Source organism: Accipiter gentilis, chromosome 14, assembly GCF_929443795.1.
Source record: "Accipiter gentilis chromosome 14, bAccGen1.1, whole genome shotgun sequence".
NCBI lineage: Eukaryota > Metazoa > Chordata > Aves > Accipitriformes > Accipitridae > Astur > Astur gentilis.
The window spans coordinates 32,428,548-32,555,848 of NC_064893.1; the positions used below are offsets into that span (position 1 = coordinate 32,428,548).

At 47.8% G+C, this 127,301-nt stretch overlaps 5 protein-coding genes and 1 long non-coding RNA gene across 14 annotated transcripts; 3 read left to right on the forward strand and 3 right to left on the reverse strand.

The window, feature by feature from the left end:
• Positions 1-18,559: 18,559 nt before the first annotated feature.
• Positions 18,560-74,583, forward strand: ZBTB46 (zinc finger and BTB domain containing 46). 5 transcript variants are annotated; one of them, XM_049817134.1, is made up of 11 exons: positions 18,560-18,645; positions 19,257-19,437; positions 26,006-26,133; positions 27,942-28,081; positions 35,818-36,787; positions 54,386-54,667; positions 60,459-60,631; positions 61,827-61,878; positions 61,974-62,285; positions 68,677-68,852; positions 74,162-74,583. In XM_049817134.1, the coding sequence occupies exons 4-11, from the start codon at positions 28,028-28,030 to the stop codon at positions 74,546-74,548; spliced, it is 2,406 nt and encodes an 801-aa protein (XP_049673091.1). In that variant the 5' UTR covers positions 18,560-18,645; positions 19,257-19,437; positions 26,006-26,133; positions 27,942-28,027; the 3' UTR covers positions 74,549-74,583. The 5 variants fall into 5 exon arrangements, with proteins under 5 accessions (XP_049673091.1, XP_049673093.1, XP_049673090.1 ...); XM_049817133.1 differs by lacking the exon at positions 18,560-18,645 and adding an exon at positions 18,952-19,091; XM_049817136.1 differs by lacking the exon at positions 19,257-19,437.
• A 4-nt stretch (positions 74,584-74,587) lies between these two features.
• LOC126045724 (uncharacterized) lies at positions 74,588-79,443 on the forward strand. The gene is made up of 2 exons (XR_007508130.1): positions 74,588-75,352; positions 78,132-79,443. It is a non-coding gene; the product is annotated as an uncharacterized LOC126045724 (long non-coding RNA).
• Positions 79,444-81,151: 1,708 nt separating this feature from the next.
• On the reverse strand, positions 81,152-86,669 carry SLC2A4RG (SLC2A4 regulator). The gene is made up of 8 exons (XM_049817139.1): positions 86,527-86,669; positions 84,359-84,540; positions 83,212-83,321; positions 82,879-83,123; positions 82,123-82,223; positions 81,739-82,003; positions 81,515-81,594; positions 81,152-81,422 (listed from the first exon to the last, which is right to left on the reverse strand). Exons 1-8 carry the CDS (start codon positions 86,632-86,634, stop codon positions 81,311-81,313), a joined length of 1,203 nt encoding a protein of 400 aa, XP_049673096.1. The 5' UTR covers positions 86,635-86,669; the 3' UTR covers positions 81,152-81,310.
• A 5,879-nt stretch (positions 86,670-92,548) lies between these two features.
• Positions 92,549-102,657, reverse strand: LIME1 (Lck interacting transmembrane adaptor 1). 4 transcript variants are annotated; one of them, XM_049817141.1, is made up of 7 exons: positions 100,099-100,501; positions 97,721-97,973; positions 95,474-95,626; positions 94,866-94,917; positions 94,678-94,765; positions 94,050-94,477; positions 92,549-93,680 (listed from the first exon to the last, which is right to left on the reverse strand). In XM_049817141.1, the coding sequence occupies exons 3-7, from the start codon at positions 95,587-95,589 to the stop codon at positions 93,276-93,278; spliced, it is 1,089 nt and encodes a 362-aa protein (XP_049673098.1). In that variant the 5' UTR covers positions 95,590-95,626; positions 97,721-97,973; positions 100,099-100,501; the 3' UTR covers positions 92,549-93,275. The 4 variants fall into 4 exon arrangements, with proteins under 4 accessions (XP_049673098.1, XP_049673099.1, XP_049673097.1 ...); XM_049817142.1 differs by lacking the exons at positions 97,721-97,973; positions 100,099-100,501 and adding an exon at positions 102,586-102,657; XM_049817140.1 differs by lacking the exon at positions 97,721-97,973.
• Positions 100,562-108,569, reverse strand: ZGPAT (zinc finger CCCH-type and G-patch domain containing). The gene is made up of 6 exons (XM_049817138.1): positions 107,512-108,569; positions 106,610-106,743; positions 105,672-105,830; positions 104,489-104,620; positions 103,258-103,675; positions 100,562-102,797 (listed from the first exon to the last, which is right to left on the reverse strand). Exons 1-6 carry the CDS (start codon positions 108,153-108,155, stop codon positions 102,659-102,661), a joined length of 1,626 nt encoding a protein of 541 aa, XP_049673095.1. The 5' UTR covers positions 108,156-108,569; the 3' UTR covers positions 100,562-102,658.
• A 218-nt stretch (positions 108,570-108,787) lies between these two features.
• On the forward strand, positions 108,788-121,586 carry ARFRP1 (ADP ribosylation factor related protein 1). 2 transcript variants are annotated; one of them, XM_049817161.1, is made up of 8 exons: positions 108,788-108,866; positions 110,347-110,446; positions 110,837-110,924; positions 111,405-111,487; positions 111,964-112,045; positions 112,538-112,608; positions 119,028-119,128; positions 120,682-121,586. In XM_049817161.1, the coding sequence occupies exons 2-8, from the start codon at positions 110,354-110,356 to the stop codon at positions 120,767-120,769; spliced, it is 606 nt and encodes a 201-aa protein (XP_049673118.1). In that variant the 5' UTR covers positions 108,788-108,866; positions 110,347-110,353; the 3' UTR covers positions 120,770-121,586. The 2 variants fall into 2 exon arrangements, with proteins under 2 accessions (XP_049673118.1, XP_049673117.1); XM_049817160.1 differs by having other exon boundaries at positions 108,796-108,932.
• Positions 121,587-127,301: the final 5,715 nt, after the last annotated feature.

The following is a 127,301-nucleotide window of genomic DNA, read 5'->3' on the forward strand; positions in this document are numbered from 1 at the left end:
GGCAGCCCCCCGGCCAGCAGCCGCATAGGGCTTCGACCCCATAGCATCTGCCCGTGGGACTGGGGGGACACTGGTGGGGCATATCCCCCTTCCTCCCAGCACAGAGAACCGATGGGCGGCCTTCCCACCGGCTACCCCGGCTGCACCACGCCGCTCATCCCCACAACGTAGGAAAATGGCATCAAAACTGGCTGGTAGCCCCTGGGCTGTGAACGTGGAGCTCAGGTTTTCCCAGAAAGCTCCGGCACAGGCTGAGCTCCGGGTGCCAGCGGTGATGGCCACGCCATGGTGTGCGCTGAGCCAAAGCCACCGGCACTGGTGGGGAGGTGGCCACGGGAATCACCGCCACATTGGGGACCGGAGGCAAAGGTGGTCTCGGTGACGAGGGGCGAGGACCAAAAGCCGCTGGCGATCGCCGTGTCCCTGGCACAGCCAGCCCTGGGAGGGGGAACGGGAGCTGGATTTGACATTTTCACCTCCACCTCCTGTTTTCTGCTCTCCTCCCACCCGGTGCTTGGAAACAGCTCCTCTTTCTCTCCCTGCTTTTCTTCCCGCGTTTCCGCTGGTCGTGGGCTTTGCACAACGTCTCCCGGTGGGAGAAGGAGAGCGGGGACCTCCTCCCGCTCAGACGGGAGGGCTGGGGGGTGTGGGGGCAGGCGGAGGTCCTGCAGGCGAAAAGATTTGAGCAGGAGCCTTGCAAAGAATAAATCCTCAGCTCCTGGAGTCATGGGAAAGTGCGATTCACCCGGCTCTCGTTGCTACAGCCATGGGGACGGCTGGCAGGGGACGGTGGCATCCCAGTCTCCAGTGGGAACAGCCACCCTCGGGGACCGGCAAGGTGGGGGGGAGCCTTTCCGTGCCCCCCCCCCCCCCCAACCAGTTATCATCGGCTCCATCCGCTCCCCAGCCCCCCTCTGCCCCTGCCGGGCATTAGCCAGCTGATCCCGCTCGCAGCCTCCCTAAGGCACTTACAGGGGTTAAAAACAGCAACTGTCCCAGCCCTGACCCCAGGGGACCCTCTGACGTCCCCAGCTCCCTCGGGGTGCTGGCGCTGCCCTGGTGCAGGGTGGGCACCCTGGCCACCCCCCTGCATGGGTGTCATCGTCCCCCACCACCCCATTCCAGGAGGGTCATGGGTGTTATCTCCTGGGCACCCCATCCCCTCCCAGCTGGGGCAGTGGGGGCAGATGTGGGGTGACCCCCCCTCCCCATTGCCTCCTCCCTGCCTGCCTGCGGGGTGGGTGGGGGGGTGATGGGTGACGCTAATAAAGGGTGCTGGGCTGGGGGACCATGGCGGGGGCTACTGTCTGCTGCAAAGGGCCGTGGCGGAGGGCAAGGTGGTCCCCCAGCACCCAGCTGGTGCCCCCGCTCCCAGCGCCCTCCTCTCTGCCTTCCCCCAAATCCTGCCCGAAGGCAGGGAGATGAAAGCGGGGCTCACGCTGCCCTGCCTGCCCTGCCTGTCCTGCCTGCCCACATCCTTCCCCACACATTCCTCTCCCTCCTTCATCTCTCCGGGGGTGCCCGTCCGCACTCAGCACCGCAGCAGCCTAGGCTGGAGGAGACCTTGGCGTTTTCCCCTCTGTTAAAAATAGCATGAGATTTATTTTCTGGCAGCATGGAAAGCCCCCGGGGCGGACGAGAGGAAGCAGCCGGGCTCGGGCAGGCCGGGGCGGTGGGGGGAGAGCGCAAAGGGCAGGAAATAACCCCCGGCAGCAGCGGCCCTGGCGAGGGGAAAATGCTCAGATGCAAACACTGTGCGGTTAATGTGGAAACTCCCAGGGCAGCAGCGACAGCCGGCCCTGCGCATCCTGCTCTCCGGCCAAGCCGCCTCCTCCGGCTCCCCGTGGCAGGGCTCCGGCCCCCCCAGATCCTCCCCCCCCCCCCCCCCAGCACCCCGACCCCTCCGCACAAGCACCTGGGTTTGCCCTGACCCCAGTCCCACGGCCCCACACCCTCGCTGGGACCCGTACCCCCCTTCTTTGTTGCACAGCGGGGAGGTGGGATGCTGCGGGAGACCCCGGGATGCTGGGGATGAAGGACCCCGCCTGAGAGAGTATTTCGCATCCCGCCACCCCCTGCCCCATCTCCCTTGGGGCCAGCCCAAATTGCTTCTTGAGTGCTGGGCAGTTGGGTTTGGTCCCTGTCCCCCCACCATGTCCGAGCGGGGCCATTCCTGGAGCGGAGCTGGCAGCTGCCTGCACATAAACCACCGGGAGCTCTGGGGCTTCTTCCTGGCATTTCACTCCTGGGGGGCTCACCCACGGGCTCCCACCCACCCGCCGAGGATGCTCGCGATGCTTCTGCCTGCACCCACCTCCTGCTGTCCCCTTGCCTAAAGCAGGGAGGGGGGGATTGGGGCTGATCCCGCTCCTGGCCGGCATTTCCCACGCTGCCGGGCAGAGCATCCTGCCCTTTCCCTGCCCACACACCCACCCCCCGTGGGAGCACAAGACCCGGTTCCCCCTAATCCCTCCTCCCTCGGGATGCTTTCTCCGTGCCGCTGCCCCCCACGACCTCCCACTGCTTCCCGGGAGCCGATTCCTATTTCCTGGGGACATTTGAGTTCTTTTCCCCCTTCCCCAGCCAATTCGTTATCAGCCTCACTATTATTTCCTCCCTGTCCACCCACCTGCTTATTTTAGCTGCTTCTTCCTTCCTCTCAGCTGCTTTCGGAGCAGAGGCCGGCCCCGCTCCCCCACCAGCAGCCCCCACCTCGGCCACGCCAGCCCCCTGCCCACCCGCATCCCGCCCGGCCCCTCCATCCCCAGCATCCCCTCGACATCCCGGACCGTGGCCAGGCGAGCGATGCCGGGTGCCGGGGCTGCCGGGTACGGGCAGCCGTGGGGTGCCAGCAGCGCTGCCTGCGGGCACGGTTCCCTGCCTGCCCGCCGGCCGGGCGCGGAGGCTCTATTTAAGGCCGGATCCTGCCGTTGCTCGTTGGCTAATTGAAGCCTGTGGCTGCCCTTTCAGGCTCCTTGGCTCGCTGGCCGGTCCTTCTCCTCCCTGCCTGCGCTGCTCGCTTGGGTTGTTTGGCCTCTGCCTGAACCCTGCCTGCAGGCTCCGGCTGCCTGCGCCCCTGCCTGCGTTGACTTCTGGAGCGCTCCACCGTGCAAACCGGTTTGCAACGAAGCATCTTCCATCGGGGAAAAAAATGATGGGTCACATCCCCCTGCCCTGCCAGCACCCTGCCTGCATCCCCACACCCTGCCCGCATCCCCACACCCTGCCCGCATCCCCGCATCCTGCCCGCATCCCTGCATCCATCCCAGCGTCCCTGGAGAAGACACGGAGGGCTTCTCCCTCGGCCGACCTTCAAGATTTAAATCACATTTTCGATGCGAGGTTGTGATGCTCCATCACAGGAGGCTTTGAGGAGAGGGTTGGCAGAAGCCGTCAGCCAGCGCTGACCCTGCCAGGGTCCCACCTGCCCCCCCCAGGATCCCCCAGCCCCCTTCCCCCATCTCCCCCCACCCCGGGCTGAGCTCCCAGCAGCCGCCGTCCCCATTCCCAGCACGTTTCGGAGCGCGGGGGCCGCTGGGGAGGGCTCCCAGCGTGGCGCTGCCAGCAGAGCGGGGAGATGTCGGCAGCTCGTTATTTATTTAAAGCTCCATCATTGCGGGGAGCGCCTGTCCTGCAGGGAGGGATCCGGCTGCCGGGGAGAACCGCCAGCTGCCCCTGCGGGGGCTTTTCTCCCCCAACCCGGGGCTGGGCGATGCCCCCCTACCCGGGGGGAGGATGCAGCCCCCTTTGCGGCCACTTGTCCCCTTGCCCGGCACCGGTCATCGAGCGGGATGGGGGACACAGGCTTCCTGACACCCCTGCTGTCACCCTGACCCAGCGAGCAAGGTTTGGCCTCGCCATCGCCGTGGCTCGGTTCCTCGGTGGTGACAGGGACGTGTGGCTCGGGCGCCGTTTCCAAGGTAACCCTGGATGAGCGCGGCCTCCGCATCCCTCCGTGCCCCCGCATCCTTCCGTGCCCCCGCATCCCTCCGTGCCCCCGCACGCCGAGGAGCTTCCCCGGGGTCTCGCTGCTGCACGGGCTTGGTGGGAGCAGCGACGGCTCGAGCCGGGGACTGGGATGGGGATGGGGACAGGGAAGGTCCTGACCGCAGGGAGGAGGGATGGGGAAGCGGAGAGGTGATGGACATCCCTCCCTTCCCCGTTCCCAGCACAGCCGTCCCCTGGGCACGGGTGTTTTCGACCCATCCCAAAGACGGGAGCTCAGGGACCTCGGGGATCAGGTCAGGGTGTTCCTGTCCTCCATCCCAGGGAGAAAACCAGAAATAGGAGCTGTGGTTCCCCACCCAACCGTGGGCACGAGGCCAGGGCCACGGGTAGGAGCGCACCCCGAGTCCCGAGGGGACACCCTGGCTGAAGTCCATCCCTCAGCCATCCCTTGTCCGGGTGGGATGCGCCGAGGGGGCAGTGCTGGGGGTGCCAGGGGTCCCGGGGGGGGGGTCCCACCTTGGGGAGATGGGGGACGGGGCAGGAGACCCATGGGTGCCACCCACGCAGCAGCTCTGGGACATGCTGTGGAGGGGACCTGGCCGAGCCATGAGCCTGCCCGGGCTACCCAACACCTCAGAAATAGCAGGTTGTAATAAATACCCAGGGGGTCACCCTGGCGCCTTGCCCCCCTCCCACGCCACGCTCCGTGCCGGGTACAGCAATGCAGCGCGGATGGAGCGCTGCAGCCCTCCGCTCACCTCCACGCCTTCCCCCTGTCTGCTCGCAGCCCCCTGCCCACCCCATCCCTGCCAGCGCTGTCAATCCAGGTTGAACATCCCCAATTTTCCATTCGCTCTGGCTTGGGTTAAACAAATCTTGCAGGGTGGGCAGCCGGGGCTGGAACAGACCAGGATGCTCCAGCCAGGATGGCACGGAGGGGCTCGGCAGGGGTGCGATGCTCCCAAAGGGAAGCGGAGCCGCGGAGGAGATGATGCCGGACTCTTCTCTGCTGCACTGGGAGACCCAGGGGGGCCCGGGAGCCCGGCTCCCCGACCCTGGCCCACTGGCTGCCGCAAGGAGGGGAAGCGGCTCTGCTGCCAGGATGCTGCCAGCCCGCCCTGGGCACCGTTTCCATCGCAGCCCTCCCTTCTCCATCTGCTCTCGCCGACTCCTCGGGGCCCTCCTGCACGCGGGGCCACCGACAGCAGCTATTTCTTATTACAATATGTTCCGGTCCATTGCCCCCAAGATCTGCATCCTTGGGACCTGTGTGACTAGGAATTTGATTCCTCCCCATTAATGAGTTTATGCCAGTAAAGGGCTTTGAAGATGTAAAGCTCCGTATAGGAGCTGAGCATCATTTTTGTTATTGATTTGACTGCCCAGCCCCTGAGACGCTGCCGAGGACACGTACCTCCAGGTACAGCCTCTCGAGTCCTTGGGGAGGCAGCAGGGAAGGATGTAATCCTGGCTTGGAGCAGAGAAGGAGAAATCCCTTCTGTGTAGACACACAGCTCCGCAACCCTTCCAAGAGCAAATCCCCCGCATGCAGCTTGTAGGATGGCAAACCTCTCCTTGTGATGAAGAAGCTGTTATATGGCAAAACCCCACATCAGGGGCCTGGGGAAGTGATCTGAGTCCTGCCCAGCTACTAACAAACAGAAATGTCGTCGCTGAAAATAACGAATGGCTAATTACACCATCCACCATGAAGTGAAGATGCGAGTAAATTGCTCCAGGTTTATTGTACTTGGCAAATTCCCCCTTTCAGTAAATAATTTCCATAATCTAACAGGGCTCCTTTTATTAATTGAATTAATTTATTCTTAGCCTTTTTTTAAGACTTCAGATGCTTCTTTTCCTTAGGAAAGGGTAAACAGCCTCGTGCCGCGTACCGCACGCTGGGCATCCGTAGGAGGTGATGCCAAATGGGGATATTCCACCTGCGTGACGAAACCGAGATGGAGTTGGACCCGAAGGGAGCGGGGGGGAGCGAGGCTGCGGAGGGACGAGGTGGAAACATCGCCTGTCCCCAGCCGGTGCCGAGCTCTGCCCTGGTCATCCCACCCTGCCTGAACCGGCGGATGCAGGGCCGGAGAACATAAACGCTCTGTCGTGCGGTTCACCCCTCTCCCTGCCAGGGACTGAGACCTTTCTGGCCCCCACAGCCCTTTATTTTACAGGACACTTCGCTGATCGTTTTTCAAGGAAATTCGGCACCAGCAAAGTGAGGGGATTGATGGGACCGGAGACAAAACCTCCATGTGTCCCCGGGGCAAGCAGAGCCGCAGGCAGCAGTGGTGCCTGGCCCTGGATGTGCCACACTGGGGAGATTTTTGGGGATGGAGGCGGCCTGGAGGGGACGGAGAGGGGCTGCGGCAGGGCTTCGGCACCCTCATCCTACCGTGGGCACAGGGCTGCAGGAAGGGATCTTCAGGGAGGTGGCAGAGCCAAGGTCACATCCACGTGTCTCCTGGGCGGGATGGGATGCCGAGGGGCTCTGCCCATCCCGGAGCACCGTGCACACAGCGGGATGAGCCCAGGTGCGGATCCGGGCTGTGGGAAAGCACGGGGCAGAGCAGACCCTGCCGGCGCCTGGGATCCCAAAGCGGTCCGACGGCATCCCACCACCCTGCCACAGCCTCAGCCGCCCCAGCAAGCCGAGCTCTGGGGGTCCTGGCACTGCACAGGACCCGGAGCCGTGAAGGACCCGGGGCGGCCGAGGTCGGGGTCAGGGTGGGGCTGTGAATTTGGAAGCGGCCCCTCCGCCGGGAGCCGCAGGAAGGGCGGCCGGAGCCTTTTGTTGGCCTCGGCCGGCGGCAGCCGCGTGAAGGTCCTTGACAGGCTCCGCAGGGCTCCGTCCCCACTCACCCTCCCTGGGGACCGGCCGAGCTGGGAGCTGCCCTTGTTTCGCAGCAAGCGAACATCAGGCGAGTCTGCAGCCTCTCCCGGCTGCTGGTCCCCCACCGGAGCGGGACGGCGGTGTGGGACCCCCCGCCTGCACCCACCATCGCTGCCCCGGGCTGATGAACCCAGGGAGGACAGAGCCTGGAGCCGCTGAGATGCTCCACGGACGCCCTGGGCTTCAGGAGCCTCAGGGAGGATTTCCTGTGCTGGCAAATGGCACCGCTGCCCCTTGGCCCGGACTGCTCCCGGCCATGGGATTTTTGGGAAACGCCTCCCCGGTTCTCTGCTCCGTGGTCATTTCCCGTGGTGGGAGCTGCTGCGGGTGCGGGTCTCATGCCTCCCTCCCAGCACATGGCTGGGGAAACGCTGTGCCAGGAGAAATCACTGGGAACCGCGAAGCCGAAGGCTGCGGGAGAATCAACCCCGGCTAATTATCGGCGAGGGAAGGAAGTGGGGAGGGAGATGCTGTGCCGGGGCCGGAGGGTGGGGAAAGGAGGAACCGTGCTGCTCCCAGCTCTGCCACTGACTCATCGGCAGCCCTGGGAAAGCCACCTTGCTCCGTAATTACCGAACGCAGACATCGATAACGCGCTTTCAGCAATCACACGGATTGCCCGGAGCGATCGCCGCGCTTGTGCCGAACCTCAGATCTCTCCCGGTTAAATCCGGGACGGCGTGGGAGCAGGGAGGTGCTGCACGCCCCTCCTCGCCTGCCCAAAAAGCATCATGTGTTTTATACCATTTTCTCCCTTACTGATGTTCTTGGGCGGAGGAAACGAGGCGGCTGCCTAAGGGCAGCCAGGGCCTCCCCAGCCCCTGATAACGGCAACCATCCAGCCCGGCCGTATCCTGACCTGAGCGGCGCCGATGCAAGTCTAATGCATTTCCACTGGGCTCCGTGGCTTTACTCTGCAAACTTCCCTAGTGGGTCTGAGATCAGGAGGAGACCGGCGGAGGCAGGGGGTCAGGATGAGACCCCCAGCCGCAGGCAGGGTGCTGAGCTGCCTGCAGCGGGGCTCTGCGCGGAGCCGGGGTGCGAGCGGGGAGGGGATGGGTGCCACTCGGCTGCCGCTTCCTCTCCGGTTACCCCTGCCCGATCCTGCGGCACAGCACCGGCGCAGCCCACCTTTGCGCTGAAAGCACCCAAAAGTGCTGCCCGGTGAAGCACCCCTCCTGCCGCCCCATTCTTGGGATGCAAACCCGCAATTCCTTGGGATAAATCAGGGGAGCACGCTTGGATTTCCCCCGGCAGGATGCGACCCTCGGCTCAGCATCTCTCCCCTCTGGGTACCACCGTGGGGATGCTTTGGTGGCCCCGGGGCTGCTGAGCGGGACCGGCGGAGATACCGTCGCGGCGGTGAGCGTGGTGAGGCCATGCCTGTAATCTGGCATCAGGAAATGGCTAAAAAATGCAAGTTAAAAAAAATAATAAAGAAAGAAACCAAGCACAGCTCCACTTTTGGTTCCTGTTTTGGGGTCTCCAGCCTCACTGCCAGCCAGTGCCCCAGGGGTTTGGTTTGGTGCGAGAGGCAAATGTCACCTCGGTGCCGGGGTCACGGCTCCTGGTGTGTGCCGTTCTGGGAAAGGGGGAGCGGGGGGTGTCCACTCGGTGTTCGGGGGATTTTTGGTGGAGTTCCCGTGGGTCCTTTCTCACGGGTCACTCCTGCCGCGGGCAGAGCCGGCAGCTGCAGGCGGCGGAGGGAGGCTGCCGGTGGCAGGAGCACCGGTGCTCGTGAGAAGTGCTTGGACGCATCAAGGCCACGTTTTGGGGGTGGCGGGGAGGGAGTCCGGCCGGCCCGCGTGGGACGAGCATCCTCCTGGGCGTGCGGGGCGGAGGGACCGGGCACTGACCCATTTATCAAGGTCACGGCTGTGGGCAGCACAAAGCAGAGGCGATGTGACTATTTCGGTGAGCTGAGGGAACTTCACTGGCCTGATTCCCATAAATAAAACATGCAGGGAACAGCCCCTGCTCTGTCCTATTAATTCTGGACCCCAGGGGCCCGGCTCTGTGTGCATTCAGCAGCTCGGCATCGCCTGCTCCGCTCCCCTCTCTGGAGCCTGGCTGGGCTCAGAAAGGTTCGAAAGCCCCCGGTTTCCACAAAATCCAGAATGCGAGTGCTTTGAGGGCACCGTATGGAAAATTCATTTGTTTTCTGAGACACAGAGGCAGCCGGGAAGGATGCTGGCGTGCGGGTGGGGTTGGGGAGCAGAGGACGGCCCCGGCTCGCTGCAGCCCCCAGCCCAGCTCCCTGGTTTTAAGGAGCCGGAGCTGTTCCCACCCGCTGCCCTTCCCCGTCTCCCGGTGAGCCGGGTGCCGGTGCCCCCCCAGCACCCCTCTGCCCTCCGGCGCTCCAGGAGCAGATGAGCTCACAGCGGCTGGTTCCTCCAGCCCCTTACCGAAGGCATTAGCAGAACAAGGGAGTTTAATTATCTGGGTTTTCTCCTAGGAGGACATGAACCTGTCTCTCAGCTGAATTTATCAATCGCTGCAAGATTTTATCTCTTGTTTTCAATTTGCTTGTGATGGTGTTTTCTGCACCGGGGGCATCGTGTCAGCAGCTCCCTCCTTGCGCAGTACGGACACAGTAAATGATCTGGCGCTTCCCTCCGCGGCATCGGGTCCTGGGCGCTTCCTCCAACACCCACACCGCAGCATCCCCCTCCCCTCCCGAATAATGCGAATAAATGGATTCGCATTTATTAATGACCGTGGCAATGCCCACCCGGCGCGGCGGAGCGAAAGCTGGAGAGCTGCCAGCGCCGGGAGCACATCTCACCCCGGGGCTCTGCGAGTATCCATGGCCCCACCAGTCATACCCAGAGACGAAGGGCCCCCATTTTCAAGTGACTCAGACTCACCCTTCCTTCCTCAGGAAAACCTGTGATCAGATAAAGCCATCAAACTATCTGGTAAGAATAAACAAGCTCGCATCTGCACGGATGCAGGCTATACCCCTTCTAACCCCTCGCAGAAAGAGGAGGCAACGTGTCGGCTGCCTTAACCCTGTCCTTAGGAGAGACACCTCCAGCCCCAGGCAGAGAAGCAGGGTTTGCTCGCGTGCGTGCAAGGCTGGGAGCAGCTCTCCTGATGTAACTGTCCTTGCTGGAGGTTGGGAGGCTGAAATCCAAGCCGGCACCGGCACCGGCACAGCATCCCTCCATCCTCCCTTGTCCCACTGAGCTGTATCTGCGCTGCACCAGCAATAAATGCGCAGAGAAAGCAAAGGTGCCCATGAGGGTGAGCAGAGGAGGAGCAGAGGGGGCTGCACGGGTGGGGGAGGAAGAGAGAGGGAGGGAAATGTTTAAAAAAAGCCGCAACTGCCGCCAGATGGGCAGCTGCCCCCGCGAAGGTGACGTGCTGGCAGGCGGAGGGGCTGGCAAGGAAAAGAGCAAAGGAAGGTGTGAAGATTTCCCTGCAGATTAAACCAAAACCACACGGCGTCTGCTGCTCACTAACCCAAGCCCGGGCAGGGAAAAACAGAGCGGGGTTTGGGGTTTACTTGCACCCCCTCCGAGGGTCCCGGTCCGGCAGCGGCAGGACCTCCCCAGTTCCCCGCAGGTCTCAGCCCTGCCCGTGCCCATGGGATGCCCGGGGGGGGGGGGGGGGTTGGGGACAGGGTGTTCCCAACCTACCTGGGAGGTTGGCGTGACCCCACAGGGGCCGGGAGCTCACGTCTGCCAGGGCAGCTCCGCTCCCTGCACCCCAAAAAACCCTCGGAGGCTGGGGATGAAGGAACACGGTGCAAGGCGGCGGCTGCAGGCACTGGGGGAGGTTATGCCGGCAGCTCCGGGAAAAGCAAGGATGGAGCGGGATCTGACCGAGGGGTGCTGAGGGCAGGCGCTACGGCGCTGCTTGAACCGGTGCCGGCTCCAGCAATCGAGGGCAGGAGTTGAAGCTCAGGGTTGGTGTGGCAATGCAGGGAGCAGGTAATGCGTTACAGGGGACAAACTCCCGGAGGAGTAGTAAAAGCGAGTGGGTTGAGTTTAGGAAAGAGCTGAGAAGAGAACACGGACATTTTTGGAGGGGTTTGGAACGACTAAATCCAGGGGGAAAGAAAATGTTTCTGCTTCTGCTTGGGAGCATCCCCAAACCTGGGTGCAGGTGCCGGTGCTGCTGACACAGCTCCTGCCAGGACGGGCTTCAGGGCTCATCCAGACAGTGACTATTTTCCCATCCAATGGTTGAAATGGGGTCAGACGCGATGGCCGGGCGAGAGGCCTCCTGCATGGGGCTGAGCACACGCGAGGGACGAAGGCAGGCGGAGGGGAGGCTGGATTCATCACTGCTGGCATCCTGGTAACAGAGTCAGGCTCTGCGGGACACAGAGCCCGTCTTCCCCCGGACCCCCCCCATCCCTCCGGACCCGATATCCTCCTGGCCACGGCCCCGGGGCGATGCTGGGCTCTGCCCTGCCTGCTCAGAGAAGAGGAAACATCTTCCCCAGGGCGGCTGGCTGCAGGAAGGATTTTCCACCGCCCGTTTGCCGTGTGCTGCCGGAGCCAGCCCGGCCCCTGCTCAGGTGCTGGATCTCCCTGGCTGTAATTTCATCCCTGGGTTCCCATAACCACTCTGGCCGGGCGACACGAGGGAAGTGACCGGGGCGCAGGTCCGAGCCCTGGCCCGGAGCTGCATCCGCCTGACGTTTCCATCCCAGCCATATCTGGCTGCTCCCCCCCACCCCCCCGCCCTGTGACTCCCCATTTTCCTCCTCTCCCCTTCTTTCCCCACCCTGCAGCCCTTCCTGCGGCAGGGCGAGGGCTGGGGGCTGCAGGGTGCCCGGCGGGACCCCTCCCTGCCGACCCCGGCTCTGCCCAGATAGGAAATCCTGCGGGAACCCAAGGGCTGGGAACCGCGGCCGAGCTCTGCCTGGGGTCGGGCTGCACCGGGATTTTGGCTACAGGTCACGTCAGCCAGCCAGGCTGCTCCGGGCAGAGGAGAAAAGTTGGAGTGAGCAGAGAGAAGCCCAGGAGGAGAGAGCGGAGACCACTGTGAAATGCCCACGGTGGACACCCATCACCTATACATGTGCCGTTTACGCCAAGAAGAGGTTTTTGGGACTTAAATGAGCCACTTTCCCGTTGGGAAGGGTGGGAGGAGAGGGCAGCCGTGGGCGTTGCAGCAGGAGGATGCTGCCCACCGCGATGCACGGCCACCGGCGTGACCCCGACAGCTCGCAGGTCGGTAGGAACCGGGCGTCACCAGCGCTGCTGCCCACGGAACGGCTTAGTGGTGCTAAACGCCGTTAACTGCCTTCCAGTAGCTTCTAATAGAAACTAATTTATTGACAGCCTCATCGCTCCTCACGACGAGCAATTTAATATAAATTCAAATATCGTGCAAGATGCTTATTTACTTAAGAGCGATTTGTGAATGTTTCGCCGGGGTCCTCCTAATTTTCTTTGTTATTAATTTAGAATGGGAAGCAATTGCAGAGATCTGCCGCTACCCCCACTGCAGCTCAGCTCCAGGCGCTGCCCCGCGTGCGACTCCAAAATTTGGGGTGTTTGAGCAAATCCGGGACATTGGAGGTAAAACCAAAAGGAAGCATCGGAGCGGGAGCAAAACACAGGCGAGCTCTCCATCCCTCCCGAGCCGAGGGGGACGGGAACAGAGGTGGGATTAATTCACCCAGAAAGAAAGGGCCAGACTGTGCCCGCTGGAGTGTCAGCCCGAGCTCCGCATAAATGAGAGCAAAACTTGACTTACCGTATTTAACCTAGCTAAGCCTCGAATGTGGCCTCAATCGTTAGACAACTACCAATTGCCTGACTAAACCCCAAACCACACTTCCCAGACTTCAGGAGTTATATATATTTTCACTGTTGCTTCTGCCTTTTTCAAGCGTAGCTCCATTGCACGCGCTATTTATACAGATTGCATGAAACAAAGGACTTGCGTGCAGCCCTGCAATTTCTTTGGGTTCTGAAGAAAACAAAACCTTTGCAAACAGAGGGATTTATTTCAGCTAAATCTCTCTTAAATGCTGAGTAGTTTGAGGTGCCGTAGCAAAAAGGCTTGAGCTTAACTGAGAGCTAAATCAGACTTTGAAGGACCAGCACTGTGGGAATGTCTCTATTTGTGTCTTACTGAAAAGAAAAATGGGTTTGCCTGTTTCTGAAGGGGCTGGTGTGAGCCCTGGGTAATGGCCAGGAAAGGTTGCAGGCATGAAGGACGGTGATACTGGAGGAGGAAGGATCAAAATTTACTCTAAACATGCCAACGTTGTGCTGTTGGTCTCGGGAGAAAGCACGGCCCAGGCACTGGCTCTTCCCAGAGGCGAACATCAGCCAAGAGCTGCAAAAGGAGAAGATCTGGTTGAAGAGTACCACCCGAAACGCAGACCGTTGGTGAGCTGCTCCGGATCCATACCTGGGAAAGGAGGAAACCTGCTAAAGGGATGACGTACCAGAGCGCTGCGATGTAAAATACACCAGAAAGCAACCCCAAGAAGAGCCCAAGCTCACAAGAAGGAAACAGAGATCCTTTATTGCAGGAGGAGGGCGATGTCGGCGTAGCACAGTGATCTGCCTGAGCTTGGACCAGCACCAAAGTGACCAGCGGCTTCTGGGTGGGAATGGAAGGTGCCCCAGGTGGGCTCCGGGCTGCCGGCGGGGTCTGCAGAACCAGAGTTTGGCTGCTGCTGGGCCACCCCAGGGAAGAGAGCAGGCAAGAGATGAGACGGAGCCGGGGCAGCAAGCCGGGGACAGTGGGGACGGAGCAGCTAGGAGAAGGTTTGGGGACAGAGCTTGCTGCTGTCCCCCCTACACACGCTCCGTCACCCCCCTGTGCCACGGCCCCGGCACCTTTCATCCTCACCGTCATCTACAGCCTTGGGTGAACCTAAACGAACACCCCGGAGCTGAACTCAGCCAGGCCATGAGGAGTTGGGAGTGGGGACCAAATTTGGCAGCCTGGATGCTTCTCCACTTGAGAGGCTTTGAAAGGGAATGTATTTTTGGAGCACGAAAGATCAACTGTTTCTGACTCCGGCCAATCCCTTTCAAGAGCAGCACCAAAGGAGGTCAGTGGGATGCGGCTGGTCAAATATTTTGTACATGAACATCATCTCTCACCCCCTCAAGTATTTACAGACCTGAGAGCATTTCCTGCTGTTCCCCCCCGTTGAATATTTGGTGTCTCTGCTTTCTCTAGCAGGACGGTGCAGTGCATCTTGGTTCGTGGTGAAGATGTGAAGGACCACCCCAGGGCCACCCTTCAGTACAGAAAATAAAACCTAAAGCAGCGCAGAGTGTTTAGTCACACAAATGGCAATGGATTTACCCGGCAAGCAGTGAAACAGCAGTGCACGATAATGAGAAAATATATGCGGGGGTGGTGGTGGTGGGGAGATGGGGTGGAAAGAGGGAGTTTTATTCTCCAGGGTTTTTTTGTAATCTTCATTCACCATATTTAGTAGGCTTGTGACTTGCCCTTGCTAGCTCATGGAGAATTCCCCCAAGTGTTTACTCCCACAACCTAGCAAATGCCTCAATACACATCATGGAAAAAATACAATCGACATCTTCACTCCCACTAGAGAAGGAATTCTAACTTGCCCGGCACAGACCGGGAGTATGTGCCTGTGAGAGAGACAAACACTGCTTCATTAGCTCGCTTCAGATGTGGTTTACTCCTCAAATGACCTGGTCAGGGCTGCACACCACCTCCCTCCCTTCCTTCACCTAAAGAACTGCCTGACCTTTGATCGGAGCAATAGGGACAGGAATGTGGGTCCTTTAACCCTTTCCTCTGATGCCAGCGAGCTGCTCTCCATGTGGTTGACAAAGTTGATGGTCCCAGGATTTTCAGGGATCCAGAGCTGCCGTCGGGGGTAGGAGCAGAGCCCTGCGAAATGGCTTTCTTCCTGCTGTAGTTAGGGAAGAACAGGCTTTGGTGACGGAGATCCATGCCTACCATGTACAGAATGTGGACACAAAATGGGGATCAAGGCAAGCAGAACTTACAGATCAGAAACCACTCAGGATTTTTTTTGTACCTCTATTTCAGAGCACAAAACTTTTGTAGGGGGAAAAAACCTGAGTAATTAGGCCATTTGGGTTTTCTCAACGTCCTTCCAAATTGACCACATCACAAGGACACAAAAGAAACCATTTTAATTTATCAAATGTGAAATCTCCTCCAACTGCGATGAATATAAGGTAGAGCAGAGCTGGAGAGAGGAGCCGCAATGAGAGTGCTTCAGCATTACTGATGATTTTGCAAATGGGACACGGTACGAATGCAGCAACCCAGGCAGCTTTCCTCTCTCCCTCTTCCCCGGTCCGGTCCCACCTTACCCCAGCACAAGGGACAGCAGGAGGATGGTGCAGGCGAGGGCTGGCTTATTAGCACCCATAAGGTCTCCCGAGATTGTCTAGTGAGCGATCGCAGAGGTGCAGGGACGCCGAGCAGGCGGCAGAATTCAACGACACGCGCACAAGTCCACGTGCGCTGAATTTGCGCAGCCGGCGACGGCGATTAGACAACCAAGCGCTGGCACGTGGCTTCAGCTCGGCTGTGCCGCTGGCTGGGGGTACATTCGCGCACTCTTCATAAAGAAAGCAAAGGGAACGTGTCGGAGCGATTCCAAGCACTCTTGTGCTACAGGAATATGACTTTTACCTGTTTTCCCAGTGGCTAAAAACTATCAGTGGTGCGACTAAAGTCCTCACCTCTGGCGGTCTCTGCCTTGATGAAATCTGCGATACGGTGGCACGCAAAGGACGTCGACTCGGGCTGGAAACACACGGTCTTTAATCCCCGATATTTCTCCAAAGAGGTGCATCGTTACGCTTTTAAGCTCTCCTTTGAGCATCTTGTTTATGGCACTTTGCCCACCAAAAATCACACGAACTACCCCGATTTTTCCTCCAGCTCGTCTTTTTTCCTATTCTCTTCTTTTTTCCACACACGTTCTTTCCTTCTTTATGAGGAGAAACCACCTCTCTTCTAAGGACAGGCTGAGCAATTGCAGTGGTTACCTCAAATACAATACAAACTTCTAATTAAAGGAGGGAGGGCGGTGACTGGCGAAAGAATATTAAACCTTTTCAAGTCTCCTGAAATCCTTTGTGCGGAACGGCTTTGGGAAACTCGGCCTGCCGCCACCCTCCCCCTCTCGGAGAGCGTTCCCCAGGGCAGTGCCCAGGCTGCAGCTGCTGCTGCTCTGGGGGAGTCAGCCCAGCCTGACACACAAATAAATACTACATAAATAAATACTTTCTTCCAACAAAGACCTGAGGAAGAAACCCTGGGTAGGAGGAGAGGAAGGGAACGTATGTGCTGAAGCCGAGGAGCTTTGGGATAACAGGGGGAGCTCGGTCTCCAAATACGGAGGAGTGAGGAAAGGCAGGAGAGCTTACAGCTGCAACCAGGTATAATATAGATTTCATGCAAAATAGATATATTTGCATAAAGATATAGCTCCATTTTCAATCAGCCCCTCTAACCTTCAATCAGCCCCTCTAACCTTCACAATTCATCGCGGAGCCTAAAAAACCAGAAAGACTTAAAGCGCAGAAGGATTTAACACCTGCAGGCGCAGGGGGGATAGCTCCACACGAAAACCGGCTTGAGCATTTAGGGTGGAAAAGGGATTTTGGCTGTTTAGTTCCGGTGTTCTTCACCCACAGGTGACAGAGACTGGAAAATGTGCGTACGAGGCGGCAAACACACAGGATTGCGCATGCAGAAAGAGCAGGCGGCAGCGGGAAACCCCGCCTGGCGACGATTTCGTGTTGCTTAAGTCTAAGAAATTGTGTCCTTCATTGCATTAACAGACAACTTCTGCAAAGTCTTCATTTGCATTTTAATGGAACTCTTTCTAGGAAGGTGCTGCTTGGACTCTGTCGCAATATAAAATAAAGAGGTAATTAGAAACACGCTGGAGTTAAAAGACATTTCATTTTCATTAATCAGGTTTATTCATAGTCTTTTCAAAATTAAAGGTATTTAGGGTATGTAGGAGGAAACGGGGGGGAGGAAAACACATGACGGAACATCTGTTTATTTAAATTACAGATTAAAAAGTGGAAAATACACTTTTTGTGAGGGGACGTCCTAGAGATTAAAAGCGCCTTGTAGAAACGGATTTGAATAAAGAGTAAGCATAAAAGTCAACTCCAAGGTTTCAACAGTAGGTCTGCCTACTTGAAAGCCAGAGATGAAGGAAATATATTAGGATGAGGGAAAGGAAACCACGGAGGAAGTTTTTAAACCTTAGGCACGCAATTATCCGGGCAATTACTGTGATGACACACCTAAGTCAGTTAGCCATGCGAACAAATGGCCAGCCCCAGTTACTCGCACACGTATTACCCCAATTGGGGGCACAATCACAGTATGCAAATTGTGAACAGTTTGCAAACGTTTTATCTGCTGGACCAGCTCCTGCTTTCACAATCCCACCAACCGCACAGATTTCAAGAACGATTCCCTTGCTCGCCACAGCTATCGTACCATCAACATTGACTTCCTCCATGCTCCAGACCTATCCTGTGCTGTTAAGCTCTGTCCTTTGAAATATAGGGCAGTTTCTGTCAGATCCCTCAGCGTGACAGTCAAAAGGGCAAAATCCCGCCCTTTGTGGCAACGAGAGGTTTTTCATCCCCGGATCTGACGGCCGACGAGGAGCTATGATCTCCATTTCGCAGCGGCAGAACCTCATTCTCCAGACCTCCAGCCATTAAGCCGGGCCAGTGCCCCGCTGCCCCAGTCAAGTCAAGGGGGCTCTGAAGTCTGCAGGGCTGCAGATCTTTTTTTTTTTTTTTTTTTCTTTTTCTCTAGGGGGTTGTGTGAAATACAGCTTATTTCTTAAGAGAGCAGAAAGTGATTTCTCTCCTCCCCCCGCCCCGCAAGGTGCCGAAGAGGCTGCAGCACGGCCCCGGCCAGGGGCCCAGCCCCACCGGGATTAGCAAACCCTTCGTCCTTCATCCCGCCTAGCTCCTCGCCCTCACCCGGGCGTGGCTCCCGGGGAGGCCGCGGTGGGCCTGAGGGGATGGATGGATGGATTCACCCCCAACGAGGGGAAAACGACCGACCGCAGCGGCGCGTCCCTTCCTCGGACCAGGCGCACCTGCCGCCACAGCGAGGGGAAGCAGGAGACGAACCCAGACGGCCCCTGGGAGGCGGGAGGTCCGGAGAAGGAACGGGAACGAGGGAAAAACCGACCGTCCGTCCGCCCGCCCGTCCGTCCGTCCGTCCGTCCTCCCGCCCTCCGCCTCAGCCCTGTCACCGCGCCGTCCCGGCGTGCCCCGCGCGGCCGAGCCCGGGCGCGCGCCCCCGCCCGCCCTCCTCCTCTCTCTCTCCCTCCCTCCCTCACTTCCGGTGTCCGGCAGTGGCAGAGCCGCCGGCGGCGCCCCCCGCTCCCCCGGCGCAAGGGATAAAGGGGAGGGTGGGAAGGCGGGGAAAAGTAGGCGGTGCTTACGGAGGCCCGTGCCCGTCGCCGCCCAATCGTAGGTTGCCGGTGGGGGGAGAAGGGGCGGGGGCAAGCGCCGGCACGCGCCGCGCGGCGCCGCCCCGCCGCCCTGCCGCGGGATCGCGCCCCGCGCGCCCGAGGGAGCGGCGGGAGCGCGCTCGGGCGCCCCCCCCACACCCCCCCCCCCCCCCCCGCCGCCTTCCCCCCCCCCCCCCTTCCCTCCCCTCCGCCGGCTTCTCCCCCCCCACACACCCCCGCCCTCCTCCCCCCTTCCCCTTCCACCTCCCCACCCGGGAGGAGAGGCACGGAGTGACCGACGGAGCCACAGCTCCGGCCGCTCCGAGACCCCGCTCTCCTCCATGGGGCCCAGGTAAGCGCGCCGCCGCCCCCACCCCCACCCCGTGCCCTCCCCCCGCCCGCCCCCCCGTCTCTCCTCTCCCTGAGGCGAGCGGGGGGTCGCCATGGCCGCCCGCCCCCTGAGGCAGCGGCAGCGGCGGGCCGCCCCCATCCCCGCCGACCCTGAGGCGAGGCGAGGCGGGCAGCGCTCCGGGGGCGGCGGGGAGCACCCCCCCCCTTCCCCTTCTCCGCCCGTCTCGTTTATTATCATCGTTATTATCACCCCCTACCCACCCCGGCACCCCCCCCCCCCACCACCCCCTTCCCTCCTCCTCGTCCTCCTCCGCCGCGGGCAGAGCCCGCCGCCCGTCGCGGGGGGGAGCGGGGGGCCCGATCGCTCCCCTGCCCGCGGAGGGGGGCACGGTGTGCCTTCTTTGGGACGCGATGTCTTATTTTGGTGTGGGTGGATGGCTTAACTTGGTAAGTGGCAGGGTTTAACCCCCCTCCCCCGGCCCTCCCCTCGCTCCTCCGCCCGCCCCCCCTCCCTCCACCACCACCCCCCCCCCCCACCCCCCCACCCCCCCTCCCCGTAACCTCCAAAAGGGGAATTTTCCAGCTGGTAATTTCTGCTGCGTCAACACCCAGCTCAAGGGAGAGGAGAAGAGACAAGGGGGCATTTTAACAGCAGCTCCACTTGCGAATAGCCAGCCTCAATCCCGGCTCCAGCATTAAAACCTTTTCCGCCCCCTAAAAACCAGCATCCGTGCAAGTTGGACCAAGAGTTTGTCAGGAGTGTGGTTCAAAACTGCTTGGAAAAAGGGATGAGGTAATAATACTGGTGAAGCATGTTGTATTTCTCTCTCTTTCTGCCTGTCTCTCTTTCTCTTTCTCCCTCTCCTCTTCTTCTTCTCTCTCTCTTTTTTTTTTTTTTTTTTTTTTTTAAAAAAGCCAGGCCTGTTTTGGGTTATTGTCTCCCCCTAAAGCCAGACATAGATCGCCTGGCCTTGCCTCCATTTTAATTGCAGGCTGAAATGGGGGAAGTGACCCTCTTTTTTTTTTTTTTTTTTTTTTAAAAAAAAAAAAAACAAACAAGAAACCCCAACAAACAAAAAAAACCCTTGAAAAAATAACGCTGTTCCTTTGGGGGGGGATAGAGGTGATTTTTCATAAGGCTGTAACAAGTGCAAAAGTGGCTGGAAATGTTTTCTGTCATGCTGGGAAACTAGTGAGGTGTCCTCCCCCCCTCCCCAGAAGAAAGTGTTTGTAAAATTTGGCCGAGGGGAGAAGGAGAGGTGCTGTGAAAGGTGCTGGTAAAAGAAGGGGTTGTGCTGCTGGATTGCCTTTGTGTCTCTGTAAATAGACATGTCAGTTCCCAAAGTAATACAAGTAGTGTCTGATAACTCAATCCCAGATGACAAATAGAGAATGGAGCAGATTTTCAGGACTGTAATAGTGGGAGGATTTCTCTTTTGAAACGGAGGGAAAAAAAATGTTGGTACCTCCTGAGGAGGTTCTTCACCGGCGCATTATTGTGAAGCTGAGCGTTAGGATGAAATCCGGAGATAGAAACCAATATTTATTTATTTTTACACCTGACGGGGGAAAGATAAACAAAGGAGAGTTTAACAGCTCTTTAATGAATTCCTCATGCTTTTTATTTTGCAATCTCAATGATTCATTTGGCAAGCCTTACAGGACCGGATTATTATCAGCATTGTTTAAAGCCATGCTAATTAGGAGACGTGTTTAGCAAACAGTGGTATTGTAGACACCTGTACCAAAGTTCTTGCATGCATTTTAATTGCATCACTGGTATCATTTTTAGCATTTAGTCACTGTAATATAGATCTAGGTCTCAGTTCTTGAACTCGATCAAGTATTTATTACAAGTGTGGATTCTCTGTGTACACACAGCAGCCCTACTACTAATGCATTAAATGTATTTTCTCAAAAAGGGGAGGGCGTATTTTTTCTTTTTCTCTTTTTTTTTTTTTTTTTTTCCCCCTGTGAGGATTAAAAGGAAAAGCTACGTTATCCAAGGAGAGTGAGAAAAACATAATTCTGAGGAAGAAGCTTGCTGTGACTGGATAGCTCTTCCGCTTTTATCAATACCTTGCTTGAACATTTTATGTTTTTACAGCATCTTTTAACTGGAAGTAAAATTTTACTTTCCCCTTCTAAATTCTGTCTAGCTTCTCTCACTGTTTGTCAAGTTTTATATTTTGAAATCCTTAGTGATGGAAAAAATGGGTGGAGTGTATTATTAGTCACAATATTTTCAACATGTGTTGAGGAATTATCGCTTTAAGGTGTTTTTTGGGAACTGACAAGAAATGGGTAGAGGAGCCTGTCCCGTGGGCTGGAGGGAGAGCTACAAAACAGTATTTAGGGGAGCTCCCAAACGTACGTTCATGAAAATTATTGCGTGACTTGGTACGCTATTGGGATAACTGTAACTGAAACAGAAAACTAGTCTTTTGTTTTTGATGCAGCCTGTCCAGGAGGGGGAAACTCGCTCACAGCTAAACTTCTCTCACAGTTGTTTTCATAGACTGTATGTTAGCTTTGGTATAATTGCGTCAATTTTAGTGTGGTACCAAAAAATAGGGTATTCTAATAATCCTAACGTTAGGTGTTTATTCATATACTTTAAATGCTGCTTTGTTCTAGAGTGTGTAGGATTGAGCCTTTGAAAACATGACCTGTACACGGGGTTCCTGGAGACTGAAGAAAATGGGCCACTTTCTCCCCGTGGTCTTTGTTTTCTGGGACAGTTGTACAACAGTGGATATGTTCTTCGCAAGAGGATTTTTTTTTATTATTTTTTTTTTATAACTGGAAGTGCTTAGGGGAAAACCAGTTTAGCAGCCCCCCTTCAGCAGTACTCCGTCAAAAGGAAAAATGCCTCATGTTGGAAAGATCTGTTATTTGCTGTTAATACGCCTGCTTTTCCTCTGGTAACGTGTTGTGTTGCTGTGAGGTCGGGCATATTCTGTTTGTCTCTGCTATCCACTTGTGTGGATTTTTTTTTTTAGATATGTGTTTTTGAAGTTTCTAAGTAAAGTTTCCTGTCCTCCCAGCAGCAGGCTAACACCCAATCCAAACTGCTACTGCTTGCTTTTAGAGCAGAATTATTTCATAAACAGCTCAACCTTTCCCAGGACATTTTCCCCTTCATGTTCTTGCCGGTTTTCCTGGCTGCTCCAGAGCACTCTGTAACGCTCTCTAGACTCCCCCTAAATTGGTAAAAAGCATTCACAGGGGTTTTCCTTGGCTCCTGTGTGTTTAGTTTAATGGGCAAACAAAAGGCCAAAGAGAGGGCTTAGTTTAAGTCTGTGAAGAGCTACCTGCAGTTGTAATGGTTATCCCACATGTCCGCTATAATTCCCAGGAGCCAGCGGTTCATGTCCGTTCCTGGCTGCGAGCATTACCCTAGAAAATTCTGACACTTTGCACAAAAGGATTAATACCGTGTTTGTATTTTGCTTCTGGCTTACGACCTGCTTGAATATTTTTAAGTGCGTAGCTTACCTGTGTTTTATGTGTGTGATATTTGAAACTTAAAATGTATTAATAGTGAAAGCAAGCATGCTGTGGGGTTGTCTGTAGATAGCAGGGGTCACGTTAGGCGAGAGTACAAGGACCTACCACAGCTGTGAGATAGAGGGAGGTATTTGGTCTGTGTGAAGTACTGCGATGCTACTCCTTGCCTAAGGATCCCCGTGAGCATTTTTATGATATTTTGGTCAAGTACAATGACAGTCAGGACTCTAGGGTTAAAATTTGTTGCTTCAAAACTTTACTTTATTCCTTCTTGAGGACTTTTTGCTTCACTAGGTGATACGTTTCTGTTACAGCCCCCTTAAATACAACCTTCAGTAGTTGGTTTTCTCCATTCCCTCTAGACTTTTAGTCCTTCAGGCAGGATGAGAAATTAAAGCATGTATTGCTTGTTGCGGGACTTCTTTCACTTGAGATGCAAGAGGAAAGAATCTCCAACTTCCCTGAACGGTTCAGTAGTTTTCTGGTTTGTGCTGCCTTGGTGTATTTGGATGCACAAGGATGTCCAATTTGGAGGGATAGCTGCTTGGGATTCTGTTCCCATCCTGTAGCTGTGGATTGAATGTACTGGTATCGTAACTGCTTTTTATCAGCCTCCCCTTCTGTGAAGCAGGGGTGCCGGGGTTCTCTTGGCTCTTCCAAAACATTTTCTGTTATACTGATGAAAAATCATAGTTGTGCTAAAAACAATTATTCTTCATAAATGCAAACTGGTGTGAAGTCCTTGCTGAATTTCCTATGAGATACGGTGGAGTTCAGAGGCTTGTGGGTGGGGTTTTCTGTCCCTTACCAAGTTAGCTGTGGTGCAGTTATTTTCTGAACAGTTGCTTTAACTTTCTTTCATACCCATATATTTAAGAAGCATCAGACTGCTGTTGAAATGTTGGTTTTGAACAGCTTCCGAGTGCTTCGCAGGCAGGAGGAGATCCTTGACAGTAATTCTAATTAGATGGAAATGTGTTCCACTTTGCGGTGTTTTGTTGCGCGTAGGTAAGGATGTACGTGTGCATTGGAACCAGCGGTGGTGCAGCTGCGGAGAGGAACAGTAGCTTTGCTGAAATGTAGCAGGTAGATGCCGAGTTGGAGCTGAAACTCACCTTTTTGCCTTGATTTTGGGGACGTGGCTTGCTTTTATTCCAGCCTATGCAGTGGTGATCCTTTCTGTCCTGTTACTCACTTGGCTTGTGTATGCACTCAGGAAGAAGAGCATTCTGCAAATGTTGGAAGTTGCCTAGCGTTCGCTTTACAGTAAAACTGAGTTGGGGTCATGGTAATGGAGGGAGGCAGCAAGACGTCAGAAATATTCTACAAACACAGCTACTAGCTTGTGTATGGATTAAAATAAACTTAGTAACAAGAATGTCAGAGCGTGTGCCAGGAATTTTGCTGCTTAAGAACCCTACATAGAAAAGTGAGTATAAGGAATATGTTTATACCTGTGTATACTTAAATATGTAGTTATCTTTCCTAATTATTTCCTCACCGTGTGTTGAACAAACTGCTTATTCTGTCCAAGCGAGTTTGCTTCCTGGTATTTCTCACCTTGTGAAGAACTCCTCTGCAGAAAGAGTTGATATTTCAGGCGGTTAGCTCACCGTCTTTGAGGATAGGGTTAAACAAAATTTGCACCTTCCACACTAATACACCATTGGAGGAAATACCTTTCTGACTAGTGCTCAAATCATGCTCCAAAACAGAAGAATTGATGGTCTGTATTAGCCATTAGGTGCTTAAAATACCCAAACCCGAAACCAACTAATTTAAGTACTGATGAACGAAGTAGTCAGGACGCAGTACTCCTAAAAGTCCTGCCACTGTAGTATTGGAGAATGAGGTGGTGGCTAAATATAAAGCTAGCTTATTGACTTCCTTCTTATTACCACTGTATCCTTCTTGGCTTCACTCCACCTTTTTTTTTTTTTTTTTTTTTTTCCCTTAATAATAGTTGATCAAATCTGGATTATGAGATTTCTACTAAAAAGTAAAAAAGGGATACTTACCCAAGGCACTAAGTGCTTGTGCCGCGAATTACACAAACGAAATCAGATTGTTCACAGAGCACCTCATATGTTATCTTTAGCTTTGCACTGGTTGATTTTTTACTCTTAGATTATTCCTGACTCCTTACGTATCTTTTCTGTCTCTTAGGTGCTCTTTCCCTTGGTTCCTCCCACTGCTATACTTCTCTTTAAAAATTACCTAATGATTCTTCCTCCTTCTTTGGCTCCCTCCCTTTTTATGTACTGAGTTTGGGAAATTTAGCAAAGATACCCTAGTTAAAAAGCCAAAAACCAATGAGAAGGTTTTGGGGGAACCATTCTTCAGGGCAATTCCCGGTGTGATAGGCTTGCAGTTCTTTAATCCCAGCCTCCCCCTTCCCCCCCCCCCCCCCCCCCCTTTTTTTTAAGATGCTTTTTATGTTGGTTTTTTGGCCAATAGATGCACAAGGGCAAAGTCATCTCTGTTAGATTACTATTGCGACTTTTTTTTTTTTTTTTTAAGTGGAAGCTTAAGATCTTGTAGGATTTAATGGCACTTGGACAGGTAAGTGTCAATACTAGCCACAGACACTCGGATTTTTTCAAGGTGTTTTTTAATTTCACTGCTAGTGTGGCAGATATATCTGTAGCTCAAATCTTACATTTTTTGATATCACCAGACTTCTCAAGCCTGGTATCCTGTAAGGTACTTGCTATTTAAGTGCTGGCTAGCTCTTCTGCATTCTTACTGCGTTCTGCAAGGTCCGTGGCGGTGGGTAGAGTTGGATCGTCTCTTGGTGCAGCCAGGTGAGAGAAAGAGAGAACAGAGATCAGAAATAGGGGAATGATGTGAGCAACTGTTTCTGTACCATGATGGAGCTCTCTATGATGGAGAGAGAGGATGAAGATACAAGCGCATGGACAGAGGTGGAAGTTGCGGGGAAATGAGTAAGTGAAATGCAGAGGAAATACAAAGTGCAGTGGAAATGTTACTGCAAGTAAGCATTTTGAACTAGAAATGCACCTAGTGCCCTGTAAGGAAAGGTGCATCCTGTTGTATTAGCAGATTGTTCCCAGTTGGAATATTATATTTTGGACTGCATAGCTTTTACAGGCGTGGAAGATAAAACTTTTACCTTCTGTTAGGTATTTGCATCTTTTTCTGTACCTTTGTGGATTTTCTTTTTTCAAAATTTTTAAATTTTTGTAAGAGGAGCAAACTGTTTTAGTTAGTACATTTGTGTACACTGCTGTTTAACTTGAGGATGACTCTGGCTTTTGAAGGCTGTGATTCAGTCGAGTTGGGTGGGAATAGAACTCAAATATCTTACTTTTGTATAATGCGGACAGATAATTTTTCTGTAACCTTAGGCAAATATTTTGGTTTGGAGGGGAATCACTGTAACTATAAGGTTAGATTAATACTAACCTCATTTAAAGTGTGTGGATGGCAAGTGTTGCAGAAACATTAACTGAAACTTTAAGATGTTTACTAGAGCAAACTATTGTTAAAATAGTTTGAAATCCTCCTATAAGTACTGTTTTTTACAGTGACTTCTCCAAGGCGCTTCTGTCTGGAAGCATAGTCAGAAGTTGTTAATAGTCTTAAAATTTGTATGTTAAGCTCTTTCTTTAACTTAACACAAGGGCTAAAGATTTTTTCTTATATGTCAGAGCGTATTGGAATATATTTCCTATATATCAGAATATTTCTTGTTCGAAATGGCAAACAGTCTTGTAAATATGCAGTTATTTTAACTGTGGCTTCTAATTATGTGACACTGAAGGTTTTTGTATTAAGTTAAAGTTTAGATTTTAATTTTTGCCTCCTATTCTTTCCCTTCCCAAATACAGGACATCTGATGAACCTGTTGGAGCTTGTTACCAGAGACTATTCTCCTCTATTCATTAAATCATGCAGTATCCAGCTGTGAAACGTTGTGACGTTTATTTTTGCTAACAGGAAACATTTTCAAAGATTGGTAAGTTCTCAGCATTTAAAGATATTTTTGTAATGTGGCAAGGGAAAGAGAAAGAGTAGCTGGATATATATCAACATTGTCATGAGGACTTACAGTTCGTTATAAATTTTGACATAACATTGATAACAAAGGCTCGTTTAGAAATCTTACCCAACTGCAAAAGTTGAAGAAATACCTCTGGCTATTCTCCTGCTCCTACCTTGTGGTAGGGCTGCCTCCGTTAATCATGGTCACTTGATTCTCATCTGTTCGATTGGAAGAGGGAAAACAGGTGCAGAGCTCAAAGCAGGAAGAAAAAATGAAGAGCTCTGCAAAGCGGTATAGGTCTCAGCTTTACCATTCTTACCAGACTGTTCTGGCTCATTTTGTGACGCTGGGACAGAGGTGTAAATGAGAATCTTAACAGTAACAGTCCTAAGTCTAAGTGAAACTACGCATTACTTTTATGCTTTTCTAACAAAGTAATATCCCATGTGTCTGTGTTGGTCTGGCTCCCTCCCTCCCCCATTTTATTTTTTTAACTGTCTAAATAACAGAACTAAAAAGAGCTAGCCAAAACAATTGCTATGGAGAAGCAATCAGAATTAGAAAAAGGCAAGACTTGGCAGTCTGAAATAGAAATTGAGAACAAAGTCAATGGTATTTGCTTCACTTGGGTCATACTTGTTTTCAAGATTTTCACAGTTCTGCTTGTTGCCATAAGAATGCTTGGATTTTCCTTATTACTTCATTTGTTTATTAGATATGTTATTTCACCGTTTATAATGACATTAATTAGTATTGGAAAAGCTTTCTTAATTTGTATCTTCTGATGTTTTCTTTCACAATCTGTTACTACAGAAGGTCAGTCTTGAAATCAACAGTATTGATTTATAGCTTATTTTCATTGAGAGCTAATCTGTATATTAGAGATGTCTGAAATGCAGAGATCAGAAATATATGGCAAATACTTTGCTATAACAGCTAATGGTTTATAAACAGTATAAATTTTTGAATAAAATATAGTCAGAAGTTTTAGTTGAAGTTAGATGTTGTAAGTGTAGTGAATATGCTATTCTGAAGAAAATAAAAAGTCTGTTTTGTGTAAGAAAAACAGGTGTACAAGATGATAGTAATAGTTAAAGGTTTTTCATCTGTGAGGACACTATGTGTAGATGAACTATTCCTATTCTTTATATGTTGTAACTGTAAACATTAATGTTTTATCCCAGAAGTCTGTCTGTGAATATGTCTTACCTAAGCATCTATATTTTATACAGAATATTCAAAATATTAGGATTGTTTAGTCTCTTAACCTTGAATGGCATCAGCCAGTAGAAACTGGTCATTAAACATTTCAGGAGGAAATTGTCTTGAATAATCCATTACAAACTTGACTTTTTTTCAGAAGTTGTAGTGGTAGCTTTTTAACCTCAGTATTTGATAGGTCAGATAAGGTGAATTAGTGCCCTTCAGGCCACAAATGTCTCTTTAAAAAGTCATTAAAGTGAGAATGTTTTGAAAAGTTACCAAACAGGAAACACTGTTGTTTCAAGGATCTGTTTGAAGTTTTAGTATCTAAAATTAGAATTTTTTTTCCCATACTTTTAAGGCGTAATTCTTCCTTCTATTATTGCAAAAAACAGGCTTTAATTACCTGCAATGTATTGGTATGCTTTGAGTTAACTTTTTTGGGGGGTTCGTTAGGTCATAAGTGGGGGTGTTAAAACTGTGAGTTTGGAGGGAAGGGACTTAAATGTACCACTGTTATACAGTAATCTTGTAGTCTAATGCTAATAACTTCTTCTGGGTTTTTTTTTTTGTCGTAGTTCTGTCTTTCCCCTACAAGAGTTCACACCAGTGCTATTGGAAGGTCACAGAACAGTGCACTACCTGTGCTGCCCTAGGGCTGTTGATGTCCTCACCTATTGTAGGAGAAACGCTAGACCTGGAACCCAGTTTGTTACTGGTAAGTAATTGTCTTGGATTTTTTTTTTTTTTTATATTTAAGTTTGCATGCTTTCTCTAATGAAATCAGCAAAAACGTCTTTACTGCTTATTACTTGACGAACACTGTAGCAAAATGTGCATCTCTGGTCTCCCTCCCCCCCCCCCCCCCCCTATTTTTAACTTTACAGTTTCTAAATTTCTAATTCTGATATCTAATTGCCCTCCTTTCAAAATGTGGAGGCTAACAGTTTTCCGTTAGCTTTCATTTTCAGACCTGGTTTTATCTCAAAATTCTTCATGCGCTGTCAGAGCTAATGAAGGTTAATAAAAGGATTTTTCTAAGATACCTTCAGAAATCCTGTCTTTTGATTGCACTTTTGTAGTGTCCAGCTTCTGCACACTATAGCTGGCCCCGTAACTTTACGTAGATGGTTTGATAGGTCAAAGGCCAAAGCCAAGTCTCTGGTTTAAAGTTTTGGAGTAGAGAGTGAAATGTTTAATGATAGCTCCCTGTTATTTTATTGCTTATGGGAGTTAAGATTTTGCTTGTGTTTCCTGTTTGGATTGCAGAAACAAAGCTTTGATGATATGACTGCCTAGAAGCATGCAGTGTTTTGCGTGTTGTTATTCTTTTTGCTGAAATTGGCTTTCTTTTAATTCCTAATTACATTTGGATCTATCTATTTTCATGGTAGAAGCAATTGTAAACTGATGACATGGTGTTAAATGTATTGTATTTCCTGACTAAATCTAACCTGGACCGACGGGGAGTTGAAGTCTTTTTGCCTACCCTGAGAACCAGCGGTTCGAGCAAGTGATTTCTTTGCTGGTGTGTTACAGCTACTGAAGGTGTAATGCTTGCCCTGCTGCTGCTGTTTGAACTTTGCTCATGGACTTTCTGGATTGTAACTGCTACAGAGAGGCTAACTGGAGATGGTGTTTTAATGCTGTCAAGGGTGGCATAGCATTGGCTTGAAATTGGAGAAATTTTAGTCAATCCTCGTCAGGCAGATGTTAATTGAATACTTGGAGGGGCTTGGGGCAGGGGGGTTGCCCTACAATCATAGAGAATTGAGTGCACCTCTCAAATCTGATAATAAAAATATAACTAGTATTTTTACTTCAGTTCACTGAAAATCATTTGCCTCCCAGTTTTTTGCCCTTTCTGTAGTTCTATAGTATTTCTCAAACTGAATGGTGAAACTTTTATTTTTTTCCTGTGGCTTCTAACCCATAAGGATGAACATGCACTGTTGGGCTATAATTAAACATGCTCATCCCCAGTCATAAGGGAAAAGTGGTACGGTGTTTTTCTCGTGAAACCGTGAGTTGTGAGTAACCTCTTTGGCCCAAGGGTCTGGTTTGGTCTGTTTACAAACATCTGCCTGTTTCTCTTTGAATTCAGAGTTGTGGTTGGAATGACCAACTTAAACTACGAATGATCGGTTTCATGAATCAGAATAGGGTAGAAGAGTTTCTTTTTTGGCAACTCTTCATTTTCATAAGCTGTTACTTGCATCTACTTTGAACAAAGCTGAACATAAGAATATAATTTTGGGGTATCTAGTATCAAAAAATTAAAACTTTTCTGGAATTGTGTGCTCTTCTTCAAACACACTTAGGAGAAAACACTACTTCTGGAGATTTGTACTTGTAAAGCTCATGAGCAGTGTCTTTGCAGGGAGTTATCATGCATTAATATCCTGAGTCTTCTGCTTTTTCTCCCCTTTAGGAGAATAAGTATAGGTACCGTCCTTTTCAGTTGCTAAGGTTACATTGGGGTTTTTTGTACTTCATTCTTTTCAGCCCAGGGCACATGGATAGGAGGAATCCTATGCATTTGTGTTGTCTTTAATTGGATGAAAGTGAAACTCCTATACACACTGTGTCTTGTTGTGCAAGGAGACATTTCAAGCCCAATCTCACCTTACGGAGCTCCTTTGCAGAGGAATTTAAAAAATGTTGGAATGTCTTGGGAGTGGAGACATGGACAGGACACAGGGGAAGCAGAGAAGTGGGGTGTGTTTGTTGGTTTTTTTTGTATAATAAACCATTGGAGTGAATTTGAGTTCTTCCTTAATCTGTTTTTACTTTTCTCTGAAGGGAAAGGGGGGAGGAAACAACACATTTTTGGTTAAATTCCAATTGGCATGTTTACTCTAGGGAGCATAGAGTGGCTGGTGGAGTGCACTAGTGAATAGTTTGGTACTCTATAACTTGTGTCCTTAGTGTTAAGCGTAGAAACATGTTTAGACAATTGTAACAGACTAAATGACATGTAGTTTAAATTTTTCGTTGGCTTATATTATGAGAGAGCAAAAAGGAAACAAAAAACCCTACCAACAACAAAAAACCCCTCTAGTCTTTTTCTGCTCCCCCCCCCTTCCTTCCGAGTTTAATTTTGTCCCCACTATTTTCCAGAGGACTGTACTGTAGAGGCTTTCATGTGTGTACTCCATTTCTTGTCTGTGGCTTTTTGTCAAAATTCATATAATGCACTGAGTTTTAGATGCAACAAATTTGTACCACTTAATTTTACTGGTGTTAAGATTTTGGTCAGCAGACTTATTGTGGGTGCGTATGCTGAGAGGTTGGCTTTGTAAGTATTACTGGTTACTCTTTTTAAAACCTTTCCAACAGCAGGTGAAGATTGTGTTTATTTACTCTTATTATGTCACCAGGTGATGTTTTCATGTTCAAATAACTGTACTGATAGTGCAAAAGAAAGAGTTTTCAGGGATGCTATATTTGTAGAACTAGGTTGATGCTAGCTAGGTTTAAAGATTATATAAATTATTAATGCTTACTTTAAGACCAGGTTTTTGACAACATAGAAAGTAAAAAGCTGGCCCGTATCTTGACAGAAGTTTGCATGAAAGAGATTATTAAATCTGCTCATGTTTTGTTCTTTTTGCTGTTACATGCAAGTGTTGTTTGTTTAGGGACAATTTTTTGTTGTTGTTATTTTTGGAAAAGTAATAGACTTGAATTACTGTAGTGTCTGTGAATTGACTTATGAAGAAAGCCTGATCTGCTACAATTTATTTTGTGGAAAATCTACAGATGAGCTTTCATGGTTCATTGGCTTCTTGGAAAGCTGTGTTGTGGCCATGTGCTGTCATTGCAGGCCCAGGCCTAAAGGATTTTAGTAGGTGCTCAACTCTGAAATCCTTCAGTGTACTAAAAAGACCTGAGATAAAACAAAAAATACATCATTAATCTTCGAGGTCTGATTCTAAAAAATCTTCACGGTTTATTCCATCTTTACCATGCTTCCAATAGAAGTTTGAAAGCTACTGCTTTTCTGAAGAAATCTTTCCACAACATCTTTTAAGTGGAGATAAATATTGTTACCAGGAAAAGGGGAAAAAAACCCCCCAACCATCCCAATAACAAGCCACAAAACAGCATGTAAAATTGGAACACAAGAGCACAGGGTTTTGAAGCTTCCTGAATTTTTAACTACTAGCAAATTGCCTTAAATTTAACTTGGATTAATTCCCTAGTGATCCTTGACATTAAACGGATATTCTGGTTTGACATGGGTAGACAGAAAACTAATTAATTCCTCTGAATTTGAGGCATATTTAATTTTCTCCCCCAAAGACCTCTCATTTAAAAGGTACAATGCTGTGACAAATGTTGAATGTGGAACAATGTGTATAAAGTAGCAGACCTTTAGACAGAGGAAGATCAAGACATCTACAATAATAATTGCTGATTTGGAAGATGTTAAATTTTATTGATTAGACTGAACATGGGAGTATCCACATCATTGCTTGCATACTTGAAAGTGCTATAACGTGCCCACCTGTCAGTGGAAAGGATGCTGCTCTTTGGTGGGTTTCTTCCCCATTCATGTCTCTGTCTCTTTATACTTAAAGTACTTTGGAACAAGGACAAGTTGTCTTCCCTTTGTGTAGAGGAATGTGTATCGTCATTATTTTTACTTGTGTTCTTATATTCATCATATTTTAGAATGTCAGGTATTTTTGCTTTCTTGTCCAAAAGGCACCTACCCACCCTCTCTCTGCTCTTGTCCCCAGTGTCCTTGGAAAAGTGGGCAAGTAAGATATAAGGACTGTATGATCTTACTGTAATGACACGCTTTTGTTCATCCATGGCTTGCCTGGAGGGTGTCTTCTGTCAAGAGCTTGGTGGGTGGGAGGGAGGCCAGTAAGGAATCTTGCGTAGATTTTTTTGTGTGTGTGTTTAGTAAAAATCCCTTGATAGGAAATAAAGTCAGAGAAAAGCTATTTCCTAAAGAGGCTAGCGTGTGCTTCATCCATAAGAAGCACCAGATGAGTCAGAACCTCAACTGAACCTCAGACTGGTCCAGTCTAAACCAAAGGTAGCAAGAGACATATTTTAATCTGGGTTTCTGCCATAGGCAGCTTAAACAAAGGACAAGGTTTATCTAAAATAGACTGTTACCAACAGTGTGGGGGAACCCAACCCACTGAAGTAAGCTGAATAAATATATGAAATAGTAAAGAAATAAAATCTCAAGGAATCTATAATTTCCAGGTGAAAAACATTCAAGAAGAAAAGCTTATGTTGCATAAATTCACAAAACCAGGTGAAGACATTGACAGATACTCCTGATGCTAATCTGTATTAAATTGAGGAAGGGAAAATCATCCTTGCAGGAGATTTCCCGCCCCCCTCCCCCCTGCACCAATTCCAGGCAGTTGGTATCTTGGAATATGGATTGTGATACCCATGAAGGAACAGCAAACAGAAATGCCATATCTGAAACCTTCTGATGGCTTCGTAATTGTATGCTGTGAGGTTTTCTTGCATCGTCCTCTGAATCATGTGGATATGGCAGCTGTTGAAGACAGGATTGGTGATGGACAACTCGCTTTATCCTATGTGGCAATTCGTATTTCCTGAGGGGACTAAGCTGACTCTTCAACTCCTAAAAGTAGATGCAGTAGTGGTTTCTGGAATAAAGACAAAACTGAACTGTCATTCTGCTTTAAGAGGTGGTTCTCTCAAAAATGAAGACATGGGAAGTGGTGGCAGCCACCTTCAGAGCCTGGGTTAGAGAGCTGCTGTGCTGGCTGGTTCCATCACAACCTTTTCAGGCGAAAGACCTGAAAAAATCAATTCTTTCTTTTTTTTCTTCTTTTTTTTCCTTGACTCTGATTCTTGGTTTGATTTTTTTAATTTTTTTTTTTTTTTAATTTATTTATTTCATTTATTTGTGGTGGAGATGGCTTCCATGTGAGAATTCAATTTGAGGTCTCTGGGCAGATTTCAATGGTAAATAGGTAGTGTTGTTCAGATAATGTAGAGCTATGCTATTATTAACCTCTTCCAGTTCAAATAATAATAAAAAAAAGATTAGCTTCTTTGTGTGTTCTATGCTTAATTCTGTAGAAAAACTGTATGGATTTGAAATAGATGAACACCAGTTCAGCCTGTTTATGTTGCAGGAAGATGGTCCTTTCTCTCTTGAGGGAAGTAAATGCTTCTCAACGATCAGGGACCAGCTGGTCTTGCAAATTAGCATTTCTGACACTGCCGAAGAGACAGCTCCATTCTTGCGGAACTGGAGAAGCTTGTGCAGGCAATCTTGCATAACTTGAACTTTTGAATCATCAGGTGGCTCTCTAGAAGAAAGGTCTTGTGTCACGTATGTTCTGTGGGCTGAGAGGTTGTTTTTTAGCCAATGGTGTTGGCCAAACTGTAGCTATTTTGCTCCTGTAGATGACAATAATAGCACAGACTAGGGGAAGGGGGCAGAGGTCTTGGGGATCTGTGTTCCACAGTACAGGAAACCCACTTGCATGTGTCAGGAAACTTGCTTAATCATGGCTGTCCTAAGGACTGCCCACTGCTGTGAGCCTATTTGAACAGATGGGACTGAATTTGTGTTTGAACTTGATGTATGTTAGAAAGTTGCTTCAAGCTCACGTCAGCCTCCTTACTGACAGTGCTTATATTTAACCATGTATGCTTCAAGACTGTAAGACGTCAGAAGTACAGTGATTTGGGTTTTATCAGCAACCAACAGTAGCCTAAATCCAGGCTTCTGATGTGTGCACCTGCCCATAGGTACATTCAGAATTTGGTCTTGTCAGTATGTTGTATGTTGACATGTGGACCCACATATTAATTTTACAGTTGGAACATCCTATATTGGAACAAATTTGAGGTTTTGAGAGAAAGAAGTAGATATCCTTCATGTTGTGTGGCAGCTTGGTGCTCTTAATCGGTCAAACCATTAAACCAGCTGTTAGACGGCATATAAATCTTGATAGAAAGTTCCGAATAAGTGGTATAAGCTAGATAAAATGGCAGAAAGTAACGCCAAGGAATTTGCAAAGCTGTGGCAGCAAAGGCAAGTACGGAGTTGCAAAGGTAGTAACTGCTGAGGTATGGTGTTGCAGGGAGTACTTCATCAGTCTGTTCTGGTGCTGCGAGCATCCATCCTTAACACTTTGAGTGTTGTGAACTTGAAGTCATCTCGCTTGAGAGACAGAATGTGTTGATATGCCTGATAGCAGTGAAGCGTTACCTTGGGAGACGAAGGGCAGGGCATTTCTGTTGGTGTTGAATGGACAACAGATTAAGCTGTGTGGCAGGAGTGACTTACTGAATGCCGCAAGAAATCTGTGTATGCACTCGTCCATGTTGATGTATCACTTCTCTCATATTTGTACTTGGTAGGTGTGATAAAATTCAATCTGAAAATATTGGTGCTACTGATTACTGCCAACATATCCACACTTAAGACCTTTTTTTCTGGTTTGGGGTGTAAGCGGAGGATGATTGGAGCATAACTTAGAAGATATGGGTCTCTGCCATGCTGCTGGCACTAACTAGCCTTTTTTTGGATAACACTGTCAAATTTTATGGAAGGTGATCAAAAGTCCTGTGAATTCTTCTCAGCTTGGTGGACGCATTGTTATTTTGGTCATAAACATCCTTTCTAAACTTGAATGTTTAAGTGATTATTAGACTATCTCTACCCAATATTTTAGGGTGGTTGTGGGGTAAACTTGGAGATGTAAAGCCAAAGAAATAATATGTTTTATTGCAAAGTTAAAAATCTTGTGCTTCTAAGTATTTAAGCCTCAAATAGCATTAACTTCATAGTTCTGATATCTTGCCAGTTTAGTTTGGGTGGGGACTTAAAATTTTGTGATCTGTGGTCTTGGATTTGCTTATTGCTCTTCTGACTTGAAAACAGTATTTATAGCCCCTCAACGGCAATATAGCAAGGGAAATAGCTGGTTTCAATTGGCTTTTGCTGTTTGAGGATTTCAGCTATTCAGTGTGCTACATGTAATGCTTGTTCCCTTGAGGAAATTGTGTTACAGAGTGCTCTTCAATAGTTTGTCTCCATCAGCATGGTTTCAAGTGTAGTACCTCTTTCAAAACCAAACTTTACTGAACCCAAACAGTAAAAACTGACAGCTGTTTTACCCAAGTAACTTAAGACAGGTTTTCTTACAAGTCTGTAGTAATTTAAAGAAATGTTTCTTTGGGATGTTATGAGCCACTGGAGGATTGAGTTTCAAATCTAGTCCCTTTTAACGTAAATTTTTTGAAGTCTGGTAAAAATAAGCTGCAACGTGTAATGACTGTGCAGTCTTTCTAGGCAGCAGTTGTATTTTGTGACATTCTTTCAAGATGAACCTGGTACTTAATTTGGTTCAACTTGGGGTTTGTCTCAGTCTTTGAAGAACGCGTCTGTAAGCCTGTATGGGATTTTGTAATACTGTCATTTCCTTCCCCATGCAGGACTTGTGGAAGAGGAAACACAAAGATTTCCAAATGAATAACCGAAAGGAAGATATGGAGATTGCTTCCCACTACCGTCATCTGCTGCGTGAGCTTAACGAGCAGAGACAACACGGCATCCTCTGTGATGTTTGCATTATAGTGGAGGGGAAGATCTTTAAGGCTCACAAAAACGTTCTGCTTGGAAGTAGTCGCTACTTCAAAACACTGTACTGCCAGGTACAGAAAACCTCTGACCAGGCCACAGTCACCCATTTAGACATTGTAACCGCACAAGGCTTTAAAGCAATCATTGACTTCATGTATTCTGCACACCTAGCACTGACCAGCAGAAACGTCATTGAGGTGATGTCAGCTGCTAGCTATCTGCAAATGACAGATATTGTACAAGCCTGTCACAATTTCATAAAAGCAGCTCTTGACATAAGCATAAAGTCTGATGCCTCAGATGACCTCGTTGATTATGAACTTGGAGCCCCTTCCAGCAGTAGTACGGATGCTTTGATTTCAGCAGTTGTGGCTGGCAGGAGTATATCTCCCTGGTTAGCTCGGCGAACAAGTCCAGCAAACTCTTCTGGAGATTCAGCTATTGCCAGCTGCCATGAAGGAGGGAGTAGTTATGGAAAAGAGGATCAAGAACCAAAAACAGACAGCCACGAAGACATTTCATCCCAGTCTCTTTGGTCTAGTGACATGGGCTATGGGTCTTTACGTATCAAAGAGGAACAGGTTTCACCGTCACATTATGGAGGGAGTGAACTACATTCTGCCAAGGATAGTGCAATACAGAATGCGTTCTCAGAACAAGGAGTAGGGGATGGCTGGCAACCCACTGGACGCAGGAAGAACAGAAAAAATAAAGAAACTGTGCGGCATATTACGCAGCAAGTGGAGGACGACAGCAGGGCAAGTTCTCCAATGCCATCTTTTTTACCTGCCTCAGGCTGGCCGTACAGCAGTCGAGACCCAAGTAAGTCATTCTTCCGATTTTCGTGGTTGAAGTAAAGAATGTTGAGTTAATTAGTTCTGTTTATGATGTGATCTTACCAGTCTCTGAAATCTATTAGCTTGCCAGAAACTGAAAAATGTAGAAGCCTGTGTTGCCAGCAATCAAAAGAACCAAATACTGTACAGTTCAGTCAGGAACCTCAGTGTCACGGCATTGCAGGCTGGTTGTCCTGTGAAAGAAGTTGGTAGTTTTGTTTTGGTCTTGAACATAGAGTGGCATAAATCACCCCCAAAACACCATTATAATTCTTGGAATTAATGAGAGAAAAGGTTGGAATTTATTTTAGCAGGTGTGCAAACTGATGTCAAGGTTGAAGAATTTTCCTTGCACAGTATATTGATGATGTAATTACAGCACACACAGGTGTAATTTAGTCTTAACGATACTATCTTCAGTACTTCCTGATATTCAGGTGTCACTTTCTCATGGGTAAGAAACCCACCATAGCTTGTTGCTGGTAATGGCAAGATAAGTGTTTGGTAAATCCTAAGAATAATGTGGGTTTTTTCAGGTACTACTAAGGCTTAAAATGTCTTTTGATGTGTGGCTACTTATAGTCTGAGATGAGTGGCTGCTTTTGAAATGTATAGACAGGGAGAAAAATGTTTTCTTGACTTGTTTTGAATATCCAGTAGTTATTTTTCTGTCTCAAGGTAACTCCTAGTTGATTCATTAATCACTGGCAATTAGTAGATCCAGGAATGCTAGTGATACAGGAGTTTGGGTGTTTTTTTCCTAAGGACTTTAAGGGAGTGTGGTATTAAACTCCCTCAAGCTGACTTGAAGAACTTTGTGCTGTGAGTTAGCCTGCGTTTCATTGCATACCAGAATCCAAGTCAGCCAGGAGAAGGGCGTGTGAGATTATATACCCTTATGTTGCCAAATGCGGATGAAAAAAGCAATATAAATAGTACTGAAAGTCTGAAGAGTCTTTATGGGCTGAAAAAGGATGTTTAAGTTGCTTACATACTGAAGTTTAAATGCGGTTTTCATTGAATGGGTAACGCTCTACAAATGTCTTTAGATTTATTATGTTTTACAGTTATCTGCTGCAGCAAGCTTGCATGTAATTATTCTAATTGGCTGATGATAAAATCTGAACAATGTCAGTTAGGAGAAAAATGAGAGATAACTTAAGATAACAGTGATTTATGACGAATCTTGTTTTTATAATGCATGTATTTTAGAATTGTTTTGAATGAAGATTCAGCACGGATTGCCTGGTGTACTATTCGCACGCAAATATTTTTCACTTTCACGGCATCTCATAAAAACAGCTCAATCACTTGTACTGTCTATAAGGTGTGTGGGCTTTGGACAGGTATATGAAGTAAACCACCCCTGCTGGAGTGACTGCAGAAACAGAACTGCAACTCTGATCCTTTTAGCAAACTGGTTATAGACTGAATATCTTTAAAGTACTGAAAACAGTGCAAAATATAAGAGATTATATTACTGGAAGTTGAATGAAGTTTAGATTATTTAATTCCTAATTGTTAAGGAATTAAATAGAAGTGGTCTTTTTCTTTACAACTGTTTGCAGATGAGAGGAAGATGGTTGCGGGTGTTGACTCAGCACAGTGCTGAGACAACACATCAGCAGGCACAATCAAATTATTTGTTCCAAATTTTGTCTTAAATGTGGTTTCCAGTTGTCGTGGTTTAACCCCAGCCAGCAACTAGGCACTATGCAGCCGCTCACTCACTCCTCCCACTCCCAGTGGGATGCAGGGGAGATTTGGGGGGGGGGGGGGCGAAGAAAAAGGAAAACTTCTGGGTTGGGATAAGAAAGATTTAATAACTAAAGTAAAATGTAATACTAACAATAATAATAACAATATAAAATAATAATTGTAATGAAAATGAATATAATAAAATAATTTTTAAAATTAATAAAACCCAAGAAAAGACAGGTGATGCACAATGCAGTTGCTCACCACCCTCTGACCGATGCCCGAGCAGCGATCCGCCCCTCCTGGCCAGCTCCCCCCTGTTTATATACTGAGCATGATGTGCTGTGGCATGGAATATCCCTTTGGCTAGTTGGGGTCAGCTGTCCTGGCCATGCTCCCTCCCAGCTTTTTGTTTGTGCACCTGCTTGCTGGCAGTGTAGGGGAAACTGAAAAATCCTTAACTTAGGATAAGTGCTACTTAGCAACAAGTAAAACATCAGCCTGTTATCAACAGTATTCTCACACTAAATCCAAAACATACTGTACCAGCTACTAAGAAGAAAATTAACTCTATCTCAGCCGAAACCAGGGCACCAGTAAAAGAGGTGTTTCTAATGATGGGAGAGGGGAAGCTGAATGGTGGTGGTTGAGGGAATAGTTTCAATATTCCACAAGTGCTGGTAAAGCAAAAGGAAAAACTGAATAGCAACACTTCTCATTGTCTCACTGTCCAAAACGAGAGCAAAGCCAGAACCAGACAGGCACGGGGGCTACGTACATTGGCAGTGGCCAGCCAGTCTGGCTGCTGCTCTGAGAGCAATGTGTGCAAAGTAACCATGCTTTGGAGCAAGGGCAGGGTGTGGAGTCTAAGCTGCTCATGGTTTCCCCAAGTTAGCCATCTGGAGAGGTGAGCAGAGATGAAATTCTCCTTTCTGCCCTGCTGAAAAGGGACGTTTCTCAGCCCTGCGGGGCCTGAAATGGTGGGATGGGTGCATATGGGCTTAACGGCAGGGAGTACCTCTGCGTGCTTCCCGTAAGCAAGAGGAGCCCTGCGTGTATTTCAGGTCAAATTTTCTTGTCTTTTAGGGGATATTTTTTTTTGGTACAATTTAAAAGGATTTGAGATCTGTGTATGTTCAGTTTCAGTTAACACTTGGGCAGCTTCAGCTTGTCAGCAGCAAGCCTCTTGTGTGCTTGTGTGTGTGTAGATGCGTGGTTTGGGTGAGATCAGAGTTGGTCGCTCAGGTGAGGTTGCTTCTCTTTCAGTGTGAAGTGAAAGCATCCCTGCTCCCCCAGACGATCACCATCTTGGTCCCTACAAGCAATAGGGTCTTCTGGTCTCACATTACTATTTCCCATCTCCAGCAGGTGGAAGCAACCCTCTTGCGAACTGCTCCATCTCCCAAGTTGCCAAGCTCCAGGGTTCTGCGTAGCTTGGTTATTGGTACCCCAGGTTCTTCCCTCTCCTGCTGGAATTCAGTAGTCATCTAGGGGTGTTGGAAACTTAGTTCCTTTGCATGAAGAAAAAGTTATTCTCTTGTGTGAAAACAGATAATGGCAAGTGTCTGCACTGTGTAATGAGTATTTGGGTTGTGGTTAAATTCTGGCTTGAAGTTGTCTTTGATTTAGTAGTGTCAGGCTTTGTTCTTTAAAACAGACTTCATAGTCTAAGGCTCTTTTTTTGCCTCCTGTATTTAGAAGTGTCCCTATCTGTATTGTTCATAGCTAGGATGAAAAAAGTACTCGTTTGCTGAGGAAATGGTTGTTGAATGCTCTTTCATAAGTAGCTAAGAAGAAAAAAGTTACCTAGAACTCTTTGTTCTTTGAGGCTCATTCACTTCTCTGATCTATTCAGTTATTTTAAGATGTTGCTTGTTAAGTCTGAAAGCTCTCATTGTGGGATAATTTGGGTACCATTTGCAAATGCCTCTATACTGGAGTACTAACACAGACCTTCTGGCAATGCAAAAGCTGATTTAGGAGAGTCCATCTTAAAAGTTTGGTGTTAGTGTCTTCCTCCTGAAATTGTGCAAGATATTAATTTGGTCTTGCTTGCAAGCAGCATTGCATTTCAGCAACATGCAAGCCACATTTGGGAAGGTGGACCTTGCAAGTAACCGTTGCATCACCCTTTTAAATCAGTGATTATTTGGGGCAGTGTACTTCACAGATTAAAAATATTCTCCTACTCCTGTATTAAGTTACAAGTGTTATTGTAACAAAACATAAATTACTTATGTTACAAAGAAGCACATTGCAGTCACTGAAACTTTGCTTTTGCAACAACTTACAGCTCCTTTGCACTTGATAGTGGTGCTTCTTTCAGTGGGAGACATGTTCTTATCAATATAGGCAGGGTGTACTAAATATGTAATATGTACTAAAGTGTCCCAAATAGGTTAAGTAGACTGTACTTTAATATGAATCAACGGGGTCTCAAAAAGACACAGGGGTTTTTTTTGTTTGTTTGTTTGTTTTTAATTGAAAGGATAAGAAAATTCTTTCAGAATCAGTCAATTCTTTTCTAGATGCTGGTGAGGTGCTGCTGAGAGTCTTTGAATTTGATCACACTACGGATTAAAATAAAAAGGAGTGTCTGGAGTAATCTTACTAATGGTACTCTAATATCATGGAAATAGCAACTGAAGCAAGAGATTCTTAATGTCTGCCATGAAGAGTGTATCTTCTTCATCCAAGAAAAAAAATGATCAAATAGAATTTGCAAAAGAATGCAAACTAAGTTGAGATGCTAGATTGAGAATGTGATTAAGCTCTCAGTTTCTACAGGGTAGTGTCAGTCAAGCACAAATCTTGATAAGGACCATCTTTTCATGCTAGTTTCAATTTATTAATTTGGATTCTCTGTTTAGCATAAAACATATTAGGTTTTTTCTTTCTCATCCTGTTTGGGTTGTTCAGGATGTCAGTCTGTCATTCCTTGTATGAAACATTCATGTATATGTTTTCCTCACCAAGCCACATTAACTTGGAACAGCAATTCTCCAAAGTAAACTGAAGGATAGGCTTATATAAATAATAACTTTCTTCATAACTGAGCCAAGAAGAATTTCCTCCACAGACTTGTCAAAATAACAAGTCTGTCTTCTATTTTAACCTTTTTTTCTTGAATTTCATAGGTTTTCTAAAGAAACATATTGCTATTTGTTAGTCTTAATATCAAAGATGCTTACAAAATTCAGAAGTAGTCTTGTGCCTTGAGCATCTTCATTTTCCTTAGGTTGCTGTTCCTCTACTATCGCTGGATACAGTTTTTACAGGATTTCATGTCCTGAATGCGTAGACAACAGGATTGGGTGGTATTTAAAAGGCTCTTGCTGAAGAGGACAGTTACCTTCACTAGAAGAACAAAATGTTGCTTGCTGGTTTTGCCTCTCCGTGTAATGGAAAACTCTGTCACTTCGAGGGTGACTTTTGAAGAATTTATTGATGGTTTTATTAATGTGCTAGTTCAAGCGCAGTAGTTCTGAATCAGGAATTTATTTCAAAGGAAATACTCCCACACATCTTCTGAGTGTTTGCACCCTAAAGCTGCAAGTGAATTTTTGTATGCCAATTGACTGTGAAATGAAGCTAATTATTTTCAAAACAGAACAGTCGCTTTTAAAGATGCTATGGTTTGGGAACTTTTTGCTTTACTTTGGTTATGTGTAGTGAAATTGTATTGTGTAAGAAGAGCTTCAGGACTTAAGTAAGCCCAGAGTAGTGACCTTCATGGGAAGGATGAACAGGACTTCACTATATCCTTCTGACTTTGCAGAGTTCCAAGTTCCTTTAGTGTTTTCCCATCAAAATCTTTAACTATGCCCAAGTTTCCTCCCTCCTGGTGAGGAGATGTTCAAGTTCATAATTTTTCAGTGACACAATCTGATTTTGGTGCCTGCTGCAGGGAGTTGTGCTACTGGCTCTCTGTGAAGATTGGAAGCAGCTGGTGTCGTAAGCCTTTTCCTATCCCTCTTTCTGTCTTGGTTTCTAGAGAACAAATTATGATTACAGGAGTTGTTGGCGAGCACAGATGCTTAACAGTTGGATCATATAGTGAGCTTACATTTCAGAAGGCTTCAGAGGGAGGCAAGAAGAAGCTCAGTCTAGATGAACTCTCAACTAATTTTGTGCTGGTGAGGTCTCTGGACCTCTCCGAGTGCAGGTAGGTCAATGCGTAGATTGTCTTATTATAAGATTATTTTATTCTTGCAAAAAAATCTTTTTGTCAGCAAGCTACTGGGCTTCCTGTAACTCAGCTTTTCAGTGCAAATCTTCAAATCTCTCCTTGATTTTTTTTTTTAATTATTACTATTTAAAAAAAAAACAACCAATAGTGAAAATTCTGTTGTTTCTATTGTGATATTTGGCAAGCATATTAGTCCAAGTAGTGGAATAGAGGTCTTGCATAATGAGAAGAGGAAAAAAATTAGCGTGGTGTTTGTATTCAGGATTCAGTTTAAGGAACTCCTAAGATTTTTGTTCTGCAAAACCTGTGTAATACTTTTGGCTTTACATGATGCTTTATAAATAATCAATTTACCTGTCCTGAAGAGCTGGTGTTTAAATGAGAAGAAAAAAGATGATCTGCAGGCTGGCGCTGAGGGTTAATATTAATGGAGGAATAAAGAAAACACAGTGTGAACTTGCTCAGAAAGAACGGGACTCTGCAATTGGCGACGGAGGCTATTTGGTGTGAAGGATTATGCCAGCACGGAATGGAGACAGAGAAAGGGGAGGAGAGGTAGCATGGTACAGGAGAGAACAGAACAAGGAGCGGGAAGAGGAATAATAGAAAAAGAGAACTGAGAACAAAGAGCCTGAATTTGGTGTAGTAAAGGTGGTATCTGAGACAAACTGAAGAGATGAGGGAGCAAGGTTAAACCAGAAGGTGTCTGTACAGGGAATACCTGTTGAACATTAAGGCACAATGAATAAATTGATTTTTAGGCTTTTGTACCCAGCTATTCCCGTTGGAGATGGATAAACCTTACTGCAACTAACTGTCTCTGGTCCAGTCATTCTTCACTCTTCTTTTTAACCTCTGCAGCCCAATATTAAAAAAACCCACCCTTTTGCTCCAGCTTGGAATGCAACTGCACAGTAAATAATAGTGCTCCTGCATGCTGTTCTGCCTTGCCTATCTCCCATTAGTGGCACATTGATCCATCTACTCTGGCCTGCCCAAAACTTCTTTCCCTGCTCCTCAAAAAGTGTACGAAAAGCGTATCTTTTGTGAGACGTGTTATCACATACTTGGTACTCACTATTCATCTTATCTAAAATAAAGATATATTGGTAAATTGTAGATTTTTATGGGTTGAAAACAAATATATTGAAGGTGATGCTAAGGGAAGTCTTAGTAGGTGGGTTGAAAGCATGCAGTGTTGAAAGGATCCACGTAGCGTGGCAGCTGAAGAAATCATTGGGACAGAATACAGTGATTTACTCTTCTTTTAAATGGATTTTGCTTTGAAAAGATCGAGTCTCCAATCTATCTGCCATGGTCTGAGTTCTGCTTGCAATGTAAAAACTTAAGGCAGGTGTTTAAGTATTTGTTACGGCTGTAAATGAAAACTGGGCTAGTTAAATTTTCAATTGTCAGATTAATATCTGAAGTCCTAAAACAACATGGGCTTAAATTTTAATAGTTTCCTACTGTTAGTTCTTTATTTAGATCACTCTTTTATGCTCAACTTTGGAAAGATCACTTTTTAAGGAGGATAGATGTTTTGGATCAAAACATTCAGCTTATTGGAAAGGTGCTGGAGTGTTTTTGAGGGTAGGTAATAGTAAATTACAAATTGCCTGCCACTTGGAAAATTAAGTTAATTACTGCATTTTTCCACCTGCTTTTCATGAAGTTCTAGTTATGGTGCAAGGAATTAAAATTTCCTTTGCTACAATTGAGGGGGTTTGAATGATGTTTTTAATGGGGAGATATTTCGACGCCTTAAGCAGTGGTAGTTGGCGGTGCCAGGCTTTCTTTGGCAGCCAGACCTGGAGGGGTTACAGATTTGTGCTGTAATGCCACCCCCAGAATTCTTTCTTAGCACCGAAATCAGCTTAGCCCATGTTCTGCATTCCTCTGGCTTACGGAGCTGCCCAGGTTTCTAGACTGTCTTTGGTACTCTCTTCAGGCGCATGAAGTATCCAGTTTACTGTGTGGAGGTGGCTGCTAGTTGCAGCAAAATGCAAAAACAACCAACCAACCAAAAAAACCCAAACAAACAACCCCCCCCCCCCCCCCCCCCCCCGACCTCTGTGTCCATATGCTGAATTTTGCAGAAACATTGCAGAGAGGGCTTAGTGAATAATTCAGGTTCTCTGTATCACCACAGTTACAGGCTAACAAAATTATTAGGATGCCATCTTTGCAGGAATAACTTTTTTGAGTTTCTGTTATTAAAGGGTTAGGTCAGGTTATTTTCAAGTTTGGAAACTAAAATCATTGCTTTAAACCCAGACACTTACTCCCTGGCTACACCCTGGCTTTAAAATGGTTCCACCCTAAACCAGCTTTAGCTCAAAGCTCAGTGTCTGTTTCCTTTCCCCACCCTGCATTCCATTTTCCCCAGGCTCCAAAGCCCTCCTCCTCCTCTTCCTCCTCCCTATGGTAACAGCCCTGATTCTGTTAATCTGCTTTAACTCCAGAGATCAGAGGCACTTCCCCTCTCTTGAGTGCCCTTCTCACTATTTTATTTGTTCCTTGTACCAAGGTTACGCTAGGCTCATCTTTACAGAGATCTCAACCTTTAAAAAAGAAATCTTTTTTCCCCTTTTTTGTTTCTTTACTGAAATTACAAGTGAGAAATCAAGAAGGTTTTAGAATTTTAACATAAAAAAATTCTAATCCTACTTTATAATCATCACTGTTCAGGACTTGCACTTTTCCTATTTAAAGTGCTGCTTTTGCATTAAAACATAGTAAGAATTCATTCTTTAGATGCAGTGTCTAGGAATCAAAACCAAAAACTAACTTTGCTCTATTGGTCTCAGATTTTGTTTGTTTGGGGTTTTTTTTACATTTCTTACAGGCACTTGTTTCAAAAGGTAAATATTTGTTCTGAGGATTTTCAAAGGTTGTAACTCAGCATCCTGTCATATCATGAGTACCTAGTGTTCATATTTAATGTGGTACTTGAATGTTATATTTCTATCCCTTCATGTTTGTGTCTATTCATGTGCAGCAAGAGACTGTCTCTGTACTGAGGAGCAGAAGAGAGTAATATGAGTCCTTTTATTGCATGAGTTATGAGACTTCGAAAAAGAGGTTAAGCTTCCAGTCAACCTTAGTATTTCTAAAGTGGTAGTCTGTTTGAAGTTATTGTACAATTCTCTGCATATTTTGGGGAAACAAGTGTGGCTTAAGGTATTTCTGCACTGCCTAGTCACGCCTGCTCCTGCAAGGACCACTTTATTTATTCCATTTTAGAATATTTTCAAAAACAATCAACTCATCCAATTTAACAATTTCTCTCTTCTTTGAGTGTTTTGTTGTATCTTGTTTTGGTGAAGATCAGTTCATTGACCAGGTTTACTCTGTAGCCCTACAAACAGTTGAGTTGAGGTCACTAACAGGCAGTGGGAGAGCAGGAGCAAGCAGCTGGGTTTGGGGCCAGGAGCTCCTTTTGCTGACGCAGACCACAGGAGAGTATCTCAAGAATTTGATTCAATGTTAGGAAAACAAATATTACAGGAAAGAGATAAAAATTGATTATTTTATTTTCAGATACCTGGAAGAGTGGAGGGAATTTTCCAGTTGTTATTTGCACACTGATTACTGTTTTGAGGAGAACAAAGATGGAGATATACTTCTGCTTTTAGAATTCCACTGCAGAAATATCAATATAAAACCAGGTGGTATTTGCATAGAAAAAGCCTGTTTTATTTTAGAAATACTATTCTAGAGGTATTGAGGAGAATATGTCTGTTGGTAAAACATACATGGTGAACATCCTATGGCTGTAGACTTAAAAACTGTATTCAAGCCTATATGATGAATGCTGCCTTTCAGTTGGCATGAGCTCCCTCTGAGCCCTCCAGAAACAGGAACAGCATTGGAAATTTGCAGTTTTATGCAGGATGGTGTTTTTCAGCAACTCAAATCCCAACAGTGCAGGACAGTGTCCCAGGTCACCCTGCTTTGAGTCATGGTTGAGAAGCTGTAGTAGGACTCAAACCTGGAAGAGGAGGGGTGGGAAAGCGCAGCCTGGGGGAGACCATGTTTTTTATTCCATAAGGATTCACTTAAGATATCTTACAGTCTTTAACATAAAGGCAGTTTTTAACGATCATATATATGTTGTGGTTAAATATCTATGTTTGCCTGATGGTTTCCTCTGTTATGAAATTGGAGCTTATTTTGAATGCTGTGCACATTTATTATATCCATATGTATACTATTATGTTTGTAAAATAGTGCTAATCAAAACCAATATAGCTCATGGCATCACTTCTCTATGTACATATTACAGTATGTGAGAACGCTGGGTTTTGCTTAACAACTGGGAAGTTGTGAAACGCTTTTGAAGGATTTCTATTAGAAAGGAGGGGGGTATCTGAAATACAGTACAAGCTTCAAGGGTATTTTTAGCAGCTGGTAAAAGATTGTCATTTTTCTACCAGTCCAGGTACTCCTTTTTTAATTTTTTTTTTTATTCCCAAGAAAATACACTAGGAAATGAAAGCTTTTTTTTCCCCCCCCTTTCCTGTGAGCTTAAAAATGAATTATGTCTTTTGCACAGAAGGAGACCAAGCCAAATCTTCCTAAACTTCTACAAGAAACACCATCCCTGAAATTTTAGATGAAATCTACTGTCAGGCAGATCTCTATAGATACTTGACACAAACAAACAGGTAGAAGAACCTCAGAAAATTAAGTCTTTGATTTCACCTAAGTTTTTTCCGGAAGAGTTCGGCTCAGGTCATAATTTGGCAGTGTCCTTGAAAGAAAAGCTGAGTTTTAAGTGGCTCCCACTTTCCCTTAGTACTTAATTGCACCCCTACTTAATTGCACCCCTACGCTCTGCTGCAGTTGTTCTGTGAAAATGTCTGTACAACTGTGTAGTGAACCGGATTGGGGAACTGATCAGGGTTTAAAAATAACTTTTTTTAATAAACCAGTTTATTTTTAACATATTGGTTCCTGTCTCAAGTTCACCTCACAACTATACATGTAGTCTTGGTACAACTGAGGGAGTAGCAGGGGAGGATGCAGGAATGAGCATTTGGGATGGGAGAAGTGCTGATGTTGGGACCTCTTCCCTCACCCCCCTCTGGCCTTTCTGCTTGTCACGCTGTAAACAAAAAAAATATTACATTTGCCACCACGCTAAAAATTATCCAGCTGTGTGCAGGAGATCTGAAACAACTACCCCAGAAAGCACAATGCCTGCTTCCATCACAGGTAGCTTCCAGGGCCAATGCCATTTACTTTGTTCATTAGCAACTTGGGTGGTGGATGGGGTGAACCCTCAGCAAGTTGTTGGATGACGCCAGACTGGGCGGAATGATTTGCTGGAAGGCAGTGGTGCCAGACGCAGCATGAATTCAACAAAGACAAATGTGAAGTCCTGCATGTGGGACAGAATAACCCCATGCACCAGTGCGGGTTGGCAGACAAGGAGTGAGAAAGCAGCTTTGCAGAAAACGTGTTCTGGTGGGTAACGAGCTGAAGAGGGTCTGCATGCCCTCGCAGCAGCGAAGGCTGGCTGCGTGCTCAGTTGCCTTACAAAGAGCGTACCTAGCATGTCAAGGAAATCGAGACCACGTTTGGGGTACAGGATCCAGTTTGGGGATCTCCAGGACAAGAAGGACTTTGACAAGCTTGAGCAAGCCCAGCTGAGACCATGAAGATGATGTGTATGAGGAGAGGCTGAGACAGCTTGGTTTAACCTTGAAGAAGAGAAGGGAGGTGGAGGGTTTGTCCAGAGCCAGACCCTTCTCAGATGTGTATGGAGAAAGGATGAGAGGTGATGGACACAAGTTACAGGATGGGAAATTCTCATGGGGTAAAAGGAGGAAATTCTTCACAGAATGGTCAGATGATGGGGGAAGGGCCCAGAGAAGTTGTGGTATCTCTCTCCTCGTAAATACTCAGGCCTGTACAAGGCCCTGAGCAACAGGATCTAACTCTAAAAGTAGCCCTGAAGTCACTTCAATCTAATTTATTCTACGATTCTTAAAAATGGATGCAGGTAATACAGCAGTAACGCTGTCTCGAGTCAGGACAGCTACACGCTAGCTGTCTGTTGGTGACACTGCTTAAGATGTAATTCCAGTTGCTGTTGTTTTCAAACTGTACTTTCCTTGATGCTTGCCTTTCTGTTCCCGACAGCAGCACTGATGTGCCTGAAAGTTTGTCTTTCCTTCCCTTCACCTTTCTAGCCTAACTTATGTAAAGAAAGGATATTATCTCCCCCTATAAACTTTGCTGTGGGGTTTTATTCTTACAGGTTCTTTGTTCTTTACATGGCTTTGTTCTTACATGTGTTAAAAAGAAAATGCCAGCCCTGCTTCACATTTGCCTATGGGAGGGAAAGTATTTGGTGGACTTAGCTGGGCTTCTACTGTTTATGACTGTCAAGTGTTTTTTATAAATAAGAGTAGGATATAAGATTATCCAGCGTTTCTTTAATTAGCTCCAGATAGTTGTGGGATCTTGCTGTCACCCCTAGCTTTGGCAAGGGTCCACAAAATGCAAGCAGCCAGCGACTTTGGCTGGGTTTAGTTGATGGTGTTACTGATGTTGGGTTAAAAGGGTGCTGGTGAAACCGGCAGGACGATGGCGTTCGTTCTGCTGAAGCACCTACAAGCTTAAGTTGTGCCAAAACACTTGCCGCAGCTGTGTGGTTGGGTGAGCTGTGCAGAAAGGGTAAGGACACTTTCTGTGACAGGAGGTGGCTTGAATTGCCGTTGTCTTTGGAGGTTGTGGGGACTTGTACAGATCCGATGAGTTTACTCCAGGTGCTGAGCAGTGATAACCTCCCGTTCAAAAAGGCATGCTTGGAGCAATGGCTCATGCTGTGTGAAAAAGCACTAAATTTGAGGGGAGTTGAGGAGAGGTTGAAGGGCTCCTAAAAGCTTCCTGAAATTTGCCAGGGTGATAGAACTTAAAGAAACTGGCTTAAAGCTTTGGCTGTAAATGATAAGCTAAATACTGTTGCATTCCTTTCAAGGGCTGCCTTATTTGCTGGCTGACTTCCCCCACCTTGCTGGCGGTTGGGTCACTTTGATTAGGTAGGCAGTCACTTGATGATGCGTGTCATGCGACCTCATCATCCTGGAAACTCGGAAGACCAAGGGAGAAGCATTACTGCTTTGTATTTCTGCCAAACAGAACGGGACTTTGAAGAGCAGATGACAGACTGCTTGGATTGCCTCTTGCCTTGAGACTGTAATGAAAAGAGCAATATTGAGGAATAGCGACCTGGCAAAACGTTGCCTTTAGTTCTTGGGGAAGAGCTTGTTTCTGCTTTCAAGTTTCTGGCAGCAGATGTAATCTTGTATGGCTTTTATTCACACCTTTCTCTCTTCTCAGGGGTTTAGTCCTCTGGCTACAGATTTCTAGAAGGTATTCAACTATGTACATGAGAGCAGGAATAGAAGTTGAAAGAGGGAAAAATGATTGAAAAAACAAATTATGAAAGAGAATAATAGGATTGGGAGTCTGGGGAACAACAGAAAGCACCACTGGGGGTTTAATGAGAAGGTAAAAACACAATACAAACAAGAAATAAGTGGTGTGAGAAAAACAGACGCTGAGGAGGTAGTTTGGTAACAGCTGAGTTTAAACTGTAATGGGGAAAAATGACTGAAGCAGAGAGAAGAAAAAAAATTTGTGTATTAAAGCCATGGATGGACTGTATTCAAATGGATTCTTTAAAATGGAGAAGCTTTTCCTTGGTCTTTCTGAAATGGCACATGTATTTTTTTCAGTTGTTTGCCTAGATTTAATGCTTTATATTGTCAGTTTTCTCCTAGATCTTGTAAAACAATTTATCACATTAACATTTCATTCAGATATTTCTATAAGTTGCATCACCTTTATTTCTGCCTTAGCCCTTCCCAAGGGGCTAATGTCTGTAGTACTTCTTGATTTTCTGACTAGTACAACTTGGTTTTCTCATACCTGGGTTTGTGACAGGAGCTCAGTTTATATGACTTTCAGTCTTTTTTTCTTTTCTCTCTCTCTTTTTTTTTTTTTTTTTTTTTTTTTTTTAAGGTAGTAGTGGCATGCCTGCTGATAAATGGGATTTCTGATCTGGATTTGGGCTTCGCGTGGTGTAGCAAAATGAATGAGTTTCCTGTGGCTGTACTTCCCTTGCAGAGCAAGCATACAGTTCGGTTTTGTTTTGCCCAAGCATAAACGTCTGCGCAGTAGCCACGCTGTGTGCATTCGGGATGTTGTACTGCTCCTCTTGTACTGGCATGAGCGTTATTCCTGTTTATAGATCTGTTAAAGCCTGTGGTTGGGAATGAAGGGTGTTTTGCCGTGCTGTGCTCAGCTGGGATGTGTGATCTCTGCGAGAAGGTGCTTATAATTGGGCTTCCTATATTCCTTTGACATTAGGCTTTCACGTGTAGGTAAGAACTTTACCAGTTAAATGTTGCTTTTGCAGTTTCAGAGATGCATGGAAATACTGTTGCCAAAATTGTAAAAAGGTGGGCCCTGTGTTTTATTTGAAAATATAAAAAAATAATTAAAAAATATTCATCCAAGTCAACAAACTAATAAAGCTTTTCTAAAGCTTCTGTGTTTTGGGAAGTAGGCTAGTGTAATAGAATAACTGCAAAATAATTATTTGCTAAAGAGACTAATGAGCTCAGTTTTTTAGAGCAGCATTAATCCCATGTTTAGCTTGCTGCCCCGATCGGGATTTCCTGCGAGCGGTGCCTGGAATCCATGCAGTCGCAGGGACTGTCTCAGCAGTGTGAAAAATGAGATGTGGAGCAGTTGGATGGAGAGCTCAGGCTGCCACGTGACCCGCTGCCTTGAATAATTGCAAAATAGAAGCTCATTTACTAAAGCTTGGTTTACGTACTGTTGAAGCACTGTAGTAAACAGTTTAGATTACTGGGAAGTGACGGATACTTTTGATTCATATAATTCTTTGGCTAAATCTTGTTAAAAGACACTGTATTCTAGAGAAGAGAGAAGTGGTTTTCGAGGCGCTGTGAAGAGGAACTTCATGCATTTTTGGGTTTTGGTGTACTGAGAGTACTTTAGTACTTATGTGACTAAGTGGATATTTATTTTGCCGTAATGCGTATTTGATTAGGTTACATCAGCTATAAATACTGGAAGCTCTAAAGCCTCTATTTCACTGTCTGTCTCTAATCTTGGCTTTTGAGGAACATTTAATGTCTTGTTGTGGTTACAATTAATCTGCGTGTGTTTTAGCAATTAGTGTTTATGTGCAGCAGGCAGCAACAGATTCTGGCAACTGTCAATCAGCATCTGTAATTGGCTATGAAAAAGGACAGGAGAAAACGCAAGGTGATTTACTGCCTGCCCGGTTATTTGGCAACACCGTTCCATTGACAAACACCCTTTCTGGCCCAAGTTATTTGCTGTGATTTGCTGCATAGGCGGTGAAGAGCAGAGGAATAGCGGTATTACCATGGCTTTGATTTGATAAAGCTGTCTGTTACATTACTAGTTTAATGGCCTAGAATTTACTTTCTTCGCCACCTTTTCTAGCAGCTGCTGTTTTTTAAACTCTTGTAATTTCCCTTCCTGTGGAAATGTTTGTTTTTAAAACAAACTTCATTATCATCTAGAAAAATGCGTATACCTATTACCTGCTCACTCAGTAACAGAGGGATGATAAAATATATAAAAATTCAAAGCAATTTAATTCTTCTGCTTGGCTAAGATTTAATAAAACTGATCGTGTGAGATTATACAAGCAAAACACAGATGGGGGAGGGAGAATGGTTTGTTTTAAAGAGAGAGAGAGCATCTCTAACAGTTCATAGTTGCGGCTGCTGTGTTTGTGGCCCCTGGCCTCGGGTATTCCTTACATCTCTGGGGTGTAGGAGTACTCTGCTAATGATCATTTTTTCCTTATTGTTTGGTTTGAGGTTTTTTTGGTTTTTTAAAGGAAGCGGAAAAACTTAACAGTAAAAGGTACTGGTAGTACAGTAGAGCTTGGTAAAGTGAATCTGAACATGTTAAGGAATCTGCCGTACCCTGGGCTGGGACCGGGAAATTCACTGATTGATCTGGCTCTGCGGGCTGGACACTTTGAGCAAGTCACCATGTCTTTCTCTGGCAGTTACCACCTGTAAAAGGGAGATAAAAATAATGATCTTCCTTTAGCTGTTTTCCAGGTTACAGGAGGTAGGCAGTGTACCAGCGTCCTCATTAGCATTTTTTTAATGAGGGTATGCAGATTGATGTCTTGCCCTGGTTTGAAGTTGTTGAACATTACAACCGAGTGTTAATGTGCCACACTCTTCCTCTTCCCTTCTCGTGAGCTCTGCTGCTGTGAAACCTTCTGTACAGGAATAAGTTTATTGCTGTGGTGTATATGGACAACACCTGAATTCCTTGCCCTGAGAAGTGCAAGATGAATTTGTGAAAGCAGCTGAGTATTTTGTACATGTCATACCACTATTTTGTACTGTTAATAGTTGCCTCTTGCATTAAGTAGATTTAAACATGTTTTGAATTAGGAGGCAATAAAAGGTTCAGGATCTGCAAAACAGCTTTTTTCCATCTGATCGCTCATTATCAATGCCTTCTCTTTGGATTTGGATTTTTTTCCGTCTATGTCGTGATAGTACAAATGCTACAAAGGCATCCATTTGTTGGGAAGCCTTAGCCCTGTTTGCCAGGTACTCGACTAGGTTTTGAGCATGTCAGCTGTGTTCTGCTGCTGCAGATCCTGGAGTAGGTAATTGCAGTTTGTTTTACACACTTTATAAATGGGGTAACAGCCCTTTTTGTAGATAATTTTTTGTTTCGTGTGAAGAATAGGGAGGACTATAAGAGTCACTTTCCTTTACATAAAAATACATAAATTATTTAAGACTATAAAAGAGTCAAAGTTCAAACAAGAGAGAATCTTTAACTAGAACTCCCTCAAAATACAAAAATAAACAGTGTTTTTGCAGGGAGGAATTAACTTTATCATAGTTTTTTTTCATTTTTATTTGGGTTCACTAATTGATGTTTTTGTTAATAGTCTGTTATGTTTTTATACAGCTTCTTTGTAGCTACCTGTTGTCAAGTAGCTAATCTGTGTCCTTGTTTTTTGTTTTTAACAAAAAATGTGTATTTTTCAGGTAAGTGATCCCAAGGGATTTATACTAATTCGCAGTCCACTATTGTAAACTATTTATTATTGGAGTTTTTCAAAACTTTCATCATCGAGAAGAAATGAAAGAATGAACATTTGGACTACCAGAGGAAGACTGTGGAAAAAACAGTACTTAAACATTTGAACGTAATTTCAGTACTAGCAGACTATCCTGGAATCTTAGTTTTAAATAAAAAAATAAATGAGGTTTTATCCAGTTACTTGGTTGTGGGGAGGTTGTACACGTCTCATTCCCTTCATAGCACGTGGTGCTGAAGTTGAGACCTGTTGATGGGGCAGAAGTGAAGGGTGCAGATGGGTGCAGGCTGGAAGAACAGAAACCCCCAGCTGTGGGGTGGGTGCGCTTTCTATCAAGCCTCTGAATGGCCAAGTTAATCTTCAGACTTTTGGAAGAGGGGAGGTGAGAAACGACACTCACGTGAAAAGTGCCAATAAGGCCAAAATAGGCGGTGATAAGTTCTCAGTTATTTGGACCCATGGTTGGACAGGCACGCATGGTCGGTGTGCCGCATCTCAGGAATTTGTTGGCGTCTCTGACGGCTTCTTTCGTCACGCAGGTGCTGATGTGACAGTAACAGAGCCCAGCAGCTCTGACAGCAGAGTGGAGCGATCGGACCCGTACGCGAATGTCGACGAAGCCCTCATCGGTGGGGAAGCCAGCTACATCTCTCAGCCCCTGACTCCGGAGAAGGAGGATGCACTCCAGGCTGCCACCGTCGCCAACCTGCGAGCAGCTCTCATGAGTAAGAACAGTTTGCTGTCTCTGAAAGCCGACATGCTGGGAGAGGATAGTTCTCTGCTGTTTGAGTACTTACCCAAAGGCACGCATTCTCTCTCTCGTAAGTTTGTGTTTTTATATTTTTTGTTTATTGACACTTTAAGTGAAATCTTTAGCGAGAAGAAAATACTGTCTCATTTATTACTACTGATGTGTTTATATCCAGTTTCAAGTCCTGCTTAATCCCACTTTCCATAAAATTTGGAAACCTGTGTCTGGTACTGATCCAGCTTTAATGTTAACTGCTGAAGCCATGGAAGAAAGTATTTAGTGTGTATGTATGTAGTGCTTGTCCTCAAATGTCTGTTTTGCTTGTTTGCGAAATGGTACTTACAGGCAACATAACAAAGTGTTTGAGTCCTTATGGTAAAAGAGGTAGCTCCAAAGGTTTTGAATCCAAAATTGACTAATGTTGAAAGGGTTGACTGTTGCTCCTGTGTCTGTTGAAACAGTTGTGATTTTGTAGATCGTTTGATCTTTACTTCTTGCTGTTTACTTTTAGACCTCTCTCTAAGTAATGAGCAGCTCTTGATTGTTTTGTTATACTCGTGCATGGAAACGAATGTTTTTCTACTGATGATCTGTTGGAGACAGCTGATGTGTACCATTATGTGTGGACAGCTTATTTTTCAACATACGTTTGTATTTTCTTCATTGCAATCGTAAAATAGTTTGATTCTGTAGTGCACAAAGAAAGAAAAATTATTAATGCTGTATTTTAATAATACTCTCAGAAGACGGGGATATAATTTGTGACATAAAATAGAGCAAGCAGTGGCTTTGTGAGTACTACGTGTTAGTTTCCAGCAGAAAAGGTTTATTTTAATCAATACTGAGAAAATTGACCAATTAAATAGAATGAAAAGTTCACTTAGGATATCTATTATTTTATTTTGTTTTTACTTTCCTCAATGGCAAAAGATAGATAACTTCTAATGGTCACTTCAGTTGTATGATAAAGGGAAGTAACTGCACAACATAATGTCAGTCTTAGTATCTCTTTTTGCTTCTTATGTCTGAAGAGTAAAATTACTTAAAAAAAAAAAACTTTCAAAGTTTAGAGAGAAAAAGTAAAATTTTTGTACTTTATTCTGTAGCTTAAATGTTTGGGGGAGTTGCTAATGCAATATTCTTGTTTCTTCCACAGTAGTTAGCTTACTGAATGATCTCCAATTAAATCAGATTTAGATGGTTCAAACTAGGCTCCTGGGTTGCAAATCCCTTCATTGCAATGAAATAGCAAAGATCCTGTGCGGCAGTTCAATCGCCGGGCTTGCGTGCAGTGAGAAGAGTGCCCTCAGCTGGCACCGGGACGGGTGGGAGCATAGATGGATGCACGGCTGCGAGGGTGATTTATGCACCACGTGTTCCGATCTGTGACTCGTGACAGGTGAAATCAGCAGTTTCATCTTCTGTCATGATAAACTGTAATAATGATGGGGCTGCCCTCTATCCATCATCCTTCTCTTGGTTGGAGGATTTTACTTAAAAGATGAAGGACCACTTGGTGTAAAGACAAATGAGTATAAGGCAGTGAGAAATTTGGGCTAGAAATTAGAGATTGCCTACCCAGCTGAGAAGTGGAGTTTGGGAACAGGCGTGGTGTAGGCAGAAGACCAACTGGGTTTAAAGTAAAGATTGATACATTTAGAAAAGGGGGGAAATGATAGCTCATTGAGGGGTGCGATGACTCAGGAGGTCCTTCCAGCCTGTATTTGAGGTCCCTGTTTTCCAGTCCTCTCACTATTACTTGAATTTCATTCAGCTAAGCTTCAATTATCTCATCTTTATGGAAGCAAAGTGAATTGCGTAAGACAAAAAGAAGACTGCTCACTTGGTCTGTAGCTCTCACACCAGTAAGTAGATGTGGCTGTGGCCTGGTAAGAGGATTTTTACAGAAGCAGGGAGTTAAAGAACGTATTTTTCTTTCATCTTATTCAGATTCATAGGTAACGATTTATTTTAATCACTTGAAAAAGATGTTCTGATATAAGACTCGCTTGCTTTTAAGTGGTCGTTACTGAATACAATAGGACATCAAGTTTAATGAGAATTTTCAGTGTATAAAAGGACAGTAAAGCAAGTGGTAAGACGGTTCTGGAGATCTAAAAGCACAATCTAGGTTGGTGCTAGCTTTGTAGGTGTTTTTCACATTTTTCTTCAAACACAATTTGAGGATGTTGAGTCATTTCAAGTCCTGGGTTATATTAAAAAAAAAGGGGGGGGGGCAGGGGGAGTAGGCAGGAGCACAGTGAAAAGAAATTTTTAAATTATTTTTTTTAAAACCAAAACCAGTGCAGTTTTTCATCTGTCTGATTTGAAAAGGAAACACACTAATTTCAAGAATTTTAAGTGATCAGTCTCTCTTAAGTTTAAAAAATGTGAAGCGTGTTTTTAATCTTGACTGCTATCACTGGATTGTCTTTGTATTCTCTTATGAAGCACTACAGTAAGTAACTGACTCAAGGAACAGTGTTCACGTTTATTTTTCTTTTCTGGAGGAAAAGACTTAATGGAGGTGAACAGATCCAAAGAGTATATTATACATACTTAAAATTCTGGTGAGCTGTTTCTAAAGGGAAAATTACTCTCCAAGTTACTGCATACATTACAAGTTTTAATTTTTTCTTCCATATAGTTCATTTTACCCTGTGTTCTTTTTTCCTAATTCATTGCATATTGTAACAATCGTACGAGGTGCGAAATTACTTAACATTGAGCTGATGGAAAATGAAGCCTGGGATGTGTGGGGGGTGTTGTATCACTATGATGTAGTCAAACATAAGTACAGCATTTCTGAAGTTAACCAGTTCAAACTAATTTAAAATCAGAAGGGAAAATTTAAATACCTTGCCATTTGGGTAACACAGTTGCCAGATGACCTGGAGCTGAAGGGCTCTGAGAATTTGACATTCATGGTGTATGATCAAGATTGACGTTGTTATATGCTTGTCAGAAACCTAAAGAACATGCGGGTTTTGCAGCAAAAAAGTACGTGAGAGTTATTCATGGGTAACACTGAGGTCGTCTTGGGATCTGTTAGTTAGTGAACCTGCATAGTTTGTTGTTGGGGATGTCTTCCAGATAAGACGTTACAAGAGGTTCAGTTTTCCTCGTCTTTACATGTTTTCATGGTTTGTCTGTAAAAGCAGGTTATTCTTCACTGATTTCCAGTTTCAGCAGCACTGTTCTACTGAGCTCCTTGGTTAATAATGCATGTCTTATTTCATTTATGATACTGAACTTTGGTAGCAGTTCCGTGCGGTTACACCACATCTCCAAAAGTCTCAGAGGCTTTTGTTGACTCTTTTTAGCTGGTTTTGCCAAGTATAATTAAGAGAATGAGAATTTTAATATTCATTAGAAAATGAGTTGGTTAATTTACATCCTTGTTTTGTCATTAAAGAAACAAAAAGTCAGGAAACTTTCAGATTTTGGGGTGACTGACTCCCTTAAAGGGCGACTATTCCATGTTTTCAGAATAGTACATTGCATACTTTTTTATATGTCTAAGTTTGGCTTTTCCTGTTTACCCTGTTGCAACTGAAACTGTTTATAGAAGCAATTCCTATGAAGCTTGCTGTCCAAGTGATTACATGGTACACAGAGCCCTTTTCTTTTGGGCAAACCAGCTAATACGTTATTTTTAGTTAGTGGTTCATTGGAGCCAATAATTTATACTTGCACTGGATTTTAAAGGAATACATTTTACATAGTGGTCGACTTTCCCAAGAGGGAGTTAAAGGTATTCAGTTTAGCATGGAATTTTTGTACATAAAACGAAGATTTAGGGGAGAATGGATGCAATTTTAAATGAGATATAATAACCTTTGCCTTTCTCTTTTCCACAATAGTTTACTGTCCAGCTGTTAGAGAATACTATATTCATATAAATACTGCTAAACCAGTGCATCATCTTTCATAGGCAAAGCTGACTGAAGGAAAGTGCTTTTGATTTCTGATTTAGAAGTTAAAATACTTTTCATTAAAATAATTCCAATACAAATTTAGGAAGGAAAAGGGTTTCTCACAGTACTAGTCAGAGTGGGACAAGACGTAAATTGAGGTGCTGTTTGCGTTCTCGTGTACAAAGTATGGGGCGTTTCTGTGGGTTTGTCTTCTTGTGTTACTTGCAGTTATGGAAACCAAATAAATATTAATTATTGTTCTAAAAATCATCTTTGTACTTTGTTGTGTTGTACATCTTTGTGGCTCGTGTTGGATGATTGAGTTTATTGTTTCTCCTTCCTCTATTTCGCTGCTCATTCAGTAGCCTTAACTTTTGCTTTAACCCAGAGATGCCTCTAAGTTGTCCGTGGTCACCGTGTGTAGCTTCAATGGAAACAGGGCAGTTTGAATCAGTTTGGGATGTTCAGGGGCAAAAAAGGAATGTGTGGATGTCTAGGCAGGAATACTGCTATGGACCTGGAGAGCTGGATTCCTGGTAACAGTGTCTAATGGGACATACTGATGAATTCGCTCCCCCCCCCCCCCATTTTTTCCTATCCTGAATTTACGGGGTTTTAGCATTTTGTTGTCCTGCCTTTAAATTGTAACAGCAATAGATGAGCACCACTAGAATGAAAACTTGAAGTATTGTTATCACACTTGAATAGAGTTAACTAAGTTGTGAAAGATTTTAGTCTGCGATCAAAGCGGAGGAAGGTAAATCAAACACCCAGCTTGTGGCACAAGAGCAGAATTTCCTTTGATAGCTGATAAAAAGTTAAGTTTGGGATTGTTCGCATTTAGAAACCTTTGTACGGTTTCACTCAAATGCTTTGTTGTGACCCAGATCACAGTGTATTGTGTTCGGACATAGTATAAACTTTGACTTGTTATTTGTAGCTGCATTAAAGAGTGTGTGTTTTATATCTGTAAAGGTTTCAATCAGACTCTTTTGTGTTAGAAATAAAAAAGCCTTTAGGGCATAGAGTGTTTTCAGTATGAATTTGTTTACTTTTATGCCTTATTTGCTTCTGATTTCACCTGCTTGCTTTTCAAAAATAATGACCTGTTCAATATGTCATTCCAATATTCAGTCAAGGTGTTTGTTACAGTTCGTTTAACAGCTTGTAATGTACGCTGATCTTGATTACACAGTCTTTATTTGTACGTAGATTTGTCATTGATTATCAGTGCAGTTTCTGGAATATTGTTTACCATTTGGCTGTTGCTACAGTGTAGTCAAGACGGTACGGTTCTGCTTTGGCCGGACAAATAATGTTCTCCTTTTGAACTTACGGTGGATTTTTAGAATGTAACGACTGTTAGGTATAATTGAATAGTTTTGTACAAATATTTGAACTTCTATGCTTGCTAACTATAGAATTAAAAGAATACTTTTTCCCATCTTTTGTAAAGCACTTTGAGATCAAGGACTGACAGTACTATATTAAATAAAATAGCGTGGTCAAATCTGGAGATCTGAAGCTTTGACGTAAATTTTCAAGAAAGCTAGTAGTAGAATAAAGTTTGTGTGTACGTTACTTGAAGATTGAAATGTACGTGTTTGAAATGGTGCTTCTCCAAAGAGGTGTCTCTCAGAAATGTGATTGCTCTGGATATTTGTGCTGCACTGCGCTTCTTTCTCCCGACGGACTCTTTAGTGACCGTGCCATGCGATGTAACTCCACTACATACACCACGCGCAGACGAGGCATTTTGGGTGGGGAGGCTAGTTTTTAAAAAAACCAAACAAAAAAAGCCTGGCATCACTGTCCTGCTGCATTCCCTCCCACTGACGGAAGATAAGCTGCGAGTGCTGGTGCGCTGCCTTTGCAAAGGCCTTTTTTAAAACCACCAGCTGGTGCTAGTTCACGTGGGTGAGATTCGTTTCCTGTGTTCCCCAGGGCCTGGCACCAACTTGAATCGTTCAAGGGGCGAATGTGATGGCAAAGTGGAAGCACCATCTCCCCCGCTGCCTTCATCACACCTTGCCACTCAGAGCCCCCCTGAGATCTGCTCTTCTGGTGAAATGTCACCAGAAACCATGATAAAAGGAGAGGTGCCTTCCTCAACCCAGGTAAGATCGTGGGGAAAAATGCAAAGAAATTTAAATCCAAAGGTATCTGTTTAATCAAATTTTCCCCAGTTAGGAGTACCTTGAAAGACCATAATGCCTCATACTTTGCTCTGTTAGCTTTTTTTTTTTTTTTTTTTTTTTTAAATACAGGTTATTTTAAAACTAGTCTGTTGAGGTCAGGGCTGGTGTTGTCCTAATTTTAGCTTTTCTGCCTTACCTCAACAGCATTTGCATTCAAAAAACTATTTTTTTTTTTCAAGTATACATGCTCTTTTTATTGTAAATCCCTTTGTCCGCAAGACATTACATACAAGAATATAATTATGGCATAAAGGTGGCTGAGACCGCGGCTATCCATTGCCCATTTCTGGCATTTTGCATTTGGGTTTCTTTGTAACTGTCTAAATTCAGATAGAAGCAGGCTGGCTTTCTGTATTACAGGAGTTTGACATAAAATCCATAGCTTTCTGTGGCATTTCTTAATATTTTTGAATGATACTTTAGTTTCATTAAACAAATGGGTAGAAACACAGATTTTCCTTTGCAGCCACCTTAGAGCAAAATGAGCTGCTCAGAACGGCTGGTAGCCGCTTGCCCAGTCTCCAGCAGACCTGCCCAGGCTGCATCATGCCTCTGCCTCATAGAGGGTTGCCATCTGCCGCACACTGGCATATTGCAAATGGTTTATGAAAAAAAAAAAAAAAGTCAGCTTTTATTTGTAATTTGGATCAGCAGTGCCAGAGCGCGTTGCATAAAGGGAACTACGCAGAAGGTGTTTGTTTTCTATGGGCTTTTCTATGTGGAAAAAAAAAAAAAAAAAGTAGCTATGTAGGGCTAAGGGAAAATTTTCCAGTTCTGTTGTATCTGCTAGAAATTTTCTATCCAGTGTTTCCCATTGGCCTGAGTGGGAGCTACAGATGCTTAGTGAGACTGGAAACCGAGTAGTTACCCAGGACCTTAAATAGGCGTGTTGATTACTGTCTTCAAAACACCCAATCTTGCAAAATATGGCCCAGTTAACTTAGCTGCTTTGACAGTGAAAGCTTTGTAAAGGCAGATAGGGTTGCCAAGTCAAATAGTGAGCCTCACTTGAAGAAAGGGTGAAAGCAATGTTAAGATGGGAGTCTGAGCACTAACTACAAAGATGTGTTCTTGTAAATGCTTGCCTTAACTTAAGTCTGCTTTTCATTTGCAGGCCACTTATGATGGATTTTTAGCACTTTGGCAGTTTGATAACTCTGATTCAGGTAAGTAGAGAGAAAAATATGGGTTTTTTTAAACTATCATTCTTTTATACTAGAAGACACTGATTTGTATGTGTGTATGTGTATTTCTATTTTAGATACAAGTTTCTTGAGATCTGAAGACATGGACATAACCACTGATGGCCTGTTCCTGGATTCAGCCCTAGCCAAGAGGCTGACCTGTGGTTTCTGCAGGAGGGTTTTCCAGCGTGCTGAAGAGCTGAAGGAGCACATCCACGAGCACGCGTTCTCCGTGCTTCTCCCATTCGACTTGGTTGACTGCTCCCGGCCTGGCCTTGCTGACAGCATGCCTCCTGGCCATCTCGCCCGCTTCCAGTGCTCCAAATGCCCCGCGAGCTTCACTCTGAAATCAAACATGGATCGGCACGAAAAGACCATCCACTTCAACTGTAAGAAGATGCGATGTCCTAACTGTGCCAAGCTGTTTCGAGACAAGACAGACTTAAACCGGCATCTTATGTCTGTGCACTCGAACGAGCGTACTTTTGTCTGTCTCTTCTGTGGCAAGGGCTTTGGTACACAGAAGAACCTCACTAACCACGTGAAAGCGTGTTACCTGGGCTCTGCCCAGCTGGGCGGGTTGGAGCTTTTGGACAGTGTAGGACAAAACGAGGATCTTGAGGATGCGTAGCTACTGTTGCGAATATGAGACACTTCTTTTAAACTAAGAAAAGCAAATTGTTCCATTGTTGTCGTGCTGCAAATAAACATATCGCAGGTGTAATGTAATAGAGTAACCTCCCCAAAGCTGATCAGGTTGATGATGTGCTGGTTCCAGATATTGTGTAACTGCAGCCACAGTGCAATTTTTGTGCAAAGATAATTTTTGTCAGTCCATGTTATGGGCACTTTGGCTATCTTATTGGTGTGATCATACTGTGTGCTTATACTACCTTAGACTTCTTTTTTATCAGTAGATCTCAAAGTGCTTTATAAAAGAAATGGTGATGTTTTCCTTGTATTATCACATACCTCAGCTTGTTGAGCGTGTTAGCAATAGAATTAATAATAGAATTCAGTCTTCTGAGTTCTGGTCTAGTGCTCTGTCCATTAGACAATTCAGGCATTTCAGGGTTTTTCAGCTTGAGATTAGGAGCTGTGAAAGCACTGGGTTGCTCAGCCCTGTAAGCTGTTTATAAAGTCTGGTTTTCTATGTCACTGAAAGGAGAAAAACATGCTGCTTGTTCATATGTACAACAGGGTATATTATTTGGGCCTGAAAGTTGTTGCAAGGCTTGGATATTTTATTGGTATTATGTTTGAGTACTTTTAAAAAAATACACTGGAGTATGGCTGTGGTTTTCAGGTATTCTGTAAATTTTTCTGACTGGTTTGTTTCATATGATGTATTTAACTTAGCCAGACTGCATGTATGTTGTTCAAACTGAGGAGAGGAGGCTTTACATAGAAGATCTAATTGCAACTTAGGGTGCACATGCAAAATCAGTGATGGTTGTTACTTGAGGGTAGCAGTCTTACTGTAATTCCTATTTTATTATATGAAATTCATTTATTTTTTTAAAAGATTAAATATTTCTGTCTCTTGCTATATATTTACATTCAAAACCAAATCATAGTAACTGTGAAATAAAAGTAGCATAATTAAGCGTAGCACTTCTCAGCTGCTCTGCGTACAACACAGCTTGTCAGCAGCTTGAGCTCTAGGGTTGTAGGGTTGCTTTCCTTAATGTGCGAGAGAGGCAGCTGAGGAGACGAAAGGAGTTCTTCAGAAAAGTTCTTTCTCATAATGCTGTTGTATCTCAGGGAGACAAAAAGGAGAAATGTTTGGTCGTGCACAAAGTGGACTTGAGCAGCCTGGAGGTCTCCAGGCGAGAGTTTCTTGCAAAGCTGTTGGCTGTGGAAAGCTAGATGGGAGAGATCATCCAGTTCCTCCTGCCCTTGCCCTCGCAGAGAGGGAACAGATATATTCTGGTGCAGAGCTGCTCTGCCCATTCCTGCTGTGAGCCGGAGCTTCAGAGAGACGGCTCCGTGCCGTGTCGGGGCTGGGTTTCTGAGGGTTAGGAAGCTGGAGTTCCCCTGCTTGGCTTAGTTCTTACTCTTTGTTAGGGCACGGTGCGGTCAGAGTTGAGAATATGTTCCTATATAATCGGTGTAGTACACCATACTTCGATCATTTTTTAAAATTTTTTTTTTTTTTTTTTTTTGCAAAATCATGTCTGTCTTTTTTGCTCTTGTTCCCATTGACATGTTTGGCATTGTGGATCACGGTTGTCTGTGAATGTGTATGGTTTAGTCTGTCAGCTTCCCTTGTTACGGATGTCAATTTAATTGCCTTATGATTTATTTTGCTCTTAAATAACCAGCAAGTGAGGAAGGAGAAGGCTGAGCCATAAGAGGAAGTTGTGACCAAAATGAGTCTAATCTGGAAATTTGGGAGCAGCATGGTAGGATTTGTCTGAATCGGAAAAGTAAGATGCCAGCAAAAGTAATTTCAGCATATTCTAAAAGGCTTCGTTGACATGATAACAGTTAATGATGTTTCATGGTTGTTCATTTTTTCTCATATTTGAGAATTTAATTCCACATGGAACTCTCTTTTTCTATAGTCAGGTCAACTGATCCTCTCTAATAGAGGTTTAAGTAGTACTTTACCTGGCCTGTACATCAGAGTACTTCCCTGACTTCACACTGAGAATTTCCAGTGTTTTCCTTCAGGATCAGGAGTAGGTTTATTAAAATGTTAACCATAGGGTATAACATAGCAGAGGCTTACAGAGTTCGTGTAGAAAACTTTTTAAAAGCAGGATTTTTGTGTTAGAAAGTGGCATGGGAAGATGATGGGAAGTATAAGCTTGACAGTTAAATTGCACCTTGCTATTTATAACCTTAAACACAATGAGGATTAAGTGGACAAGAATTCTCTTAAAGTCTGTGAATTCTTCGTAGTAGCCAAATGAGTGTAGTATTTCAGTGATGATTAACTACATACGGGTTTACAGAGTTAATACAAAGCAGCTCTGTCGGGCAGTGTATCACTAGTGCTTTTCCTTCTCTCAAGTCAGGGATGTAGGAGCCTATTTCATTTAGCAGCCTCAGTGAAATAAGTACAGTTACTGGAGATGACAATACCAAAGGCTTTTTTCCAACCATTATTGTGTTGGTTTTAAAAATGAACATCTTCTGTAAATACTTTAGTGAAGTTAAGGACATAGATTTTTACTATGGCACTGTTTGTATTACATTCTCCAGTTCTTGGTGCTGTTCTTCCTGTAGTTGTGTCCAGTAGCTAGTTATCTACGGCACTGCTGTTAACAGTCGTAATGATCTTGTTAAAGATTATTTCTTAGGACCTTAATGCTGCTGTACGTAAGCTCTATAAAATATTGTCATTTAGACAAAAGATTATACTCATACCAAAGTCGGTATGTTGTTCGTTAAATATATGTACTTGGTGGGTGCATATATTTAACAATACTGTGAAAATGTTAACTCTGCAATACAGTTATTTTTCTAACAATGCTGTTGTTTTTCAGGTGTTTACTTTTGTAGATACAAGAACTAAATATATGGCTATTTGGTGAAAAAATAGTTTTCAATAAAACTATAGTTGCAAAAAGTGTTCTGTGACTATTTTTAAATATAAGCGTACTAGAAGCTTTGAAAATGTTATTCTCGAGCGACTTAAGCTGAGTGCAGGCAAAAGTAAGCATGAGGGATCTTGAAATCAGAAAGTGTTACGAATATGTTGTTGGAAATACATTCATGTGTTGGAAACGTGGCTATTTGTGTGCGAAAGTAGCGTGCCAGTGGTGCAGGTTGTGCACCTAACTTTCGGAGTTGCCTTTTCAGCTTCTACAGTAGCTCAGCCATAAAGTGAAGGGACAGGTACGGACAGAAAATGAGAGGAGGCCTCTGCTCATTTAGGAAATGACAGGATCAGGTACAATCTGGCAATATAGGAAATAAGGGATTTTGTGGTGTTCTCTTCTCCAAAGCACTTTTGCTTCATAATCTTGGGATCTGGTTGCTGTCAGGATCTCCGTGTCAGTTTTTTCCAGAGTGAGGTGGTTAAACCTGACTTGCCGAGCAGCTTGTCCTGCTAGCTGTGGTCTATACGTGTAGCATGTTTGTGTTGTTGAGTAGTACTGGACGTGGCCTTGGACTGGAGGAAGGAGGGTTACATGTCCCCTCTTGACTTCCCTTGATCAGCTTATAGCTTGCTTACCTTGTCTAGACTCCATAGTAATAGGTTTATAGTGATCCTGGGGAATATAGGTGTTCGTGTGGCCTATCGCTAATAATCGAGCAGTTACAAGATCAAACCAGAAACATATTTATCATAAATAGCTTTGTATCATAAAATCGATACTTGCTGTGGAAGAAGGTGGGTTCCTTGCCTCTGATCGTATAGACAAGGGGGTGTCAAATGCAAAGGAGAAGATAAAGCAAAAAATACTTTTCCTGTAGTAGAGAAAGAGTTTTCATATTCTAATTGTTTTTTTTTTTTAAAAAAAGTATCTTATAAATCAGAAGATAGGTATGGGGTAGGAGAAGGGCTGGGTTGTTAGTTTATCAACAAGAGCTTTCACAAGGCGCTGGGCATCAGGCCACAGCAAAGTGTCTCCTCTGGGAGGTTCCCAGAGCAGTGCAAGTGCATAGTCACGTGAAACCAGCCCTTCAAAATGCTGCCTCATCTCAGTGAGTAATCTTTACTGACGGGTGAATAAAATATTCTTTAGTGCTCACTTCCCCTGTCGTCAGTATTGCAGCCATGGCCCAGGTGAGTAGGCTTTTTTTTTTTTTTTCTTCCCTTCTCCTTGGGCTAGAAAATCCTCTTGACAGCTTTACCAAATGTGCTGAAAAACACGCCACCAAACCACCGAAAAAAAGCACCTGTGGGATGGACCACCACAGTTGCTGAGCAGCCCAAAGCAGCAAGTTAGGAGCACAAGAAAAGAATATAAGAATATTAGATCCAATTCAAACTGCTAATCAAAGGAATTGTTTTTTCCTCAAAGTTACCTGTGTGGAGGATTTGTTTAATTCCAAGTAGTCAAAACAAATGCTAAGACGAAACTCGAATCATGGCAGCTTTTAAGATCTTGAACCATGCTTTTAGTCTGCATTGGGACAACAAAAAACTTCTTAGAATACTATTTCTAAGATGAGCTTGTGTTGAACTGATTACAAAGAGTGGTGTTATCTTATTTAAAGATGCCTCTTAATAGCGTCATGTAGTTTGCACTTTTACATGAATGACAAATGTAGTTACTTTTCACATTGTTTTTACCTGTATTGGAAATACAAGACAAATTTTAAAATCAGAAGAAAAAAAAAAAAGGCCCACAAATTAGGCTTTAAACGACACAGAGTACATTGGCCTACTGACTTTCTTAAAAAAGGCCATTTTTAAGTAGCTGTTTTCCAGTGTACAGTGTAACTCCCAGGGCATTATCAGTGGTATACTAAAGGCATGCACTGCATATTCAGCTCGTAGGGCACTTGTAGGAGATAACATTTCAATAAGCATCTAAAAATATTGCGAAGTACTCAGTATGTTAGCAGCCATATAGTAGGTCTGGTATTTCCCTTATTCCCTTAGCTCTCCTACATAGACTGTTTTCATTTACCAAGAGCCATTTACATACGCGATAGCGTACTTAAGGTGATTAACTAGAACTTGCTTGCTTTCTTTCCCTCGTTGTTATGTAAACAATATATTGCTTTGAGAAATAACAATAATTAGAAGCAAAGTGGGTGAAAATTAACATACTAATGGAAAGCAATAGAATTATTAGAAGGCGGAGATTTAAAATCATATCCACGTGGACAGTCGCTTCCAAACTTACAGTGGGTGGATGTCCTCGGGGAGTAACAAATACTCTGTTTTCACCTGCTGTATTTTGCACGTTGCACTTTCACTTTGTTTGGAGAAGGAAATACCAACGCTGCTGCTGTGTGCATTCTTCTGGCAAATTAGACCCTTGGGCTGTCGATACTGTACGCATCCCCTGGGTCTGCTTTCAGTGCGCTTCTGAGGAGATGACAAGAAGAACAGAATCGACAGTGTCAGAACGGCTTCAAAGAATTCATCCCTTTTCTAGTTCAGCAAAATACAATTGGGAGGGACAGAAAAAAGGTCCATCAAGGGCTATATACAGTTGTAAGGAGGCTTGCAAGGGTTATGCTGTAATTCACCATTAAGCATCCTTTTGTATTTCTGTATCCGTGTCACAATGGTAATACTAGTGGAGAGTTGGATAATGTAGAGTGTGTTTGTTGTAACTGTCCTCTTTCTTCTGGGTAATCCTTAGTCTCTGCACCTTCACTGAAATACTCCTGGAGTGTGTGATGATGTTCTTGCATCGCCCCATAAATAAAACTAAAGCGCATGGCACTGGCAGGGTGTTACATTTGCGGTCCTCTGTTCACGGCTAGCTACTTCTTCCACAAATAATAGCGTTAGAATTTTAGATCTTGATATTTAGGATGATTTGTTACAATAAATCAGAATCATAGCAGATTGTCAGCCCTCTTTATTTGCCATTTAGCGAGCGTTAGGCAATGTGTTAGACTGTTGCTAAATGTTTGTGTGCTGGCTTGTTCAAAAGCTTCTCTGATGAAGGTACTTGCTGTTCTTAGCTTTAATAACACAAATGCAATAATATAGTGTAAGGATTAAAAAAAAATTGCAGACGGTTAAGAGGTGAGAGTGCGATTTCACAGTGAACTAATTTAATAGTGAAATAGTAAACAAGAAGACTGACCTTTTTGAGATGTTCTGAAAGTAATCTGCGTGTTTTGCTTGCTCTCTTACAGTCAACGAGTTCACAGTCATCAGGAAGAAATTCAAGTGCCCGTACTGCAGTTTTTCAGCCATGCATCAGTGCATCCTGAAGAGACACATGCGATCCCACACGGGAGAAAGACCCTATCCCTGTGAGATCTGCGGGAAGAAGTTCACCCGCCGGGAGCACATGAAGCGGCACACCTTGGTAAGAGTGCTGCTGCTGCGGGCCTCGGGTGGAAACAGCCCATTTGTTCAGGTTAAAGATAACGGGAGCTTCATCTGGTTTCGGTCTGTGTTTTGTTTTCCCCTCTGCGGGTCCTCTGAAGACTTCTCCAGGATCTTTTTTTCCCCGCCTTTCAAAGGCCGCGTGTCTCATTGCCTGTTCCTCCAGAGCTAACCTCCACCGGCTCTCCAGCGCAGCCTTCTCCTTCCCACGCATCCCTGACGGCCAGGGAGAGCCTGAGCATTCAGGACGGGAGGTAGAATAGCTAATGCTGTCTTCAGGATGGAAAAGGAAATGGTTTTTTTAATAGGTTGAATGACTCGCTGCAGAAAGCTTTAAAACAAAAGTCGCTCGGCAAGAAGAATTCAAGGCAAAGCTACTCGGGTCTGGCAGCGCTTAGTTATCAGAAATAATGTTATGCTTTATTAAAGATGGCTGCTCAAAACCGCCAAGGAGGATGGCTGGTGCCATTTTCTGTCTTTTCACAACTTCTTCAGAAACAAAAGTTTAAGCCGAACTTTGCTTTTTTTGCAGGGGAGAATTAATTTGCTATCTTAAAGGGGTTTCTCGAAGCTTGGTGTAGAGGGGATATTGTGGAAGAGCAAATAGTTTCTACATAATTATTTCCGTAATGCATGCCAGCAAGCTCTGGTGCCCCTCTAATTAAGCTTGTAGAGAAAATTTGAATTTTTTTTCAAAATACTGGGGATGGCAGCTGTGAGGTTCTAATACAGTGAGATATAAAAAAAAAAAAAAAAATCACTAGAGTGTTGACAGTTTCAGTGACTAAGAATTGATTTGTTGAGGTCATTTAAATAACTTTTTCCATATTTATATTATCTCTATATATATCATATTTTTATTACCTATTAAATTTTGAATGTAAAGAATATCTTACTGGAGGAGGTGTGCTTAGAGGAATTAATGTTTTCCTGGTCATAATTCTCAAAAAGCCACAAAGAACTTTAATTCCCTCATCCTAGTCCTGCAAGCACGTGCGTCCCCTTGCATACCTTCTTGCAAAGGCAATTTAATAGCAGTAATGCAGCTTGGTTCAAGTGTAACAGAATTTGCAATTCCTTTTCTTGCTCTGTAAATTTTGATACTAATGAGAATCAGCATATTTTTACATACCGTGGGGAAGGCAGGAAAAAATATATATACCCTGTACCCTCCAGGACTGAAACTGAGGTGATCTGCAAATTAATTTTAGGTCTTACTGTTTTGCTGCTGGAATCATTCTAGGTGAGTGACTTGATTCTGTTGAGTCTGAAGTTCGAGTTCTGTTACACACCCAGGGAGGCGAGATCAGCTATTTGTGAACACGTACAGGAGAGGACGTATGTCTGTCTGAATCTCTCTCTGACTTCTCTTATGTCAGGAACGAAGCTACTTCTGAAAATACCAGCTGGATTAGAAATTTTTAGTGCCAGTTCCTGAAAAAAGTGCAACCCTGACAATACCGATTTGTTTTCATTTCCAAAGAGCCATAAATAACTCCGAGGTATCTTGGAATGGATGCACTAAAGAAAAAAGGACAGGGCTTGGGGGGGCTTGGGGGTTTTTTTGGTACTGTCGTAAGGCCCCAGAAAAATTCCAGTTTCAGTATTTTTCTGAAGTTTCTTTTGAAATGAAGCTATGAAAAGGTATATTTTCTTAAATGCAAATGACACTGTGATCTTCATTTACAAAAGCGGTAGAGCAGGCTGTCTGAAGTGCTTGTGGCAAGGTTAACTGCTGGATTCATACTCTTTGCTTGTCTTGTCATCTTATTTCCGGCGCGTCTGATGTTTTGGGGCTTAATTGTCAACTCTCAGGTAAATCTGTAAAGATGAATGCTGGCGTGCATCAAATAAAAATGTGTGTTATAAAAATAACATGTTGGAAAAGGAAGTAGATTTAACACACCAAAAACCTTGTTTCTGTCTGTTTCTCAACTGATAACCAAAGACAGAAGAGGCTATTTTAGTTTAACTCGGATAAAAAAGCATATTTTTATAGTCTTTATATAAAATGCAAATTAAATAGAAACGCTTGTTTTCTTTGAATTGGAACATTAAAGTAGAAACAAGATTTTCTTTCAAAAAAATCTTTGCATCTCAAGTGATAACTTCTGTGTGGTGGCAGACCATAAACCGAGGTTTCTCGCCCCGTTGCTGTGTCCAGAAGGAAGCACTACCCCTGTAATACCCTCCAGGTTTTCAGCTTAAAAAAACTTAACCAAAAGTTTCTTGGTTCTAGTTTGAAGTGACTCGTCTCCTCGTGATTCTATTTATACTGAACTTTCTTACCTGGTCTGTCTCAGCATCGCAAATGACTGCAAACCGCTTAAAACTGGCAGGATAAATTTAGATGGGAAAGAGCAGCTTTGTTTGCGTACGGAGCTTCTACTTCCTTGCGGTAGCTTCTTTAAAAAGTTGGGTTTGGTGGGGGTTTTTTTAAATTATTTTTTCAAATCCGTAGCGAACTTGGTTATTATTGCAGGCATTACACCGCCTCTGCAGCTTGCTCTGTCCCTGCTGCTGTTGCAAAAGCGTGTTCCTTTTCCTGGGAAGAGCTGCTGCCCGCTCAGCTGGAAGCCAGTTGTCCGCTCGCAGCAGATGCCGGCGTTTCGGTGCGGCACAGCTTGCCAAACGGCGGTGCTGCTTGCACCGGGCAGGCGGTTAGCCCCGGCCCCTCGCACCGGGGTGATCAAGGGGCTTACGTGACGAGTTGCTATGGTGTTCAAAACCCCACCATCTACTACCGCTTCCTTTCGTGCGTGTGTGTCCATTCGGATGAGTGCCCAGCCATCTGCTCGGGGGACTGCCTGCTCCCCGAGATGTCCCTTCGTTATTTCCTTGGGGTGTTGTTGGGGTTCTGGTGTTCGGGAGGCAGATCCAAGCAGCGAGCTCGGTCCTGCTGCAAGCACGCAGATTTCAAGATTTGTTGCTAGTTTTGCAGCAGGGAACACCTTGTCGCGCCAGCTGGTTGCCTCCATCGTTTTATTTCTAAGAACTTTCCCTTTTTTTAATTATTTTTTTTTTCAGAAATTTAGGGTGTTGTCAGCACAATGTTTTCCCCTCTCTGCCTTGGAATATTGGTATTTAGTCAGAGCGTGGTCTTTCTAATGGCATTTTCAGATACTGAGGGCCAAACGGCATTTCTGTGTTTAATACTTACTAGTCCGGCTATAAGGAAAATGGATTAATTTCTGCCCAGCTCCATCCAGTAATATGGTTCATTTGAATATGCTGACTAAACCGTCAGCATTGGAAGGGAGGGAGAGAGGCGATCAGGTTTTTTAACAGATATTTCAATTACGCATCATTTTAGTACCTGGTTTATAATTTCTTTTTTGTATGGCTCTTTTAGCCCTTATTCTGCACCCTCGACAACCTTCTGTAATCCTATTCATCTTTTGATGCCTGAAAATCATTCTTCTAACAGTTACAAATGACTGATGCCTATAGATCCTGTTGGAGGACTCTGACCAGCCCTGTCCAATTGCTTTTAAAAAAAGCTTACACGTAGTTTAAAAAAAAAAGAAAGAAATACAATGTCTTTGCTTGATGCAGTTGAAGAACACACCGCAAGGACTAGCTCAGAGCAAGGGAAACCTGAAGCCAGCGCGGATCAGAAGAGCTCACAGGCTTTGAACACGGTCGGGACCACTGCAGTACAAAGCCTGTGCGAGTGTCCTGCGGTAGTGGGGGCTGAGGGGGTAAGATGGGTCAATTTGTCCTCTTCCCAAATACCTTGAGCTCGGCTGGGTATTCCGGATCAGCCGTGAGCGCAGGGTTATGGACAATCCGGTTGCGAGAGCAGGTGATCCCGTGCTGGGGCAGGAGCGGGGAACTGGCCTCACCGGGCAACTGATTGAAAATAAAAAGAAGGACTTTTCAATGTAAGGCATGTTTAAAACCTTTCCTACAGGCTGTTGTGAGCGTGAAAAGAATAAATGAGCTAAAACCGGGATTAGGCACTGACAATACATGCCCAGAGGCTCTGGTAGCTGATGGTCTGCACGAAACGGGCTTGCTCAGGATGACCCCAAATCACTAGCCACTGAACAGTGTAGTACATGGTGGAGCCTTCTCTGCTTGTACACCGCTTCCCAAAGTGTCTCCTGCTGATCAGTGCCAGCGACAGGGCACTGGCCAAGGCGAGCTCCTGGCCTGTCCTGCCGTGGTCTTAATATATAAAACAATAAAAAAAAAAAATTAAAAAAAAAAAAAAAAAGAAAAAATATATATGTATAACATATACTGGTCAGCCCTGAAGTGGGGCAGTTGGACTAGATGGTTGTTGTAGGTCCATTACAACTGAACTATTTTATATATAAATAAAACTAATATATATATGTATTTTATATATCTTTTTGTATATATATGTAAATGAAAGTACCTGATGAGGCTCCTTGTGGCAGAATTCAGGCGTTCTCACTGCACCGGTTGGCCGTTTCCTTTGGGAGAGGAGTAGGTGAACGTTTTGAGCAAGCTCCTTGCCTTCCACACATGGCAAAAGTAGCCAGCAACAGATTTTGCCTTTGATTAGGTGGTTTTGTGCTTCTCAAAGTATGTAATTTTGCTCATGGTATAGTGAAGTTTGAATCTCGAAGTGATTTCTGGTATCCTGCAGAGCATTTTCCCACTTACCGCTTATTCTGTAAGTGTGATAGCTCTGTGTGCCTGTTATTCTCAGACATAAAATGCAGCATGGTTTACAGAACAGAAACATTTGTGACAAACCATTTTTCAGCCACCAAAGTAGTCAGAAATAAGGTTAGAAGTGCATTAGGCTGCATTTTTTTAGAGATACAGGATGCATTAACGGAGCTCCGACTCTTTGGTTCTTGGCAGTAGTGGGATCAGGAGAGAAACGGCTAAATTAACATGATCTGATCATGGGTTGCTCTGCTCTGGTCTGCGAAGAACCAGTGCTTGGGGCTGGTGGGATTTTTTTCCTTTTTAAAATTTTCCTCGTGGTGGTGCTGGTATAATGCAACTATTACACCCCAGAAAAACAGAAAGGGGAGGACAAAAAACGGAGTGATAAAAGCTCCTCTCAGAACTACTAGTTTGATGATGAAAAGGCGGTCTCAAAAGGCTTTTGCATTGCACGACACCATTACAGGGTTGAATTAATCGTGGTGGGTTTGAGTTCACGATGAAAGCCGGTGACGACCTCAGGTTGCAGTCGTGGGCTGCGGTGGTTTTGCCTTTGCAGAAGGACAGGGGAGCCCGTCCTTCCCTGCGGCTCTCGATCCGTCTCCCTCGGCATTAACTTTTCTGATCGTTCTCCTTTTCCAGGTCCACAGCAAAGATAAAAAATACGTCTGCAAAGTGTGCAACCGAGTGTTCATGTCTGCGGCCAGCGTGGGGATTAAGCACGGCTCTCGCCGCCACGGAGTTTGTGCCGATTGCTCTGGGCGAGGCATAGCTGGTCACCTGGACCACAACGGAGGAGAAGGGTCTCCAGACGAGTGCTACCCCGGGGAAGGCCAGTACATGGAAGACCCAGATGACATCAAAGTGGAAGGAGACGAGGAGATGGGAGATGACGATGACATCAAGTGGAAGGATGACGTGGGAATGTCACAAGATGACGTGATTTTGGATGATGACAAAGATGTCGACTCTCCGCAGGAGCAGGACAACTCTGGGGAGAACGACAAGGATTTTACCTGGATTTCTTAGGGATTTCTTTTTTTTTTTTTGGTTTTTGTTTCGCTCTGTCGTTTGTAGGGGGAGGGAGGGTGGGGGAGGAAGGAGTATGTTGGAAAAACTAAGTAGCCTTGTTGTCGTCCATGTGTGCAAAATAACTCTTGTGTTTTCTAAACAAGTCCTTCTCTGTTCCACTCAGATACTGTCTTAGCAATGTCGCTTCCAGCGACACGACTGACTTCGCCTTCCCCCTTCTCCCTTCATGAACAACCCCGACCGCGGCCGCCCCTCCGGCCGAGCCAGCCAGGTTGCATGCACGTGAGGTAGAGTTTCTGCAGGTGTGAGCGCTGCGCGATGGGGAGGCTGGGTGAAGCATGTGTCCTCGTGCCCTTCCCACCCTGAACCGAACACCGGGGAGATTTTTGTGTCTGAAGCGGGTGTTTGGTTTTTTTTTTTTTTGGTGGTGGTTGTTTGTTTCTTTTTTAACACCTTGTCAGTGTGCTAAAATCCCAGCAGCAGTGGAATTACAAGCTAACGTTGTGAAAGCAAATCGATGTGTGTGTTGGAGGGCTTCCCTTGATGATACAGGCCTTTTGCAAAGTTATTTAAAGAGAGTTTTTATTATTTTTTACGGAGCCAAATAGATCAACAGGCAAGTCGGATTACAGCCTTACGAATTCTTTTCTTAGCTTCTTAGCTTCCAAAAGAATCACCATCAGAGAAAGATTATGACCTACTGGCATCTTACCCACGTCCCGTCTTCCAGCCTTGGTTATCCATGGTCCCTGAAATGCGTGCTGGTGCTTCCAGAAGCACCCTTTGCTCTGAAGGACACAGGTAATTCTCTACCTGTCATTCTTCTCTGCAAATATCTTCACTCTTCTCCCTTTGCTCAGCTGCCTTTTTCATAGATATATGCAAAACGTAGCAAAAATGAGGCATTTAGCAAAGTGCAGGATGAACTGGGAAATGCAAGAAGCCAAGGTGAGGAGATCCCACCTGGGTGGAAATCTTGCTGGTCCCATCCTGTAGACTTTGGTGGGGCCAGGGTTTCACCTGGGTACGTTGTTCTTCCTTGCCAATCTCAAAATTTTCCTTCGTCACTGGTAGGCATAACACCTTCTTAATTCATGACAAAAACCTTCAGCTTTAGCTGCGCTGGTTCCATGTAAATTTTCAAATAAACCTTTTCTTTTTTAAAATAAGAACCAGGTTTCTCTCCCAGCATCTCCTGACAGACTCTGTGGGGCTGCTCTAGGTAGTTGGATTCTCCTTGTTCATATTGGCCACTGTTGCCTTCTTCCAGCTCCACCTAAATGACAACAGCAACAAAGTGCGTTGGAAGTGTCTTGTTCTTGAAGCAGCAGCTTGTTTTACCCTTGACCTCTTTGCTTCTGGTGCTTTTTTAAATAATAATTAAAAAAAAAAAAGCTGAAGACCTCACTTTCCTTGCCACGGAGCAATGTTATACAATGTCTGTGACGATGGTATCTTGAACCTTGCCACAAAGACAACCCGTTACCAGAAAGCCAAATGACTAAAGGTGCTATTTTCCTCCCGTGGTGGGACAGGCGATCCCTGCGGGGTGGAGAGCGTTCTTGCAGGCCTGGTGGTCCTTAACAAAAAGCGTGGTTCCACCCAGCAAAGGAAATAAAAAGTATATTGTACAATAAACCCCTGTAAAGCAAATAATCTTGAAGGATTTAAGCCACTCGGTGCCAGGATTTGGTGGAGCGCAGTGGGAGCCTCGATCCTGGCACCTGCAGTAGCCGGTTCTTTATTCATTCCCCAATTTATGTCGCAATTTATGGGTTTATGGCGTTCAATTCCTTTCTCCGCTCCTCAGTTCCTTGCAAAAGTTGGCCGCCTTCTCTCTGCGTGCATCATCCCGGTTCACGCTGACGATCGCCTTCGCTGGGAGCCTCCAGCAGCTCCCAGACTCCTGGTCTGTCGGTTTTAGTGCACGTCAGTGATTGGGAAACATGGGTCTTTTCCTAAAACCCTCTGGTTTGGCTTGGTGAGGCCACGTAAGCACCGTCTCTGCTGCTGATGGTCCTTAGGGTTGAAGGAGTTAAGTGGGACTTGTTGCTTTTAGCCAGTGAGAATAGATAACCCTCTTTAAATACTTAAAGAATAGAGCGGTAGGGTCATGCAGAAGCATTTCAGTTCAACTGTAAAAATCTGATTTTGCATCTTAGCTTCTTGTAAAGCCCTCCTGCTGTATTTAAGAAGACGTAAACAAACCCAGTATTTTGCAATTGGACCTCTGTATACTTTTTTTCCAGCAGTCGTAGCGGTTGGGGGGGGGTGTCCCAGAGCGAGGTCACTGTTTTGTTACCCTGACTTTTGCCTCTCGGAGTGCGGGCTCTGTATTTATTGTCATTTATCCTGTAAATATGGAGGGAGGGTAAGGGGTGTCTGAGGTCCTGAACTTGCAGCCTCACCTGTTACATGTAGACAAATACATACAGTACTTAAAAGATATCTGTAGCTTTGCTTTTTATATGTAAAAATCTTATTTAAAACAGTTTTAAAACCCAAACCGTTCAAAACCCCTCGGTTTCTGTGACATTCCGTCTCACCCATCTCCTCCGATGCTGGTGTGTGCATCCGCTGTCGTACCTTCCGAGGAGGAGCAGGAGGTGTTGCTCCAAGTCCTCCTCTTCCTCGCTCCTCCCTGCCCTCACCTTTGGGTGACTCGATTTTTGTAATCGGAGTTATGGGGTGCTTAGCTTTACTTTGCAATTCCTTTGGAAATATTTTATATTTCTTTTTCCTTTTCTTTCCCTTTTTTTTTTTTTTTTTTTTAAAGGGTGGGCAGTAAGCCAGGTGGCTTTCAGAAGTGTTTCCTAGTAGTGCCACTTTGAAGCTCTTTGAGCCGAGGATGCAGAAAATAAATTAAAAAAAAAAAAAAAGGAGAGAAAACGAGAAAATCCACGTAAAAGCTAACTTTTACAATGTTACCATTATAACCTAGCACATGCTTCTATATTACTAACATACACTATATATACCAAATAAAATCATTCTAACACCTGATGTACATTTTAAGTGCTTTGTTTTGATGGAGCTGTGCACATTTGGAAATGCAGGAATTAGTCTTTAAACTTCCATGCTCCGGCGGGCGCTTCGTGAGGCTTGGGTTCGAAAAAGGAATTTGGGCTTTTTTTAATGGCGAAACTTTATAAAACTTCATCAGTCGCTCCGCGCAACCGGACCCCTCGGGCTCCTGTCTGGGTGCGTCTTGGATCTACTGCCTATGCAAACTTCTTCTGCTCTTTGAGCTTGAAACAAAACCCCAGTAATTCTGCCTGTTCTATCCAGCGCTAGCTCGAGTAACCTCTAGCATCTCGTCTTTGTATTTCCCTTCAGGGCTTTGTATACCTCACTGAGGTTCCCTTTTTTTAATTTTTTCTAAATATATATATATATATGTGTGTGTGTGTGTATATATATACAGATTTAGTTTCAAAAAAATAACTCCCTTATAGGTAAAAAATTGATACACTTGGTCTCAATAACTTGCGGCTAATTTTTTTAAGTATTCACGCATACTTGTAGATGTCCCTCCCTGAATTTCTTTATTATCCTCCTTATTTTTTTTTAAATATTAAAGTGTGCCAGGAGTACAAAGAGCATTTCAAGCCGTGCGTTGCGACCATCTCGCGCAGAACAGGGTGCAAACACCATCGTCCTGCCCTTACCCTCCCGAAAAAGTCCCCGAGGAATACACCGAATCACGCACGAGGTGGGCCTTGGTCTGGTGTTGCATTTGGAGAATGTCTTGAACAGTGAAGACAAATGAGGTTCTTGCATGGCCTTCTGTCAATTCATTTTCAAAAATTTTGTCTAAAACTTAAAAATCACCCAGTTTTGTATATTTTAAGGTCACCCTCAAGCCTCGCAGCTACAGAGTGACTTTGTGGGGAGGCGAGAGGGGGATGTGTCTAACGAAGGTTTGCGAAGTGACTGTCCTTTTCCTTTTTTTTTTTTTTTTTAATCAAAAATCAGTGGTTTGGACTACAAAAGGAATATTTTTCATACGAAAGGAAACCTGCTCTAGTGTTAGGTCCCGTTTTATTTCTTCTCTCGACTCATGCCTTTAAATACTCCGCTTTTCCAAAGCGAAAGCCGCGTTGCTTTGGGGTTTGGTGCGTGTGTTTTGGGATCGATGACTTGGATGGAGGCTCGGTTCGTGCCCCCGACAGAGTCCCGATTCCCACTGGGGCTGAGCCCCCCGAGCACCCCCCGCCTCGACGCTTCCCATTTTGCACATCGCCCTTTAGGAAAGAAACTCCATGAAAATAATGCAAAAACTGGAATTTTTTGCAATATTATGAAAAATAATCTTATTTTAGCTCATTCTGTGACATGTGCAACTCCTAAGAAAGCCATACTTAATGGTTCTTTTTATTTTTTAGATTCTATATTGTGTTTTGAATTTCTGCCTTTTTTTTTTTAGTTCCGCATAGTAAGAGTGCTGTGTGTATGCTTTCATATATATTTATTTTTCAACGTGCTTTAAACCTGTCTACAAAAATAAAGCTAAACAAAAAAAAAAAAAAAAAAAAGGACAGCGTTTGAAGATTGTTGATTATTTTTTTTGCTGGGAATATTCTATATTATACTGACTTTATATTAATTATTATAAACCTGTGTTTGTATTGAAGATGTGTTTAATATTTTGGGGAGGTTGAGGAGATTTTAGTAACCAGAAGTCAGTGGGAGAACATGGCTGTGTTGTACTGATTTTCTGTAAATGTAGTTCAGGTAAATATGACCTTATTTTCTAGTTGATCTCCCGGTTTCTCGTCTGCCTGGGCATGCCGGAGGCGTGCCTCTTGATTATAATTACTTTGTGATGGGATTTAGCTTAGACATACTTGCAAAAATCAATCAGTTTCAATAAATTGGGAAATTGCTGCTAACATTTTGTCTTGGGTTTCGGTTTTGTTTTTTTTTTGTTTTGTTTTAAAATGTATTATTTTTTTTCTCCTCGTTGGACACGGGGCGATGACGGTGCCGTCCGGGGGCCACGGGCACCACCCAGCTGCAGCCCTGCGATGCTGCAGGGCCGTGCACCCCCCCACGCTCCTGGGTGCTGAGATGGGGCTGCTGGGGGGTCCCAGCTCCCCAAAATTCCCCTTCACCCCCACAGGGAGCCCGGCTCGCCCCTACGCTGGGGGCGATGCTGCCTTTGCCTTTTCCTTTCCCATGCCCAGCCCAAACAGGCACCTGCGGCTCGTTCCCCCCCCCCGCGCCCTCCAGTGTGTAAGTGTTGGTGGCGATTTCCTTATTTTTAGGGCTTTATTTGAAATTAAAGTAACCCCTTTTGCACAACCCCCAGGAGGATGCACGGGGGGATGCCGTCCCCAGGGGAAGGGGGACGCAAGGTGGAGGGGGACGACAGCACCAGGTCTGGAGCTGCCCACCCTGCAGCGCAGAGCCCGTCTTAAAAGTAAGTAAAGAACAATAATTAAAAAAAAAAAAAAAAAAATCCAAATATTTATTTTTTTTCTTTTTTCTTCTGGATCTGACACATCAAATCCCCGTCGGCGCCGCGTCGGGGACAAGGAGGGGGGCCCAGCACCGCCCCAGCCCATGGGGCCGAAGCGGTCTGACCCCCTGCGATGGGGGGGGGGGACACCTTGCAAAGTCGGGGGGGGGGGGGGTTCCTGATGCGAAGGGAACCCTCCTGCAAGGTGGGGGGACCTGCCCTGGGTGCGAGGCCGGGCAGGGTGGCAGTGCCACGCACCCATCCCTGTCCCCATCCCTGTCCCCATCCCACCCATCCTGGCGTGGGGAGGGGTACAGGGAGAGGAGAGGGGCGGCGTGGCCCGGCCAAAACCCAGTCCTGAGCTACTGTCCAGACAGGTGAGTGATGGGGAGGAGAGGGAAGGAAGGGGTTGGGGTTGGGGAAGGGTTTTGAAGGGAATAAAGCCCCTTAAAAACCCCCCAGGGCCGGAGGCATCACGCTGCTGCAGTGCCGCGGCCTGTGTGCTCTCAGGCCCTGGGAGAGAGTATTTAAAAAATACGAATTTTCATATATTTTATTTAAAAAATAAAAACACACAAAGGAAAAAAAAAAAAAAAAAAGAAAAAAAAAAGAAAAAAAAAAAAAAGAAACCTCTTTGTGCAGTTTGGCTTAGTGCAAATGGGCGCGTTCCTGCAGGCACTTCCCGGAGCATCGCCCCGGCGGGAGCAGCTGCTCCCCCAATAAGAAAAATAGAGAGAAACGACGATACAAAGACTAAAAACCCCCTGGAGGGGGGGTAAGGGGGGGGGGCAGGCGCCCACCTCTGCCCTGGGCACTGGGGGTGCCCCCCGGGAGCAGGCGGGGGGCAGGAACGGACACCCCCCCCCCTTTTCCAAGCCCCCACCGGCCGCAGGCACAGCTTATTTGAGCGATGGGTAGCCCCCAGCCCCAGGAAGGGGGGGGGGGGGGGGGAATGTCCCCAACCTGGCATGGGGAGGTGGGGGGACCAGGAGCAGCCAGCCCCCCCACCCGCCAGCCCCCACCGCGGTGCCGGCAAGGGCCGGGGAGGAGGGGGGGGGATAGATTTAGCTTATTTTCAAAGGGGGAAAAAAAGGAAGGGAGGGGGGGGGTTTAGGACAAGCTCCGTGGCTGCGGGGTTGGGGAGGGGGGGGCTGTGTGCATAAAGCTTTCGGGGGGGGCCGTTCCCTGAGTCCGGGGGGGCCCCGGGGCGGCGGCGGAGGAGGAGGGGGGGCGCGAAGGCACCTCGAGTGCAAAATGTGCAAGAAGGAGGGAGGACCGCGGCACCGGCGGCACCGGCGTCAGTCGAGGAAGCGTTGGCAAGCCTTCTTCCAGCGGCACGCCGTGCACCACATCTCCCGGTTCTCCATGCCGTACACCTTGCGGCACTTCTTGGCCTCCCCCCGCGGCCTCCTGCGGGCAGAGGGGACACGTCACGGGGTGGGGGGGGGGGGGACACACGGACACGAGGGGACGGGGTAGGGGCGCGGATGGTGCTGGCTCACCTGGGGATGGCAGGCGGCTTGGGTGGCGGTGGGGTGGGCACGGTGGGGGGCACCGGTGGCCGCGGGGGGGCCGGGCAGCCCTGGGGAGAGAGAGGAGACGGCCCCGCGTCAGAGCTCGGCTGCAACGCCGGCGCCGAGCGGCTGGGGAGGCCGGAGGGTGACGGTGACGGGGAGGGCAGCAGCAGCCCCTCCATCCCCATCCATACCCCCCCCCAACCCCTCACCTGGTACGCGTGGTCGGTGTGGACGTGGCAGAGACCTGGGGGGGCCGGGGGGCTGCGGGGGGAGGCCAACGCCAGGTCGGGGCTCGGCAACGCCGGCGGCACCGGACCCTGCGCCTCGGGGCCGGGGAAGGCGGGCGGCACCGAGGAGGTGGGGGAGACGGGCGTCAGGCTGGAGAGCCCGTCCGTCAGCGAGTCCACGTCCACGTCCAGCTCCGTGTAGTAGAAGTCCTCCTCGCCGTCGCTCTGCTCGGGGTCGGCTTTCCGGCTGCGGGGAGAGCAGGGTCCGGTTGGGGCGGCTCTCTCTCCCCTCCACGGCAGGACCCCACCGGGGGCACCGGGTGGGGGGGAGGTCTGGGGGTGTCCGGGGGGACCCCGGGCGCTTACCCAAGGTGCACAGTTCGGATGTGCTTCTGCATCCCTGAGGAGCTGCTGAGGACTTTGCCGCAGCTCTTCCACAAGCACTTGAACATCACCTTGGTGGAGTTCTGCAGGAGGGAGACATCAGGCTGGCAGCCCCGGCCCTGTCCCCAGCGTCATCCCCATCCCTATGTCCATCACCGTCATCCCCATCCCCATCCTTGTCTCCCCCCCCACCTTCATCCCCGTTGTCATGCCCAACCTCATCCCCATCTTCAACCTCATCCCCACCCCTATCATCATCCCCATCCTCAACCTCACCCCCACCGTCATCCCCATCCCTAACCTCATCCTCCTCTTCATCCCCATCCTCAACCTCACCCCCACCGTCATCCCCATCTCTAACCTCATCCTCCTCTTCATCCTCAACCTCACCCCCACCGTCATCCCCATCCCTAACCTCATCCTCCTCTTCATCCCCATCCTCAACCTCACCCCCACCATCATCCCCATCCCTAACCTCATCCTCCTCTTCATCCCCATCCTCAACCTCACCCCCACCGTCATCCCCATCCCTAACCTCATCCTCCTCTTCATCCCCATCCTCAACCTCACCCCCACCATCATCCCCATCCCTAACCTCATCCTCCTCTTCATCCCCATCCTCAACCTCACCCCCACCGTCATCCCCATCCCTAACCTCATCCTCCTCTTCATCCCCATTCTCGCTAGCCCCCGCCATCTCCAACCTCGTCCCCATCACCACCTCCAACTTCATCCCACCTTCCTCTTCCGCGGCATGGGCTCTCCGAAGACGAAGTGGGTGCCGTCGGGCTCGTCGGGGCCCTCGTCCGGCAGCGGGGCGGGCAGGAAAGTGCTGGGGACGTGGCTGGAGAGCGGGGGCGATGGGGTGGAGGGGGTGGAGCGGTCGCTGGGGGGGTCCCAGCTCCAGTCCCCGCTGGTGTTGCTGCTGCTGCTGCAGCTGGAGGACATGGCGGGTGCCTCCTTCCAGACCTCACCGCCGGGCTCTGGCGAGGAAGAGGAAGGTCAGGTCCTGCCGTGGGACACGTGTCCAGGGATGGGGAAGGGTGGGGGGGACAGTGGGCACGCTCTTACCTGGGGCGGGGGTGGCAGGCGGGTGACCGAGCACCAGTGGGCTGGTGGAGAGGCTGGTGAGCACCGTGGCCGCCATCACCTCGTCGATGCCCGCCTTGCCCGAGAGCTTCCTGCAACCGAGAGCAAAGGGGGGGCCTGCGGTGAGGATGGACGAAGCCCCCCCCCAGACCCTTCATCCCTCTCCATCATCCACCGAGGTGCTGGGACCCCCCCACCCACGGCGGTCGGGTCTGCACCCACCCCAGGGGTGGCTTGGCGAGGGGACAACACACATGGGTGGCACGAGGTGACCGCACCGTGCTGGGGGGCATCACCACAGGCAAAGGCACCCGTGGGTGCCCCCTGCCCTGCAGCACCCTGAGATACCAGGCCAACCCAGGCATCATCCCAGCAGCCAGACTGGAAACTCCGCTGGGCAGCGGTGCAGGCAGCGGTGCAGGCAGCAGTGCAGGCAGCTAGCCAAAACGCCGCTGTTTACCACTCCGGGGAGGGGGGGAACCCTACACGTCCGCGGGCAGCGCCGCGCCGGAGGGTACCGGCACCTGCATCCTGCCGCGAGTGCCGAGAAACACGGGGTTTGCTCAGCTGGGACCAAACAACTTCCTGAAGTGGAAAAAAAAAACAACAACCCAAAACAAAACCAAAAAAACTATTAAAAAATTAAATTTAAAAAAAAAAAAAAAAGCGAGAGGTCAAGAGCAACAGAAGCCATTTTGCAAACCTCTCGTGCCGTGGGGATGGATAAATACGGCGCTGGAGAGTGGCAATGCTCTCCGAGCCCTCGAGCGGTTGCGGCGCTCAGCGCCGGCGAGGCAAGCCTCGCCGGCGCTGAGCGCCGCAACCGCTCGAGGGCTTGTCTATGGCACCTTGCTTCAACACCCGCCGGGGCCACGGCCGGGCAGAGCCCTCGGTGCCGCCGTACACGAGACAGCCGGTCACAGCCAGAGACCCCGGCGCTGCGGCCGAGCGGCCAAAGTCCTCCTCTTGCAGCCAAGCGGGAAAGAAAAAAAAAAAAAAAAAAAAAAAAAAAAAAAAAGAAGAAAAAAAAAAATATCCCAGCTTCCCGCGGTGAAGCCGGTGTCGGCAGGAGGTTTTGGCAGGGTGGTGGCCGTCACCGTTACTCACCCCGCCGCCGTCGTGGTCCTACCTGTGCCGGGGTACGGGGATGTACGCCGAATGCAGCGCCAGGCATCGCTCCAGCCCGGCGTCCAGCACCCGCAGCATCGCTTCCCGGCTGGCCGGCTCCCGGCGCGGCAGCGGCTCCCCCAGATGTGGCAGCCAGCCCTCGGCTCCCGCCGGCAGCCCCCGGCCGCAACAGGGGAGAGGAGCCTGCGGGAGAGACGGCGGGTCGATCGTCAGCAAGGGATTCCCCGGAGCACCGGATCCCGCTGGGATCTCCCCGACTTCGGCGGGGAAGGCTCGGCGGCCCAGGGGAGCCGACGCGGCGCTTCCAGGTGGGGCTGCGGCAGGACCCTGCCAGCCACTCGGTGGGTCCCTCTGGGGTAGATCCCAGGTGGATCCCACCAGGTCGGGGCTGGGATCCAGTAGGGATCCCCTCCTGGTGCCCCGCAGAGGCGACAGCAGCCAGCATCCTCCTGCGAGGTTGCTCCCAGCGCTGTCACCCGCTGGCTAAGCCTCGGCAGCCGGTGATCCCTCCCCGGGTGGATCCCCAGGGCCACGGTGGGGATCCGCCTGGGATCTCCGCAGAGCCAGGAGAGAAGACCTGACACCCTCCTGCAGGGCGGCTCCAAGGTGGCAGCACCCGCGTGCCACGTGCCTGCACCAAGCGGATCCCTCTCTGAGCAGATCACCCGGGATCCAGCGGGGATCCCCACAGAGCTCTGCGGAGCAGGGAGCAGGCTTGGCCCTGCCAGCCCATTCGGAGAGAGCAGCACCCACAGACTGAGCACCGGCATCAAGTGGATCCCGCTCCAGGCGGATCCCAGGTGATCTCCCTGGGGCCGGGGCCCCGCGGGGATCCCCCGAGAAGCGGGGAGCAGCCCTTCCCGCGGGGCTGACCCAGGTCAGCGGCATTCAGCGGCCAAGTTCGGTCACCAGGTGGATCCCTCTACGAGCCATGCCTGGGCGGATCACCCCGGGCTCAGATCCAGCTGGGATCTCCCCGGAGCCTGGCAAAGGAAGGAGCCGACTCGGTGCGCGCCTCAGGGCTGCTTCAAGCCAGCCGTGTCCATTGGCCGACTGTCAGCACCAAGCGGATCCCTCCGGGGCAGATTCCTGGGAGATCCCAAAGGGTGGGGATCCAGCTGGGATCCCCCTGGAGCGCCGCAGAGCGGGGAGCGGACGGGGTCGGCTCCAAGAGATCGCTGTCCTCTGGCTGTGCGGCAGCGCCGAGCAGATCCCTCTCCAGGCAGATCCCAAGCAGATCCCACTGGAGTCGGGCTGGGATTCCACAGGGATCCCCCTGAGCTCTGCAGAAGCAGACCGGGTTGCTCCGGGACAGCAGTGCCGCCTGCCCACGCACCGGCACAAGGCAGATCCCTTTCCAGGCAGATCCCGAGCAGATCCTCGGGATCAGAGCCGGGATCCAACAGGAATTCTCCCTCCCCCCCCCAGCTCTGCTGTGCAGGGACCAAGGCAGGGCTGTCCTCCCACAGCAGCACCCATGGGTGGGCTGAATGGATCCCTCTCCGGCTATCTCCTGAGTGGATTCCCCAAGGCTGGAATCTAACAGGGATCACGCTCCAGGGAGCCAAGCGGGCCGCTCCACGGGAGGAATATCCACCAGCACCAAGACGGAGCAAACCCCTCGCTACTGACAGACCCCCCCCCCCCCCTTATGGAACTGGGACCAAGGATCCCCCCCCAGGATCCAGCAGGATTCCCCCCCCCCCTTAGCCAAAAAACCCCCCCAAGCCAGGCTTGCAGCTGGGGGGGTGGGAATCCAGCCAGGAGTCGGTCGCGGAGGGGGGGGGAATAGATCCCCCCCGCGGTTGGGAATCCCCCTCCCCTGGGATTTACCGGGATCCGGGCGCTGATCCTTCAGGGGGAGAAGAACCAGCTCACGACAAAACCCACCGGGGGGGGGGGGGAGGCGGCGGGGCGCGGGGGGGGGGGGGGGTACCCCCCCCCCCCGCGCCCCGCCGCCCCCCCCCCCCCCCCCCCAAAGTTTGTCCCCGAGCGGCGCCATTTTAGCGGCGGGGAAAGTTTCGGGCGGGCCGCTGTCAGCTGTCACCGCCCCCCCCCCCCCTCCCCCGGTTCTCCCCCCCCCCCCCCTCCCCACACTCCACCCCCAAACCCTCCTCCCTCCCCCCCCCCCCCCGTTCTCTTTTTCTCCCGGTTCACCCCCCCCGGTACCTTCGGGGCGTCGCCGCCACCGGGTTCGGGAGGAGGAGGCGGCGGAGGATCGCGGCGGCGACGGCGGGCGGCTGCTAATAAAACCGTAGGGGGGCGAGGGGGGTCCATGAGGGAAACGGTAACGGCGGCGGCGGCGGCGGCGGCGGCGGCGGCGGCCGCGGCCGGGCCCGGCGGGGGAGCGCGCTCCGCCGCGCGCGCGGCCCGGTATCGGCGCCGGCCAGGCCACACCCCCTTCCCCCCTCCCTCCCCCCTCTTCCATCCACTTTCTCCTCCCCTCCCACCTCCTCCACTCTCAATCGCTATTGGTCAGTTTACGCGGGTTGGAAGACGAGCGCCGCTCTCTTCCCTTTCGCTATTGGTCCGTTCCGGCTGTCGCTTAAAGAACAGCGACACGCCCCGCCCCGCCCCTCCCCGACGGCGACACGCCCCTCCCCTGCCCCACCCCTCCCAAGCCCCGCCGCGACACGCCCCCGCCGGCAGCGGCCATCTTCGCGCGCCCCGCCCTCCCGCCGCCCCGCGCGCTGCCCGGGACCCCCCCCCCCCCCAAAAAAAAAATCCCCCCTCCCCCCCCCCAAACCGGCATTTTGTGTTCCCCCCCCCCCGTTAATTTTGGGACTCTCACGGGCGGTAAAGTCACCCCCCACCCCTCCCTCAAAGTCAGAGGGTGGTCCCCGAAAGTTGCAGCGTGTCCCCCAAAAGTTCTGATTTTATTATTATTAGGAGGAATTTGGGTTCTCCCCCCAAAGCGCGGGGGTCCCGCCAGCTCGGAGGACCCCACACACACCCCCCCCCACCCCACCCCCCCCCCCGAACTCCGGCTCCTTCCAACAGGGTCGAAACTTGGAGCCTTGGAACTTGTGGGGTTCCCCCAAAAAGTTATGACCCACCCACCTCCCCCCCAAATTATAGGGGTTCCGGTAAGTTCTAGGGGTTCTCCAAAAGTTGCAGGGCTCCCCCCAAAATTACACTCCCCAAAACCTACAGGGGTCCCCGCCCCCAAATTCCTCCCGAAGTTTTAGACCCACTGGAAGTTATAGGGCTCCCCCAAAAGTTACAGTGTCTTGCTGCTGGGGGGGGGGGGGCTGGATTTTTGGGGTGCGAGGGCAATTCCCAGCGGGAAAGGGGTCCCCAACACGGCATGGGTTGGGTCAGTCCTGCTCGCCCCGAGGAAACGCTGCCAAAAGCCACCCAGAACGGCAGAGGGCTGGGTGTGGGGTGCGTGGGGTACGTGGGGTGCATAGGGTGCTGTAGGGTGCATGGGATACTGGGGTGCATGAGGTACTGGGGTGCTGTGGGGTACATGGGGTACTGGGGTGCTATGGGGTGCATGGGGTACTGGGGTGCTGTGGGGTGCATGGGGTACATGGGGTACATGGGGTACTGGGGTGCTATGGGGTACTGGGGTGCCATGGGGTGCATGGGGTACTGGGGCGCTGTGGGGTGCATGGGGTACCTGGGGTGCATGGGATACTGGGGTTCATAGGGTGTACGTGGGGTGCATGGGGTACTAGGGTGCTATGGGGTACATGGGGCACGTGGGGTGCATGGGATACTGGGGTTCATAGGGTGTGCGTGGGGTGCATGGGGTACTAGGGTGCTATGGGGTACATGGGGCACGTGGGGTGCATGGGATACTGGGGTTCATAGGGTGTGCGTGGGGTGCATGGGGTACTAGGGTGCTATGGGGTACTGGGGTGCTGTAGGGTGCACAGTGTACGTGGGGTGCATGGGATACTGGGGTGTTATGTGGTGCATGGGATACTGGGGTGCTGTAGGGTGCATGGGGTACATGGGATGCATGGGGTACTGGGGTTCATAGGGTGCCCCGGGTGCATGGGGCACCAGGGTGCATGGGGTACTGGGGTGCTGTAGGGTGCATGGAGTATGTGGGGTGCATGGGGTACTGGGGTGCTGTGGGGTGCATGGGGTACATGGGGTGCTTGGGGTACTGGGGTTCATAGGGTGCCTTGGGTGCATGGGGTACCAGGGTGCATGGGGTACTGGGGTGCTGTAGGGTGCATGGGGTACGTGGGGTGCATGGGGTACTGGGGTTCATAGGGTGCCCCGGGTGCATGGGGTACCAGGGTGCATGGGGTACTGGGGTTCATAGGGTGTGCGTGGGGTGCATGGGGTACTAGGGTGCTATGGGGTGCATGGGGTACTGGGGTGCTGTAGGGTGCACAGTGTACGTGAGGTGCATGGGATACTGGGGTGCTATGGGGTGCATGAGATACCGGGGTGCTGTAGGGTGCATGGGGTACATGGGGTGCAGGGGGTACTGGGGTTCATAGGGTGCCCCGGGTGCATGGGGTACCAGGGTGCATGGGGTACTGGGGTGCTGTGGGGTGCATGGGGTACTAGGGTGCATGGGGTACTGGGGTGCTGTAGGGTGGCTGGGGTGCACGGGGTGCAGGAGGTACTGGGGTTCATAGGGTGCCCTGGGTGCATGGGGTACTGGGGTGCTTGGGGAGCCCGGGCTGGCGCCCACCCACACTCTGCTCCTCGCCTGCCCCAAACCCCGCGGTGCCGCCAGCGCCGGGAGCCGGCGTGGGGCCGCCCAGGCCCTGCTGCTCTTTGATTTACCAACCCGCAGCCCGAAGGCCGGGACAGAGTCCGAGCGGCTGTCCTGCCCTCTGGCCCCTGCCTGTCCCCCCCTCCTGTCCCGTCACCCCCCCCGGCCATCCCACCCCGGCCGTCCCCCCGCAGCCCTGGGCTGGCCGACGCCGGTGTTTCCCGCAGATCTGGGGGTGCTGGGGCCGGGGTCCCAGGGAGGGGGGGGTGTGATGCCCCCAGCGCGGTGAAGGGGCAGGGGTCTCGGGGCGCACGGCCACGCGTCGTCCCCTGCCCTCGGCGGTGGCTGGAGGCGTCTCCTCTGCCTTGCGCCGTGTGCGGGGCCGGGTGCTTCCGTAGGCGTGAAAAAAACGGCAAACTGGGAAAACCCCCATGTGCCGGGGCCAAGGGACTGGGTGTCACCCCGGCACGGCCACCCATGGGGTCCCCTTGCACGCTGCAGAAAGGGGGGGGAGCAGCCAGGCGAAGGGCAGCGTCCCCCCCGAGAACCGGGGTGCCCACGGGGCCCCAAAGCTGCCCCGGCGGTGCCAGGGCCACCGGGGACCGGGAGCATCCCTGGCGGGGCCACGGTGGGAAGCACAGGAGGAGGAACGCGGCCGGAGGAGCCTTCGTCCCCATCCCGCAGCTCTGTCCCAGCCCCGGTGGGCTCTGGCCCCGCGGCCCTCGTTAGCGCAGCCCCGGAGGAGTTAATGCCCGAGCTCCGCGGCACCGGCGGGAGACACGACGCCTTTCCTCCTCCCGGAATTCTGATCACCAGCCCGGGCTCTGCCGCAGCGGGACGCGGATGGTGGCTTCGCCGGCCGCCCCCCGCTCTGGTTTAATCGTTAACGCCGGCCGAAACGCTGAGCTGGCGGCTCCGGCAGCTTCGGTATTGTGCAATTCCCGCGAGCATCGCCTGCCCGTTGCACAAGGGCTCCGGTGCCGCCAGCCAGAACCCCTTTTCCCGGGCAGGGTGGGTCTGCGGGTGGCGTTCCGGCGCTGGCATCCCTGGGAGATGCCCCGGTGGTACCCGGCTTGCCTCTCCCAGGTGGGATTGCAGAGGGAGCCGGGGCCTTGCCCGCGCTGCCTGTGCTCTCCTGAGCTGCCTGCTGCTGGGGTACAGAGCCGTGGGGGCCATTTGGGATGTGAAGCCGTGCGGGATCCGGGGCCGTACGGGGTCCGGAGCCGTACGGCGTGCGGAGCTCTATAGGTGTGAAGCCGGTTTGGGTGCAGAGCCACACGCTGCCTGCAGCCGTACAGCACGCAGAGCCGTCACACGGGCTGTGGAGCCACGCAGGGTGCGGATCCTTACGGTGCGCAGCACCGTGCGGTGTGGATCACCATGCGGCGTGGATCACCGTGCAGCATGGATCACCGTGCAGCATGGATCACCGTGCGGCGTGGATCACCGTGTGGCGTGGATCACCATGCGGCGTGGATCACCGTGCGGTGTGGATCACCGTGCAGCATGGATCACCGTGCAGCATGGATCACCGTGTGGCGTGGATCACCGTGCGGCGTGGATCACCGTGCAGCATGGACCACCGTGCAGCATGGATCACCGTGCGGTGTGGATCACCGTGCGGCGTGGATCACCATGCGGCGTGGATCACCGTGCGGTGTGGATCACCGTGCAGCATGGACCACCGTGCAGCATGGATCACCGTGTGGCGTGGATCACCATGCGGCGTGGATCACCGTGCAGCATGGATCACCGTGCGGCGTGGATCACCGTGCGGCATAGATCACCGTGCGGCGTGGATCACCGTGCGGCGTGCAATACGTCGTGCGGCACCGTGCAACCCCCTACAGAGTGCAGCACCATGATGGGCAGCCCACAGGGCCCCCCGCAGCCGGCTGTCCCCGGGGCTGAGGAGGGTGCTCCCGGCCCTCCCCGCTCCCCTCGCTGCGATGCTGACCCTGACCTTCCCGGCCGGACCACGAGACTCCAAGCGATGTTTTGGGATGGATCCTTCGTTTACCACCCAGTTTTTGAGCCTCCTGCTGGGGCTCCGGGCACATTTTCCATCACCCAAGGGACCGGGCAGTTGCTCTTGTATTTAAATGTGAATCCGGCTCTGCCGAGCCCCGCAGGCAGCGCGGGAATTAGGGGCAAGCGCTTGGTCCTGCACACGGGGCTTTTTTCTGCTCCTGCTGTTGCAGGTTTGGGAGATGCTTTGGCCACCCCCAGCTCCGCACAAGCAGAAGCTTTCCCTGGCCCGGGTGCAGCTCGGTGCCGAGCCGAGCCTGCCTTTCCCCAGGGAATCGGCACAGTGGTACCCACATCCCGACCCCGCGGGCAGTGCCAGCACCATCCCGACCCCGTGGGCCCATCTTGCTCCGGGAACGACGCTAAGAGGTGATGCTCCTGCGCGGGTCCGGTGCGGCCCAACTGCAGCTCCCGGGGGATTTGGGTGGTGCAGGAGGGACCCAGCCCTGGAAATCTGCGGGATGGGATGATGGAGAAAGGGAGCAGGGGAAGGATGCGGCCGGGGGCAGCCCACACGCCGTCGCGGAGCGGCTGGCAGCAGGAAGAGCGCGGCAGCATCGGCGCCAGCCGCCCCACGCCGTTTTCTATCGGGGCCCTTATCTCGCAGGGGGATGGGAGCAGCTGCCGGGGCCGACTCCTCTATCTCGAGCGGCTGTGGTTTGGCATCGAGCGTGGGGCTGACGAAGTGGCATGAGCGCCTGAAGCTGCCTCCCAGCTTTAACGTCTTCAGCCTTCAGTGGGTTTTGCCGAGCGCCTTGTTTTCGTTTTTAATCTCTTCGCCCGCTGTGATGTAGGGGCAAAGCTGCCGAAGGAAGGCGCGTGGCTTCCTGCCTGCCGCACGGCACGGCACGGCACGGCGGCTCTGCTGCCACAGGTCCGGGCTGGCTCTAGCAAAATCCACGCCAGCGTGCCATGAAGTTGGGCAGCCTCCGGCCGGACCACGCAAAGCGGCTGTGCTACATCCAGAGGGGCTGCAGCCAAACCAGGGCCACCATCGGTGCAGCACCCTTGTCCCGGCACCTTCAGAGTTCATCCCCCAGGCGCATCTCCTGGGGGACACCGGGCATCCCTTGGGGCAGGGATGCCAAACTCCCTGTGGGGAGAAGAGGAGGAAAGTTTGAGCCCCAGGGTCCGAGGGATCCGGGTGCGCATCCAGCTCTCCTGAGCGTTTTTTTGGCACCCGTTGAGGCTTACGGCACCTGCGGGAGCGACACGGAGGCGAGCGGGCAGCAAACGCTCCCCAGCTCCCACCCTGACCCCACGCAGAGCCCCCGAGCCGCAGTTTTAGGCACAGCCACGGCGAATCCCTGCTCCGGGATGGCCCACCTCATTGCAGCAGCTCTCGGCGGCGGCTGCGCATCCCCATCTCGGAGGTGCAAAACCACCCGTGCAGCACGGGTGCGCCCGCTCACGGTTACGCTGCACCCAAAGCCGCTCTCCCAGCGCCGCAGCAGCAGCACCAAGCACCAGCACCAGGGTTTTAGATCCAGTTTAAGAGTGTTTTCTCCTGACAAGGATAAACTCCTCTCAGCCTTTTAATGGTGTTTGGGAGACGGCTGCTCGTGGAGGCACCCTTGCACGCGTCCGAAGGGTGGGAGTGGGTGATGGAGGGCGGGCGGTCGCCTCGCTCTCCCTTGCACCAAGGCATGGGGCTGGCCCCTGGTCCCCATAACTGGGGACATTCAGTGATGGGAGCGAAGCTGCTCCGTGCATCCCGGGAGCTGGACAGGCCCCTGCTCTCCCCCGGGCAGAGGGAGGAGGATGGAGACCCTCGCTCATGGCATAAGCCCGCTACTGAGGGGCCTGATCCTGCAGCCCAGGGCCCCAGGACTGGCCCCCAGCCCTGCCACCACCCACCCCAAAACACAACCGGTCCCAACCCGGTTCCCACCTTGGTGGCAGCACCAGCCCTGTCCCACCGGGCTCCCACGTGGCACCCAGCACCCATAAACTGCCCATCTCGGGGCATCCCAACATCAACCTGCTGGCACCGGGTGGGTTGAGCTGGGACAAGGAGGCTTCAGGAAAAGTAACATAACATATATACAGAATGCAGCCGCCCCAGCTGGCACCGGCTTCGTGTGCGCCCATCCCCGCAAGGCTCAACCCCGTGGAAAGCCGGTCCCAGGGGATCCCCCCTCCCCGACAGCATCCGACTGGGGTGGGACCACCCTGCGGCGAAGACCCCGCTCCCTGGGCGGAGGCGATGCTATAGGTTGGTGATGTACACCTCCAGCCCGTTGGCCGCCGTCCTGGCGGATGCTTGCCGGGATTCCGCCGCCCAAATGTCGCCGACGCTTTCGTACAGGTTTTCGGGGGCACAGGGCTTCCCCGGCTTGTCCCGTTTTGCCGCCTTCTTCCAGTTAACGTCCACGGCCTCGTAGTCCGGCTCGGGGCTGCGGCCCTGAGCAGTCCAGGCTCTGTCGTTGATGGACTCGTAGCAGGGGTCGGGGGGGCCTTGGGCTGCCGAGGACCAGCACCCGGCCGGGGCACCCTCCTCCCGGCGGGGGGGCGGCCACCCAGCACCCACCTCCCTCTCAGCCCTCGGGGACGATGCGGGGACTTGGGTTTTCTTCTTGGTGGCTTTGCACACTGTCGAGTACATCTCTTCCAGCTGCAAAAGGAAGGTGGGGGGTTGGGGGCAATCCCTGCCCACCGCAAGGTATCCCCATGCCCGTGCCCCCCCCGGCTTCCCAGACCCTCCAGGAGGATCCTGGCAGCGGATTAACCATGGGGGATCCTGCTTTTTGCACAACCCGGGGAGCCTTTTGCAAGGCACAGAGAGCAGCACCGTGGGCATCGTCTGCTTGGTCTTGGCTTCATCCTGCCCCCCCAAAAACTCCGCTGGAAATGCAGTAGCCTAATTTACACCCTGCTCCGAACATGGGCATTACAGGGAGGCAGGGCATCACAAGGCCCCCCCCAGCCAGCCAGCACACCACCAGACCCATGCCCCATCCCTGCCACCCCCCCAAAGCCGTACCTTCGCCCGGGGAGCATCACCCACGCCGTCCCAGCACTGCGACGCTCTGGGAGGCCCCGCCACGGCCCCATCCTGCACCTCCCCGGGCACCATCTTCTTCACTTTGCGGACACAGGCGTAATCGGCCGCCCCGTGCCCGGCACGTGGAGGGGGCAGCTGGGTGCCAGTGGGCACGGAGGGCACCAGGGCATCCTCCCCTCCCACCGCCAGGCACTCATAGACCGTGTCCGGCACCGGCTTCCGCAGCGGGGTGAAGAGCAGGTTGGAGTACGTCTGGTCGGGGGACGGGGAGGCAACCGGGGGGTCGGGGATGGGGATCTGGGGCAGCTCACGGTGCAGGAGGACGCTGAGGCCGGGGCTGTGCAGGGAGTCGGCACTGGCCGTGGGGGCTGTGGAGCAGGGAAAATCCAGGCTGGCCGGCCGCTGGGCTGCAGGGAGAAGAGAGGAGATGGAGGGGACACCGGGAATGCAGCGAGCACCAACCCCTGCGCCGGCACCAACCCCTGCGCCAGCACCCCACGGGCACCGTGGCGTTGCCACGATGCGCTCGGCGGGATGTGCAGGGACTACGGGCACCCATCGAGGGTCACCAGCCCCCGGCGGCTGCCCCGGCTCGATGGCCACTCACTGTCATCCCTGGCCTTCACCCGGTACAGCTCGTGCAGCTTCGTGTCGGATTTGCTGAACGACCGCAGCTGCGTCTGTCTGAGCAGGGACTGCAATGGGGGGGAACGCACGCCGTCAGGCTCCTGGCTGGGAGTTGGGGTGCCCAGAGCTCCCCCGGGGCGGATCCTGCCCCCCCCAGCGTGCCCTTACCTCGTCCACCAGCTTCACCCCATCCGGAGGGACCTTCTTCTTCCTGCCCTTGCTGCGGGGAGAAGCGGAGCTGAGCCCGAGGCAGGCGGCCAAGCCAGGGGCAAGGAGCCAGTGCCCCAGGACCCCGACGTGGCCACGGTGGGCATCTCCATGTGCCCCTCACCGGAGCAGCAGCACCCCCCCAAATCCACAACCCTGCTCCTTCGCCAGCCCCGCAGCAGGGTCCGCGCTGGCTGGGGAGGTCTCGATCGCATCCTGCACCCCACTGAGCCGTGCCGGACACCGCTGGCATCACCCCTGGCATCACCCATCCTGCCCATCCCGCTTGCAGCTCAGCGCTCTCCAGGCTGCTCCTGCAAGGCTTTTGGGTGCAGGGCAGTGGCGGGGGGAGAGCAGCGAGGCACAGGGGTGCAGGATTAGACCAGGCAGAGTTGTACTGGAGCTGCAGCTGGGGGTTCAGGATGAACAGAGCAGCAGATCCCAGCGGTCCCAGCTCAGGACAGGCACACGTGGGGTCTCCACGTTCAGCCACCAAACGCCACCGAAGGGTCCCCAGCCCCATTCCCAGCACGAGGAGGCAAAGCAGAGGGGCGGCGCGCAGCACGTACCGTCTGCAGGCAGCGCACAGGGCGCCCAGGTAGACCAGGACACCGAGCAGGGCCAGGACAGCACCGGCCGGCAGGAGCGGGGTCCGTACCAGCCCCTCGCCGCCGGCTGCAGCCATGGGGGACCCGCTTCCAACACCGCTGCGGGGTCAGGCTCTGGGGAGAAAAAACACAAGTCGGGGTGCAGCTGGGCGCCGCTGGGCTCACCATGGCACAAGATGGTGTTCTGTGGCCCCCCAGGGCTTGCCATGGCTTCTGCAGCGCAGTCCCCCCGGGGAAGGGGGTCTCTCCGGGTGCTCTGGAGGGGGACGTGCACCGAGAGCCCCATTTTCTGGCCGGCTCCTGCCCTCCCCGGGGCTGCCACGCTGCCTCCAACGCCCTGCCCAGCCTGGTGCGGACGCCCAGCAGCGGATGCTTTGCCACCCCCAGGGAATAACTTCAGATTGTGGTTCCTTTTAAAAAACCCCAAACCCAACAAACCCAACAGGATTCAAGCTCCCAAGTTGCCACCCAGATGTTGAAAAGGAGATGCCCTGAAAACCCTCTGGAGACATCCCAAAAGTGCCAACGTGCTTTCTGGGGACACTGGGACACAGCCCCGGGTTGTGGGGTGGCCCAGACAGGACGGGGAAACAAATGACTCAGCTTCCCGGAAACGGGGTGAGCTTCAGCCTCGCAGCCGCCTCTCCCTCCTCGCACCCCGGGCATGGGGGCATGCACCGGGACACCCTCCTTCCACAGCGGGTCTCGCCCTCTCCCCCTCTGACCTCCGTGGGATTTGGCCCCATCCACCCGTGCCACGCGACCTGCGGAGTTACGGGGGAGAAAATCCTGGGTGGGAGCGATGGTGCTGCCGGCATCACCGCCATCTCCCCATTTGCAGCACCGTGTATGGTGAGCTCCCGGGCGGCCGAGCTCAGCCCAGCCCTGCAAACCCCACAGCGACATTTCTGCTCTCACGGGAACCCGAGTCGCTCCCTGCAGCATCCCAGCACGATCCACGCTTGAGCCAGGAGCTGCGGGATCACAACCAAGCACCATCCCGGACAGGTCGGCTCTTTGGCACAGGCAGCGCGGCATACGTGGACCCCCCCACCACAACCCCGGTTCTGTAGCCGCTCTGTGCTGTGACACGAGAGCAGAAAATGCCTGACCTTTTGACCGCTCTCCTCTGCCTAAAGAAAAAGCCATGCCTTGCCCAAACCCAGCCCTCTTCCCCGCGCCTTATTCAAGGAAAAACGGTCCTCCCCTGCAAACCACGGCAGCGGCAAGACCAGAGCAAGCGGTGCAGAAGCATGAAGGTGCCGGGGAGCCCGACACAAATTGCGGATGCTCCCCAGCCCGTCAGGATCCCACGCCTTTCCCGGGGGGGGTTCTTGGTGACGCCCCATCCCATCGTCCCCGTCCCATCGGCCGTCAGCGTGCTGCAAAGCCCAAAGCAAAATCTGCCACCGCTTCACCTGCGCCAACGTCGAGACGGCGGCTGCTGCTCCCAGCTCTGCCCAAGCCCAGCGCTGCGCACGCCCTGCTCCCCAAAAAGGCTGGTGCGCTACTAGAGAAGCGCACGCCCGCATCCGGAAAATGCCTGGTCCGAAGGGAGACCGAGGCAGTTCCCAGCACCGGAGTAAGGCACGGCTCGAAGGCGGCAGTCACTGATCCGGCCTTGGCCGGCGGCAGAGTCCCCAGGCGGGACAGGGCTGGCACAGCCGAGCGGGACAGCTTCCACCGACGCAGCCGGGGACACAGAGATCCCGTGGGGCACGCCGAACGCCTCTTACTCACCCTCTTACATATCTTAATCCGGATGACAAAGATCAGATGAGCGCCGATGAGAAACCACCCTGCCTCGCACAGCTCTCGGGTGCTACAGCAGCCCCAGCCCCACGGCGAGCGGGGGGGTCTGCGCCCATCGAGGGACCGATCTCGCTCCCCTCTGCCCTACGCCCCGTGTCACAAGGCAGCATCTCCGCTGCGTCTTTACCCCAATAACCGGCAAGTCTCTGCCTACTTGTAGCACCCTTTTATCTGAGAACTTCCCACACCTTTGGAAAGTTCCCTGACTGAAGCCTTAACCCCTGGAGAGCAATTATTTCAACGCAGAAAGTGAGACACGGAGGTTTTAGGGACTAACCGGGCTGGACAGACTGGCTTAGATCAGAGCTGGGAAGGGAAGGCTGTTCCCTCTCCAACGACATTTTAATTAGACAACACTACTTTTCTGTCTGAGCATACATTAATTAGACGGATTACCTGCAACACGGGCAGTTGCTTTAGACAGTCCTCGCTGAACTTGTTTAGCTCATTAGAGCGACAGGATCGCAGGCTGCAGAAGCAATTTCGTTCAGGGTAGAACTGAGCAGGCTCTGAGGTTTAGCAGACAAAATTATAACGAGGTACGACGGCTGTGAGCTGGTGTTATGTCGGAATCAAAGTGCGAGCTTTTACCATGCTGAGGCGGGCACACACAGGGCAACTTATCCCACAGCGGGTGGATTTTCCATCCCTGAATTTTTAAGATTGAAGAAGGAAGGCAGAGGCTTCCTAAGTCAAAATTAACACAGACAAATTCTTCTGACCTACTTTCTGTTGTGCAGGAGGTCGGTGGTTGCTCCTGGATTTCTGACCTATAAAAATGCCCAGTGCACGCTCAGCGGTCACTGGAAGAAACCACTTCTTGGGACAACACGTTGGTTCTCCCAAAATTACAAATTTGAGAGGAAAACCCAGCGCCTGACCGAAGCCGCTTAGGTAGGACTAAGCAGGTTTGCAAGGCAGAAAGTCTCAAACAGACTTTCCGCAATGTACACCTGAATTCCCTGCCAATAAAGTTATTGATCTCCCAGTCCTGGGGCTATTCTCCGGGGCAGGAGACTCAGCAGACAGCATTTCATAACGCGCTGGCTCCACAAGCCAAGATGGCTTTGAACATGAGAGCAGTCACAGCCGTTGCATACGTGCGACGCGCACCCACGGCCACCGAGGAGGGAATAACTCCCTTTTGTGCTACCTGAGCACAGGCACGATAAATGCAGTTGGTTTGTTACTTGTGACTCCTACAAAAGGCACAAGTTTCTCAGCTGGGCTTCACGAAAACAAGATTAAATTTACTGTAAAATTAAGTGCTGCTGCTGCTGCTGATTTTGCTTGGCCTCTGATTCATCTACCCAGATAAAACCGCACACAGTGTTTGGTACAGGGTGACGAGAAGAAAGTCTATGAAACTACTAAAAGCGTATTTGGAAGAAACCAGGGCAAACATTACAAGCTGATTTCCATCAGTGATTGCGAACACGGCTGCAGCAAACACAGCTCGGGTACCCTGGGGAGTTGCACTGAAAAAAAGTCCCAAGAAGCAGAAGTAGGTCTTTTTTTTTTCTTTTCAATTATGAAGAGTGAAAGCCCTGTAACAATTAGTCAACAACGTTGAATCTGCCCTAGACCATGGGATGCAAATAGTACATCTTAAGACTATTTCAAACATGGAGCAGGGACGAGATCTCACCCACTTCACTCGCATTTCTGCAGCAGGGGGGAGAGATTTCACGGTCAAACTCCTGTGGAGGTGTTTCATTTAGAAAGGGCCAACTATATTTCTACACGCCAGACCCAAATGTCACAAAACTTGGATGCATGCTTCTAATTACAGTTCTGATCATTACTCATATGCCAGAGTGGCTTTTGTGAAAATATAGTCTTACGCCTTAAGGTAAGCGACCCGCCTGCTCACACCGTGTGGCTTTGGTCGAGGCTGACATCATTTCAGCATTTGTCTCTCTTCCCGCCCTTCCGTGACTGCTGGAAATGTCCTCACTTGGGCAGAGAAATGCACTTTCAAGCAGAAGCCGAGAACCTGCTAGAGAGATTTTCTGCAGAGCTGAGCCACAGAAGGACACCAGCACAGACCTCGGTCCTGCAGTTATGGGAAGCCAGATTCCAAAATACAGCATGGGCATTTTAAGGAGAAACATGTTTTCTCGAGAATCACCTGCCTACCACAGTGGTTTTCTTGCCATACATTCAGTAGTTTTACCTAATTTCAGGTTTACAGAGGACAGCGTTTCAACGATCACACTCTCTCAAGCCTTCTCACCTGCAGCCAGGAGCTCAGCTGTTCCCCAAAAGCTGTTCCACACGCAAGCAAAAACTCTAGTCCCCCTCCCCACAAGACAACTGGAAATTTTTCTGTTGAAAAAAAAAAAAAAAAAAAAAAAGAAGAATGCCACACACCTCTGAACTCAACAATTCATTCCCCAAGAAAGTAATCTGTTCCCACTCAACCTCTAGATTCAAGCCACGGAACCCCAGCAGTGTTGCCAAGCTCAAGCACCTTTTCTTCCTTTGTAAGCCCAGATGCTCGCAAAGCACAAAGCATTAAGCAAGCACAAAGCATTAAGCGGCACAAAGCTCGCAGCCCTCCTCGCAGCCGACTGAAAGTTTAACCCAGCCGATACTTCCCCGCTGCAGTGTTACGAGTAGGAATCCTGCCTGTCCAGTCTAGCTAGCTGCAACAGCATCTCCGACAAAACTGGAATTTCTATATAGATCAGGGGGTTTTTTAAGTATTTTTCAACCCCTGGTGTAGTTGCGGGTACCCGAGTTTACCAGGCAAAAAAGCAAAGGCCACTTACTTAGCAGAAACTCAAAAGCCGGTGAGTGTGAAGAGTGGGAATCCGATCATGCTCTCTTCCTTGCCAGCCAACCTGGAGAATTTCGTTTCTTTTATCCCACAGAGTTACTCCTCGTTAGGGGTTTCTGAACATTTCGAACATCTCGATCTGAGCTCTCCCACTCCTCTTTATCTCCTTCTAGAGCAGACACCATGCAGCACACACCACAGCTCGCTTCCTGGCCTGCAGAGGTGGTTGCTTCACCCAATGGTAGGCTGGGTTTCTCCCCGCCTTGGCTGCGAGCAGCACCGCAGACGGGCTCTGCAGGCACCCGGCACATAAGAGCACCCTCTGCCGCGCTCCACTTCCCACCGAGCTGGTTTTAGTGCCAGCTCTCTGTCCGCAGGGGAATAGAAGGAAAGAATGGGTCGCCACAGATCATCATTACCTTGCAAATGAACAACGCCTTACAAGGACAGAGAGGAAAAAAAATAAAAAACAACTTTATTCACCGGGGACGTGAACTGTCTTGGGTGGGAGGGAGCAGCCATTCGAATAGGAGTCTGACAAGTAAGGCCGTGGAAATCCCAAGGAAGGGTCAAAATACACCTTAGCTGAGACACAGGGCTAATACACCCAGTTCTGAAAGAGGAGACCATGATGTTACACAGTGTCAGAGCACAAAACAAACCCAAGAAGCTTCTCTGCCCAGCTTGGCTCACCAGTCATGGGCCACTTCAGCGAGCACCCATGCTAAGCTGGGCACATTAATCCTTGTCACCACTCAACATTTCAGTGTGGGGAACAAACAGTCATTTGTGAGGGAAGGGCACTGAGCAACCATTGTTAAACCCTTGAGTTAAGCCCAGTGCGTGGAGAACACAAATTCAGAACAATGAAGATAGTACGGCCAATTTAGTTAGAAACTGATGGATGCTGAAGTGCTCAAGGCAGCCCACGCCACCTTTCACATCTACACGGTGCCCATCACAGCAGGATCCAAGTGCTTTCCAAGAGAAGAGAGTCACTCTAACAGGTTTCCTGAAGACGTCCATCTTGTTTACTTTTGCTGTTGCTCTGTGTTTTCTGAGGTGTGTCTGCAGCAACGCTAAATCCCACATGACTTGAACAACTCTGATCGTATCTCCTTCAGCCTTAGATTTTCTGGTTAGTTTGGCAGCCTGACCCTACAAGTAGGTGCAGCCCTGACCAGGCTGACAGCTTTATAAGTTTCTTAGGAACAGATAAAAAAAGGTGGTACTAAAGGAGCAAAACTTTTCATTAGAAAAATGACTCACAGAATAAAAGGAAATCAATTTCTTAAATTAAGAAAAAAACGTGCCCTTAAGATACTGGCATGAAATTGCAAACAATTTTTTTTAAAAAAAGCAGTTACAACGCGCAAGTTCCACCAGAAACAGAATCTGGTGAAACCACCATCTCCTCTCGGGCAAGGACCGGCTGCTGCCAACGCAGAATATAACCTAGGGGAGAAGACAACCTTCCTGTCCAAAGACTCTCCACGCTGCAGGGAAGGGCACTTTGCCTGCTTGGCCTGCTTGCAGCATAGCCTGAAGCTCTCCCACAGACAGGGCTGCACGCTGGGCACATACAGACCTCCTAATCTTTGTGCTCATCCACGGCCCAGTCCAACCTGGATCTGGGTCCTGAGGTTTTTTAGTAAAAGGACACGGGTTCAGCGAGCCACCTAGGACAGAAAAACTCAAGTAACGATGGCAAAAAAATCACAGGGTTCCCTGTGGAGTTGTTCCTAGCTAGGAGGTTTTAGAATCCGTTACTCTGCTGTCTTATTCCCCCAGCTTTGGCACTCTACTTGTGGAACCATGCAGCTTTCCATGCCAAGTCAATGAGTTAGGCTATAGCACGTCCTAGGGATACTCTTACAGTCAAAGTGATGAAATCTGATGCTTGAGGCCACTAGTACCCACCTCCAAGCTGCCAGTTTTCTGTCTATTCATTACACTAGGGCTACAAGGAACTGCTCCCAAAACCCCTCAGTTCTCAGATAAATCCCATAGCAAACACCAGAAGGTAGAGAGCAGTTGAAGCAATTTGCTTTTGCTGTTTTTCACCCAGCACAAGCCTTTTCTGCTCCGCTGGAATGTGCTCGGGACCCTGCCTCCACTTGTGTTTGTCGGTTGGCTGCAAACACAAGCCACAGTTGATGGCAGGATGTGGGGCTTTCAAAGCCCCTCCTCAGCTGGTTCGTAGCCAGCAATGTTACCCCCCGAGTAGCTACAGGCTCTGGATGGAGGTGCTACCGTAGCGATAACAGAGGAAAGAAGTGTGCAAGAGAGCACAGAATCGTATTTCTTGTAGCTAGTCCTTACACAAGGCTCAGGCTTACTGAAGGCTTGCAGGGCTGGACGGATGTGTACTCCTCCCCCTCCCAGCAGAGCTCAGAAGCATCTAGTTTTAGAAACTGCTGCTTTTCAGCCCAGTTTTCAGGCTGGGCAGCCTGAAGCCCAGAGGAGCAGGATGGCTCACCCAGGCTCTGAGGCCACAAGCACCGGGGCTGGCTAGAAGGACAATCACTGCAGTCAAACGCCTTTCTCAGAGACTAGAACTCAGTCATTTTCTTATGCGTGTCTGCTTTCTTCTGCTCCCGCTGCAGACTGGCTTCCTGGGCCTGCAGCTGCCCCAGCTGTTTGTGCGCATTAGCCAGCTTCTCCTCCAGCTGAGCTGTAGCAATGCTGTGCCTGAAAGCAAAAAGCATTATGGCAATGTCATCCTGCATGATAAGATCAAAGACATGTCATCATCCCAGGAGGGTTTGCCCTTTCCTGTGGGATTAGCGCAAGTGACCTGCTGAAAGCCAGGAAGAACCTGATGCTCCGCACAATCAGGGCTAGAAAATGTCCTCCTGTGATACAACAACACTGCAGAGATGGGCATGAGAAGGAAAGAACTCCAGTACCTTTCCTCAGAGACCCCCTCTCCTCGTCACAGGTGAATTCCAGGCAAAGGACCCCAGACACATCTGCCAGTGTCCAAGCTGCTCTGAAGCACACACTAATGTCTCTCTCCTCCCCTTTCCCTTAGGTCTCATCCAGGTATGTTTCACTTGGTCCTCCTATACCTCATTTCAAGCCCACCCCTTCCCAGAAGTGCCATGAATTCTCAGTTCATCCTGCAGTCCCAAAGAGAATGTTTTCCTACCGTCCAATGTTGCGTGCCAGGGCCTGCTGGATTCCTCTGATATCCCGCTGCGTTTGTTCAATCTTCTCCATTGTCTGGAAGAGGCGGACACTCAGGGCCTTCTTGGTGCTCTTGCTAGCATGGTAGATCTCTTTGCTGTTCCTCTCTGGCAGTGCCATCCCTCCAGCCTTCTCCCCAGTGCTCTTCCCTCGCAATTTCTCATTTAAAAAGTCAAACACGTTGCGGGGAGGCTTGCGGCTGCCCGCAGGGGACTGTCCAGAGCTGTTTCCCTTTGCTCGGCATTTCCTCGATTTGCCTGGGTCTAGCTTCCCCTGTTTCTTCTTCTGAAGCACCTCAGCACACTGGTCGAGGGACTTCCCTCGAGGAAGTACCACAGCCTGCACCGGCTCCACTCGGCCCTCAGAATTCTTCCCTAACCCTGAGGAGAGACACCAAGCGATTACTGTGAGCGAGGACATCCCCTCTCAAGTCACCTCCCACCACAAGCTCACGCGGACAACTGCAAGCTTAGAACAAGTAAACAGGCTTTTGAGGTACAAAAAGCCATAACTACCATCCAAGTCAAGGGCAGCAGCAAAGGCCGCAGCATGGTGGATGCAGACGCTACGACAGGAGCCTTCTGCAGCACAAGATATGTGACAAAAAGGCCGAGGCCACCCATCAGGCCGGTTTCTGTGAAACTAGGTTCAGCCTCCCATTCTCAGCTTCTCAAGCCAGGTTCTTCTTAAAACTGGTTTGGTTCCTCTGGGAGAACTAGAGACAAATGTAAGTAGCAGACTGCCCTCCTAAAGCCCCCAAGGCTCAATACAATTTGTGTAGTGAGAAGCTAGTTCAGCAGGCTTTGAAGTCTGCGTCTAGAGCCAGGAGATGCTTTAACACAGACATCAGAAGCTTCATAGATCAGTTCCCTTGTACCTAAAGCCTTTGAACATCTCATACAGCAGTTCTCATGGCTTTAATCAGGAACTTGACCACGGTTCCAAATGCCTCCAATTTTTGCTATTACCACACAGAGGCTGGTGCACACATATGCCTGTACTTCGATTAAGTAAGTTATCCCTTCTTGCCTTCGAACACGCTGTGATTCGTCACACAGCTTGAACCTTATCTAACAGGGCCTTCCGCAGAGAAAAGTTTTAGCTTAATCCAAAATCTTGTTTTTCTTCACTAGCTTTAAGATCCGCCAAAGCAGTTGGGCTCTCACAGCACCAGGACCGCCTTCTCCTCTTACCTTTTCCAAACTCATATCCCATTTGAACGAGCAGTTTGGAGCCAATACCACGAGTATGGGCTTCCCAGCCACCAAAAGAGGAACTGCACGCAGGAGTCCATTCCCCATTCTCTGGAACTCCTGAGTCTATCACTGTGGCACAGAAGAGAAGAATCAGCGAAACACAGAAACAAAGCTGCTATGCAAACCTTCACCTGGGGCATGCACACAGCATGAAAAGCCTTCACAAAGCAGTGCAATATACTTCCCTCACCCTAGAATCATTCAGCAGTTCCTCCAGCCTTACTTGGTTCCTACTGAGCAGTCACCTTTTACGAAGGCTGCACAGTGAGTTACCTGAATGAGAGATCTCACTTGATTTAATGCACATACCATCTCATAGTTCCAGGCAGAATCATCCAGAATTGCTTCCTTTCCTTCCTTCTAGGATGGTCATACAGACTGACATACACCATCAAAGTAAAATTTGGCACAGCGGTGTCTAATACTTACTCTGTGCCTCCAGCTCATGTCTCTGGTATGAGGCTCCCCTAGGCCACAATGCTAATTTTGTGTTATTAGGATCCAATAATCTCTATTAGGCTAAACTAAAGAGCTCTAGGACCACAACTTTGTCCCTGTGGCGTAACTGTGGCACCAGCACAGGGACAGCACTGTCCATGTAATCTCAGCAAAGTCACTTGGGCTCTCTCTGTGCCAGCTCTCAATAGTAAAACAGGGCATGGCTGTTCCTGCAGCCTCATCGAGGCACTGGAAGGACCAAACACACACAATTACTGGGGTCTCATACTCTTGTGTCATGGAGCTACATGGAGTTCCCCGAGATGAGGAAGTCTCCAGATTCACTTATTAGCTCAACTCAGCCAGCCACATAAGAAACCAACTCAGAGCTTGAAACTCGGCTCTGAAATATCACACCCTGTTCTTTCACGTGTTGGAAGTTCCCATGGAAACCTCCAACCTTCATTAGCCCAGTAATTTGCATAAACCAGAGATTTTAGTTTGCAATTGTAACATAATAGCTAATTACTGTTTTCTATCTTTCAGCAACATATAAAGAGATTAGCTACTCTTTCATCAGAGGTGAGACACTTAGAATGAAAGCTCCGGGAGAGTAACTCAGCAGGTCCCAGAGAAAGGCAGACCTAGACCGCTTTTGCTCACACCGTCCCCACTTTCTCACCTTTAGCATAACCAGAATCATCAACACTGTCTTCATCAGACTCGGCAGATTCAGCACCATCTTCACTTCGCAGTGGGGGAATGACACTGTCTCCTTCCACAACAGCTTCCTTGAGCAGCAGAGAATCAAACTTCACGGTGTAGTAACCACTGTCGATGTCTACAGAAGGAAAAGCAAGGAACAAGAGTTCAAGTAAGTCTCCAATATGCAACTGGCAGAGGGCTTTCTAAAACAGAGTTAGCTCCAGTGGAACGACATGGGAGAGGGGGAAGGCCCAAGGAAAACATGTTTTTAAAAATTCTGTTTCTTCTTTGTGATTTAGTTTTCTGTCTGGGAGGGAGAAGCACCCACTGCAATGAAAGCTATTTCCACAATGCCTGTGTTGAATACTTAAATGTTTATTTCTAAGAATGAAGAAAGATGGGCTGCTGAGAAATGGAATTAAAGAGAAGTTAGACTTACTCCCCTCTGACCTAATAATTGTCAAAGAAAGATGGAAAGAGAGACTAAACCCCCACCCATCGCAGGACATAGGGAAGCCTGTATCAGCAGCTGATGGGCAGGGGCAGCTCCCCCACCATTTGTTTAAACAAGAGCAGATTATTGCAATTCTAACCTAATACGCACACCAATTCCTGCAATACCTGCCTCTTCCCTTTTGGTGCAGTTAATGACCATGTAGTCATTTCCTTCCCACATTCCTGCTCTTTATGTCTTCTTTTTGTATAAGGCCCTCCTGTTTCCTAGCCTATTCCCTTCCCAATCCTGACAAAGTTCAGACCGTTTTCTCAGCTATGTCGAGATTTTCAGTTTAGGGCTGCAGCTACATAGTTAATGTTTTTCTATCATCAACCAAAATAGTCAAGTTTTACATCCACTTAAGCATCAGCCTTCATTTTCCACACAGAATCCTGGCAGTGCACTGAAACACGACTCACCAGTTATTTTTGCAGTGTACCATATTCCATCGCTGTGTTTCGCCAGGCAGGCTGAGCCCACCTCCAGCGTGCTCAGATTGGGCTCCTGAAATGGCTGAAGCTCTTCCACAGAGACCACTTGACCATGGGAAAACCTGCCAGGGAAGGTGGAAGAGGAATTATCTCTACCTCATTTGAGCAGGCTTTAAATAAAAACTCCTTCTCTCCTTAAAGGAAATGCAAATGAGTCCTCAGTGGTGATGAATCTTTACCAGTAATTATGGAAGTTCTACCATGCACTATTTCAATTACAAAAGATATTCATTTTTCATCTTAAACATATTATTTATGTGACATAACAAAGAATGCATCCCACCCCAGAGAATTAAGCTCTCCTTGCTAGTGACACATCCAGTAACAAAGTTCACGGGTCCTTTGAGATAAACAGGACCACTCAGACACGCAGGTCTCTAGGTCAACCTCCTGCTCAAAGCACAACCAACTTCAAAGACTAATCAGGTTGCTCAAGACTTTATCTAGTTAAGTTCTGAAGATCTCCAAAGATAAGAGACTCTACAACCTCTCCGTGCAACTGGAACGTATGCACTATCGACAGACAAGCTTTGGTGTTTTATTTTACAATACTTAATCGGTTATTAATTTAGCCAGTTGCCTGATTATGTAAAATCTCTCCAGCCTTCCCATGAGATTTTCCACTTCATCTCTGCATTACCTAAAGAAAACAGCCAAACCGATGCTACTGCTTGCCATAACACATTTTAAAAACATAAACAAAAAGGCAAATTTTCATTGGGTAAAAAAGCCAAACACGGTACTTTCAGAGGAGGTTTATCCCTTTGAACGGCAAGGCCGTTAGCGACAGGAAGGACAAAAACCCCCTCCCACCCCTTTTTCTTTTTTACCGACAGTTCTCTTTAAATCTGCATTTGTCATCCAAGAAGAATGGGCACGGCTTCAGAGACTTGTGAGTTGGATAGAGGTACAGCACTCTGACTCCTGCACTGCCGTCTTCTAAGTCCTCTGTCCCCACAATCATGGCATTATGGTACTCCAGGGTGCCCCAAGAACTGTAGTAAGGGGCTTTAACCTTCATCCCACTCAATTCCTCCTCCTCTTCTCTGTCAGACGACTCCTCCTCTTCACTGTACTTTGATTCACTTTTGTCATCAGTTTCTTCATCTCTCTTTGATGATATCCTATCATCATTAGCTGAAGGCTTCTCATCAGTTCCGAGCTCAGCAATGGCTTCCTTAAAAGCAGCGTACTCCTCATCTTGGGCAGAACTGTCTGGGTTGGTGTCCTGCTCCGGAAGACCTACTGGGGAGGAGGAGGAGGAGGCATTTGTATCTAAAGTAGCCAGAAGTTTGCTCTTTTTCACTGACACCAGGCTGGATTCAGTCAGCTCTATCAGCTGCTTTAAATCTTCCTGCAACTGAATCAAGTCCGACTGCTGCGATGGGTCCAGGCCTGCCCCTAAAGCCAGCTCCACTTGCTGCAGCTGGGCATTGTAGGTCTGAATGGCTGCTTCCAGACTCTCTTCATCCATTATCAGCAAAATAAAGGTGTGTTTAACAGCGTCCTTTCCAGGAACTCAGAACATATTCGAAGAGTTTACTTAAGATGAGCAACTTTTTGGATAACAAGCCCTTGTCCGCAGAAGCTACCATCTACCCCGCCGTCCCGCTTCCTCCCTTGGAAGTAACCAGGCCGGTGCTCCCGCAGCAAACAGGCGGTGAAGGGCGATGAGAGAGTCCAAGAATAGGCCGGTCCCTGCCCTCCCCCGCCACGGCGCCCGCTCGAGCCCACCGGGCCCACACACGGCACCGCTCCGCCCGCAGCCCGGGCGATCGCGGCGCGACCCCTCCGCCACGGGGCTGGCAGCAACTCCCCGACCTGACCCTGACTCGGCCTCCCCACTCGCCCCTCGGCTCCCCCTTCCCCTACTGTACCGCCGCCATGACACCCCACCAACTTCCGGCTCCTCCAGCACCCCCACTTCCGGCTTCTTTAGCCTACGCCTTACGCCACTCAGCAACGAGCCCGCCCCCCACCACTGCGCTTGCGCACTCGTCGCCTCCTGGCCGTCCGCGGCGCTAAGCATCCTGGGAGTTGTAGTCCACCCAGCCGCCCCCGCGCCGACCCCGCAGCGGCGCGAGAACTACGTTTCCCAGAGTGCCGCGCGAGGGACGGCGCCGGCGGCCGGCGCCGATGGGAAGCGTTAAAGGGGCTGTGTGGCGGGAGGTGTCTCCGGTTCCCGGTGAGGGGCCGCCGGTTTCGGGTACTGTCCTTCGCCTTCCGCGCTCGGGAGACGGCAAGAGCCGCGGTGGGTGCTCGCAAGGCACGGTGGGGCTTGAGGGAGGGCCTGCGAGGCGCCGCCGGCCCGGGACCTGACCCTGACCCTGGCCCCGGGCCGTGAGGGGGGAAATGGCGGTGAGGCTCGGTTTGTCCCTTCTGCCCTGTCAGGCTGTGACAGGGAAAGGGGGGGGGAGGGGGATTTCCCTCATGTAGGTGGAGCGGGCCGGTAGCTGGGCACGTCTACGATCGTTTGCTGGCCCGAAAGGGGAGCGGGCCGGGTGTGGGGGGGGTGGGTTTGTCCCCAGCCTGCGGCCTCGCTGCCTTCCCGGGGGGCGGCGTGAGCCTGCCCCTCTTGCACAGCTGGAGACGAAGGGTCCCCCCTCGCTCGGCAGGTACCTGGGGGGGGGGGGGGGGGGGGGTAAATAAGGCCCCTGCGCCCTGTCGTCACTCTGAGTACTCCAGCCTGAGAAATCCCTTACTTCTGGTCTGGAACACCTTGGGTTTTTTCCTTTTCTTTTTTTTCCCTTTAGGCAATGTTGTTTGACTTCAAAGTGATTATTTATCTGCACGCTTGCTCAAAGGCAGTTGCCTCTCAAAGTCTTTGCCTTGAGGTTCCCTTTGTGTTTAAACAGAAGAGTGGTTGCAATGTTATGCGAGTCATCTGTAGCACTTGGTAGCAATACTTCCTGCATCTTAGAAAATCTTCTCTGCCTTGTTTGTGCAAATCCAAGAACAAAAACCATGTGGGCTTCTGCAAGTGTTGGTGTCACTTTGTCTGATTCTTAGTCTTGTGCTTTTTGGCTGGTTAACTTACTTGTCTTGTCTTCGTGGCATTGTAAGATGACAAAATACTTATATGGTGGATACCATAACAGAAGACTGTTGCTGGATAAGGCATAAATTAAGATAAGTAGAGGGTTTTATGCTCCTTTAGGATACGCTGCACCCAGTTCAACCATTAAAGATCCTATGATACTGTTAACATGGTTTGGGAACAAGGAGGGAGGGACTGTTCTCCACATTCTTGCTTAAAAAAACCTATTCTGTGTATTTGTATGAAGTTGACTTTACTTTCTGTGGGTCTTACATGTACTGCAGAAGACATTCAGGCTCTTCTTTAGCTCTCCTTTAAGTCCCAAAACAGACAGGGTAGTTTTGAAATGAGGGTTGAGTTTGCAGTGGATGCTGGGCACTATGTGCAGAAACAGAGGTTAAGCTCTTTGGAGGATCATCCCCCACTTGTATGCATTTGAAAATTTGATTTTGAGCTATTTGCATGATCTCCCTGGGATCTGTGCTTTGTCCTGAGATTGCCTAAATGTGAGAGTTGCTCATAAATGAATAACGTCATTCATTTATCTGGTGTTGGAAAAAACTTGTGTTGTGGAATGAGACTTTTGAAAATGACCTGTTTGTTAATGATTTCCTGGTACTTGTTGCAGGAGCAGGATGTATACTCTCCTGTCTGGGCTCTATAAATACATGTTCCAGAGGGATGAGTACTGCGTCTTGATCCTTGGTTTGGACAATGCTGGTAAAACCGTAAGTGCTGTTTATTACCAATTGCATGGAGGACACGCGCAATTCTAAATGTCCTCCAAAGATAAAAGTTCCAACAGACGGGTCAGTCTTTCTTCGGCTGTATCGTGAGTTATTTTAGTGATGTCACACCAAAGAATCAACTTTTCCCTCTTACTTAAATTTAGCATAAGCTTTCAGGGATGTAGCTGAGGCTTTGGTAATCCTGTAATCACCTGAGATCCCTTCTTTCCTTGCTAAAATAAGGAACAAGAAGAGTGGTTTGTTCCAAGGTTAGGTAGGGCAGTATCTGTTGGAGCAGGATTCTGCAGAAATGAAAAGGCAGGTTTGGGTTAGGATTACCCCAGTCAGTAAAATATTTGAGAGTAAATACTTTTTCTTGTTCCTTTTCAGACCTTCCTTGAACAAACCAAAACTCGATTTAACAAGAACTATAAAGGGATGAGTTTGTCCAAAATCACAACCACTGTAGGCTTAAACAGTAAGTAAATCTGTTTGGAATTTTTTTCAGCTTTCCTGCACAGCTAGACAACAACTGGTTCTTGTTTGAAATATTTAAGAATTGACAAGGGCAAAATAGTTCCTGGAAGTAGAGATAGTATCTCCCAACTCCCCATGTCTTTTTGTAAGAGAATAAAATAGGCTTTCTTAGCTTATGAGGCAAAACCCCTGAAGTCTTAAGAAAACAAGTATCCCATTTCAGTGCTGTGCTCAGGTTAAATTTCACTGGAGTTCATTCGTTGGCCTGATTCTGGTATTATTTGCACTGACACGACTCTATCTGATATTAGTGGTCACTCTTTGCAAAGATATTGTTCTGTTGTTGAAAGCGGCCACTGCATGTGATTTGTTCCTCTAGAAGACTGTCCTACCCCAGATTTCTTAGGGGTGTGTGCAGGTGTTTGTGCTTTAGAGAACACCTTTAGTTTTCTTTGGATTGTCTTTTCTTCTTTCCCTCTAGTTGGTACTATTGATGTTGGCAAAACTCGGCTAATGTTCTGGGATCTTGGTGGACAGGAGGAACTGCAGTCTCTTTGGGACAAGGTTGGAGACTTTTTTCCTCTTAGAAAGACTTTTGTCTCTTTTAGAGCTGAAGCAGTATGATCATTTAGTAATCATACAGGCTTATTGGTAACCCTAGTATTTAGCATCAGCAGTTTTTCAGAGATTGAACTATATCTGTGCAAGATTAGCAAAGATAATGATTTGCATTATTGTTTACAGACAGCAGTTACCAACCCTGGTAATTATCTGAGGGTTGTGCCAGTAGAGATAAGCTTTTTTGGGGGACAGATAAGCTTTTTCACCTGTTGTATTCAGTAAGCCTGCAAACAGAACAGGCAACGCATTCTGTGTGCCACCATTCTTCTCTCCAGCCACATACTGTGGAAACAGCTGGCTCTAACTGCTTGATCTTTTCCATGTGTATCAAAATTTTACCAAATTTAAAAAAAAAAATCAGGAAGAGGAATAAATGGTCCTAGTGGGTAGATACACTAATATCTGTGTTATCCTCGCAGTATTATGCTGAATCTCATGGAGTGATCTATGTTATTGACTCCACTGATGAGGAGAGGCTCTCAGAATCTAAAAGAGCTTTTGGTGAGTACCTTGTGTTTTACCTGTACTGTGATTTCATGATGTATTGTGGTATGGTTCTCTTATGACTGTCATGTTTGTTCCTGTGTCCTTGAAGTAAGTTGTGTGGCCTGTTGATGACACACCTGGAGTGCTTTTGCACTTTTTTGTTGAAGTCTGTCTTGTGTGTAACACAGGACTTGCTTTTGTTGCCTAAGACCTTGAATCTCTTTCTGTGTTTATGCTGATGATATTGAAATTTTTATTCCTTATTCTGTATTTATCACCTCATTAATTCTTAGTAACGTGCTTGTTGATGACAATGAAGTTTGGAGTTTGATCTGGAAAAAAATTCTGTGAAGAAAATGGACCTGAAAGGTTGTATCAAATGAAACTGTAATGCAAGAAGGAGCCTCTTGCTTCATCCCCTATGTCCAGATAGTCTGTGTCAGGCATTTGCACAACTTTATCTTCCAGAACTGGCTAAACCTCTGGTTTTGTTTCTGTGCTTTATAGAGAAGATGATAACCAGTGAAGCTCTGGAAGGGGTTCCCATTCTGGTGTTAGCTAACAAGCAGGATGTAGAGGTAAGATTATTGCAGATTTACTTCTTAAGTGAGCAAATAAGCCCTGGAAAGGTGAGCTCTGCATTCATGTTAAATTTGTTTCACATTTCTGGACTGATCCTATCACACTTTCCCACTGCTGGAAATAATTGCTTTGAATTATTTTTAATTTTTTTCCTTTCTCCTCCAACCCTTTTCCAGTGGCATAAATGAGCTTACTACAGGCACATCCAGCTCAGCTGTTTTCAGCTTTTTATGTAAACAGAACAGACTACATAGCTATGGTGGGTCTTTCTTGTACTGTGACTTGGTATCTTGATACTGTTTTTTCCTGTTTATTCAGAAAAAAAAATGTTTAGTGCACTTTGTTTAGACTGCCTTACTATTAACGTGGGAATAGCACAACAAATATATGTGAAGCAATAGCATCCTTTTCCCATAACTGGGTAAGATCTAGTCAATGAAACATTCTGTTTGTCCTAGAGCATTCCATCAATGACAGCAGTGAATTGCAAGGAATGCTTTTTCTTGATAGTATAATTCGAATTCTTTCTAGCATATCTAGAACTGCAAAACTCTTGTATTTGACAAGTTAGTGGGCACTACGGTGTGACTGTTTGGGTGATGCATCCAGGACAGTCCTCATCTCCCCCGGCAGGGAAAAAAGGGAAGAGAATGCCTAAGGCGGTAGTGGTATTTTCCATGTTTTCCTCCTCCTTTCCATGCATTGTACCTGGAATTCCGGTACTGCAGTTCGGGTGATTAATCTCTAGATGGAGCCAGAGACTTTCAGTAGAATTTGGAGTACCAGCCTTGGCAGCTGTGATGGGTATCTGTTTCAAAGTATGCAAATGCTTTCCAGCTTCTTCCCCTGGACTTTACACCTAGCTCAGTGAGTGTACTTGTGGGCAATACTTGAGACTTCCATAGAAATCACTTTGTCTTTAAAGGAGGATTTGGTTACATTTCATGTGTACAGCACAACAGATATTTTTGGATGACCATAAGATTATCTAGTCATAGAAATAAAAGAAACGTAGTTAAAGGCAGCATGAGATTGAGACAGAACTCCTGATTTATGATCCTGACTTTGCTGTGATCTCTGGTATGTGCGGAAGTTGACTGTCTTTTCTGTGTGGAAACCAGAATATTAAGTTTCATATTTCCATGTAACACTACAGCAGGGAGCAGTCTGTGCTCTTGCCTTTAGCTGTTGAGAAATAAACTTTATGCAGTGACCTGGAAAGCTGTTCCAATTTTCCTTGTGGCTGTATGTGCATATTTTGTTATGGGCATACTGCAAACGCCAGCTCTTCTGGCACCCTAGCCAGGCTAAAGAAAAATGATTGAACAAGTGGACTTCTTCATATGACTAGAAAGAGTTATTTGGAACAGGCTTTAAACATAAAAACTATGACTGACTCCTTGCACCTTCTGGAGGGTCCAAGACCAGCCCACAGATTTAGTGCCTTTATGCAGTCGTAGAACTCTAACAAGAGATTAGCAAACCTATACTGACTGGAGGTATACCTGTTTTTAAGAAATACCTAAATTGTATATTTGGAAGTCTACTCCTAGAGTATGGTCTTGGAAATTGACACAGAGCAAAGATATATCATGCTATTAACAAAACATTAAAGGGACTATAGCTTATTTTTCAGTAATTATTCAGGTTCATTTAAGCAAGGTTTAGAAAACTACAAGGCCTGTTTCTCTTCCACTGATCTAGCATACTTGAAGACTTCTGGAAGAAAATTGAACATTACAGGATTATCACTGGTAGAGATTTTTCTACTCTGGATCCCCAGACATATAATTGTAGTGGGGAATTCTCACTGGCATCCCTCTGTCATTTATGTGGATCATGGTAAAGGAGGATAAGTGGTATCTTAAACTTGCTGGTGTTTGCGGATGAGAGATAATTCATAATGATTACATCTTTAAAGGCCAGCAGAAGGCTTGTGGTGAAATATATCAGTAGTAGTACATCTGGCACAGATCTTCCTTTCCCCCCCGCTCCCCCCAAAGTTTACATTCCTCACAATAAGCTAACAAAAGTTCTGACTCAATGCCTGAAATGCCTGAAATTGCATAAACTAAGAATTTTTGGCCCTGATGCTAAATTACTTGTAGAAAAGAATTCCGCTGTTAATAGGCACCACTGCTCTAGGGTAAATTGTATCCACTCAACACTGCCAAGCATGGGTGCTGTTTGGCCATATGAGGAGACAAAATACAATCATAGACTGCAAAACCAATTCTAGTATTGTGACAATACTGTATGTGATTTTTTTTTTGTACCAGGAGAATGCTCTGTGTTTAGCAGGGGCTTCAAAAACTGGGTCATTTTGTAATTAATTAAAAGATTGGGTCAAATGTGTGTTGTGGAAAGAAGTTTGTTTTGTTTCTTAAAGGAACTATTGCTTTGTAGGGGAAATAAATGTCTAATATATAATAATTTATGGGGACTCCCTTCAAGTCAGAATGACACTTCTGAAAATATAGGCGGTTTGGCTTACCTACTGTTTACTACAGAAAAAGCTGCAAAATAAGAATTTATATTTGCTGTTTTGATGTAAATGCAGCTGTTTAAAGGTTTATAAAAGGTATATATTTCCAAGATTTACAACACTGTTAAAACTTGAGGATAGAATGGCTCATTTTGGAATGCTATTAAAAATACTAGAAAAACTGAGCTGAAAAAATAGCTTATGAAAATAACTGGGTATTGTGTGATGTCTTTGGGAGGAAGTTTTGTCTTCCTAATCTTAAGATAAATTTTGGAAATTTAATTTGAAATCTCCAGAATGTTGGAAACCCTCCTAGTGTCTTTGGAAAATGAGAGGTGTCATGGTGAGTAGCAGCATATATTTGAAGACTCACAGTGTTATCTGTTTTCCACACAGTTGTTAGGAAATAGGCCTTCTGCATCATGGCCATTCTTAAAGAAATACTGCAGCTTCCCTGTAAAATTATTTTTCATTTAAATAAGCTTGTGTTAATTTAAACAAGCTTAAGTTTTAATTTAAAATAAGCTTGTAAAAAAAGATAGCCCAGAACATAGGTCAGGTTGGTTAGGCTTTTTATTAAATAGTTTTACTTAGGCTGTCCACCTTTCTGGTGTTTCTATTATAGTTCCATTCTGCTGACTGATTACTCTTGAGGTGGCTGAAGAGCCTATACTTCAGGTTTTATCCTGATATGAGACCAAGCAGCAGCATTGTCTTTCCTGCAGCGGATTTGGTGAATGGATAAAGACTCTGCAATGCAACTCTTTTTTGCCTAAAACAGCCATTCATGCTTTTCTACAGGTGGCTCCAGAAATGGAGCCTTGCTGCTTGATATATTTCTAGGTGTACCATTCCTGAGTCTTAATTTGGGTAATGTTGTTCTGAACCCTTCATAAAAGGAATTTGGTTGTGGAGGCAGGTCAGTCCTGGCTAGACTATGTGGTGAAAAGCATTCATGAAAAGGTGGTTCACAGTGCATTCTTTTGGGGAAGTTGAGATAGAAATATGATTTGTCAAGTTGTATGAGTTTCCTCTGAAATGTATGGTAGATAACATCACTCCAGAAAGGTCATCTGTGGATTTTATTATTGTAATGTTACACTGTTTATGTGATCACAAATCCAGCTTCCCTAGTTTGCTCTTGGTTTATGTGGTTTCAGTTGAGAAACAAAACACATCTGTAAACAAATATTTTGTAATGTAGATAGGGAGGTGGAAAAGAGGGGAACTCAGAAGCCGCAGCTGACATTTTCTCCAAGCACGAGAAGCTCAAATGCTCCTAGTTGAAGTGATGGGTAATCTGCCTCATCCTCTACTGTAAGACACGATTCCAGTTCACGGCTTCCCCTTGAACACTAAAACAAGGCTTCTCTGAATTGATAGTTCAGTGGTGTTATCCCCTCTGCTGTGTTACCGTACTTCATCCCAAGGGGGGAAAGATGTTCCTCAAAATAAGTGTAGTGTTGTGGTGCAGTGATGTCCTACTGTAAACAATGTAAATGGTGCAAAGTCTCCTCAGAAGCAAAACTCTGATACAGATTTCTATGGTGAGCAATGGCTGGACAGCTTTGTGGAAGTTAGGGCAGGCCACGATTATACCAGAGGGTGGGAAGTGATTATAATGGATTAAGCGGGGTGGAAAAATAACTACAGCAGTTGTAAACTGCACTGGGAAAAATGGGTTTCTCAAAGGCCTCAAAGATGGACAAGGTGAAGGAGGTGGATTCTCTGTGCCACTAGATATGTGCAGGTGTCCTGATCTGCTGACAGCTTTTGGGAAGTCCATTGCCTGATTGCTTTGCACAGGCCTGTGCAAGTAGAAATAAAGGACAGCATGACTATGGTCTGCGCTGTTACTTCCTACCTTGAACGCTTTTTCTCAGTTTTATTTTAAAAAGTTTTAAAAACATATCATCATTCAGAAAAGGAGAAATTATTATAATATGATATTAAGCTGTGGTAAGCTAAAAGTATATTGGGATTTAACCTTTCTGCTGCCAAGTCTCATTTATTGAAAAAAAAAGTAATGACATGAAAAATAGCTCAGATTACTGACATGCAGCTCTTCGTCCTTCCCAGTTGTTGGGTACTTGACTTGTCTAGAGCTTTGGCTTAAATCAAGAGGCAAGTTGGACCTGCCTTTCATATTTGGTGGTGAATGTCATACCAAAACTAAAGTAGCATCTTTTACAAACTTGTAGAGAATGGTTGTTTGGTGATAATCTCTTGCCTGTCTTCCAGACCTGCTGGTATGACTTCCAACTCCCAAGTCCAGTCCGACTCCCTCTACAGCTAGTACTTGATTTTTTTTTTTTTAAAGTTATTTAACTGTTTATCCTGTGGATGACAGCTCATCTTTATGGATTGCAGGTTTTTCATTTGGTAGAAATTTGGTGCAATGAAGTTAGTAACACTTCTGGATACAGTTTCCAGCTCATCGATTGAAACTGCAAGTTTGAAATGCAACTTAGGTCATAAGAAAGTACAGTCATCAAAGTTGCACAACTAATGGATTCTAGGTCCTTCACAGTGGAAAATCACAAGTCTGAATTCAAGGGCACTGGGTGAATCGGGTGTCATTAAACTCCTTTCAAGCCATTTCTTAAGAACTCTTCTTATTTATAAGGACTGAAAACTGCTTATTTGTCACATGGTCATCCCCACAGTAGCTTCCCATGTTTAATTTCTCCAGAACCAGTATTTTGCAAAATTGATAGCTGGTATTGTGAATTTCCATCTTTCTGCTAAGTCAAGGCTCAGACTTGTAGAAGACTGAGTTCCTGTTTGCAGGTAGTCTGTTCTTTCAAAGTGTACATACGCTTGGACTAATCCTCAAGACTCACAAGGGTCTGATTTGGCGTTTGAGTAAACACTTGCCCAAAATATGTGCTTGAGCCTCACTGAAGGTTCAAAATGTCTTTGCAGAGAGAGGAAGAAAGCTGGGCTTGTGGCCAGCTAAGGTGCTTAAATGGCTTGTCCAAGGCTTTCTGAGGAAAAAGTGAGCACTGAGATCAGAAAAGGATTTAAAGGCTGGTGATTCTTCTTGTTCCTGCTTCCTGTGTTCAGGGAGGAAGGTGCAAGTCTAGACTTCAGTAGGGCAGGTTTGCTTTTGTTGTGTTTGTAACTCTTAAGAGGAAAGTTTTTGTGGTAACACTGTGATTTATGTCAGGAAAGTAATCCACTGGTTTACTGAGGGGCTTATGCATTTGTGTATTTTAAAACCACTTCCCGGCAGTCTCCTAGCAGCCTTACAGAAGTGCAAGACCTGATGGTGATCAAGAGCAAGGTGACACTGGGCATCAGAAAATGTGCTGCGCTCAATGCTGTCAGCATTTTCTCCTGCATGCAAAATGCAAAGAAACAAGTCCAGGGCAGCCATGCCTTTAATGTCAAGGAGTGTGCTGAGAATTTAGGAAAAATCACTTCCAGGCCGTTTTCTGAGAGCATGCATACAGGGAGACAACATCCAGGCCATTGGAAAAGTCAGCTACAGGAGCTGACTTGTCTGGGATTCTGGCAGGTATATAGTTTCAAAAGGCTTTGTAAATAGATGTGCTTTTGTAGTGTTCTGGTAGACAGCCTGTGTTTGATGATTGGGGCAGGTTGGAAGGAGTATCCCAAGGGTGTGCAGCTTGTACTTATTTTCATGACTCTTATTTGCTTAGAAGTGCACATCTTGTGGATCAGGGAGGTGTGGCAGTGTGTGTATACTGTCTGAAAATAGCATTCTCTTTGGTGAAAAAAGAATATGTTAAAATTTTTTGGAAGGTAAAGAAATGAATTTGCTGTGTTAGTGGGTGAGGGGGTTTAACCGAACAGAGTTGTGCCATCCTGACCGAAGCAGAACTGTGGATGTGGTAGGATTCATTTTGGAAGAAGGTCACCATCTCTTGTAGCATAGAAAGCAAGCTCTTCTTTGTTCCCTTGCAGACTTGTCTGTCAATACCTGACATCAAGACAGCATTTAGTGACTGCATTAACAAAATCGGGAAGAGAGACTGCCTGACACAAGCCTGCTCTGCTCTTACTGGGTAAGTATGAGAATGGATGACGTTTTGTTTAACTGAACTGCTGCAGGGTGTCACACAAGCAGAGCAGTACTATAGGATTTAATAACCCCTAAAAGGGAGATGCTTCCTTCCCAGCAGTGACAGATACTTGTTTGTGAACTTTGGACTTGTGCCAGGTCAGTAACTTCATCTGTAAATCCCACTGATGAAACACAGTGAAAATGTACTACTAGCTGAGAGCAACAGGACTTGGAGTCACACGGAGCTGTTGATTCTTGTCCTTTATCATCGCTTCTCCATACACAATAATCTTCATCATTGGCTTGCTGCAGCTCCTGGCTTTTATCTAAGAAGTCAGTTGAAAATATAGCTGTTTATGACACTGCCAGAGAAATGAGTGGTGTTCCATTGTTGGTGGAGTAATTATGCTCTTGCTTTCATATTTTTTGGCATGCAGATGTGTTTTGTTATATAGATAAGAACATTCTTGGAGATTGTTATATTACACTGGGGATGCTTGTGGTTTAAGATACAGTGACTACAACAGACCAAAATCTGGGACACTGATTCTTCTTCAGACCTATGCAGCTGCATGCCACAGAGCTGCATGCCATGACCTTGACCAACCCACTAGATTCTTAGTATCTTAGTATTACTATTGCACATTGAGTCTTGCAATACTTTGGTTACGCTTTCAGTTCTTTGGGTGAAAAGTGCTATTTGGCATAAGTCAAAAGTGCTGTTCCAGATGGCTAGAAATACTCCTCACTGAATTACTGCCTGTGCTGAATCCAGAGCTTTGAGGTTTCTTCTTTTTTAATCTAGCAAGAAATCTGTATTATACAAGCTCGTGCAAAGGATAAGAAAAGCTTCTTAAACCATGAGAAAAATCTCTTGTCTGCTTTGCTAAGAATCAAATGCCATTAAGCAGATGAATGACCACAATAACAAGAACAATGGTTAAGCACTGACTGGAAGAGAAGTATTAGATAATAATCTTATGAAATGCAACCTTTTCGGTTGTTGTGGCGTTTGTACAAACACTTCTAGTTTTGATCTGTGTGGAATTTCCTTTCAAAATTTCAGTTTGAGTTTGCATTAAAAAAAAAATAAAATTGTGGAAGTTCTGGCTGGGAAGCTGTGCAGGCTAGTGAGTTGGTGACTTGCTTGGCAGCCCCAGCACAGATGATTACAGCAAGCTGGAGCCAGGATTGGAAGATCTGATACAACTAGCCTGAGGCTTGTAGCAAAATAACCTCAAACCAGCTGTCAGGTGGTTTTTGTTTGATGCTTGTTCATCCCAAGGTTTCCACAGAGTTGATGACTAACTAAATTGGATGTAGACTAGTACAGACACCAGAAAAATAAAGGATGGAGTTTACATACTGAGTTAAAAGAAATCGGATCCCTGTCGTTTGTGTGTATGAGAAACTAACATAGTAATGCCAATAAATAACTGCAGGGCAGAACTCTTCACTTGCTCTTGTAACGGCTCAGTTAGGGACTACATGAGCCATGGTTTTGTACTTGGTTGTTTTTTGTTTTAATCTTGTCTACTTATCTTATTTCCTTAGCAAAGGAGTGAACGAGGGAATTGAATGGATGGTGAAGTGCGTGGTGAGGAATATTCACCGGCCCCCAAGAAAGAAGGACATCACGTAAGAAATTGCAAGCCAGCCAAGGAGCAGACAGTCTCTTTCCACACAGTTTTGTGTTCCCTTTTAAGAAGGTGGTCCACTGGATTCCTATTACACCTGATTCTTTTCTAAGTTTGGAGACAAACATTCTCTTTCTGTGTCTAAAAAACTTGAGCAAAGGATTCCAACTGGGTGGGGGGTGGGAATCTCTTACATTAAGTATTAAGCTGTTGGCCTGAGAGCGTAGACAGAGTGGCAATCTACACATTGTTGCAGATGCAAAGGACTTAATTTTCTACTGTATTACTTTGTGATTCTTGATTTGTTAGTCTAACAGGCTAGAGGCCAGTGACATGAAGGAACTCCTGAAGGAACTGTGTAGGTGAAAAAGAAAGGGGAGGGAGGGCCTGGGGAATGGCTGTCCCTTCTAACGGAGAAGACACCTTGCTGCTCCAGCCCCATGGTTACTACAGGTGGTGTTACTGGCCCTGATATGCTGCTGTTTATTTGTATAATGGGGAGAGACAGCATTGATTATAACTCAGTTTTCAATCAGCACATTGATTTGTAACTTTTACCTGTGGTAAATGCAGATGTGGAAGCCAGCAACTGCACAATGGTATACTGTTTAAAATGGGTATTCTTAATAGGACATGAACTCCAGAAGCACTGCCTTGCTTTGACTGCCAATCTTTTTTGTGCATTCTCTTTAATTGTAAGAATAATTGGTATCTTCTGTAACTGGAATGAATTGAGGCCCTCTCTGTGATCTTTCTAGGCCGAAAGCTGAACCTCAAGGCAGGGAGAAATCAGTATGCAATAAAGCTTCCTACTTCTTTGAACTTCTCTTGCTGAAACAACTGATGTTCAGAAATAATGGTACTTAGCCCTCTAGTTTTTTGAAATGTAATAAAGAACAGAAAGCCAGCTTGCAAAGTCAAATAGCACTCACTTCTTATGTAGCCTACCCAGCTAGTAATTCTGCTGACGTAAAAAGAGATATTCAGAGAAATGTTAGTGATACATGTACTTCACAGTGGTTTGGCAGTGGGTGTTGCTCTTTGCATGTTTTTGTTACTCCTGGCACTGGTGACCATTCTGCGTTGTTTGCTCACACAACTAAGAGGATATTATTCAAGCTCTATTTGAGCAAGTTAGGCAGTGCTATTTGTTTAAAGATGTGTTATTTGGCGTCTGTCAAAGAACTTTCTGCTAAATTTTCTGTATGCAACTCATTGCAGATTTTTTTTAATGTGAGAACGTAATTCATTCCTTCACATTTGGGTCAAAGTGTGAGAGCAGCTGAAATAATTGCATACTGGAAAGCAGAATCTTACTTCTCTGTAACACTAGGATAGGATAAGGCTAGGCAAACTGTCAGAAAAGATATGAAATCCCTTTCAATTACTTGCTTTTGTTAGAAAAGGTTGTATAACACAGTACCCAAGTTTTTGAATTTGAATGGTGCTAATGTCAAGGCCATATCCCAGAAAAATTAAACTACACTAGATCTAACTCAGATACTACAGATCTCATTAGGCTCCTTTAGACCCAGTGACCTGTGAATATAGAGGATCCTTGAAGATCACTTACCTCCTGTACGAAGTTCCACATTCTCTAGGTGCTGCATGTGATGTAGGGCTGAGAGTTTCAAGTGTACAAAAGTATTGGATACCCAATGGCCATTGATTATAAGGGAAATCTCTCTCAGCCCTCTCTGAAAGCCTGAGTATTTTCAAGGTATCTGTATGGTCCTGGCTCTTGTTTTGATTGGCAGGCTTGGTGCTAACAATTAAACTGAAGATGTGAAACAGTGACTGGTAGACAGAAGTGCATTGCTGAGAGAAAAAACACTTTAGTCGAGTAACTTGAAATGTCTGTTTAATGGGACACAAGGGGTTTTCCAAACTTTCTACATACTCTTCTCAGATCTCTCCCTATTCCCTAGGAGACCAGGGAGGAAAAAACAGGTTTCAGCTTGAGGCCATAGCTGTTCTCACATGTTTCTAGACACAAAGACTGCTTTGTGACACAATAGTAGCAGGTGGTCTCAAACTAAAGCAAACATTTTGACTTCAGAATTCCAAGTTCTCAAGAGTGGGAGAGTCTTTCACCCAGAAAGATGCATCAGCTGCGATATGTAAGTATGAGCATGCTCTGATGTCCACAGAAAATCAGGGAGGATTTCTCTGAAACCGACAGTGAAAAGTTGGTTATCATTCAGAGTTAGCTTCTAGAGTTGTAACAGCAGTTACTTGAGGGGGCACACAGATGCAGCTGCTTGGGTCCCAAAGTGTGTTTTAAGAAAGAGCTTCGCAGTCTGGGTTTTCCACCATTACAGATAAAGTGCACTTACCTGATACTGTCAAAAGATTTCCTGAGTGCTAGGGAAGCCCAGCAGGTAAACAGTCAAGCCAACCGTTGAATTGCTTTGGTGTGTCCTCCATGCTGCAGCATGACAGCAATGCAGGAATTCAGCTTGATCAGCTGTCAGGTGGAAGATAAAGATCTTGCTGTGCAAGCACAATCTGGACTTGGGTCTCGCTGATCATGTACTATGTGCAGTTACTTTACGTGAAGCACAAAGATGATGGAATGCTGCTAAGTCAGCTGGGGTTTTTGGTTGCATCTGCTTTATATGGTCATAAATGGCTACACAAGGACACTGATGACTTCCTCCTTCAGTTGGTTTTATTGCAGATTCAGTCTATAAGCAGGTCTATTCTGCTAATGATGCCTCAGTACAGACGAATGGCATACAACCAAATTGACATGGAATAGCATTCTGAAAAGGGATGGCAGTCAATGCATAAGTGCCGCTAAAAAAAAAAAAATCACACTGGGATAGTCTAAGATCATATGCTGGTAGCTGATAACTTTTTTTATTGATTAAATTACTCATCAAAATATAACTTACCATTTTTTTGGACTTGTGCTTTATTTAAGTCCTTACAGGAAGCACAGACTTTTATTTAAAATGCTTTTGCATTGCAAGTGAACCCGCTGCAAGAAATCTAACCAAAGTGAGGATGTTTCTGAGTAGTTCAAATGTAATCAGTTTTTCAGATTTTTTGATGCATTTGAGATGGACCTGTTTTGCCCATGGCCGTTTACAGCAAGTTATTTCTCTGAAGAGCTACTTTATCTTCCCAAGGTGAAACAGATTCATCGTTTGCACTCAGTAATCACTTTTTCCCTTAGTATGCTTTACACTGAGATAAAGCTAAGTGTCTAATAATCATGGTAGTTATTCTGCTTACCTTATTTGAACATTGGCAGAAGATTAACTTTCTCTCACCCATCTGGAATTTCCCTGCTATGCAAACATTTATTAGCTGCTAGCAGGGGGAGGCAAGAGCATTCCTTAAAAAAACAAAACTCCCTTCTAATGCTTTTGAATACTGTATGAATCACAGTGCTGTCCATGTGGTGGCAATTTCATCTTCATTTGGAACTATGGAAAGACACAGAATAATTGAGTTAGAGCACTTTATGCTGGTACTACCTAATCCCATCCCATCCTAGTGCAAGACAAAGGTGATGTGTTAGCCTTGCTGTAATGGCCTGATGGTCTGCTTCTCAGTGATGCTGATGTCAGATCTTATCCCACTTGCCATGACATCCCATCCCACAGAACCAGGGGAAATAGCGGGACAAATCAGACACACCTTTGCGCTATTAAAGCTATTAAAGCTCTGGTCAGTACCATCTGTTTCAAGACAAGGTGAAGAAGCAAGCAGAAGACAGGTATGGGATATATGCCCCCCCGGCCATCCTTCCTACTCTGCTGAACTGAAATCAGCCTATAATAGAGAAGTGGACTTAATATCCCTTCCAGTGCTGTAGGGTTGTTTTATTCCTGATCGAGCTACTTTTACTGTCTTCTTCCTTATGATCCTACTTTTGTACTACTGATGCATCCTGTAACATCATTTCTATACCAAGGATCCAGCATATCCATTGGTTCATTTAAGGAAAAGGTCTGCCTTTACATGTTACAGATAACAATCTCCAGCAAAAGGGCACTTCTTTGCTGCAAGCTTGGAAGTTTGCTGCTCCTCAGTTATGATATTTTAGCTTGGTGATGATGTTTAGGGCATGAGACTGTTGGGTTAGTCATGATTTCCAGAAGTGTGTGGTCATGAATAACTATGAGGTACCACTGTGGGTTTGGAAAATGTAAGGTTACAACAGCCCTCAGCTTATAAACCTGGATTAAAGTAAAGTACTTGATGGTAACCTTCAGTATCCCAGGACTTCTCTGCTGGCAAGTGGTATTAGTTCAAGGAGGGAACTTCTAGAGGTGTCTGCTAAGAAAGGCAAAGAGTGGTACTGTCACTGGTCGTGACCATTATCCCTTTAAATTAAAAAAAAATAAATCTGATGGTAACTGACTGGCAGCTAGAGACAGCAGTGTCCACACATAAAGGAAAGCAGGTTCTGCTACTGCTTGCAGCTCTGCTTATGCTCCTCAGCTTTTACCAAAAGAAGCACCGCAGACTGAGTTTGCCTTCAATCTTGGGACCATTTTTCAGAGACTGAAATAAATTTCTCTTAAGTGTTTGTCTGTAGATTTCCCAAAAGCAATTTGGGCAATCAAGAAAAACAGGCCGAACTGACCCTGCCACGGAGACGGGCTATAGGCTGGATGCCCTCTCAAAAATCCCTTTTGGCATGGTGTTCTATTAAAATTTGGCTCAAACCTGTCTCCAGGGAGATAAGAGGCAGTGGAGAGGGGGGCAGAGCCTTTGCCCTCTGCCAAGCTCTTGTTGGGACAAAGGATGCCAGAGAAACTAGAGCAGGTGCCTTTTTTTTTTTTTTCCACACAGCAAATTTTATACAAGTTGGAAATCCCACATGAAACATTCCTGGTGTCTAACACTATTTTGTTTGCTGTACCTCAGGCATTTCCTGAAACATTGCCCTTTGGTTTTGTTTCTTGTGCTTCTGAAATCCCTCAAAGAGTTGTTTTGCTGCTCCTCTGATAAAACCAGCTTCCATGACAACTATTGGGGGTTTTCCATTAGTTTCTTTATGCACGCTTAGGCTTTTTTATATCCCAAAGCATGTCACAAGGATATAGTCCAGGCTATGAGTAGTGCCTGCTCTTATACAACTTCATCTGCACAACTTAAATCTGATCACAAGCCTTCACCCGTGACACCCATTACCTCAGAAGGCAGTGCTGATCAAATTTTCTGCTGAAAGAAACAAACAAAGCAGCACTAAAAGCAGTCAGAACCTCAGGTAGGAAAATGACTGAGGACTGGCAGAGACTCGGACAGCCCAGTATGCAACATCACTGGGGAAAAAAATTACCTAAATTTCTTCCATAAACGACATGCTTGTCAGGTGGAAACAAGAAGAGGAGGAACATTTGCAGTGACTAACTCAGTTGTGGAATTCTGCCTGACATTCAGTTTTAAACACATAAAAACTCTTTCTGGAGGCAGGAATCGCCTCGTTCCTTCTCAATTGCACTCTTTCCTTAAAGCTCGTGATTCCAAACACATTTCCAAAGTTTGCTTTTGTTAGCAGTGTCCTCTGTTGAACACCACATTCCCCGCATACTTTTTGGAGGATGTCTTTGCAGCAGTCTCACCTTTCCTGCAATCATGTTGTCACATGCTATCAAAAGCGGTTGTGAACGAGGCAGTAGATGTATTTGCTTAGGAACTCACAGGATGAAGTGTCTTTTCCTTGAAACAAAATCCTTGCTGGATGAATCTTTACTAACACTATTAACTCATGAGTAATAACTTTTTTTGTGTGCATGTCCATAGATGGTACTGTCTTTCTACGATCCACAAATGCACTGCTTACACGTCTGTCATCCAGTCCTCTCTCAACTGCTCCCTGCCGCTGTGGCCATGACAGAAGCAAGCACACATCCACGGAGGAGTCCGGTGCTTAAACCCATCTGCTTAAACCCTCGTTCCTCACAGACAGAATCATCCGCTGCCAGCTGTGCCTGGGACGTGAAGCACAAGCAAGCGGCTACACACAGCTGGTGCACTCACTGCTGCTCTGCTAGGGAATTGCCCAGCAGCTGCCGGCGTACAAGCACAGCATTATTTAGTAAAAGCATCATCGTTTGAAGCGTACATCCTTCAGCTGAATGGATGTCACGCTGAATGTTTAGAGGAGCTAATTCAGACCTCTGATCCAGTGCAGCTACAGATGTCTTATCCAGTATATACCATAAGCACTGCTCTGAGGAGAAACTAAATTTGGAGTAAAATTAAGTGTATCCTTAACTGCTTTCCTGAAGCGGACACATACATAATTGTTTCTGTTTGTATTCCAGTTCAACTGACAGCCAGAAACTCCTCTGCTAGTTCTCAGAAGTCAAATAGCCTGATACTATCTCATCTGTAGATTTCCTTTAGCAATTATTTTTTTTTTTTGAGTCACACTCCCAGAAAAAAAAAAAAGGGGGGTTCTATAAGACAGTCATAAAGCAGAATAATGAATTCATTGTTCCCAGAAACTGGTACTGCAAATAGCACCTCCTCACTGCCTAGCCCTTTGAACAGAATGAATACACAGGCAGCCCT

What these genes read in the sequence shown, in the direction of transcription:
- SLC2A4RG (XM_049817139.1), bottom strand. Translation starts at nt 86,634, where the DNA reads ATGGACCCCCCTCGCCCCCCTACGGTTTTATTAGCAGCCGCCCGCCGT. An exon ending in ATCCGAACTGTGCACCTTGG is followed by an intron (nt 82,004 to 82,122) that starts GTAAGCGCCCGG and finishes CTCTCCCCGCAG; the next exon opens with CCGGAAAGCCGACCCCGAGC. An exon ending in ACACCGACCACGCGTACCAG is followed by an intron (nt 81,595 to 81,738) that starts GTGAGGGGTTGG and finishes CTCTCTCCCCAG; the next exon opens with GGCTGCCCGGCCCCCCCGCG.
- ZGPAT (XM_049817138.1), bottom strand. Translation starts at nt 108,155, where the DNA reads ATGGATGAAGAGAGTCTGGAAGCAGCCATTCAGACCTACAATGCCCAG. An exon ending in GGGATATGAGTTTGGAAAAG is followed by an intron (nt 103,676 to 104,488) that starts GTAAGAGGAGAA and finishes GTCTCTCCTCAG; the next exon opens with GGTTAGGGAAGAATTCTGAG. An exon ending in CTGGCACGCAACATTGGACG is followed by an intron (nt 102,798 to 103,257) that starts GTAGGAAAACAT and finishes TTTTGCTTTCAG; the next exon opens with GCACAGCATTGCTACAGCTC.
- ZBTB46 (XM_049817134.1), top strand. Translation starts at nt 28,028, where the DNA reads ATGTCCTCACCTATTGTAGGAGAAACGCTAGACCTGGAACCCAGTTTG. An exon ending in GTACAGCAGTCGAGACCCAA is followed by an intron (nt 36,788 to 54,385) that starts GTAAGTCATTCT and finishes TTCGTCACGCAG; the next exon opens with GTGCTGATGTGACAGTAACA. An exon ending in ACATGAAGCGGCACACCTTG is followed by an intron (nt 68,853 to 74,161) that starts GTAAGAGTGCTG and finishes CTCCTTTTCCAG; the next exon opens with GTCCACAGCAAAGATAAAAA.
- ARFRP1 (XM_049817161.1), top strand. Translation starts at nt 110,354, where the DNA reads ATGTATACTCTCCTGTCTGGGCTCTATAAATACATGTTCCAGAGGGAT. An exon ending in AACCACTGTAGGCTTAAACA is followed by an intron (nt 110,925 to 111,404) that starts GTAAGTAAATCT and finishes CTTTCCCTCTAG; the next exon opens with TTGGTACTATTGATGTTGGC. An exon ending in AGAATCTAAAAGAGCTTTTG is followed by an intron (nt 112,046 to 112,537) that starts GTGAGTACCTTG and finishes TGTGCTTTATAG; the next exon opens with AGAAGATGATAACCAGTGAA.
- LIME1 (XM_049817142.1), bottom strand. Translation starts at nt 95,589, where the DNA reads ATGGCTGCAGCCGGCGGCGAGGGGCTGGTACGGACCCCGCTCCTGCCG. An exon ending in CTGTGCGCTGCCTGCAGACG is followed by an intron (nt 94,918 to 95,473) that starts GTACGTGCTGCG and finishes TTCTCCCCGCAG; the next exon opens with CAAGGGCAGGAAGAAGAAGG. An exon ending in GGGTGAAGCTGGTGGACGAG is followed by an intron (nt 94,766 to 94,865) that starts GTAAGGGCACGC and finishes CCCCCATTGCAG; the next exon opens with TCCCTGCTCAGACAGACGCA.